Below are 110,932 nucleotides of genomic sequence, written 5' to 3'. Positions count from 1 at the left end.
AGCTAAACAGCAAGATTTCCTGCATTCAGAGTACATGCGACATTGCCAGAGGTGGCCATTGTCGATTTTCATATTTCCCTCTTTTTCACAAATTGTTTAAACATCGCTGCCATGATTCATTGCTGGCGAAATCACTAACAACTTCAACAACTGTGGGCACAGCTAAACAGCAAGATTTCCTGCATTCAGAGTACATGCAACATTGACAGAGGTGGCAATTTTCATATTTCCCTCTTTTTCACATATTGTTTAAACATCGCTGCAATGTTCAAGATAACAAATGAAAGTGAGTTCATTTGCAGTTTTCTTGCTACATAGAATGGCATGTTCAAGAGTGATGCTGAAACAGTTGAAATTGGCTTTTGTGTCCAAAGTTAACGGATTAACAATGGTCACTGGATGTGGCACGTAAAGAGAAAGTAGGGCCACGCCAGTGACCAAGTTACGCAAGGAAACCAATAGCATTTTTCTCTTGCAGCTCATCAGTTCTACCATTCATGGTGCTGGTTTCACGATACAATGTTCTTTCTAGCCAATTTTTGTAAACAATGGTTAAGTGTGTGTAATTAAAAAGCACTAATTGTATTCTGAAGCATACATACTTGAGGGAAGCAAGATGTGCAGTTAACATTTTGTCATTGAAAAAGATACTGCACTTTTTTTCGGTTGTATATGTGCTCCAGTGACATGTACATAATTTTTTGGGGGCAGTTTTGGCACTGCAGAATTCACATCCAGAGTGCATACAATAAGGCACCATCTCTTCATGCCAAAAACTTCATCTTGATTGATTGTAGAAGAAATCTCACAAAAGAAGACCACTGGATGATGTTCATTTTGTACCTCTTCTTAGTTTAAGATTGTGTTGGAAAGTGCATGGCAGTATTAGTAAACTTCTTATATGCATAAATGCTTGAAGTGATGCTGGTTATAGGCACTTTATGTGAATTGGTGTGTGTATTGCAAGTGCGAAAAACGATATGAATGCGCACAAATAGTTGTTGTTCAATAAAGAAGATTAAAAAAAAGTAACAGGTTTTCACGAGGTTTCCAGTTCCCACCTATTACATTCTCTAGATCTGAGCAGAAGCATTCGAAACATTTTCGCCACCTCCTTTCACAAATGGAGAAGGGACGAAACAGCACTTCTCAGACGTTCACAAGTCGCTGAGTTTTTTAGCCGTGCAGCTTCGCTCGCATAGCACTGAATGGCACCCCCTTGATTCGTGCCATTTTTTTTTTTTTTTTGCATACGAGGGGCATGTATATGCGAAGGGACACATTGTCTACTTTATTTGTAAGAAGCTGGATCACCACGCGAAAGAAAGCACGGCGGACGCAACGTCGCCTGGGCGTCGACGCACCAATGCCAATACGCAAGCATGGGGTGCGTGCAACAAGACGATGGTACCGGTGGAAAGCCTGTGGCATATATGCAGTTTAATGTCTGTGGCATGCAGATTAAGTATTCTAGTACACTATAGTTTGATGGCGGGGATTGGCTCAACCTTGCTCAGGCGGGGCTGCAAGAACCAGGGTGCCTCGAAGTCCTCGCGTCCAGGAGGGGGACGCTTTTTGTGCTCACCTGCGCCGCCGCTTTCCCCATTGCCCGGGCATGATATGGGTCCCTTTCGCTGACCGCGACGGCCAGGGAGACTCCACGACAGCCGCTCAGGCGAGCTGCACTGCACGCGACGACGCTTACGACGGTTTCCCCGACCACCGGCCGAGCGCCTTTTATCGGCCAGAAAGCCGGTGGTATTCGAACTGTCCAACTCGAACGCAGTAGTGGGCGGCGGGGCAAAAAGGCTCAATAGCGAGCGCGCTGGGCTCCCGCTACGGATCTTCCGCGTTGCGAGGGGAGGGGGTAGAGGCGAGGCTTCACAGTGCGCCGAAGCCATGCAGCGCAATACCGTGGCTTGGCATTATAAAATAATTAAAAAAAAAGAAAAAAGTAGGAGGCAGTTTCCAACGAGCACATCGCGAAACGGTGAAGTAAATAGTGTATCCCTTCGGCCGGACCACGTGGTCCGGCTTGTCGGCTGCTATTTTGGCCCGCCATGTGGATGCTGTCGCGGGCCGGACCTAGCCGGACCGCGCGCGGTCGACATCTATAAACGTTGGTCGACACCACGTGACCGGTGCGCGGCCCAGTCCGTGGCCCGTCGTGTGGTAGGATAGCGCGCGGGCGACACCACGTGACCGGTCTGCGGCCCAGTCCGTGGTTCGTCGTGTGGATAAACCTTTACCACACGACGGGCCGCGGATCGGTCACACGGTGTTGACCGCGCGCGGTCCGGCTAGGTCCGGCCCGCTGAATCCACATGACGGACCACGGACTGGGCCGCAGACCGGTCACGTGGTGTCGACCGCGCGCGGTCCGGCTAGGTCTGGCCTGCGACAGCATCGTGCACGGCGGCCCAAAATAGCAGCCGACAAGCCAGATCACTGGGCCGGCCGAAGGGATACACTGCGCGGTGCCCGTGGCGTCGGGTACTCGCCGGCACCCGCTCGGCTCCAGCCATCGACCGCTGCAGGAGCCACGGGAACCGAGGCTAGAGGCCCGATCATAACAGCTCGTCCGCCGCCCGAAGAGGTCTCAAAAGGGGTCACACCTCCTCGGTGTTCCCTGAAGGGGCTGTATCAACTGTCTGGTTTTCGGTGCTGTCCAGAAGGGAGATGACTGCTGGCCGAGGGTCTCAGGTAGCGCATCAGTGATGAGGTGTGCACAATACCCCCACTTCGGCAAGGCAAGAGCACCGCGGTTCTCTCCTGTGCTATGCCAGGCAACTAAACAAACTATGCTACAATAATGGCAATTAGGTTTATCTTGCACCATTCCACAGTATATATGGATGGTGAAGCTCAGGTGACACGCTTCCCCTCTACAATGTTGAAGCGCTTACTTTTAAGCGCGCCCTTCGGGGTCGCAGCTTGCCCGTGCTTACTTTTCAGAACGCCGCGGTGCGGCTCCGTCTTTCGCTGGCTGGTAGGTTACTCCCACGCGCTCATTTAGCACAGCGTTGTCTCTCGCTACTCATTCACTGCCAGGACGCCTCTGAGCGCGGAGAGTGTCATCGCTCGCCTGTTCAGCCGCTATCGCATCCCAGTCTACCCTCGTCTGCTCGGGGAAGCTGTTTCAAATTCGTCACTCGATTCACTCGGCGGGGCAGAAGGGGTCTCATTCTCCAAAGAGGGTGTCGCACTATCTACGCGAGCATTCCTTTCGTAAGGAGAATGCGCTTCAGCTTCAACGTTCCGAATATGGTTCGCGATCATCACTCGGCAGCGACAGAACAAGTCTCGTTCTCGAAAGCAGCTGCCATTGCGTCTACGTGAGCATTTCGTTCGCAGGGATGCTCTTTGGCTTCAAATGAAGGTTCTGTCTGGTCCTTGCGATTTCTTCACTCAGCGGGGAAGAAGGCTGTCTCCTTCTCGATCGAACGCAGCTGTAGCAGCGCCTAGAGCATTTCTTTCGCTGGAAGCACGCTCTTCAGCTTCAAATGAATGGGCCGTCTCGTACGCGGTTTCGCGGGCTTCCGAACGACTAAGTGTGTGTACAGAGCGGTCCCCGTAGCTCAGTCCCCTTTACTCCAGCTGAGCCTCTGAACGGTTAGAAAAGAATTCGGGGAGACGCTCACGACGGTCTCCCCGATCTCCGGCCGAGCGCCTTCTTTTATCAGTCAGAAAGCCGTTGGTATTCAAAATGTCCAATCCGGACGCGATAGTTGGTGGTGGGCTGAGAGGTCCAATAGCGAGCACGCTGGGCTCCAGCCGCGGATTTCCGCGTTGCGAGGGGGAGGGGAGAGCGCGCCTCTACCGCGCTGGAGCCGCGGCTAGAAGCCCGCGAGCAATGCTTGCGGCGTGGCCCCTGTGGTGGCCTGATAATGCAATAACCGGACTGAACTTAAAAAAAGACAGCATGTATTTTTTAACTGGTGGCAGCTATGGTCTAGTGGTTCGCTGTTTATTTTATGCGTAATGAAGTTGATGTGACTGAACTTAATATCGACAAGCTACCGCGAGGTGACGCGTTCCCCAGTGCGTTGGCTGAGCTGAAATTTATACGCCTATTTTATTTTTCGTATTTGTAATTGTTGTGGGCGCCACTGACGACAGCGCCCCAAGCGGCAAGCTATACCAGGCGGACCGCCAGGAGACCCCGGCATGGGCGACCATAACCGCGCCAAGGAGAGCGAAAACGGGCGCCATTACCTGATGTATAAATAAACAGTTTTGCTTGTTATACCGGCTACGTCTACCACATGGCGGCAACGGCGCGATAACCAACGCAGCGTTACACCCAGAGGGTCAGCGAGCCCAACGTAAGCGGCCGCAGCGTCATGCCAGACACTCGCGGCGCGAATGAAGAGCGCGCGAGCGGCACTCTGAGAATGACGTTCCACCCGCTCGCCGTGGAACTGCCGAGTCCCGACAAAGCTCGATTTCCGCAAGGCCGAGGATTGGACACGATGGCACCGCAGGTGGGAACGCTACCGACTCATCTCCGGTCTGACAGGACAGGACAAGACGACGCAAATCAACACATTACTCTACGTCATGGGCGAAGAAGCGGAGGACGTGCTCGCTGCTTTGAAACTGACAGACGAACAGATGGCATATCATACTCCGCCGTGGTGAGTGCTTTTGAAAAGCATTTCCTACCTCGAAAGAATGTCATCGATGAGAGAGCGCGATTTAACTCTCGGAAACAAGAGCAGCATGAAAACGTCGACGCATTTGCGACTGAACTGTTCAAGATGGCCGCAAGATGCGATCACGGAACTCTCAAAGACGAACTGATTCGGGACAGGCTCGTGGTCGGCTTGCGAGACGTAAAACTCAGCGAGAGCCTGCAGCTTGACGCAGAACTCACTTTTGAAAAAGCAATCACAGCTGCCCGCAATTCAGAGAGCGTGAAACTTCAACACAAGGAAATTCGCTCCATCGAACAGCCAGCTCTCGACATGGGAGAAGTTCGCGGCCAGACAAACGTCAAAACTCGCCGGAACGAAGCGAAGGTGCCTTTCAAGTAGCGCCCTCAACGTACACACAAGACGGGAGACGAACGCTGCAAGTGGTGTGGTGGTGTGCGTGACCACACGAAGACACAGTGCCCCTGATAGACAAGACGTGCAACCAGTGTGGGAAAAAAGGCCACTACGTCCGCGTCTGCATGTCTAAGTCGAAGGACGAGACCTCGAGTATCCGACAACGACAAAAAGATCTCGGAGAGCTATATCTAGGCGAAATCAAATTGGGAGTGAACACGCCGTGGAGGATTACTGCTACCGTGAACAACTTGCCTTTTACCTTCAAGGTCGACACCGGCGCGGATGTGACTGCAATCGCACACGACCAGTTCGACAGAACCGTCATGAGACCCATCAAGTCAACGCAACAGCTGTTGATAGACCCAGGCCAGACAGCGATAGCCACTGTTGGCTACATCGATGCAACAGTCATCTGGCGCAACATTGAAGTCCAAGAAGCAGTCGTCATCATCAAAGGATTAAAAGAACCGCTGCTCAGTCGACCAGCTATAGAATCACTTGGGATTCTACAGCGCCCTCTTGAGCTAGACCAAACCCTCGCACAATCAACTGATGTCCCCAACTTCTTGGCGTCATACCCAAAGCTAACGTCTGGGCTTGGAGTCATGAAGACTGAGTACCGCATCAAAGTCAAAAAGGATGCTGAGCCATACGCAGTCAGTTATCCTAGGCGCGTGCCTCTTCCACTGCTTCCACTTGTGAAGAAAGAACTAGAAAGGATGGAAGACTTGGGAGTCATCCAGAAGATCAAGCGAGCAACCGAGTGGTGTTTTCCAATGGTTGTCGCACGAAAAAAGAACAATGAGCTGCGCATCTGCGTGGACTACGGTCAACTCAACCAAGAAATAATACGCGAACGTGTGCTCATGCCTACGGTGGACGAGTGTCTTGCAAAATTAGCAGGTGCAACAGTTTTCAGTCGCCTAGATGCACGAGCAGGGTACTGGAAGGTGCCACTGTCCAAGGACTCTCGCGAATACACAACCTTCATCACACCAGTTGGCAGGTTCCAGTTCCTGAGGCTTCCCTTCGGAATCTCCATAGCGCCAGAGTTCTACCAACGAGAAATGCTCCGTGTGCTCGAAGGGCTAGATGATATGAGTTGTCTACAAGATGACATCATTGTCTCAGGGAAGACAACTGAGGAACACGACACCAACCTACTGCTGGTGCTGAGGAAGTTGGAAGATGCAGGTGTTACCCTCAACATCGACAAGTGCTCCTTTCGACAAACAGAAGTAACATTCTTAGGACACGTCGTAAACTCAACAGGAGTCAGCGCCGACCCGGAAAAGGTCAGGGCCATGCATAGTCCAGCTCGATCCACCATGTGATGTGTCAGAAGTCAGGTCTTTGTTGGGCTCTGCAAACCACCTAGCGAAATTTCTTCCAGAGCTAGCAGACTTTACGAAGCCTCTCAGAGACTTGCTCCACCAAGACGCCGACTGGCACTGGGGCTCAGCTCAGCAGCAGAGTTTTGACAAACTGAAGCAAGCTTTAAGCAGGACGCCGATTCTCACTCACTACGATGCTCAGTCGCCTCACACAGTGTCTGTGGATGCTTCCTCATACGGTCTTTGGGCTATACTTCTACAGCAGTCGCACGAAAAGCTCATACCTGTGGCATATATGCATCACGCTGTCTTACGGATACAGAACAAAGATATGCCCGAATCGAAAAGGAGGCACTGGCAATCACATGGGCTTGCGAACATTTCCGCAAATACCTGCTGGGATCAACCTTTCACGTGGAAACGGACCAAAAGCCCTTAATACCGCTGCTGACGACTAAACGACTTGACGAGCTGAGTCCGCCTTCAACGTTTCAGGATGCGCCTTTTGGAGTAGGACTACACCATGTCCCACACTCCCGGAAAAAAGCTGTACATAGCTGACTTTCTGTCCCGGAAGCCATCTGGGAAACTAGCAAACAAAGAAAGAACTCTCGAGAGTGCAGTGCGCGAGTTTGAAGAATTAGCACTTGAACAGCTCCCTGCTTCAAACCAAATGCTGGACAGAATCGGGGCAAGCATCCAGTCAGACGAAACACTTTCCAGGGTGGCTACCTTCTGCACTACATCATGGCCTACTGGGCATGTGCTGTCACCTGACCTGAAAAGTTACGTCGAGGTGGCTAGTAAGATTTTGCTCGTTGATGGTTTGCTATTCAAAGGCGAGAGAATAATCATCCCGCCAGACATCAGAGTAGAGGTTCTGGAAAAACTTCATGCAGGCCACATGGGCACAACGAGGTGCCCAGCAAGGGCAAGAGAATGCATATGGTGGCTAGGCATAGGCAAGCACATTGAAGACTACGTGGAAAAGTGTCCAACTTGCAGAGAGCACAGAAAGCCAGAAACATAACCCCCGCTTCTAACCCCATTGCCAGCACACCCTTGGGACACAGTCGGCATGGATCTCTTCACGCTGGAGGGGAAAGAGTATGTTGTAGTAGTAGACTACTACTCCCGATTTTTCGAGCTAGAACAGCTGCCGAGGACAGCTACAAAAAACATAGCACTAGTCTTGGAGCCAATGTTTGCACGGTACGGTATTCCACGGACAATACGCACAGACAACGGGCCACAGTTCACTTCCACAGAGTTCAAAGAACTAGTGCATCACTGGGGAGCCACACGCACAACCTCAAGCCCTTCCTACCCGCAGAGCAACGGTATGGCTGAGAGGGCTGTGCAGACAGCAAAGAAGCTTTTGAGGAAGTCTTCCAACATACACGAAGCGCTGCTTGCCTACAGGGCCACACCCAGCGTGGAAGGGTTTTCACCAGAACTCTTAATGGGTCGTCGTCTGAACACCATAGTACCAACCACTTCGAAGCTGCTAGCCCGAAGTGGGACGACAGCGAATTCAGACAAAATAATGAAGCCTGCAGAGCTCGTGCAAAACAATCATACGACACCCGGCACAAGGTACGGAGCCGAGAGTGCTTACCACCAGGCACAGCGGTGCGCATCCTCGCTGGAGCTGCATCACACGGCGTGGTAACACAGCCAACATCAGAACCAAGGTCCTACGTTGTACAAACCGACAGAGGACAAGCAAGACGTACAGCAAGACACCTGCAACCGTTGCAGGACACGAGCACCACAAGAAGTGGACGTGTTTGTAAGCGACCAGAAAGACTGGACCTGTGAGATCAAACCTTTCAAGAAAGGGGGGTGTTGTGGGCGCCACTGACGACAGCGCCCCAAGCGGCAAGCTAACCAGGCGGACCGCCGGGAGACCTCGGCATGGGCGACCGCGCCAAGGAGAGCGAAAACGGGCGCCATTACCTGATGTATAAATAAACAGTTTTGCTTGTTATACCGGCTACGTCTACCACAGTAATGTGCTGCATAAAGGTTTGTACTCAACGTACGAACGTGAAGACTGCTAAGCTTCTTCCGTGGGTATATCGGTACCTAACATGAAAGATGAGCTGCCCAACTCAAATTGGCCGACGGGCGATCGTCGGTAAACGACTTGGCAGAGCACGGCAGCCTGCATTCTCAGCCAACCAATTCAGATCCAAAGTTGGCTGGCTGCCAATTACACGGTTAATAGTTGGAGAAAGACTTTCAGCCAACAATCGGCAAATGGTAGAGGATTAGTCGACATCCAATGTTCGGGCAATCGAGCGTGACGAAAGCAGGACCATGGCTGCCCACGAGGTTGGACAAGATTAGTTAGTTTGGGTGTTGTTGGTTTTAACGTCCCAAAGCAACTCGGGCTATGAGAGTCCGTTGTGGAGGGCTCTGGAAATTTCGACCACCTGGGGTTCTTTAACGTGCACTGAGATCACACAACATGCATGTCACGTTACATTTCGCCTCCATCGAAAAGAAGCCGCGGCAGCCGAGATTCGATCCCTCCCGCATCCTTGGGCACAACAGTCAAGCGCCCTAACCATTGTACCACCGCGACGGGTGCCGAAACTAGGGACAAAGCTGACGAAGCTAAGATTTTCGGCTGATGTCCATTCTAGAGTTATGTCCATACAAAAATTCCGTTGCTTTCCATGAACGAATAGCCTCGGAAAGAAGCCTTCTTGAGAATTAACATGCATGTTTTTAGCGAATGCATTTACATAATGTTCGCACAAAGACGGGAGAGTGGACTTTAATTTTAATAAATATTATTAGCAACATGATCATGCATGCCCTCTTTTAAGTTTCATTTTTGCCGTCGAAAGTTGATTGAGCGAAATAGCTTCGGTTGAGTTGTCACTGGCTCTAAATTTGAACATCATTCGCTATAAGTTGCCGTTACTTGTGTGTACGCAGCGCGATGGTGTTTTTGTTTCGTTGTTTCTTTAGCGCAACGTGTTTCCTGTCCGATTTACATACTGGACTTGGTCTTCATAGAAATGTATGTGCACTGCCAGACAGCTGTTCCTTGCAATCTGTTGCCTAGAAAAGTGACGATAGTTTGCTTCAGCTTTGTAGAATATTGTGAGAGTCGCCAGTGTTTTCCACGTAGGACGTGCTTGTGTTTTGCCCAATGCTGACACAAATTAAGTCGCATCATTATTTTCTCAATTTTTGTCTATTCAACGCCAGGATAATGTCATATGAACGCCACACAAACATATACTAGAGTGTAAAACTTCCTGTTGAAGTCTATATTGACAATCCAGGCAACGTATGGACTGACATTTGAAACTATACTGACAACGCTTGGACAATGTTGTGCTTTACTGGAGCGAACAGCGTCTGCAAGGCTGGCCTTCGGTTTTTGCCTTATGTCGGCAGCCGAAGGTCGGCTGGTGTAAGGCTAGTAAACAATCCCGACCTCGGCCCAACCTTTCTGACCTAGCTCAGGCCACGTTCGGCCAGGCTGTATGGTGATGCAAACCAACATAGCGCCAAAGTCGTTTCTTAGTTGTGTGCGCGAAGCCATGCCATTTGCGCGCTTAATTTTTGTGCGATTACCATTCAGTTTCTTTCGCAAAGAAATGTATATATAGTCGCATTGCGTTCTCAGTAATGTTAACAGGAGCTTTCGATATGTTAGTTGATAATGCAATACGATGACGTCTTGTTTTTTAACTAGAAGCCGTTATACTCAATGATAAATGTCATCTAAAGATCTTTTTTAACCACAGACAAAGAAGGAAAAACAGTGAAAACTATATGCTATATATAATACGATACAACTTAAAAAAACAAAAAACAAAAACAACGGCAGTTGCTAACTATATGGGCACGCTATACGGCATGTGTATTACTCCTCTAAACAGTATAAATAAAGCAAATTTTTGAAATTTGGCTATACTTAAAAACAACAGAGGCATCAAAATTTTTGAACTCGTAATCTTGTCTGACGCTTAGTTTTCAGAGCGTTAGCGCTAGTGCTACGTACCATTCCTAAAGGCCAAATGACTCCGGTATTTTACCTCTAACGATCGCCGCGGTAGGGGTGCCTCCCAGGGCGCATCGCCGTGTCTACAAAATACTGATATCCAGCCCGTTTATGGTGAACACGATGATGACTTCTGAAAGGGTAGGACGCGATAGCGTAGGCTACCACCAGCAGAAGTATAAAGACCCACTTAATTTTACCAAACCGTATTAACGTGCTTGCGTAGCCTAGGGATAGCGTGAATTCTAGACCTGGCAGTCTGATTCTGATATCACTACCCCCCCCCCCCCCCCCCCCCCCCATGAAATGATCAAAGGACCAGAGCTGGCATGCAGCTCCTGTCAAACGTTATGTCAGGCAGCCCTACGTCCAGTCAGTGCTCGGGTGCTCGGCCATGTCAGTTGCCAGCGCATGCTCGTGATTTTAGTGCGAAAGCACTATTTCACGAGATCTAACCGGGCCTTCAAGATGTGCGTAGCTTGACCTTGAGTGTGACCTTGCCAAATCAATCAGCAACAGCTCCCCGTAGTCCAGCGCCAGCTAAGGAGTGTATCGCGAGCCCAAAATAGGCTGCACAATGGGAGGTGGGGAGGGGTCTTCGCGCCCGGCTTCTAATAGGTGTGTCGATGGTGTAGCAAAAATTATTTTATTCTAGGATCGCCATCGTCTCTCGGCTGGGCTTTGCTTGCCTGGCTTTAGCTACCTTGATATCCCCCTTTTTTCGCTGTTTTTCAGAGGTCCAGCCTCACGACGGGCTTGACTGTGCAACCACTCTTGGTCACTGTGGGGTTATTGCCCTTTTCCTCGGTTATTGAGCTGGAGCCCATGTCAGCTGATCGTCCGTTGTCGCATTCTTCTAAACTTTCTCGGAGGTTCGTCTCATAGGGCAGATCAGCTTTTGTTGGACGCACTTGAAATGTGTTGCGCTGGTAACATCCTTTCGTTGTCTCCACTATGACTGATCGTGGTTCGTTAGTGTGGCGAACAACTGTGCCAGGTATCCTGTCATCTTCCCATACTTTTACTTGGTCTCCTGAGCGCAAAGCGGGAGCCGGTTGGTATGTTGGTCTCCGTAGGTTTTCTGGTGACTGCGGGAGCCGGTTGGTGTGTTGGTCTCCGTAGGTTTTCTGGTGACTGCGCTTAGTTCGTAGTTTGTCACATTTGGCACAATTTTCGGCTGGAGGAGCTTTTCGACCATTGGAGCTGGTGTTCTGGTTCTTCTGCTGTACAACCACCGCACTGGTGAACCACCGCTCTTCATTTCTTGGAGTGTTTGGTTTGGTTGGTTTGTGGGGGGCTTAACGTCCTAAAGCGACTCAAGCTATGAGAGTGTTTGTTGGAGTGTTTGTTAGGTTCCATTTGTACATCGGTTCTGTCTTCAGAGCATCTCCGCAATATTACTTTTGCTATTTGGACAGCTCGCTCAGCAAGACCATTTGATTGGGGGCACTTCGGGCTTGATGTTACGTGCTTGAATCCCCACTACTTGCTGAATTTCTTGAACTCTGGTGCGTAACAAGGTCCATTGTCGGTTTCTAGTATCTTGGGGACTCCATGAGTGGCGAACCACTTTTTCATGACACCAATGACTTATTTTGATGATTCACGACGTAATGCCTTAATGTCTATATAACTCGAGTAGCTGTCTACGAGAACATGGGTTCTGCGTTTGAAGTTGAAGAAGTCGGATGCGACTCTTTCCCAAGGGAAACTTGGTATTTCCTTCACGAGGAGGGGCTCACATGGTGGCTTCTTGTCGGTTCCTTGACACGTTGAGCACTTTTCTATAAAGTTGTGTCTGCTGTCATCCCTGGTAAGTAGATTGTTTCCCTGGCTCTTTTGATAGCAATTGTTTATACCGATGTGTACTGTGGGTATTTGCTTGAAGATGCGGTTTCTCCACGATTTTGGAACCACAACACGATCACCTCTGAACAGCACTCCTTCATGCGTGGAAAGTTCATACCGAAACGTGCAGTATAGCTTTACTGGTTCTGTCAGGGCCTTGGCATTGTTTGGCTACCTTTCTGTGGCTATTCTAACTTCCTCTAATCTGGTATCCAGGTCTCGGATGCCATCGGGACAATTGTCATGACCTGAAGGTTTTCTGTGCCTTCTTCGGCTGCCTCTGCTGTTGCAAGCTCGGCTTAATAGGTCGCCCATCACTAATTCTCGGCCTCTCTTGTAAACAATTGCAGGAGCATACTGTTGCACGTCCAGCAGCAACCTTTGCAGTTTTGGAGGTGCCTTACTCGGTGGTTTTCTGGCGATGCTCTCAACTGGTTTGTGGTCAGTCTCTATAGTCACTGGTCTACCACATATGTACTGGTGAAATTTATTGCGTCCATATCTGATTGCTTCCTTTCCAATTTGGGGATGCTTCTGCTGAGTCTCTGTCATGGTGGTCTGCCCTCTACCCCTGGCGCCTAGCCGAGTGTCCTCCAGAACCCCTACTGTGGGAAATAGTTTTACCAAACCAATAAGCAATTAGTTTTCCTTCTTCCAGCAGAACTGCTCCCAAAGCCGTGGAACATGCGTCGACTGAAAGCGTCATAGCCCCATTGACAATTAGCATGCCAGATTGGGTGCGCTTTTCAGGGCTTGCTTGATTTCACTCAGTGCCTTGCTCTACTCACGGACGCAAATATATTCGGCACCCTTGGTCATGAATTTTCTTAGGGGTGCCGTCTTCTCTGTAGGATTGGCACGAATTTTTGCAGATACTGAATCATGCCTAGCAGCCTCTGCAGTGATTTTCTGATGCTGGGCTCTACAAGCTGGTTGACTGCAGCTACTTTCTCTTGGTAAACCTTAAGTCCATCAGGGGTTATTTCATGCCCTAGAAACTTGATTTTTGGCTTGTCGAAGATACATTTGTCTTTGTTGAACTTAGCACCTGCTTCTTGCAATATCTCCATGACCTTTTCAGTGTACTGTCGAAGCTGTTCACTGGTTTCTGCATACACTAGAATGTCATCCACTGAGTTCACTGTATTTGGTATGCCTTCGAAGATTCTTGCAATAACTTGTTGAAACACCCCAGTGTTGCGTCGGGGCCGAGGCGGCCACCTAGAAAGAAAAACAAGACTCACGCGTCAGCCGTTCATATTGAGAAGCCCCTTTATTGACGAGGTGCTTGATATTTATAATACACAGTCACAGATGACGAAACAATCCACAGTCAAAGACACAAGTATAGTAACAATCCATAGAACAGAAACCGAAGCAAGACGAAACCAAAATTAGGATATAATATACAGAAAGGCACGATATAACATATTCTCCCTTCGTTGGGGAAAAAGGTAGAAGTATATTGACATTTCACGTAAGCAGAAGGCGCAGAAAAGTTTGAATTAGTAGTACATTGCATAGCAGGTAAACACAGTGCATTTTTTAAAGTACACAAGCTTAAACATACGCATTCTTCCTCCGTAAACGCAACAAACACCTGGTCAGTCCGCCGCACAAACACACAAGCCTTAACCCTCAACCTGTTAAGATTGGCGCTCATGTCTTGGTGTATGTTTCTTTTACTAGGTTAGTTATTGAGTGAATTGTCGGGATGTGCAAAGTACCTGTGCTTTTGTAAATATTCAAACAATTGTGTGTACCGCATGCGGCAATCCATATCTCGATGTGCGAGTATCACGCAAGTCGTCGAGGCAGATACGAAAGCTCTGATATACTTCTGGCGTGTGTGTACAGCGTTGAGCACGGATTTTTCTTTTTGGCACGTGCGTTTAATTATTTAGTTAATTTTGTTTTGTCTGTCCATAGTTGCTTGTATTTTACACTGTATTCCATGTCTGCTTTACGTGAGTGATGTCGAAGAGCATTTTTTTTTATAATATTTGTTGCTAGTATAGTCTCAAGCGACGCATAGTTTCTCAACACGCTATTCATTATTCGCATTCTAATTTTCTTTCTTCATGGATACGACATTGGTCTATGTGCAGAGTGAAGTAATTACTCGCAACCTGCCATGAGTGTTGAAGTGATAAACACTGGTATCCGACGGGGCATATCACAGACATTAAAAAAAAAAAAAAAACATTAAAAAAACATAAAAAACGACCTCTTCTTTTTTAGCCCGAATTCTTCGCCCCAACCCCTGAAATTTGAATTCCATGGCAGATCCGGAGCACGTTTTTCTGGTCTGGCCATAACAATTCTATTTCAACGGCAGAACAGGAGCGCTAGTTGTCTGCTCCAATGGCAGATCGGGATCTCTCGTCGATCCCGGATCGCTCCGTGGAGCGAAGATGCGAGGTCTGCCATGATTAATTTATTCAGGTTTTCATCAGTCCAGCTACATCCGTGAACCAGAAATCTACGATCTCGTCGGGCAGCAAACGAAATCCCGTGTACAGTATCTTCCAGGTGAGCAGGTCCGGCTGATATATCTTGCTGGGATGCATCGTTTGCACCGAGTCGAGCATCTTCTTCGCCACATCCAGCACTATAGGGTCCGGCTCTTTCGCTATCGTTTTGCGAATGTTGCCTTCCATTTCGTCAGCGTAACCCTGCCACAGAAGAGAGGAAAACCACGTTTTGTAGGCTGTTAACTGTAACTGTGCAATGACATAAATCTGTTCCTGCAAATAACGTTAACAGGAAGGTTCCATCTAACAACATAGGATAAAGTTATAAGGTTAACCCACTTGTATCATTATTTTCCCGATGAACGCACATAAGTCGACAATTTTGTCCGGTCATGTGGATAACCTATACATTCTGAGGCGAAGTAGTTGTTTAAGTAGCTAACAAAAGGTTGTTGCACGCGTGTGCTGGGAACAAATTTGTCTTAGCGCTGCCTGGTATTCAAGCTGTTCATAGAAAATGGGCGCATTCTCGCGCTTGCAGGCGTTTCAGGCTAAGAATTTTCTTGACTGCGCCGAAAGCAGCCCCCCTCCCCCTTCTCCCAGCAGAACCGCTTGCTGTAAACTTTTGTCGTTAACTGCTCAATGATTATATTCTATTAATCTCGGCGTAGTGCTAGAAAAGTCCTGTTTATTGCGTTAATGAGGTTGTGTTGACGTATTTAAAACTTGTGTAAAAAAAGACGCAGCGAGTTTTACGAGCGCATGACGACGGTTCTCTGTACTACGTGCGGCGCGCATGTGTGACAGAAGTTCCTGGCGTTCATGCTGATTGGTTGGTTGGCTTGTGGGGTTTAACGTCCCAAAGCAACTCAGGCTGCTGAGTTTGGACAAGAAAATCATAGTGTGGAATACCAACCAAAGCAAAAACTACAGCTACAATCTTTCGACAAAGCATACCTTGCGATCACTATCTCAGCCACACGTTAAACTGTAACCTGAACATGAAACTGAAAGAATAGAACAACGGAACTTGGTAATGTATATGCCTTTTTTGCATTTTGCCTGTGGGATTGTAATTACGCTCCATTGCTATCATAAAAAAAAAAGAAGACAGATTGTTTGAGTCCGCCAGCCAATGCAGCTTCGTGCAAAACCGTCCAAATCTTGACTCGCCATCCACGTTTAGGAGTTTACAATATAATTGTGGGGGTTGTGCACCGAAATTTCGGGGGTGGGCCAAGTCGGTTTTGGACGAGGGTCAACTCAATTTTCGAAATGCGCAAAATCGTATTTGATCGAATTTCAATATTTCGGGAATTCCCCCAAGGTGGAGCAAATTTGTAATCAGGGAGTAATTACTCACTGACATTGCTCCTTCATTACAAACGTGTATTTGGATGTTAGCCATCCAAATTCTGGTTTGTGCTAAATCCATTAGCCAAACCGTCGCACCTTTAACGCAGCAGTGTGTTTGGACTCATCGCGCACGGATAGAAGTTGATAAAGTCGATGGGGTGCAATACACAGCTCGTGTGTCAGTAAAACACGAAGTGTGATTGTTTGCGGTGATATCTACAAGGTTCCTCACTCCTTCCGACGGGAAATATATACCTGGGTTTCAATTCGGACTGCTCCGACGCTTTTTCCTTTTCTTTTTTTTCGTTTCGCTTGCCTGTTGCTATGCAAGGTTCACATCCCACGCGGCTTTTGCAGCTGTGGTCGTGAAGAAAAGCTTTTGCATGAAAAAAAATCGCAAATTGCGATTAATTGTGCTGTTAACACGCTGCCAAGCTTGCGTCCATTAGCAACAGAGCAACGCTTCAGATATTTGCTTTTATGCGACCAAAAATTTCGCAGCGTCAACGATTTCAAATTCGTAAAATTCCAAACTGCATTTGTAATTAAGAACCATATTTTAAAAGCTGTAGTAGTGTCACAAGCACCAGGTTGTCAAAAGCACGGCCGTATGCTATACGCCCAGTGCAAAGCGACGGCCACACCGCTGTGGCAAAGTTGAATGTAGGCCTAAATTCGAGAGCGGAGCCGGCCGCGTCGTTTTCTAGCCGTGTGTTTCTATGTGGTCTTTAACGTCCCAAAACGTTTTAACGTCCCAAAACGACTCAGGCTATGGGGGACGCCCTAGAGGGAGGCTCCGGAAATTTCGACCACCCGGGATTCTTTAACGTGCACTGACATCGCACACGTGCGCCTAGCTTTTCGCCTTTATCGAAAAGCGGCCGCCGCGGCCAGGATTCGATCCCGCATCTTTGGGTTCAGCAGTAGAGCAACCTGACCACTGAGCCACCGGGGCGGGGATTATTGCATTTAATGCGAGCGAAATCACATTAGTGCGAATAAACCAGTAGTTCGGATTAAGCAAGTTCGGTATAGTGATACTTCACTAAATATATTTATTACTATTTTTTTTTTAGGATATCGGATATATTCCGGACTCACCCTAGAGTAAATGTCCTTGGTCTCGTCGGGAAGCTTGTCCCACATGTACTTGTAGGACTTGAGCAGCGAGCTGGGCTCGGTCTGCGGGAGCCGGTAGAGGTTCGGCTCGATGCCTACCACGTAGATGCCGAACTTGAGCACTTCCCGGCGCAGAACCTCGGTAAAGCAGCGCACAGCATACTTGCTCATGCAGTAGGGACCCGTGCCGGGCACAGCCATGCGGCTCCACACGCTGTTCACAACGACGAAGCGCCGGCCGTGGTACGGAGACTGGCGTAGCAGGGGCAGGAACACCCTGGCCACGCGCGCAACGCATAGTACATTTACCTGTGTAGGGGGAAAAATGCAAAGGGTTTTTCGGTATAGAATAAGCGTGTTCTTATTGAATTCCTTCATCGTTTACTTGTTATGTCACTCTTTTTATTTTACGCTATAGTGCGGTACGTGAGGTGAACAACGTTTAGCTGGACTCACGCGCCTCCTGCATTTTAAGCAGAATCATCTTGGCTGCTTGAAGAGAAAAGAATAGGTATACTTAAGACTACTTAGGTGTGATAATGCGAAAGAATGAACACGACCGCAAAGGCCACAGGCGCGTCTTCACATTGCACCCTACGGCGCCACGACCACCACTCCCGTGCTCATGCAAATACTCCCACACTGGGTTCCCAAAAACGTACACGTTTCTTCAAAACAGGACACTAGCCGACCGGCCGTTGCGGGCCTTGTAGCCGTGAAGAAATGACTTCCGCGCGCGGAAGTCACTCTCTGAGGTTCCTCGCACATCATACATCATTTACAGTGACTCCATGGCAGCTATTCACTTGTTGCAGCACCTCCTTTTGACCAGCGCGGAAGAAGCCCATCGCTTGTCGGACACCTCTGACTCCACACGCCCTCGCACGCATACAAGGAAGGCTTTCCATATGCGCGCTCACCCTTCGTACTGCTGCCGACGCACCGCGAAAGTGTGACGCCGCCGACGGGTCTTTCGGTCAACGGGGCTGGTAAAGCTTTCGGTTAAAAAAGGTAGTGGTCGCTATACATTTAGCAACGGCCTATAGAGAGTTCGCAAGCGAAAAATATTGTTGCTTCGCTTTGTACTTAGCCGGTTTAGATGAGGGACGGTGGTGCAGATCGGTCGGTCACTGGTGCTTCTCAATCTGTCCTTTCATACATTAAAGTCCTCATTCTCCAGAAAATCAGTCATCGGCGTAGTCAGCGAAAAATCACGGGCATAGCTGTGGTGAAATATTCTATTCTATTCTATTATTCTAAGAACGTGTCACCAACTAGCCCAGCGACAAGTTTTATAGCTCTGGTAGCCGGTAGTTGGTGACTGTCATCGCTGACCACTGATTGCACGTGCCTGGCGTCACCTGACCGCATGAAATGGTTGAAATGCCAGGAGCTGCCAATTCTGGCCTCTCCTTTCAAATGGGAGGATGAGATCAAATCCAGTCTTCCAGGACCGTTGCATTATGAGTCAGACACGCAGGCCACGCAAGCAGGTTCGTATACGGCTTGGTTAAGCATGGCGCTATTTATTTATTTATTTATTTATTTATTTATTTATTTATTTATTTATTTATTTATTTATTTATTTATTTATTTATTTATTTATTTATTTATTATTTATTATTTATTATTTATTTATTTATTTATTTATTTATTTATTTATTTATTTATTTATTTATTTATTTATTTATTTATTTATTTATTTATTTATTTATTACATATTGCAGACCCTTGGGTCCAAGCAGAGGGGCATAGTTGAGTACAAAAAAGAGCAAAGAACAACAACAAAAGTAATAAGAAATTATACAATATTAATCGCAATGCATAGCCATCTGTAAATTAGTGTTCCAATCTGATATTGTGCGAGGGAAAAAGGAAAACATAAACGTGTTAGTTCGAGCATAATAGGGTGTCAGTGAGTCAGGATGATGATGTTTTGTATAGCGTGTTGATGCAGGAGATATATAAGGGGACTGGTTTATTGCAAGCTTGTTATTTACTAGGAGAGAAAGGAATTCTAGCCTCAGCTGTTTTCTGCGGGATTCAAGTGTGGGAATAGAATTTTCTATCATTGTTTGAGAGGGTGAGTCAAACCTAGCGAATTTATTAAATATAAACCGAACTGATTTTCTTTGTATTTTCTCAAGGTGCTTGATATCTGACTTAGTGTGAGGATCCCATGCTATGCATGCATACTCTAGCTTAGGTCTAATGAAAGAGATGTAAGAGAGTAACTTTACGGATCTATGTCGGATGGCCTTTCACGCACGACAGTATGATAGAGTACGTGTGAGATAATAGATGAAGAAATTAAGAGATTTCTAGTCGGGCGTCTAGCAAAGTCCATGTACTCTAACAAGAATTCGTAAGAAGACTTGAAAAACGGGAGACATTACCGCTACCGCGTCATACCCTTAAAGGCAGAGCTTTAGCGTTTTATTTTTGGTGCTTTCCACTTTGCAGCCAGTTCAATACGTGGAGTCGGCTTAATGATGCGGGCATTCGAGAAGGCAAGAATACGCAATGCTATGGTATGAAAACTGACGCAGGTGTTTGCCACCTCAGAGGTGCGGTGCAGCTACAAAAAGGCGGAAAAGTTTTGGATTCTTGAGTCGTTGATGTCTTTAATTAATTGAATGTGAAATCTGAGGTGCCACGTCTTCCTAGAGCTGTAGCTGTGACAACATAGCCGGGCTGTGTAATGTGCGGAGATCCAGTAGTGCAGTATACTTTGCAGTGGGAAACTATGTTAATGAGTTGTTAAAAGACCGTCATTGTCCCCACATTATCTGCGCACTGAGTATTATAATTCGTGAACGAACACGTTCAGTGCTGTCGAATTACTGGGAATACAAAGTGAAGCGGTTGTCTCACCTCGTAGGTCCACCGCATGTCCTCGTCGTCGTACCACTCCAGCTCTCCAAGGGACACCACGCTCAGGTTGATGATGACGGCCCACAGGTGGTGGTCGTCCTTGCAAAAATTTCGCACGCGCTTCTCGAACTCGGCCAGCGACTCCGCTTGCGTCACATCCGTCTCCACCACGTGGATGTTGCCCGAATCATGGTGCGTGAGTTGCTTGGTGCCAGGGCTTTCCTTGCGCACACAGCCGGCAACCACCTAGGTAGATTGGGGTGCGCAATGCTACGTTAAAGTGGGCCTTAAAGGACTTCTGAAATGCTACTTGCGGTAATTCTGCAGTGGAAGAATTCCATAGTAGTGGTCTTTGTGAGCATTCGAGTTAAATTTGAAAGGCTTGCGTGGAGCTTATAATTTACAAATAATTTTTAAATAGTGCTCCTGGCGATCGCTCAAAGCCGATTTGGACGACACATTCCCGCGCGCAAGCCTCCCCAATGACATCAGTGGGGCTTGCTGGGGGTACCCGCTCATTCGACGATCCCAAGTTAGGCGAGCGGGACGGGGCGTAGTGGGGCACAATCGCGGCTCGTTTTATTTTCTTGCGCGCCAGCCTTGGCAGAGTTGACGAGAGTGAGCGCATCATTTTCGATTGCCCATATCTTCGGTACAGGAGTTCGCTTAAAAGTTTTGCATTGCGGAGAGGAATTATGGGATATCTATTGGTCGTGAGCGTTTTCTAGTTTTATGAAATATAGTTTTTCATAGGACCTTGAGTTGACGAGAGTGAGCGCATCATTTTCGATTGCCCATATCTTCGGGGCTAAAGGAGTTCGCTTAAAAGTTTTGCATTGCGGAGAGGAATTATGGGATATCTATTGATCGTGAGCGTTTTCTAGTTTTACTAAATATAGTTTTTCATAGGACCCTTAATAGTTGGGGTGTAGGTATGTAGACTGCCAAAAGTACAAAAGTAAGGAGGCTGCATGGTCTGCCTTTAAGTTGCACAGTCAAGTCTTTACTGCTTCCGTATCGATCAGAAGGTATTGGAAGAGAAGGACAAGGGTTCTCCTTACCTTAGACATAAAGCTTAAGGGGTGGCATGAGCTCCACAGTGGATTAGATAAGTAGACTATGCAGCCTGGTTATACTCCTGGCCAAGGTGGTATCTTCGCGAGCTCTCTTGTAGCGTTTGGCTAGGCAGGCCTAATTTCTCCTCACAGTCCCTAGGCTAAGTACATCGACTACGGGACAGAAGCATCTCCGATATGCGTCCAATTAACCCTCTCCGGCGACAGCTGCAGCCTAACTTCTCATAAGTATATTTCCAAAGGCTGACTGTCCCGCAATATCTCCAATCCTCCTGCTCTATCATCGCGCTTCTTATGTGCCGGCTGCATACTTTAACATGAGGTGGAGTGGTTAGGGCGCTCGGCTACTGTACCCAAGGATGCGGGATCGAATCGCGGCGACCGCTTTTCGATGGTTGCGAAAACAAGGTGTCCGTCCTCTGTGCGATGTCAGTGTACATTAAAGTGTACACAATGCGCACGCGCGGAATTCTGCGATGAAAGGGTAGGGTGTGCGGTAGTCATTCTGGGTATGCGCATTAACGCCCAGCGATTACTCTATTCGGCTTACCGATAGGGTCACCCTATAGTCCAAAACTCTCATTGACAGGACCTGCCACCTGGCACCTCTATTTTTATATGGGAGGGTGATATCAGAATCAGCCTACCAGAATCGTTGAATCCATGCTACCCTTAGGCCACGCAGGGAAATTCGCACAGTCCGGGCTTTAAATGTCGGGTGGTATACCTATCCTATCACGTCATACCCTTGAAAGGCGGAGCTTAGAGTCCTCCATGATTTTTGGGTTGTAAATTACGAGGTTTAGTGTCTTCAAGCGGCCCATGGTCTCTGAGAGATGGGGTATTGGAGGTCTCCTGAGTAATTTGTGCCACCTTTGGTTTTTTATTGAGTGTTTATATTGAACAGTAATCGGTTGTTTCTGCAATCCGCCTCAATCGAAACGCGCCCCCCCGCAGATGGTATCAATCCCGCAAGTTTGTGATAAGTTGACGAGTGCCCTAGCCACCGCGGCGGCTTGTAGCTTATTTACGCTTATTTATGTGTCGTGAACTAACTGCTTAACTTTACTTAACTGCTTAACTTTGCCCTGACCCGTCTTACAGGTAAACGAGCGTCGTGAATGTCCTGCTTACCGTGAATCCTCGGCGTCCGAGCTCCAGGGCCAGCCTGTTCCCGTAGCCGCTGTCGCAGCGCGTGATGGCGACGATCTTGCCCTTTGGCATGACCACCTTGTAAGCGAGGACCTTGAGCAGCCAGACGGCGCAGTAGTGCGAGACAACTATGACGACCAATGCGAGGGCTATCATGTGCGCCCCGGCGCGCACAACCGGCACCATATACAGGATGCAGAACAGGAAGAGGAACATGACGATGAACATGCTCACGTACCCCTGCATGTTCCAGTCCGCTTTTCTTAATGCTGCAATTAAAATGCGCCCGCTTTTGGATGGTCAGTGGCACGCGGATTTTCTTCTTCTTCTTGGCCTCCAGAAACATGGTATGCACCCACGGAGGAGGGGAGGGGGGGGGGGGGGGATCGGCTGGTAGTGGCATGTCCAAAGAAAATTCCAAGGGCGATTACGACAAAAATATTAGCGCCAAACGAGAATCGTGAAACGAAAAATTAGTTATGAAAAAACGACATAAAAGTAAAGTAAAATAACAAATATACCATTTGCGGAAAATATTACTCGCAATTCGCTAGCAATTCAAACTACCAGTTGCAATTGTAGGCAGTAGCCACATGCAGCGGCTAGGCCGGTCAGCTTGGCTGCGCTGCTGCGTGCTCACGCGACACTTGCTGCGGCTGGCACGTGTTTCGGACTCATGCCAGTGTTCGCCTGGAATGAACCGGATTTTATCAAAATTATAATCTCAGTTCTACACAATCAAATCTCAGAAACTGTAATCACCGCTTGGTCGTCGCCCCCCTTGTGGGTATGCGCCACTTTATGAGGACAACAACAACAACAACAACAGCAACAATAAATGTATCCTGTTGGCATCTAAACATGGTGTCAGGAGTGGGATTGATGCGAGAGAGAGAGAGAGAGAGAAGAAACCTTTATTTAGCCGGATAGTTATATAGAGCCGAGTTATATTGCCCTACTAGATGGCCAGCAGGTCAAGCCTGTTAGCGACCTTGTAGGCGCGCTTGAGGATCCGGTCTTGTATGCACGGGTCCGAGCTGCGCAGCAGGGTCTCCCAGTCATCTGGATGCAGGATTTCTCCTAATTCTGGAGGTGGGGTGTTCTCCTGATCCCCACAGTATATGGTTGAGGGTAGCTCGTTCATCGCACAGTGTGCAGTCAGGAGAAAATTGGCTGGGGAAAATATGTGAGAGAACTACCGGGTTTGGAAAGGAGTTTGTTTGGAGTCTCCTCCAGGTAATTTCGTGTTCTTTGCTTAGACGCTTGTGCGGGGGCGGAAATTTCCTTCGTTCAAGGCGGAGGTGGTGGGTTGAATCATGAAATGATACAAGATTATCCTTGGCTGTCCCAAGAGCGGAGGCGGTCACCGCCCGGCCGACTAAACCTCGGGCTGTCTGGTGAGCCGCCTCGTTTCCAGGGTTGCCAGAATGTGCCGGTACCCAAATCAATTCAATGTCCCTATCTGGGAAGGGAATCTTATTAAGAATATTTAGAGTAGATTGTGCAATTCTACCTCGGGCGAAATTGTGTATGGCAGTCTTGGAGTCGCTGATGATAATATCTGCCTCTGAATTTGTAATGGCTAAAGCGATGGCTGCCTCCTCAGCCATTGCGGATGTGCGTACACGGAGGGAGGCCGAGAGGGCTCTGGCGTTTGTTCCCGTAACCCCTGCCACTGCGAATGCTCTTTTTGGAACTGCATACTCAGCCGCATTAACGTAGATAACACCCGGTTGGTGCTTATGAGTCTTATGAAGAGCCAGGGCCCTGGCCATCCTCCTACCCTCGTGGTGTATAGGATGCATGTTTTTGGGCAGAGGCTTAATGGTGAGCCGCTTCCTGATTGGTGTGGGTAGATCTCTCGGTTCATCTATTTCTGGCTCTGAATTTGCGTCCAGTGCGCCGAGGATGCTTCTGCCTGTTTTAGTTTTTGTCAGCCGCGCCATCTGTGTGGTGATGTGGGCCGCGCAAAGTTCCTCGAGTGTGTTGTGAATGTCGAGTTGAAGAAATTTTTCTGTAGATGTGTAATGAGGAAGCCTTAGTGCCGCTTTGAATGCTTGTATGATGAGGCACTCCAGCGTGGTCTTCTCTGCGGCATAGAGCTGTAGGTAGGACACTGAGTAGGTGAAGCGACTGAGAACAAATGCCTGCACTAATCTGCACAGGTCTTTCTCTCTCATGCCCCTTCTCCTGTTGGCAATTTGTTTAATCAGACGGATTGTCTGTGATGGGTAGTGGCAGAAAGCCTGTTAATCGTCTCCGCATTCTTGCCATTACTCTGGATGAAGAGGCCCAAAACCCTCAGTGTCTGGACTTCTGGTATGGGTTGTCCGTTAACCTTAACAGTAATGGGAATAGAATCTTGATGTGCTCGCCTACCTTTCCCCTTACCTCGAATGACGAGGAGTTCAGATTTAGGCTGTGAGCAAGTGAGTCCTGCTTGTGCGGCGTAATTTTCTACCTGATCAACTGCCAATTGCAAAGTTTCCTCGATTTCGCCCTCGTTACCTTTATTTGTCCAGAGGGTGATATCATCAGCATAGAAGGTGTGGTGCAAATTTGGAATTTCGGCTAGCATACCCGGGAGGCGGATGAGTGCCAAATTGAAGAGAAATGGAGAAAGGACCGAGCCTTGCGGTGTACCTTGTGTTGGGCGGATGTTATGTTTCCCAGTGTTATGACGGCTGTACGTTTAAACAAAAATGATTTGATATAATTGTATGTTCTGATGCCTGGATTAATACTACTTAGATTTTCAAGGATGATTCTGTGTGAGACGTTGTCAAAGGCCTTGTTTAAGTCAAGGCCCAGGACGGCTCTGGTATGTTTGTTTCTGTCCCTGTCGATTATATCCCTTTTGAGACGAATCATAGCATCCTGGGTAGATAAGTTTGCCCTGAAACCAATCATTGTGTCCGGGAGGAGACCGTTGTTCTCAACGTAGTTCTGGAGCCTAGTAAGGATAATGTGCTCAAATAGTTTTCCCAGGCAAGAGGTCAGGGAGATGGGCCTCAAATGTTCTAGCGCTAGCTTTTTGCCATGTTTAGGTATGAAAGTAATTTTGGCATGTTTCCAGCTTTGTGGGAGGGTGCCTGATTGCCAATGATGGTTAAGGAATTCCGTTAGAGCGAGGATCGACTTAGGGTCCAGATTTCGTAGAACTTTAATGGTTATTCCGTCCGTTCCAGGTGCTGTGCCTGTGAGCAGTTGACCCAGCGCTTGCCAGACTTCTTCATCCTCGATGTCCCTGTCGAGGTACGCATTGTCCAACCCAATGTAGTCTGGCAGCGGTCCATTGTCTGTGGTGTTTACATATCGTTGTTGGAGTTCATTAACAAGTGCGTCCTCTGTACCCGGATACTGGTATATAAGTCGAACCAATTGGTCTTTTTGAGCCGATTTAGGGTTACTGGGGTCTAGAAGATGCCTAAGTAGGAGCCACGTCTTTTTGGAGCCTAGCTGTCCATTCATGCTATCGCAAATTTGGCCCCACTGTTGCTTTTCCAATTCAAGAGAGTACTGCTCAATCTCCCTTTCTAAGTGAGCAATTTTTACACGTAGTGTCCTGCTGTTGCGCTGTGTTTTCCAGCGTCTAAAAAGGCTGGCATGCGCTTCCCACATGTGGAGTAATTTATTGTCCGTGGTATGTTGCTCTGCAGACGCAGGTGCCAAAAGTGGCATGTTCTACATCTGAGGTAAGATCAGAGATCCATTTCTCCAGGTTAGAGATATCGGTTGGAGCGGTTTGCTCCCGAATTTTGCGACATTTGTCCCAATCCGTAATTTTGATGGTCGTTTTGGGGGGCTTGTTGTCTTGGATTTGGAAAGCGTTTGAGATAATATAATGATCACTGCCAAGTGGGACACCCGTGTTGCACCACCGAATATCGTCAATGTTTTTAGAGAGCGTGAGATCTGGAGATGTATCGATACTGACGCTATTACCTATTCTTGTGGCAAGTTGCGCGTCATTGAGAAGAGAGACCAAGATTTTGTGCTGCAATCCAAATTTTGGTTCCTTTGGTACTGCATTTTCTGTATCCCCATGCGGTATGTTGGGCTTTAAAGTCACCGACGATTAGAAGTTGAGCTCTCCCTGCTGCTCTAACGACCTTCTGAAGGATACCTGGGATCTCGGTGCCTTTGTCTTTAGGCGAGCTTTATACATTGAGGACAAAGCAGTTTATGTTTTCCTTACCCTGCGGAAGGATTTCGATGAGTGTTTGAGGTACTGTTGTTCCGTCTATGTTGTGTTGTATCGCTACCATATTTCTCTGAATGAGAGTTGCAGTGGCAGGGAGTCACCCTCTGCGTTCATCAATCGGAAAATGGAAAACCTTATAGCCTGGTAATTTTACGATTGCGTTTGTTTCTTGTAGGGCAATAACATCGGGAGGTTTTTTGAGGGCTTGAATTAGAAACTGCATGTTGGCTTTTTTGTTTCGATACCCCCTGCAGTTCCACTGCCATACCTCAATTTCCCGGCTTCGCGGAGCCATTTTGGTTAATGGTTGGGAATAATAGGCGGGGGGGGGGGGGGTGTTGAATAACCTGTGCGGGTTGAATAACTTGTGCCGGGGGCGGGGTGTGGAGGGGTAGAATGGATTCTAATCGTTTCATGATTTGCGAATGGAAGTTTCGAAACCTGATTTCAACTTTATCTTCAAGCTCTTTGACGTAGCGTTTACAATTGGCATCGACTTTTTGCATTGTTAAAGGATCAGATGGGAGGTCCTTGTCTGAAGGGGATTCCGCCATCTTTTTTGCTTGGGGTTCCCTATCAGAGGTAGCAGGGCGTTTGAGCGCATTGCTGCTGCCCGTAGTGTCCATGATTTGTTCGTCCATGGTCGTAGGACGCGGGTTACCGGTTGAGAATTTAGGCGGATTGGGGAATGAATTGGCAATGGTGGCCTGATTGGCTGCTATCCGCTGATCCATAGCATCTAGGCGCTTATTTATGTTCCGAATAGCCTGAAGAATTTCATCCAAAGGAGAGTCAATTTTACCTTTTTCCTGCTTCCGGCTTTTATCCTGGGAGACCCCGGCACGCCAGCCCACCTGTTTATCCGGCTTGGTGTCTTCGCGTCCCTTGCTGTTACTTCTTCCTCGGGGTGTAGACTGCGACCTTGCGCGGAGAGGTGGAAATGAGCTGGAACGATCACGGGTGCTGTACTGCTCTCCTTGTCTACTGTTCTTGTTTTGACGTTGCCTTGGTCTTGATTCACGTCGTTGTCCGACCGTGGAATTCGGGTTCTTCGGCGCTGAGGGCTTGACTCGATCCACGTAGCGGTACTTGCAGTTCTTGCTCCCTGTTGCATGAGCGCCCCCACACACGATGCACTTAGAAGTGCACTGTTGCATGAGCGCCCCCACACACGATGCACTTAGAAGTGCACTGGAGGGGCTGGCCAGGGCTCGGGGGCGGGTGTTGTTCCCCACAGCTATGACACAGCTGTTGCGGCGGCTTGCTGCAGACGTCAGCGCGATGCCCCATTGTGCGGCAATTCAGGCATGTTTCAACTTGTTCTCGGAATTTATAGCAGTGGAACAATGCTGAACCGTAGTAAAGTTCATAGGGCACATGCTTTCCGGCGAATGTAATTAAAACTGAACGAGCTTTGCCAATTCTTCGTGCAGAAATTATTAGCAAGTCCGGGTTGCGACTTACTACAGCGTTCAGTACTTCATCAGGCGTCTCTCCCGGGTGATAGGCTCCGCAGATAATGCCTCTGGACGACTCGTCGGGTGACGGAACATATGCCATAGTTGGAAATTCCCTGCCTTCCAGTTTGACGGACTGCAAGCGGCGATAGCTTCTCATGCGGTTGGGATCCTTGGTGGCGACAGTGATCGTGTAGTTGTAAGGGTTCACTCGAACACAGCCTTCCTTCAGCACCAATATAGGGTCGAGATTCACTGATGCGGCGATTGCCTGGTGGACTGCCCGGGGCTGTAAGCCTGAAGCTCGAAGCCTCTTGGCCTCACGACTACTTTGTGGTAGTCTGCCGGAAGGCGGGGAAGGGCTGCCCTGCGAGGGCGGAGAGGTGGCTTGCTGCCAGCGGAGGGAATTTCGGACTCGCCTTTGGCCAAGTTGACTTCCGACGGGTCCATCTCGGCATCTCTGCTTCCCGCGTTCCGGCCGCGGGCGGATTTCCTGCGTCCAATGTGGCTGTATTTCTCATGGTGTCCCAGAACTCGTTCCCAGCCCTCTTCCGAGAGCTGTTCCGGTGAAATATCTTCACCGTCGACGGGGTACTCCATCCTTCGTGGCTGAACGAGCGTGCGTGGAGCCGCCGCGACGCGTCGGGGGACGCTAGGCTTAATACAACCTAGCGTTCCCGTACACCTGGCGATTCAGAAGTCCACTAGAGTGGTCGGTGGATGACCCACCTGCACACTGCGACTCCCACAAAAAGCTCAGCCGTTGCTTCTCCCTCTCCCGTCTTCGGTGGCACTCGTCACAGCAGCGTCAACGGCCTGGACTACGCGGTCGGGACATAGCCTCCTTCGTCATTTGCCCGAGGCCTTTTGCTTTACGACGCCTGCCGACTGGCCGAAATGGAGGAAGTGGTCCGAGTGTTTCTACGCGGCTTCTGGTTTCTGCGACAAGCCAGAGTCTCACTAAGTCGACACGCTGCTTTACTTGATGGGTGACCAGAGCGAAGACGTCTTCAGAACCTTGCGATTCTCCGGTGAGAGCGGCCAGAACTTAGCACTCGTTCTAAACCAGTTCGACAGCTACTTCATACCGCGGCGCAATGTCATCTTTGAACGGACACGCTCCAACGTGAGGGTCCAACACGATGACAAATCAATGGAAGACTTCGTGACTGCGTTTCACACGCTTTCCAACCATTGCGAATATGGCACCCTCCGAGAGGAATTGGTTCAAGACGGACTAGTAGTCGGCATTTAAGATCGAGAATTGTCAGCGAGACTGCAACTTAACGCTGATCTTACTCTTCAGAAGGCGCTTGAGTCCAGGGTCGAAAGCGTACGTCAGTAACAAGACGAGCTTCACCCCGAAACGCTGACTGTCAGCAAAATTGCTTCAGACAGACAGCACTCCAAGCATCCCACAATCGTTACTGACGTCAACGACCGCCGAGCGCACTTTAAATCAAGACCACATCCGCGTGCAGCTGACGAAGTTCCGAAATTGTGTCGTTGGTGTGGAAAAGGTCGAACCCGCCTTCAATATTCCAAGCGCGGTCACAGGTGTGCAAGGGCTGCCACAAGAAGGGCCACTATGCGTCTGTATGCATGTTACGCCAGGTGGACATCATTGTAGCATCAGGACTCGACAGCGAAGGTGCATTCACTGACCCCGAGCCCTACATGGATCACTTTCAAAGTGCCAGGCACCGCAAGAAGGTGGGAACTCTGAACCAAACAGACGCTTCGGCGGCCGCCCAGATGGTGCCCCTGCTTCCAATGGCAGGGAGACCAAGTGGCTCCAGCATCCACTAAAGCTTGCCTGCAAGCTGTGGAACATGTCCATGAATTACAAGATGGTTCTCATCGTAAACAACAAAGGCAAGAGGCATCAGCGGGTGCTGAAAAGTCAAGAGCTCTTCCACCAGTCTGACGGGCAGTCGGCAACGAAGCCATCTACTAGCGAGGCATCAACGAGGGTGACATCATCTGTTGTCACCACCTTCGCGGCCGCAGTCGAGCGAAGGAGAAGGCCTGGACCTGTCCTCCCAAGAGACTGCGAGACTGCTCCCAAGAGACGTGGCAAGGCAGTTGCCACGTCCAGTGGCTAGGCCGGTTAGCTTGGCTGCGCTGCTACGCGCGACGCTCGCTGCGGCAGGTACTTGTCTCGTGTTAATGCCTGTGTTCGCCTGGAAGAAGGGGAAGCCATGACCTGGAGAGAGGGACCTTCAGGTAGATCTTTCTCTGAAGTGCAAACTTCCGGCAGGTGGGAAGAAAATGCTCTGTAGATACAACTTCCATGCGTGAGCCACACAGTTTTATCGGTGTCCATCCACATCTGCATAGATATAAATTCAAACTGGGAATCCTGTACCGCAACAGCGTCATTGCATCATTGCTATACCTCACACACCTGGTTGAAAGTACGTTCCAATATGCTAAGTGCTGATAATCGGTGTTATTTAGCAAGGTGTCCCGCAGTCTGGTTGATATCTGCTGGAACAGCCGAAACCTGGAAATCGCCCGCAGACTGAAGTTAGGGGTGGGGCATGCCACTGACGCATTAAGAGCCGATCTTGGTAAAAAATCAACCACTTGGTTTGATTGAATACCTGCATGGCCAGGGACCCAGACGAAACGGACCTTTTTCCAAACGCATGCAAGAACAATTAAAGGGAGTGTCTAAAAAATATTGTTGTGAAGTTTCAAGCCAGTCTAAAACTGACATTTAGAGAAGATGATAACGTTTGACATGTGGTATGGAATTTCTTGCAGAGCCAATAAAATGGCCAAACATTCCACACACACACACAAAAAAAAATATAGGAATTTAAACCGGGATGCGGACAGAATAGATGCATGCCAAATCCTGCGAAACATGCCAACTGCCGCTTTTTCGCAACTGATGGATGCATCTGCAGAAATAACAGTGTGATGGAGAAATCGCTCTATGTGATCTGCAAAAAGGTTTAAAATGTTTGCGGGTATGTGCTTCGCATTAGAGTGGAAGATGTGGTCGTAATGGAATTCCACTGTTGCCTTCTTGCCATCAACCCACTGAAAATAGCTGTGATCAACACCAATCGGTGTTAAAAGGTTCTGCGTAACTTGTGGCATTTGATATCGCGGCCAATGTTAAAAAAACAATGCTGCCACTTGAGACACAAAAAATTGGAGTACTGACTTCAGTGACTGGGTCAAGCAACCCGAGGAAAATCTGAACCGCGAGTAGCTGAAAGCGGGAATTTAGGTCAGGAATACGAGATTCCACATAATGCAGGGCGTTTGAAATTGATTTCGGGAGACCAAGACAGAGACGTAAAGCGAGCCTTTCCAGTAAGATGAAGGGGTTGAATCTTGTACTTCGCGCTACCAGAGAACAGAATGCAACCAAATTCAAGTATATTTGTCCTACATGGGCTCAACATAGTAAGAATGCTGAATCGTTTTCTTCTTCGTTGTCGCCAGTTAGTGAACGCCTATGCAACTCTCAAGGATGTGCAGCTTTTCGATGGAGGCGAAAAGCAAGGCGCCCATGTGCTGTGCGATGTCAGTGCACGTTAAAGAACCCCAGGTGGTCGAAATTTCCGGAGTCCTCCAATACGGCGTCTCTCATAGCCTGAGTCGCTTTGGGACGTTAAACCCCACAAACCAAGCCAAAACTTATTAACTCGATAGCGTTATTGGCCCCGTTCCGCAGAAAATCCGGCGTTGTGAGCGAAATATCACGGACATAGTTGGAACGTTGTAGTTGTCAAATGACATGACTGGACACTGATTGGCCAGTGACGTCACGAGACCACGTGGCATGACAGGAACCACCAACTCCGGCTTCCGGTTTGACATTGGAGGGTGAGATGGGAATCGGGCCCGCTGGCATTCCTAGAACGTCACACTGGCATGTTCCTATACGACTTAGTTAAAGCGGGGCTTTAAATATATATGCCGGGTGGTCTTTCACATAAGGTGGCACCTTGCGACTGTATATTAATGAGTACGTGTATAGACGTTTCGCGTCGTGTACGATATGCAGTGAATTCAGGACGACTTTACACAGACCTAAGAATGACCGTACCGCATGCTTGTTGCGCTCAAAATAACGTTCACCCTGATTGGAGTTAGTTTGAAACCACTGTTTCTCAGAGGTTGATGGTGGTCGACCTCAACTATATGGTTATGTGGCGTGCTAACCTGAACGGTGAATAGCGCATGAAAGAGGCCGGGTCACGGCAGGTGACGATGTGAAAAGGGGAGAGGTGCGAATATATAATTGTCTTCAACATGACAGCGAGCTGACACTTCTAGCGTTCTTTGTATTGTATAGATTTGTTGAGAACGAGTACATACATACTTTTTTTTTTTCTTTAGAAGCCACTCATAGTTGCACAGGAGGTGCACAGACCAGCATTTCTAGACTCGAGCCATACCCTTCGGAGAAAGATGCTTATGTACTGATCGAAAGTCTACTCTGATCACTTACCGTGCGCACGGAGTAGCATCCACGGAGGCACCGAACTACTGTAGTTCCAGGCTGTGTGGAAATGGTGCTGATGGCACCGAAGGTGAGACCTCCGCAATTACAAGCAGTCGTATAACAAAACTACACTGTCTTCAGCTAAGTTGGAGGTAAATATAACGGAAGACATATCAGGGCCATCTTGTTTACTGCGTTAGAAAAGGAAGATTTTTTTTTTTTTTTTTTGCAGGAGACAACCACAAAGAAAGACTCTTTATATGTTCAGGTACATGTTACGAGCAGTCAACATTTTTATTGCCAGCTATATAGTCTGCATCTTTCGTGCTGGTCGTTTATATGTTGCATTCAAGTTATATGAATTACACGTTGCTTAAATGCTGTGCAACTTTTACGAAGTTTAGTTTGTTCGCTGCGGGTAGCAGCGACACGAGGTATATCTTCGTTCTAGTCAGTTAAGCTTTCATCAATCCGGAGACTTCCGTGAGCCAAAAGTCCGTGATCTCGTCAGGCAGCATGCGGAATCCAGCGTACAGAACTTTCCGGCTGAGCTGGTCGGGCTGGTAAAGCTTGCTGGGATGCGTCGTCTGCACAGAGTCGAGCATTTTTTTCGCCACGTCCAGGACGACGGGGTCCGGTTCTTTCGTTATTATCTTCCGGATATTGGCCTCCATCTCGTCGCCGTAGCTCTGCGTGCGAGAAGACCGCTCAAAAAATTCTCGATTGCCACATGCCAAACACCAAAGTTCAGAAAATTAAATGAACCACTGCAGGAGATTGGAGCTTTATCAAGCCGCGTGCGAGACTTTTTCCCCTTTCTCCTCAGCCATTGTAAACGACTGGAATAAACTGAAAACTGAAACTGAAAAATATTTGAATGCTTTTTGTTTTTTTTCCGTCTAGCTTGTTTGAAGAGTAAACGCCTTTTTTGTAACGTGCTGGTATACGCACTGAGAATGGAAGCGTTTATAAAGCTATAATTCAAGCATATAATTTATAATCATGCCTCCATCAAACATAAAACCTATTATAGGAATTCGACGTTCGGATAAAGGCTTGACTGCAGGACGTGATTCCCTTTTTCTCCGAGTGGGGGGACGTAAATAATTGGGAAAGGGGGGGGGGGGGTTATTAGGCAAACATTTTTTTTTTTTCTGATAATTGTACATTGAAGTATTTTTGGTTCGCAAATAAGTTCTGAAAATCCACTGTGCCACATAGGACTATCTCCGCCATCCACCCACAACTGCCTTTTATAAGCGCTGCCAGTAACTGCACCTTTGAGATGTGTGATGTAGCCATGTTTAACAATATTACTGTCTTTTGTCTTTGGTTAATTTCGACGCGATATCACCTCTGTAGTATTGTGAAAGGTGAATCATACTTACCGTTACATAAAAGAATTAAATAGGAGCTCATTGATTGGTGAGCGGTAAGACATGCAGTACCGGGTGCTAGCTGAGACGACTGCAATAGCGTACAAAGGTCAAGCTTTTTTTTTTTCTTCTTGTTAGACTCATTAAGACTCATTGCGACAAGCTTCATAAAAGAAAGTTGGCACCTAAGTGTCGTCATTAGAAGTTGTCAAATCTGCTGAGCCTGTATTCACTTTAATTCGTGTATATATATATATATATATATATATATATATATATATATATATATATATATATATATTAGCGGAAACGGGGGCAATTTAGTGCGAACTCACATGAGTAACTTAGTCCGAACGACGTTACGTAGATAGTACCAGAACACAAATCTGTGGTCTACGTATTGCTCTGATCTTCGCTGCACTGACATCTACGGTATGCTTCGCGATGAGGGAAAATTTACTGCTAGGTAATATTTTAGTCCGCCATAACGAAGATACCTTATGGTTTATTTGAAGGGCTTCAGCTCTACACTCATTCAGATCACTTCAAACGTCCTTGTCGCAGGCTAAAATGTCTGTTATAACAGAAAAAAAAGAAAAGAAACTGTGCCGCAGTAACTTATTCCCGTGTACTCCATGCGGTATTTTTAAAACGTGGTCGATAGTTATAAAGGCTTACCCGAGAGTAAATGTCCTTGGTCTCGTCGGGAAGCTTGTCCCACATGTACTTGTAGGACTTGAGCAGTGAGCTGGGCTCGGTCTGCGGGAGCCGGTAGAGGTTCGGCTCGATGCCTACCACGTAGATGCCGAACTTGAGCACTTCCCGGCGCAGAACCTCGGTAAAGCAGCGTACGGCATACTTGCTCATGCAGTAGGGACCCGTGCCGGGCATGGCTATGTGACTCCACACGCTGTTCACAATGACGAAGCGCCGTCCGCAGTAGGGAGACTCGCGTAGCAGGGGCAAGAACACCCTGGCCACGCGAGCGACGCATATCACATTCACCTGCATGTTGCACGCGAACCAAATTGTGATTTTTCTTGTGCACTGTCGCAGCCACAATGAAATGATGCAAATGCACCCCTTTGATCTTCACGAGATGTATAAGAAACCGCGCTTGCAATTAGGCCCTTCCGAGCCACCTGTCGCTTCACTTACCACTCGTAGGACGCTGTGCATACTTTTCGAGGCCTACGTGTCTGTGCTCTCCCTGCTAAGGAGTCATGCAGGGGGATGTACTGCTAGCGAGCGTCAATGTTGCGTATGTCATTAGAAAAAGTTGCATTGACAACCCTTTTTTTTTCGCAGACAATTGTTCTTCGGAAGACGAAAATATCTCCTGAAACAAGGACACAGATAAAAACAAAAAACAAAATTTATCTCTTCATTTTTCGACTTTAGGGCAAGCATGAAGTGCGTGATATTGCTGGCATATTACGTGGCGTCAGTACCGGTATGATGGCTCCCATGACTATGAGTCATGGCAGGTCACATTGGTTATGTCGCTCTGTATCTCTGCTTCTATGCATAGCAATCACCCTTTATTTGGTTGATTGGTTGGTTGGGTTGTAGGTTTTAACGTCCAAGAGCGACTCAGGCCATGAAGACGCCGTAGTGGAGGGCTCCGGAAATTTATACCACCCGGGGTTCTTTAACGTGGACTGACGTCGCGCACAGCACGCAGGTGCCTTGCCCTTCGCCTCCACCGAAAAGCGGCCGCCGAGGCCGGGATTCGATCCCGCATCCTAGGACACAGTTGTCTAGCAACCTAACCACTGTGCCACCATGGCGGGGCTATCACCCCCAATTTCTGGCTATGAAATTAGTCGGGTTCAGTTAGAACATGCCATCCTTTTAACACCCACGCATCAAGTGTCACGCTAGTCATACACAACTCATGTTCCCGCGAAGCGGGAACATGAATTGTGTATGACTAAGTTGTGTATGTTGGCTTAGGTTCGGCTTCGTGTTTGCCCAGTGTTCCCGCTTGCATCTGGAGCCAAGGTCACTCACGGCGCGCTGACAACGAAACCTAAAAGCCTTTAACTATTTTAACTATTAAACGTCCGCCTAATTAAAGGAGAGAGAGAGAGAGAGAGAGAGAGAGAGAGAGAGAGAGAGAGAGAGAGAGAGAGAGAGAGAGAGAGAGAGAGAGAGAGAGAGAGAGAGAGAAATCTTTCTAGTACTTTGAAATTTTGGTCGGGTGATTTGCTCAAATCTGGAAAACCAGCGTCGACGCAGGCTCTCAGACTCTCGCTCACGGGGAAGACCCGTTTGAGCCAACCTCCTTCCATTGTGCATGCCTGGTTTCTACATATGAAGATCCTTCGAGGTGCTCGAGGCAGTCCCAGATAATGTGTATCAGCTCAGAGGTCTCTCCAAGTGCTGGGCTCTTGTCGACATTGTATATTCCTGTGGCCGATTGCGTTATATTTAGCTGGGCTTGGACTGAAAAAAACTAGAACCACAAAAGCCCAACCCCTAGGTATAAGAGATGCTACTTGAAGCACAAGCGCAACAGATTAAGACATGATGGCTAGACCAAAACTAACAGCGAAAAAAGTCAGACTATGTATTCTACTAGCGAGTATACGTTCTATAAAACAACACATTGAGACCAGACTAACGGATGTACAATAATGTCAGCGCGCAAGACTCACGGGATCAGCTCTACACATGAAGCACACTGAACGATATCTCTGACCTTACAGTTATCTTGTTTTTCAGTTATTCTAGTATGCTTGAGCGTTTCGATTTTAAGCAATAAGAAGCGGAAAAGATGATTGCAGTTGCACCAATCTTTAATCACGTTAAGTCCAAATATAGCCCAATATAAAGAAATATATTTAAATTTAAACAATACCAGAATTCTTGGTCTGCTTCCAAGGAAACAATTGTTTTTGAGTCGCGCTTTATGGGGAGAAACAACGTGCTTTTGTTCACTGTGAGATTTTACATTCAGTTGCATATATATATATATATATATATATATATATATATATATATATATATATATATATATATATATATATAATGTATGTAAGTGTGTGTTTCATGGTTTGCCTGGCTCTGGACATTGTGTTCTCCAGCTCTATTGACCAGATTTCTGTAGTAGGAATATTGGAATATCACAGACTCTGTTACAACTGGGCAAATTAATCAGTCGCAAGCAAGGCTTCGGTAACGGCAGCCTCGCTTTCTTTAAAGCATGACAGACACATTGCCACCACAAATTTAATAATTTCTTTCTAGAGCTACACCATGTCGTACCGATGGCGGGAACCGAAAAACGCTTTCTGTAATCTATCTAACCTGACCTCGTAGGTCCACCGCATGTCCTCGTCGTCGTACCACTCCAGCTCTCCAAGGGACACCACGCTCAGGTTGATGATGACGGCCCACAGGTGAGACTCGTGCTTGCACAGCGATCGCACGCGGTTCTCGAACTCGGCCAGTGACTCGGCCTGCGTCACGTCCGTCTCCATCACGTGGATGTTGCCCGAACCATGTTGCTTGAGCTGCCTGGCGCCGGGGCTCTGCTCGCTCACGCAACCGGCAACCACCTGCGCGGACCGATGCGAAGTGTAACGCTGTGTCAGAGAAGGCACTTACACTCGGCGAGCCCGAAACGGTGGCTTTAGTAGCATATACGGGAAGGATACCAGAGTTTTTTGCAATGTACCTATCTCTGATTCTTGAGAAACGGTGGCTTTAGTAACGTATACGGGAAGGATACCAGATATTTTTTGCAATGTACCTATCTCTGATTCTTGAGAAACGGTGGCTTTAGTAGCATATACGGGAAGGATACCAGAGTTTGTTGCAATGTACCTATCTCTGATTCTTGAGAAACGGTGGCTTTAGTAGCATATACGGGAAGAATACCAGAGTTTGTTGTAATGTACCTATCTCTGATTCTTGAGAAACGGTGGCTTTAGTAGCATATACGGGAAGGATACCAGAGTTTGTTGCAATGTACCTATCTCTGATTCTTGAGAAACGGTGGCTTTAGTAGCATATACGGGAAGGATACCAGAGTTTGCTGCAATGTACCTATCTCTAATTCTTGAGAAGCAAGATGCACCCCCCCCCCCCCCCCCCTAAAGTGCGAAGAGGCAATAGCCATTATAGCGCGGTGGATCGTAGCCGTCCACTATGGCACCTCTATCTCCCTCTCTTCTTTCACTCCCACCTTCCTCCCTTCCTTTACGGCGTGGTACATGTGTCCGTGGAGAATTGTGACAGACACTGCACCTTTTCTATCCTGTAAATCAATTTCAAATGTCGCTGATGCCTGCTGTACTAACGCCTCCTAGACATCTGGGTCTGCTTCTGCTTGCTGTATGGCGGCTTTCGAGGAAGCGGCAAATGGAAGGCGTCGCACAGACGCTGGATCGGACGCTCGGCGGAGTCAGCTTCGTATATGCATGGATGGATGGATAACAATTTTTTGTCCGCCATAAATGGAGGCTCCTTACTCCAAACCCCCGACACGCAGGCCTAGGGGACGGGGGCTGGATCCCCCGCGACTAAAGGCTAACAAAGAGATTGTGTCTCTTCGCAGCCTCGCCTCCTGCCGGACGGCTTGTTGCTGCCGAGCGGGGGTCTTCGCTCCGCAGCAGTGTGCTACGCCACACCCTTCCTAAATCTTATAGCGGATGAAAAGTTAGATTCTCCCACCCGATTTTATATCAAGAGAGCCATAGGACTCCCGATGTGCACCGCTGCGGAGAAACTCCTTTCGTATATGCACGAATCACCTAGTGACGTCATGGCCTGTCATGAAGGTACATCGCGAGCCCCTTGTCGAACACAACCAGCATTTCATTGAAGGCCCCAAAGCTCACCGGTGTCCTATAATTAGTTTACAGGAAAGGAAAGGCGCAGCATCTATCACTCGCGGAATCCCGCTATCATCCTCACGGCAGACAAAGGAAATTATGAAGAGCGTTTCAGGATGCAGTGGAGGCACTGGAATAGATGTATTAAAGAGAGTAAAGAAAATGCATTTTCCGTCAGGAGCTAAGACCTTTTTTTAAATTACACATCGAAACATTACCAGTAAAGAAGTTCTTGGAGGGAAGGGGCATTTTTTTTTACCGTGGGGAGCACATTGCTTAATCTGTAAGCAGCCGGTAGCAATAGATCATGTTTTTTTTTACATTGCTGGGAAGAGGTATACTTTTGGGAAGTATTACAACGGACCCCAAAGAAGGAGTTTCCACTAGACTCGCACGGCATTCGATATTTAAACATAGAGAATGAGGATGGGGTTCCAAAATGTGACGTAATTATGCTTATGGGCCTCCACTGTACATGGCGCTCCAGAATGGCGCTCCAGAATGGCGCCTTATCACTGTGACAGGAATGCCAGACATGCTCAAATTTATTTTCGAGAGAGTATGCAGTGGTTTATTGCCATTCAAAAAGTGGCTGCAGAACCTCCCGAGTGGCTGTTAAGGGTAGAGCTTTTGCTGTCGCTGCGGGAGCTTTAAAGCAACGAGGCCAGTCTAACACTGGCTGATCATGAAGAACTGAACAAGGGTAAATGGGGCTAGCCTCAGTTAGCAGATGAGCCAACGTTTCGACAAGTGGACTTGTCTTCGTCTGGCGACAAGTCCACTTGTCGAAACGTTGGCTCATCTGCGAACTGAGGCGTGCCCCATTTACCCTTGTTCAGTTCTTCTTCATACCGTGCAAACCATCTTCTTCCTTTCGTTCTAACTGGCTGATCATGACATTCATTCACGTACATTACCTTGTGTGTCTTTTTTCATGTTTTGACCTTAGTTTCCTTTCCTGTGATGTTGTGTGCCAAAGCCAGGCAATAAAGTAAAAAAACATCCGAGGCGTGGCGCAGTTGGTAAAGCGCTGGGCTGGGGATCTAAATGATGGGGGTTCGATTCTCGATGGAGACAAGGTTTATTAATTTATTTTTAACTCTCGCTCTCGAAAGCGTGGCACCTCTGCTGACAACCTTCTGTCGACAACGATGAGGCATTAAAGGTTTCGCCTTAAAGGGCCACTGTCCAGGGAAGGCCCTTTTAAAAGGCCACTGTCCAGGAAAGGCCCTTTTAAGCAAAGGAGCCCAGTGTTTCGATCAGGTACCGGAGATAGTCTGTGCAAAATGCTACAGTGACACGCGCGCCGCAAAGCATCGAAAATACAATTCAAAGCTCTCTCATGCTCTCCTCTGGGAAGCCAGCTTCCCCGTTTCCTGCGCTGGCCCGACGGGCCACAGCAATGACGTACGTACCGCGAACGATGTCCATTGGTCCGTCTGACGGGAGAAGGATGGGTGTCTACCGCTCGCTGCGCGCTTTTCCCTCGCCACTACCAAACTGAATCCAGCGGCGCGTGCTCCCTCGACCGTTTTTTTTTTTTCGCGCTCGCGGAGAGCCACGCCCCACCTCCCGCCAAACGCGGAGGAGGAAGGGGAATTTGCATTGCGGAGGCTAGACGACCTCAGGCAGGAGAGTGAAAAACCTTTGCGAGGGAACGGAAGGAGAAAGGCATGATAGAATCGGGTGATTGCGGTGGCTGTAACTGCGTTATTAGTTACTCTTTTCAAAAACATTTTGCGGCCTTGCGTTCTAGGGGCGAAGTCGCACAGTCACCGGGGAAGAAAATATTTTCGACCAGAGGGTGGACAGTGGGCCTTTAATATGCGGGGGAAGTGCAGCTGGCGAGTAGAGAAGAGAGGTCATGCGATGCTTACAGAGCATTTGCTGCGCATTCTTCGCCCTCGTGAACAGCAATCACCTTTCTGCATTTGCTTTACACATATTTACTTAAGTACAGCCGCAACATCACTGCCGCCCTGTCGGCGAAAGTCGAGTTTATAGTGGGCGCCCCGGTTAAGAGCTTCGAACACCGTGACCGCTTACCGTGAACCCTCGTCGGATGAGCTCCATGGCGAGCCGGTTCCCGTAGCCGCTGTCGCAGCGCGTGATGACGACGATCTTGCCCTTGGGCGCGACCACCTTGTAGGTGAAGACTTTGAGCAGCCAGACTGCCGAGTAGTGAGAGACGACCACGACGATCAGGGCGAGCGAACACATCTGCGCCACAGTGCGTACCAGGGGCACCATGTACAGGATGGAGAACAACGCGGCGGACATGACTATGATCATGGCTGCGTAGCCTCGCATAGTCACTGCCTTTTTCGGCGCAATCGGAGCTCTTGTCTGGCTGATGACGCTGCTGCCGGTGGCGCTCCTGCTTCTTTTTCTTCTCTGGTAGAACCACACTGCGTCCACGAGTGGATTGTGGGACGAAACTCGGCTTATGAGGCCCTTGTTCATTATCGTTGTTTTGACTCCCTGACCACGGCTCGGTAGTGAAATATCATTTTTATTTTTGAAATTTATGAATCGCACGAAAAAAAATCAGAAAGAAAAGCAATTGCGCAATTTCCTGAAGGCATTAGCGCTCCTCACTGCCTTCGTCTTGTCTACAGAGTAAGGTCAGAATGATGTACAAGATGAGATCGTATAAACTTATCGCAATGGAAGACACATTTAATGCGCAGAACATGTATATTCTGCTTTTGGTACCTACTAAACACTCACGCGCTTGACTCAGGCTGAACTATTGGTCCCTGGAAGACAGTACCGACCATGTTGTTGCATCAGAGAATGAGAGCTATGCACCCAGGAGCTGTGGTGTTTTAATGCAGAAGTGGTTGTTCCTATGACATCAGTTTCAAAATTTAATGCCGAAGGGAAAGCATAAGATGGATTCCTCATAGTCCTCGAGTTCATCCCGCGCAGCTGAAAGCGAGATTTTTTTTTTCTTATTTGTTAGCAATGGTTTGATGCAACGTCGTTTCATGTTGGGGTTGTGTTCATATTGACCGAGAAATGAGCGGATGTTCGAAAGACTAGTACGACGAGCTGGGGGCCCCAGCGTGCATTGGGCGCAGTGTTGCTCACCGCTACATCGCGTAGTGCAATCCACAAGTGAAAGCGCACTATGAAGATAGATGAGCGCAGCGCACTGCTCTGTCGCTATCTGGTTACTCTGGGTGGACGGCAAGAAGTAGACACCAATAAAGTTGGATCACTTTATTTAGATCACAGATAACTTCACAAGAGTTATATCCCTACAAGAGGCGCCGTAACTTCGCTGCATGGCAGTAAAAGAGATTTATTCTCGCTCTATCGGTTAAAAGCCACCCTCATTTTAAAAGTAAGTTTGTGCTCATATTCGTATAAAATAATTTTCTTTCAACAGCTTTAATTGTTGACCTTACAGATATTTTCAGTGACAAACACTCGCGGGAGTGTGAGCGAAGCTTCGGTGGTTATTTAGCGCCGAAATGAGCGAACGACTGAAAGAGGAAAGAGGTGGAACTGTCGTCCGGAGCTTCACGTAGGCACAACAAATCCATCGCCTAGGCGACCGTCCGGTGTGCAGCATTCGTGATCGTTTCACGGCCCGCCGGAGTGCAGTGATCTCATGTAGTTTAGGAAGCATAGAAGCAGCAGCTGCCGATGCAATTTCAGGGTAAGCTCGTTTGCCTCTGCATTTCGACAATGCGTGATTACGCCGTTCGGTAAAATGATTCATGCCGCTATCCCGGAATATAAAAGAACATTTTGCGATCTTTTTCCGACTCTGCCGCGGTTCGGCGACCTTGTAACATGCACGTGGTCAGAGCACATGGCAGCTAGCGGAGGTAATGTAAACAGAGAAAACGCATTTGAGCAAGTCGTGCACTGTAACGCTTATTATTCAGAAAAAAAATTTTTGGAGCGCGCGTTCATGGAATCCAGAACTGCCGCTTGTGGATGGCAATCCTGTGAATCATTTGGGGACATTTAGACGCACGCCACCACACTTACACTGCCTCTAAAAAGATACATAAATTGAGAGCCGGGTTCCGTGACCTTACCTGAATTAATGCCAGCTCATGGCTTTGTATTAGAACCGTTTTTCCTCGCGCCTAATCAAACAATGCAACCAAAACAGACAAACCTAAGAATTGCAGGGCGGTTAGAAGCAGATCTTTATGATTTTCCTGTGCTTCGTATGAAAGGTAAGGCACATGTCTTTGTTCGGACCTATGTCTTTCTTCTTCTTCGGAATGGAAGCATTGGTTAAACAGAGCAGAAGTCGTTTCATATTGTCACGACTGAAGTCACAGGGAGCCGTGAAGGTACACGTAGCCGAGGACCAGAGAATAAAGTCGGCTTGTCGTTCCGATCACAGAGTCCAGCACCAGCGCGCCGCTCGTGCCAACAACAACAGCGGAATTCAGCGGCCGAGCATACTGGCTGCATCGCTGCTCTAGCAGTTTCTCCATGATCACAGCTTCAGCCAGAAACGCCGCGACGGTGGTGGGCGGGTTCCGCACGAGGCCGGAAAAAAGCTGTTCTTTGACGCGGTGCATCAGGTGCCGCACCTTCTCCTCACTCATGGACGGGTCGGCGCGATGGCAAAGGCGCATGACGTCTTCACGTACACTGCGACCCCTTCGTTCTGACGCTGAACTCGAGAGGTCAGGGCACGCTCGGCATTCTCTCGGCGGTCACTGTTGGCGGGCGTACCAAGGAGCTGGCTTCGGAAGGCCGGCCACGTAGAGAATGTGGCCTCGCGGTTCTCAAACCATGTCCGAGCAGCGTCTTCAAGGCTGAAGTAGACGTTCCGCATTTTCGCAGCGTCGTCCCAGCCGTTAAACGTCGCGACCCTTTCGTAGTGAGCTAGCCAGTCCTCGGCGCCTTCAAACTGCTCACCGTGGAATGGTTTAGGGGTACGTGAGGTCTGAAGGATGAGACAGGACGAAGGGGTGGAAGGGACAGTCATGGTACGGGCGGGCGGTGTCGTTGCCACAGCTAGGGTCTCTTCGTCAAGAGCGAAGGCCTCGGGGGGCAAGCCTCGGAGCCGTCGGCTGGTATATATACGATGAACAGGAGTGGTCACGTGAGGCGGCTGCGTAGGATCGTCCGCAGGAGAAGGGATCATCGATGGCACCTCCACCAGTGTCACGACTGAAGTCACAGGGAGCCGTGAAGGTACACGTAGCCGAGGACCAGAGAATAAAGTCGGCTTGTCGTTCCGATTACAGAGTCCAGCACCAGCGCGCCGCTCGTGCCAACAACAACTGCTTCGTCGTCGGCGGCGCCAAACGCGGCTGTCGCGCGGCGCTAGGCACGTGGCAATATAAATAATAAAATGATTAAGCTAGATTCTTTGGTATAGTAACGGGCTTCGACAAACGAAATTATAGGAGGGCTGAAGGCATCAGACGTGAAGATAACACATCTGGAGTCATGGTGCTGGGCCCGGAAGGGCTGCAGAGATTATGTATATATCTATCCTGAGACTCGAAACAGGACACAATGAATACTTTACTAGTGAGAGGTGGGCTAGTTGGTGACTAGTATTAGAATGCATCATGAAATCGCGGCCCGGTTCTACCTTCTTTATTCTGTGTCAATCCTTCCTCCGTGCTTGGTCTTGTTGCCTTCTTCCCTGTCCCTGATCTTTTTGCGCGGTTTCATGAAGCATTCGAATACTTCACTCCGTTGTGTTCGCTTTCTTGTGCTGTTCTAAATGTCCCATTAAAAGGTGATAAGCCTGCAGCTTTGAGTGACTGGATCTTTTAAACCCACAGCACCGGCCTCCTGATGGGACCTAGCTCGGATGAGGGCAGCGGTACAAGTGACTGCCGTGACCGCGAAGCAGACGACGAGCCCACGGTGTTTGACAGCGTCGCCAGAGATGATACGGCCAATACGGCTTCCTCAGCACCACGCTTTCCTACTTCCTCAAGCCAGGATGGCGACCACAACAGCGCCGTCGGAAGCGGCAGCTACTCAGGGTAACGCATGTCTACACCACACAATGAAGACAGTAACCGTCATAGTGCCGACCGCAACGACATCGACTTAACCCCCTGCAGTTTCGCTCCAGACAGCGAAGATAGTGAGCGTAGCAGTGCCGACGGCAGCGGCAGCGACTCTGGCTCGCGCAGTCCTACTCAGCACAGCGAGGGCGGTAACCGCAGCACTGCTGTCGACAATGGCGGTTGCAGTGTTGGTGTCGCGTCATCTGTGGCTAGCGACGACGGCAGAGACGAGGAGTTGGATGCGTGGACGTGCTGGCATCTGCGCGAGGATCTCGAGTGGAGGCGGCGCGCCCGGCAGCAACTCAAGGTCCGGAGGGCAGCGCGCAGTGCGGAGCGCGCGGCAACACAGCATAAGGCCAGCCAAAGGCTCCAGGCAGAGAGAGCCTTTGCCGCCTGGTGTACCTTGAAGGACAGGCAAGAGGCGCTCAGGCGGGCCGAGCAGCACAGCCAGCGAGTCGACAAGGAGGCCGAGAGGGAGCGGAAGGATCGCCGCACGTGCGAACTGTCGGAGTGGAAGTGCGAGGAATGGTTGGCCAAGAAGAAACTGGATCAAGGTGAGATCGAGCAGTGCTGCCCACACACGCGCGCGTCGAATGTGGAGGCGAGAAGTAGTGACCGGGCTTGTTATGCGCGTAGTAAGTGGATTGTCTAGAATTCACTTAAGGGAGGTTGCAGACGCATTGGTTTGTTTTTATGAATGGAGTGTATGTGACCGGTCAGAGGTCATTCGGTTCCGCTGCAGTATAGCAGCCTTACAGGGGCTCATGGGTCTTTTCCGCATCTCTTTTGCGTTTTCCTAATTAGGTTGACAAAGATCTTGTAAAAACCACATTGCTGGCTTTGAAGCTAAAGTTATTCCTGAAACTGTACAGAATGGTGTTATTCATAATTTACCTTACCCTCATAGAGAGTACGTTACAGAGGCGGAGGCCAAAAGTTTGTGGGCTTTTACATTAAAACTTCCATGACGTCGCCACTTCACCTATTGTTTTATTCGGCAGTTTCGTTCCGTCAGAGAAATCGTAATTTTGTCTTTTGAAACCCCATTTTCTTAGTTTATACGCGTTTCCACATTTCGACAAAAATGCAGTATATGCGGCTAACACTGAGAAACTTCAGTATTAAACTAAATTCTGCTTCTAAGGAATACTCGGAGCTTTCGGCTATGAAAAAAATAAATGCAGTGACGATTGGTTGCGTGGGTATGTGTGAACGACTGGCCTTTCCTTATAACTTTGGTAATGTGGTTTCCATCTCCAAGGTACCACAACTTCGACCAGTCGTTTTGCGTCATGCAGATAACGCGAAAAAAAAAAGTATAAACAAGAACTTGTGGGGATTCTCACGGGGCTGCGGCTCCGCTCTGAGAACCGAGGCCACACCGCTAGCTCCGACCACAGCAGTGGTCGTGAAGAACGTCACACCGAGGCAAACATAGCCAGCGGGCCAAGTTGTTTATTGGGAACGCCCAATGTTCTTCCTCGGTGTCATAGCAGCATCCGCGCGCTACGGCGTCGTGGCGTCGTCTGCTCCGGGTGCTGTCCGCTGAGATGAGAGGGGAAGGAGGGGCCGTTCTCTCACCCCCGCCCTCTCTGCCACAGCAACGGAGGAAGGAGGCCAGAGGGGGAAAGATGAGGGCTCCCCGAGAGAAAGAAAGGGTGTTCGCCGCGTCGTGCGGGCGAGGGAAATGTTGAATTCCCACAAAGTTAACAAATCTCACTTTTAACACTTTTTTGAAATAATAACCTTAGGATATACAGATAATTTTATTCCCTTGTCATTTTATGAAAGATCACAATGTTACCGCGAACCATTCTAAGCTATATTTGTTGTTTTTTAGCAGCTGCCTGCATGGGGCCTTATCTTTGTGATTGTCTTCGTTTGTTCATAATCGTTGTCCTGAAACGCTTTATCATTTCCTTTGTTGCGGAAGATGCTTCGAGATGTATCTCGAAGGGTTCCATGCAGCCACGCTCTTGTGTTTCTACCATGTTGCAGGTTATGTTAGGCATCCTTCGCGGTTTTATCTACAGATTTCTTCGCCAGCTTTAAATTGAGCAATGACGAGCGAAATGGGCATTTTCTGTTCGGCGACCAAGGAGCGCGTTCGCTGTTATCGCTGCCGCCGAATCGCTTAGTTATTTTGCAGGTGCAAGTCAGCCCAATAAAGAGTTTCTTTAGTGTACTCCCAGACTCTTCCTTTGTTGCCATCGGCCTTGTCACCACCACGTGACAGTATTTGTAGACGTTAGCAGTAGGTTCCCTTCGCGCTTGTTAAGTCCAGCTTCCTTCCTTACTTAAATGAGTCTAGAATTCATTTTATTTAAAAGCTAATGGAGTGATTTATCAAGATACTGTTATAGACATGTTAATGGGAACGGATGTAGGCTCCTGATGCCTGGCAAATACGTGCTTTTGAAACATTTCCTGCTCTCGCGACGGGTATTCATAAGTGCCACAGAAAACCAGTGTGGTGTTTTTTGAAAATAATTATAAACTGCGAAATATCGCAAAATATATCTACTAATATATCGGCAGAAATGGTTTAAGCTTAGAACGCAGGGCAAAACGTAGCTTCCTAAATGTGTCCTGCGCTTGCAACGCATAATTAAGACTGCCATATAAAACTGATGAAGTGCGTTTTTGAAAATAAACAGGAAACACATGCCTGCCGAGAGAGGATGAACAGGTATATTGATTGCGTTTTTTTTTAATGAACGATATATACTGCTCCAGGATATCAGAGCGTTATGTAGTGAAGAATGATGGAATTATTTAAGTAATGAAAAAAAGGTTTGCTGATTTTACGAAGTCAAGGAGTTTACGATGCTGTGGCAATGTGAGGAGTTATAGAATACGCGACAAAAATTCGGCTCAAAAACTCTTTTCCAAAATTTCTCAGAACGTTCTATAGATATGTATATATAGGAGGTTAACTAGAGACAGTTCTGAGCACCTGTGTAATCTAAAATTGCCTCAGGAGAATTTAAGAATCATCCCTTAGAGAAGGAATGAATAAAAACGTAATTGGCAGAATGCGAAAGCGTTGGCGAGAGGTTGGTGGCTCCTAGTCGACGCCTTTCTAAATCTACTTACTAAATGGCATGATTCAGCACTTTTTGTCTCATGACCCATAACTCACGTGACTCATGAAGTAGATGAGTCGACACTTTCATGTCACATGGCTAATGACTCTTGCCTCTATGCTGATACAGCACCTGACACCATGACTTACAACCCGCAACCGGTCATTGAATGATGACGTCAAACACTGAGAAACTTCAGTACAGAACAAAATTCTGCTTTTGAAACTGCTTGTTTTGTTCAGAAAATTTCAGACAACAGAGTGTCATGGTGGAGAGGGCAAAATGTGAAAATAAATCCACCTGACAATGCCCTAAGCACTACTCGAACACAACAACAGGGAGCACCGAAATACGTACATATAAACAATATAAAGATCACAATGCAAATGCTCGTGCTACTCAGCTTCCAATGTAGGCAATATTTCCATCCCTATTAAAGCGATAACAGGGCAAAAAAATTCACGGAACAATGCAGTGCAACAGAAAACACATGTGAAGTATATGTACAAAAATTAACAGTAAATATAGAGAAAAATATGAACGTTCGATTTCTTGAACGAAGAAAGAACAAAAAAAAAAAAAGGAACACTTATGCATTTTCTAAAAAGTAACCTTTCGCCAGCTTATGAAAAGCAAAAAAAGAGGAAGATTGCTCCATTATGTCCAACAACTCGGGATGGCAGATCAAAAGGTTTCGAAGGTGCTAGTTTAACGATGACGTACCATAATTTGACCTGCTTCTTGGTTTCCGTAGATTGGTGTATCTAAACTTTTAAGTAAGACTCAGAGGTTTCGGCTATGGAAAAAGTAAATGCAGCAATAGTTGGGTATGCGAGTACATGTGAGCATCTGGTCATTCCCTGATATTTTTGGAAGGTGGCTTCTGTCTCCAAGGTAGCGCAACTTCGACCAGCCGCTTTGTGTCATGTAGATAAACGCGAAAAAAAAAAGCACGAACAAAAAGTTTCATAAATGTCACCTTTAACGCTCGCTTTCTTTTTTTTTTTTTATAATCGTGATCTTAGGATATATATAAAACTTCATTTCTTTGTCATTTTATGAAAGATCACAGTATCTGTAGACGTTGGCAGCCAGTTCACTTCACGCTTTCCAAGTACAGCTTCCTTACTTAAATGAGTTTGGAACTCATTTTGTTTAAGAGATAACGGCGGGATTTGGCGGCTGGATGACGTCACTTGGTGGTGGCGACGTCACGAGGGAACCAACTTTTGGCGACAGATTTTGCGGACACTCCTGGGGCCAACATATCCAACTGATGCTGTCTCATTAAAACATGGTTAAAACAGTGCCAGCTCGTTTGGCATATTTCGCGGAACAGTGGTGGCAGCAGTACCATCACGCGTGATCTCGCAAAACACTCACAGTGGTCGCAGCACAATATTTTACGCTCTTAGCGTTGCGATTTCATCTCTTGGTTTTCTTTTTATGAGACGAATGTGCGCTCTTCTCTTGATAATTCCTCTGCACGACTCCTTGCAGAGGCCAGCCAGGCCCGGAGTGCGGCGACCGAAGACCGCGTTCAGAAGACACGGGAAAACCAGCACGCTTACAGTGCTTGGTTGCTTGCAAAACGGACGGTGTCCCAGAAAATAAGTTTCACGTCAAGTGCATAGACGGCCAACTATTTATACTTTGGGAGTGATTCGCGTCTGACTCGCATGAGTTTTGTATGCAGCAGGCACAGTGACTTGCAAATTTTCTTAGCTCCATGTGCGCACCTAACCTTGAGTGACGTCGGCCCCCCGTGACTGCTGTGGCGTTCCTAAGCTACCAAATCTCAGTAAAAACTTCTGTAAAAACTTGAATCTGTTCACGGATAGACAGAGTGCCGCATCACGTAATATTTCGTCAGATGTGGTTCCATTTGCAGTTGGTGGCCAACGTCTGAAATGACTTGATTTCACGCGCCTGGGAACTAGTACCTACCTTTTGTCCAACATCATTTCAAGTTTGATCGACACCGAGCGGGAAATTGTGCCGTGATCGCCGATGCCAACGCTTTTTGCATGCTGTTACTCACAATGCGTGCAACATGTCCGACAGATAGTAACGCTGCTTAAGGAAGGTCGTAGGCAGTCGATATTAAAGCTTTTCAATACTACTAGTTTCGAAACTTCCCATAGGGCCCATGTATCAGAAAACGGCGGTTTTGAATGGTCAAAATTCATGTGTATACGAATAGGGGCGGCGCCAGCGGCCATTAAAGGGAACTGCGTCTAAGTTGCAAACTTTCAGGATACTAATAAATGCACTATACAACATGGAAAATACAATCACTTGAAGACTTGCAGCAAAAATTCCTATAGATAACAGCCGTAGAGTTAATTAAGATGGAAAAGAAGAAAGAAAAAAAAAAAAACCCCGATATCCGAAAGGCAAAAGCAGAAAGCTGCTATTTACCGTTACTAGATGACGCGATAATTCATAGCCTTCCAAAGAATGCGTACAAAAGCTAGTCATGTTTTGAAGCGGAGTTTCCCGACTGACGTGGTCCAAAAGGTCTGAATGAACATATCCAGCAACGCACGCCTAGTAGCGATCTCCAGTAGACGCCATGGGCTTGTTTTTGTTGTTTTTATTTTGCGCGTTCATTGTTGTGCTTCTCTTCTTAATGCATTACTGTATGTCGTCATTCTTGCAGTGAACCTTTTTGGTTCGAATATTCTTTGATGGGGGGGGGGGGGGGGGGGGGGCTTCATACATTTCAGCAATTTTGCGGGTGTTCATTGCAGCATTTGTTTTTAAAATACGCTAGTATCATAAATATTGTCACAGAGGAGTTGTTTGAAATAAATTACATTGCAATCACATGGCCGCCGTTGGAATTAAATATAGTGCGCATCGCATTAAATTTGATCAACATGAACCATTTTTGTCGGAAAATTGAAAAGAAAAAAAAAAGATGCTCCTCGTTCAAAAAAAGCGCTTGTAGAGGTAGTCAACACTTATCAGAACAAAGGGGAGCATGGCTGCTTGCGTTAAAAGATTACGAGACACTGCTGGTTGTGCGCAAAACATTGAATTTGGTTCTTGGCATTTGGAAGAGGAATCCTAAACCTGCTGCGTGCGAGCAGATGTCCGTGGGCTACAACACACAGATATGCCCCTCTGCAAAGGTCACTGATGAGAAAAAGAGTGCGTGCGTGTGGATGTAATACGTATAGATGATTGTGCGCCGAGTGTTTGGCGATGTTTGGCGAGGAAGGTAGATAGGACTCGTGTTGCTGACTTCACAAAACGCCAATCGAGAATCACGAGGAAAAGCCTGCGCTCTCAGTTCACCCGACAGTGATATTTAAGTGTTTTATGCATAGATATGGTGCAAATAGGGACTAGTATCGCCACTTTCTTAGACTTCAAATGGCGGTCACCTCTCAGGCCGATGCGGCTGTCTGGTTCATGTTGCCGTTTAGGCTTTCCTTGATGGTTTTGAGCAGGATGTTGGTTTCACCGCAGAAGCCTCTGAAGTCGTCCAGGTCGCTGCTTACCACGTTGACTCCGCGGTAGCCCTCTTGCCTGAGGAACTTGATCTAAGGGAATTACACGAACAATAATAAAGTGGTAGTTATAGGGAGATCTGAACAATATTTGTTAGAGATTTTTCATGTAGAGCATAAACAAGTAATGCATACATTGTTTTCTTTCTAAGGTGATAAATTATTCCTTGTTGCTTGCTTTTCACACTGCAACCGTAGTTACAAACCACGCTTGTCACTTTATCACGATAACTAAGTTAAACATGCAGATTTACAGCAGACCTTCGCTCAAAGGTGTCGAGACCTCCAATAATGATCCCGATGAAAAAAACAACAACGCACTTTTAAATTCGCACAATTCTTTAGATGCGCTCATTTCAATATTTCATTGATGTGCAGACAAGTGTGACGAAGGGTAGTCGTATTGAAACTTATGCTATATGTGTAGAAGAAAGGAACCACAGGCAGTAGAGGTAGATGACGGAGAAGTGTAGGCCCGGGCTTGGTGCCCTCATTCAGCCTGCTGCAGTAGTTCTTCCTTGCTGTACTTCTGTGTAACATCTGTTATACATCTGGTGGAAGTGCGGGGTACGCTTCCCAACCTGTGTACGACTACGAGATAAAACACGGATGTCACATCCATGTTGTTGGAAGAGTTAGTTATATGAATGAGCATTGCCGGCGCGCGCCACGCTGCTGCTCGTAGTGAGTCCGACCTCCGACACACGGCGCGACACTGTTTGGGAACCTAGGGTGCTTAACCCTACAGGAACCGCTCTGGTGTGAGCCGCAAAGGTGGTAGCGTGGGTGTGACTTGGCGCAGCAACTACACATGGGTGCCAATGGCAGGCTCCTTCGACGAACATATCTGGATATCCGGAAGCATCCTCGGCCCCCCGGTGCTTATAGGTGTCGTATATCTCGCGTTTGCACATGGGTAACATGAGGGCAATGGCAGAGTCATGCAATGCATCATCGACGACGTAAATCGATGGGCCCCACAACACGAAGTACTTTTGATGGGGAACTTCATTGGACACATCGGGCTATGCCCGTAACACCAGGTGGTCCAAACGGCCGGGGACTTGCGAGAGTAGGCGACCTGCAGTTTTTACCGATCCACTCACACACTTATTTTTTTCCAATCGATTGCTGACTTCGGTATTGAAGTTAGCGACATACAATCACTGTTCGCACTGTTCTGAATAAATGTGCTAAAATTTTCCTATTTTGCTGAGCTTAAAAGCATGTTCTAAGCGTACGAATGGGGTCACTCGCCGTTCAGACAGTGGCCGAAGCCCGGCGGTCTGGAAAGGAAATGGCGCTCGCGTGCATCTTTGCTGTACACAGAAAATTTTACAGTGACTCTAGAGACCGCTAATAGTCAGCCTCTCGGCAGCCTGCAGAAATCCGAGCAACGGTGATGCCACTTGCTCTTCGATGCGGAGCAGCCCGTTCACACGCCTCTTCTATTCTAACATTATGGTCACACCGGTCCATCAGCGCCCGAGCCGTCGCCTCCGTGGTGAGTCACCAGGCCTTTTCCCATCCAGGAGGACGATGCAGCCTCGACCGACAGTCCCGCCACAAATGGCCACAAATAAAAGGACCCCGGCGCCCATATTCTACCCCACACTACGAACACCGTCGTCTTTCCACGGTGACGTGTACGAAGATGCGGAAGACTGGCTGGACATCTGCGAGCAGGTCGCCCGGTACGACGGATGGGGCGATGACCGTAAGCTCCATAACGTCTACTTTGAGCTCGAGGACTTCGCTAGGACTTGGTTGGAGAACCACGAAAACACCATGTACCCCTGGGAAACATTCGGCCGAAATCTCTTAGCTATATACATTCCCCAACGCAGATTGCCGGGAGAAAACTGTAGCGGCGGTACACTCCCGTATCCAGCGGATGAACGAAAGCGTCAGCATGTATGTGGAGAACATGACATCTCTGTTCAGGCGTGCCGACCCCTCCATGATGGAGGAGAAAAACCTTCGCCACCTCATGCGTGGGGCAAAGCAAGAGCTGTTCGCGGGCCTTGTAGTCAGTCCGTCAAGGACTGTCGCGGAATTTCTCACCGAGGCGACCAGCATAGAAACAACGCTCCTACAACGCGCCAACAAATACAATTGGGTTGCAAGCGCGCTCGGGCTCGCCGCTGTATTGTCGATGCCACCAGGGAGCGATGTGACCGTTTTTCGTGACCTGATCAGGTCAATTGCACTAAGAAATCTTCCCAGCGCGCCTTCTGTTCCACCGCTGTCTGAAGTTGTCAGGGATGAGGTGCGCTTGGCAGCTTAACAGCAACTCTCTGAGGTTCCTCGCCAGCTTGACGTCAAAAATACACCTGCGCATCTGTCATCTGTCAGGCATCAGCACCAGCGCCAGGCTAGTATCTGAACATCGCAATTAGCAGTGCAGCAGCCCGATCCTGCCCGTGTTCCTGCTCCGCGAGCCTACCAGCGGCCACGGAAGCGGGAAGTGTGGCGTGCGCCGGACCATCGGCTCCTCTGCTACCACTGTGATGAGGCGGGTCATATCTACAAGGCGTTTCCGTATCGCCAAGTGGATCTGCGTGGTTTTGCGCTCGACGACCCGTGCCCGCGAAACGGCCGCTTTAAATCGAAGCCCATCTTTCGGCACGTTGGAATGCTGTGACATATAGCCGCTGATTCTCAATTTTCGTCTTCTCTGCGTTACCGTTCCCCAAGCCCTCGCCGAGCCTCCAGCTATCCTGAGCAGCGGTCTTTCAGTCCACGTCGGGATAACTAATTCCAGTGGTCTCCGGTGGCAAAGCCGTTGACTTCGAGAAAATTGAAGATCCTCTGCCGCCGATGCTCCTACACGCTATTTCTCACAGGGGCAGTGTGGCGACAGCATCCGACGTGCTAGATCTGATTTGTGTGTGACAACTGATGCAACTGAAGCGATCGCTCTACTAGTCCGTGATAAGCCACACCTTCACCCAGGATCTGAGCAAAGTTTTGACGCCATGGGTGGGCCCTAGTATTCGCACAGCTGGAGGTCACCTCACTACCCCGGCCGGAATTAAGGTGCACAGCCCGAATCGGTATCCGCGGTTTCATCTACGTCAGTGAATTTGTCGTCTTGTCGTCTTCGAGGGATTTGATCCTGGGCGCCGACTGTCAGGATCAAAGCGAACGGTGCTGTCATCGACGTACACGAAGCACAAGTTACATTCTCGATGAAACAGACCGTGACGCAGTGACAAAGATGATCCAGGAATCAACGCACTACCTATTGCCGAAGACGACGTAATGCTGCTACCATGACCAAGTGTGCTGATCCTAATGAGGAACGACTCATTTCACGAGTACGAAGATATTGCGGACAGCCACCATTCGCTCTTGCTCGAGGAGGGAGTAGCTATCGCACACGGTCTTGTCGAATTGCATGAAGGCTGTGCGAATTCTTTTCAGACGAACTTCACCAACAAGATTCCGCACCTCGCAAAGAGACCGGCTGCCGTCTTCCTTCACTATGTGGATGGATTGCGAATCTGTGCCCCGTAAGACGAATCTTTAAGAAGAAGCCGCACCATGCAACGCCCTTTGTTATCCCATCAGAAGAATCTTTTGTCATTTCTTCTAGCTGAATTTGAACATTGCTTCGCGACGAGCTCCAAGGCCGGACGTGTGCCTCTAGCCAAGCATCGCATCGTCATCGATGTGGCCACGCCACCAGTTTTCCGGTGTTTATTCCGTGTTTCGCACAAAGATCGTGAGACTACTAGAACGCAAGTCGAGAAATGCTTGCCGACTATGTTATACAGCCGTCAGCAAGCCCGTGGGCGTCATTGGTGGTCCTGGTGAAAAAGAAAGACAACACTTTGCGGTTCTGTGTTGATTGCAGGCAACTGAATAGCATTAATAAAAAAGGACGAATACCCACTCCTCAGGATTGATGACGCGCTTGACCGACCCCGCGACGCCATGTTCCGTTAGTTAGAAGTCAAAAGAGGATATTGGCAGGTATGGGTGGACGAGCTAGACAGCGAGAGAACGGCCTTCGTGACACTAGACGGTCTGTACGAATTTAAGGTGCTCCCGTTTGAGCTTTGCTCAACTCTGCAACGTTCCAACGCAGGATGGACACCGTTTTAGCTGGTATGAGTTGGAAAGCGTGCCTTGTGTACCTAGACGACGTGACAATTTTCTCGTCTAGCTCAGACCAACAATTGGAGCGATTGAGCTTGTTATTTAAGCTCTCCAATCTGAAGCAGAGAAATATCATTTCGTCTTCGAGGAGTTCCATTATTTAGGACATGTCAGCACACACGGCGTTCTTCCGGACCGCGACAAGACTGCTGCCGTCTCCAGTTTCCTACGACCAATCGACAAAAAGGCCCTCCGACGCCTTTTTGGCCTCTTCTCGGATTACCGACGCTTTGGGAAATATTTTTCTTGCCTAACTGAGCCATTGATAGCCTTGACTCAAAATGACACACGCTTTTTATGGGGGAGTGCCCATGCCGAAGTCTGCAAAGAGTTCCGCTTCCGCCTCGAAAGTCCATCAGGAGTTGCTGAGTTTGACGAAAATACAGAAACTAAAGTTCACACTGACGCCAGCAACGTCGGCCTCGGGGTGATTCTCATACAGTGGCAGGGCGGTACAGAACTAGTCATCCCTACGCGAGCAGCACACTTTCTCGATCGGCAAGGGGCTAATCGACGAGAGAAAATGTCTTGCTATCATCTGGACTCAGTAAGTTCCGTCCATACATTTATGGACGACCGTTTCGTGTTGTCAAAAATCACCACTCGCTATGCTAAAGATCCCTGAAAGATCCTTCTGGCTGGTCGGCCATATGGAGCCTCCGGTTGCAGGAGAACGACGTGACGGTCGTCTACAATTCGGGCCGGCAGCCCCAAGACGCGGACTGTTTATCTGATTATCACAAGCGCCAGTGCAACCGGGCTTCGCAAGACACAACCGAAGATTGCCCTTTCCTTTGTGCCATTAGCGTACCCTGTATGGCGCAGTTTCAATGGATCGACTCTGAGTTGGCGCCACTAATTGATTACTTGGAAGGTTTTAATGCTACTGTACCGCGTGTGTTTCACCGTAGGCTGCAGTTTTTATTCTGTGGCGTGGAGCCCTCTACATGCGCAGCTTTGACAGTAACAAGGAGGCGTTCCTGCTTGTTGTACCATTCCAGTTACGCTGCGAGATTTTGAGCGCTTGTCATGATAAACGGTCCGCAGGCCACTTGGGGGTCAGTTGTACGCTGGCAAAGATTCGTCTGAAGTATTATTGGCTCAGATTACTACCATAAGTGCATAATTACGTAAAAACATGTCGCGATTGCCAACGGCGCGTCTCCTCCTCTGGAACTGGCCTGCTTTCTGCAGCCCATAGCGCCACCAAAGACCCCTTTCCAGCAAGTTGGCATGGACCTACTCGACCCTTTTCCGATGTCGTCTCCCGGAAAACGGTAGATTGTGGTCGCGACGGATTATTTAACATGGTACGCTGAGACCACGTAACTCTCAAGCGGTACTGCTCAAGCGGTCTCCGAATTCTTTGTGCAGAACATCGTTCTGCGTCACGGCGCTCCTGCAGCTATGATACCGATCGTGGGGCTGTGTTTAGGTCCGCTTCACTCAGGCTGTTTTGAAGCTTAAGCAGACCACCCGTAGACAAATGGCTTTCCATGTATATTGAGGTCGAGCACAAGACATAGGATCGAATTCTTTCGTATGCAGCATTCGCATATAATACGGTGCAGCAGGAAACGACGCGGCTAATTCCATTGGAATTAGTCTTTGGTCGCCAGGTTACCACTCCTCTGGACGCTATGCTATACCCGTTGGCCCTGACAGTGAAACTGAACATAACCTCGAAATCGCCACTTACGTCCAGCGCACGGAAGAAGCGCGCAAACTAGCCAGCCAACGAATACAACCTCAGCAGCAGATCGATGTTTACCGCGACAACCTTGGACGCCGCTTCGTTACCTACACCCCAGGCGACTGTGTGCGGGTCTGGAAGCCCGTTAGTAACCGCGGGCTGTCCTAAGGTTTACTGCACCGTTATTTCGTTCCCTACCTTGTCCGCCACATCAGTAACGTAAGGTACCAAGGTGCACCAGGCTCACCAGCCCGCTCATCGCTCAGTAGACAGCGCAGCGACGTTGTGCACATTGTGCGAACTTAACTCCATTATACGAGTGACCTCCCGACCGACTCTCAGGCTGGCTACGGCAATTACGTGATGTGCGACTCTTGTTTTAACTCCTGTACGCTCTTTTTCTCCGCTCTTCTGTCCGAGTGTAGCACCGCATCGGGGCGATGTCGCAGAGGAGGGGAAAGTGACACGTATGTCATATGTGTAAAAGAAAGACACCACCGGCAGTAGAGGGAGAGGACGTAGAAGTGTAGGCTTGGTGCCCACGTTCAGCTGCTGCAGTAATTCTTCCATGCTGTACTTCTGTATAGCATATCTGTTACAATATATACCTTGTGTCGGATGCTGACAGGGTCATCGTAGCCGATCCACTGGTCCTTGTAGTAAATGTACGGGCACTTTCCTTCCTCGTCGAATTCACGTCTCCATATACCCTTCAGGTTCAGGCAGATCTGAAACGACAAATGGCGTTTATGACGTCCTATGCGTCATTCTACAAAGCTCGCTTTCTTTGTCTAAAGTAAAAAAACGAGGTCGCGCAAGCTCCGAAAATTTGCACAAACAAACATAATTTCCGCGACTGCGTACACGTACTTTATGGCGCTCAATATCAAAAGCCACCTCAGGATTTATGAGCATTAGGTACGCCCCATTGATTCTCCTATAGCCGTCAGAGCTAGTCGCTGCGAGGACAGAAAACATGATACAATAATATATAAGTTAGGTTCTGCGCAGTGCGTATCAAGAGCACGTGATCAGCGTTAACACATTCAAGCAAATTTTCACCGCAGCCTCTAACCTTTCCTCAATTACAAACAAATATTCCCCTTCAATTACGCGCTGTTCGACTGCTGGCTGAAAAATGGTACGAGTTCAGAGAAGCCGGGCATGATAACGAACTTCTCGAAAGGGCAGATGTTTAAGTGTGAGACTGCAAAAAAAAAAAAAAAGAAGACTGTTCTAGTTCACGCCAGGACCAATATTACAAAAATAATCACCATATTTCACCCTAGGTATTAGTTAGCATGTTTTTCGCTTTTACTTTATGAAAGCACTGCAAACCGCAACATCACAATGCCATTAGAAAACGGACGTGTTTTCCAACATCGACTTGTGTGGCGCTTTTATTTTCACGTGAGGCGTACTAGATATGTTGGGATATGTCTTAGCTTCAGGAAAGGCCTAATACCACGCATAGTTGGGCTATGCGAGTATACAGGCTTACCGCAACTAAAGACATGAAAACACTATCTCAATAAATTATGTTAAGAAATTTTTCTCAGTCAGCCAGAATTTACTATTCACTTGGTACCTACATTCCCATAGACAACATTGCTGCAAGGTTGCGCAGTCGACATTGTGCCCAAGGATGCGGGATTGAATCCCGCACGCGGCGGCCGCTTTTAGATGGAGGCGAAAAGTTTGGCGCCCGTGTGCTGTGCGATGTTAGTGCACGTTAAGGAACCCCAGGCGGTCGAAATTTCCCGAATCCTTTACTACGGCCTCTCTCAGCCTGAGTCGCTTGGGATGTGAAACCCCATAAATCAAACCAAAGCTATTGTCACAGAAGCCGGCAGATTAAGTAGGCAGGTTTACTTGCACCAACGCACAAGCACCGGCGAAAGAAGGCATGACCGGCTAGCCGACTAGCGAGTGAGCTCCGCAAGCGAAGAAGACGAGCTCGTGTTAGTCTCCCGAGCTCGACCACATGGCGGCGACAGTAAGTAACATTGCGGCATTGTTCCTCCCGATGGAAAAGGCATCGTCCCAATACCGAGTGGCGAGGTCGAGCAGAACTGTAGGCGGTGTGAATGTCGCGTTCACATAAAGAAGTCAGAAGTAGCCGTTGGGAGGAACGAACAGTTTCTTGCGGGATCACTTCGTAGGTGACGTCGTTGAGTTTGAACAGCACTTCCTACGGGCCGAAGTAGCGGCGAAGAAGCTTCTCGGAGCTTCCCCGCTGGCGAACCCCCCAAAACCCAAACTGATCGCCAGGGTTGTAAATTACTTCCTTTTGACGAAGGTTATTATAACGTTGAGCATCTTTAGCCTGCTACGGCCGGACTCCCAGTCTAGCCAGCTGGCAAGCGGCCTCAGCATGCTGCGCAACTTGGTCAGCGCCGGCAGCCAGTGGGTGGGCAACATCTGGCAGTAGCATTGCGTCCAGCATGTTAACGGCTTCACGACCGTACACCAAACGAAACGGTGTGAAGCGGGTCGTTTCCTGAACAGCGGTGCTATGTGCAAATGTTAGACAGGGTAGTATCTTGTCCCAGTTCTTATGGTCTTCGTCAACGTACGTAGGAAGCATATCGGCGATGGCCTTATTGGCCATTCGTTTGATGATGGTAAGCTGTTGTTTTGCGATGACAAGCCTCACTGAGCCGCATCACTTCCTGGGTCAGAGCCGAAGTAATTGCTGTGCCTCTGTAATTTAAAACGACCGCAGGAGAGCCGTCAAGAAGGACTTGGTTGAAGATGAAAAAGATCGCAATATTAGCAGAGGTGATGCTCAGAAGAGCTTTCTTTTCACAATAGCAGTAATCAGTGGCGACTATAATGTACCGATTGCCCAATGATGACGTAGGAAATGGCCGGAGCAAGTCCATACCGACTTGATGAAAAGTATTCGAGGAGGATCAATAGGCTGCAGCAGCCCTGTCGGCTTGACAGGCGGCGTCTTCCGATATTGGCAATCACAGCACGTCTTAACATGACGCTGGAAAATAGCAGCTAGCTTAGGCCAGTACAGTTGAATCCCGCCACAACGAATACCGCCACAACGAAATTTCCGCGACAACGAATAATTTTTTATTCCCCGCGAGTATCCTATAAGAATTAATGGCCTAAATTTCTCTGCACAACGAACCATTTTTGCAGAGCGTTTCCGCTTCAACGAAATTTTCGCGTTCAAAATCGAAACCGAAACTAGTTTTATTGGCGAGAAGTCCAAGTCAAATCCAAAGCCACAATAAGCATGAAATCACGTGATTGCAGTTCCGCCATTTTGGCTTTGTGTCGTGGTCGCGTTGTTCACTCGCTGCCTTTCTCTTCGACAACGACGAGTTTTCATCCGCAGGACACGATGGCAACGCAAGTGAAAAAACACAAAACTCTTTCCCTTGAGCAAAAAGCTCAAATAATCGCCCAAGCAGAAAGCGGAAGGAAGAAAGCGGCAATTGCTGAAGACTTCGGAATTCCTGCAAGTTCGCTGTCAACGATTCTAGGCAATAAGGACAGCGTGAGAATGGCACTTGCTTCAGGCACATCCTCGAAGCACAAAAAGGTGACGCGGCCCCTCCATGAAGAGTTGGACAAAGCAGTGCATGCGTGGTTTGTGGAAGCACGAGCCAGCAATGTCCCCCTGTCCGGAAGCATCGTCCAGCAGAAAGCCTTGAACTATGCATGCCTACTTGGCATTGATGATTTTAAAGCCAGCATTGGCTGGCTAAACCGTTTCAAGGCCCGCCATAACATCGTTGGAAAAGTGTTGTGCGGCGAGTCAATGTCAGCAGACGTGGACGGAGCAGCTGCTTGGAAGGCGAGTAACATGGCCGGAATTTTAAGCAACTTCGCGCCTGCAGACATTTACAACGCCGACGAGACCGGGCTATTCTACGAGATGTTGCCGGCTAGGACGCTCGACTTCAAGGGGCAGCGCTGTCACGGCGGCAAACACAGCAAAAAACGCATCACAGTGCTGCTTTGCACAAACATGGATGGCTCGGACAAGCGTCCGCCGTTAGTCATAGGCAAAAGTGCCAAGCCGCGCTGTTTTAAGGGAACTCGTAGCCTACCTGTGCAGTACAAGGCGAACAACAAGTCATGGATGACCCGCGCTATTTTCACCGAGTGGATGATGGCATTCGACCGCGACATGAAGCGGCAGGGCCGTAAAGTTTGCTTGCTTTTGGACAATTGTTTAGCGCATCACTCCGACGAAGTCAAGCTCACTAACACGGAGCTGAGGTTTTTCCCTCCCAATTGCACGTCTGTCTTACAGCCTCTCGATCAGGGCGTGATTCTTAGCCTGAAGCGCGCTTACCGCGGGAGGTTAATTCAGCGGCTGCTTTTTAACACTGAAACCGGCCGAGACACGAAGGTGGACTTGTACGTGGCACTGCAGATTATGTCTGCTGCCTGGAGCACACTGGGGCGCTCAGTAATTGTGAACTGTTTCAGGCACGCCGGATTTGCCGAAGGTCGACCCGTACACTCTGCTGGCCTAACACCAGGCGTTACAGACGACGACGAAGAGGCGTCACCGGCTCCGGGGATCGCGGCCGCCTGGAAAACGCTGGGAGAAATAGGAACCGTGCCGCCTAATCTCGAGCTCGACGAATACATCGGCGCTGACGCTTGTGTTGTTGTTCACGAAGATGTGAGTGATGAGCAGATCATAAAAGCTGCCCGGAATGATAAGGACTCTTCCGATGAAGAAGACGACGACGTACAGGAAGCGCCGGCTGCGGCAACCGCCGTACAGGTGATGGACGCTTTTGATGTCATCAGGAATTTCGTTGCTGTCCCAGACGACGATGTTGCAATGGGTTTGCTGACCGAGTGCGAAAATCGCGTGACGGCGTTGCTCGCCGTGAAGCGTAAGCAAACCAAGCTTACAGATTTTTGGCATTAAACGCCTTTGCTGCTGCTTGGGCAATTCTTTCTGCGTTTCACGTCAAATTTTTGCGATAACAAAGTTCCGCGAGAACGAATTTTTTTTCGTGCACCGTGAATTTCGTTATAGCGGGATTCAACTGTAGTACCTTTCTTGTACCTGTGCAAAGGTCCGAGTGAAACCGAGATGCAGGGCAGAAAGCTTGTCGTTGCATTCCTGCGTACCGTCGGCACGAAGTGGCGTTGGGACCAACAGTGGGTACTGAATGTCTGTGGAAGCGTAGTTTTTCTTGTAGAGGAAGCCGTCTCGCAAGAAGGCGACGACAGGCCACGCGTAAAAAAGTGAGGCGGTCATATTGCCACTGGACTAGAACTGCAGCGAGGCCAATGTTACTGGCATCGCTATGCAATTCTGTGCCCGTCTCCTCGTCGAAGTGGCCAAGTATGGGCGTTGTTTGGAGGCGCTTACGAAGCTCCTCTAAGGCCATTTGCTGCTAGTCGGCCCAGATGAAAGATTTTTCGTCCTTTCTTAGACAAGTCCGAGGTTCGGCTATCTGGGAGAAGTGCACAAAGCGTCTGCAATATGCACAGAGGCCCAAAAACCGACGCACGGGACTATTATCAGTGGGGTTCGGGAAAGCAGCTACGACAGCCGCCTTCTTTGGATCAGGGCTAATTACTTCAGCGTTCCCGACGTTGCCCAGAAACTTGAGCTGTTGGAATGCAAAATAGCATTTTTCTTGTTTTAATTTGAGATCGACCGTGCGGATTGCATTTAGTACGGACGTCAAGCGCTTGATATGCTCCCCGTAGGTCCCAGGGAATATGACAAAGTCATCAAGGTAGACGAGGCACGTCTGTCATTTGAGGCCGGCTAGGACAGTGTCCATTATTCTTTGAAAGGTTGCGTGAGCGGAACACAAGCCGAAGGGAAGCACCTTAAATTCGTTAAGTTCTTCAGAAGTAATGAACGCGGTCCTCTCGCAGTCGCGTTCATAGACTTCAATATGCCGATACCCACTACGTAGATCGAGCGATGAAAAGTATCGGGCCTGGCGCAGTCAATTGAATGAGTCGTTGATTCGAGGCAATGGGTAGACGTTCTTTTTTTGTTAATTTATTGAGCCTCCTGTAGTTGACGCAGACTCTCAGTGTTCCGACTCTTTTAGCGATAAGCACATCTGGCGAGGCCCATGGGCTTATGGACGGCTGAATCGCATAATTGAGGAGCATTTCAACCGGGGCCCGAATAACCTCTCGTTTCTTCGCCGACACTCGGTAGGGGTTTTGGCGGATAGGGCGTTCGATGGGATTAATTGTAATTCGATCGATACTTTGCTATTGACGTCATTTTCAGTTTGGAAGTGACAGCAAAACAGTCATGGTCAGAGCCAAGAATTGCTTACAGGCGGCTTTGCTGGGCAAGAGACAAAGCAGGATTCACGTCAGTTAGAATAGTATGTCCAGCGTCCTCGTGAGCGCCTTGTTGACCATCGATAGGGCGCAGTGGGTGGAGGGCGCACTAACTTCGTCAAAATAAGCGATGGTTATACCTTGCGGTTAATAGCGGTATTCTGCGCTAAAGTTTGTTAAAAGCAGTTCAGTTCGCTTGTTACTTAGGGAAAGACCCCCGAGCGACGCAGACTTGTAAGCTCAAAAATAAATTTATGTTCGTTTCCGCGAGGCCTTGAAGGGCGAGAGGGTTGTCGCACTGCACTTTAACAAACAAGCTAGTGCATAGAGGTAAAGTGCAATGGTCATCGCACACTCGGAAAACTAGCCTGCCAGGTGTGTAGTCGTCGGAAATTGAGCGCTGGGTAGAAAAAGTAACCATGAAGCCACTGATTGCACCGATTGCGTAAGAAAATCAAGATCGAGGATCAGGTCCTTCAAGCACTCTGCCTGCACAGCGAAGCAACACGAGAGAGTTACGTGGTGAATCTCGAATCAATCGGCCCACACTCCTAACTGCGTCACCACATGCCCTCCGGCTAGCCTTATCGGTGCTCCGTGCCAAGGAGTCAGGATTTTGCGTAGGATGGTTTGGTTTTTGTTTTGGTTCGTGAGTTTAACGTCACAAAGCGACTCAGGCTATGAGACACGCCGTAGTGAAGGACTCCGGGAATTTCGACAACCTGGAGTTCTTTCACGTGCACTGACATCGCACAGCACATGGACGCCTTGCTGTTCGCCTCCATCGAAAAGCGGCCGCCGAGGCCGAGATTCGATCCCGCATCCTTGGACACATATTATGGCGAGGCTACCCAAAAAAATATAAAATAATATGCCTCTGCCCGTGCCACTAGGTATAACGAGCTATCCTTGGACACAGTAGTCGAGCGCCGTAACCACTGCACCATCCCGGCGGGGAACGTATACGATGGTAGCAAGTCCACGACTCATAACGCAAAAACCAGCGCCGGTATCTACAAGTTCAGTCGTGTGGAGGTTGTCAACGGCGATTGGTATCTCAGCGGAATGGTGTTCACTGTCTACAAAGTGCGCCGTGCCAGGGGTCGTCGGATTGGCGAATCGTTTCGTCGAATTGCATGCGTCGAAGGTAAGCTTCTGTGATCGTCGTGAGGTCGTCGGACTCGTTGGTCGTTCGGTGCGTCGATTGGGGCGCAGAGGAAAGCTGCGTCGATCGTCGGAGGGTGGCAGGACTGCTGGTCGGAGCGAAGGGTCGGACTGCTTGATCCAATCGGCGAGCGGAGGATGTTGGCCGCAGTGCTCATCGACGATGGTCCTACCCAGGAGGGTCGCCGTCCTCAGTTTTCTCGGCGCGGAATTGTGGACTGTCTGAAGGAAGTACGGCGGCTGGAGGAAAACCGTCGCAGCGATGGTGACCTGGACTAGCGCCGCGGTATAGGGACGCAGGTGGAATGTTTTCGCTGAGGTACTGGTCGATGTCCCGAGGTCGTTCACCATAGCTCGGCCGAGGGGCATCCGGTGTGAATCCGTGCAAGCATATCCGACGGTACGGGCAGTGACGCAGTACGTGACCGGCTTCACTGTGGTGAAAGCATAGATGTAGATGGTTCGGCTTGCGAGACGCGTGTGCGGGCAGTCGAGCATCCAGTCGAAACTGGACATCAGTGTGCAGGATGAGCGGGAGGAGCGGGGCTGCAGAGTGGCGGCGGTACTGGTGCAGGGGTACGGAATACGTCGCTGTAGGTCATTACATATTGCGCCGGCGGCTGGGGGGATGGCATTGATGGAACTGCTTGGCGGAGCTCTTCGCGCGCAACATCCGAGATGTCCCCAACAAGCGGGTGTTGCTCGAGAGATGGCAGCATTTGCAGCTCTTCGAGCACGATGCTTCGAATAAGTTCTCGAAGGGCGTCACTCTCGTTTCAGCCATCGGCAATCGGAAGTCCGCTGCAGTGACGTTGGCGGGGCGATCAAAATGCACAAATCGCTGCTTAGGTCACGCTCCATACTTGTCGCATCCTTCATAAAATCAGCCACAGTATATGGAAGGTTACGTCTCTGTCTCTCGCTCTCTTTCGTTCACTGATCCGCGCCCGTTCGACCTCCCGAACTTCAAAGAAAGTGTGGAAATAATTCTGCCTCCCTTCATGGTGGCTACAAAATCCAAGTAAACAAGCAATATCCGTTTTTTTTTAGACGCGATTGTTTCTATTTAAGCCCACTATATTTACTGGAAGTGCACCCATGCAACAAGAAAGAGTTTCGTTTATTTTTCATCCCATCGTTTCAAAATTATTCGATTAACATTGCCATCATGCTGAATTATCTCTAATAAAGACTTGGTATCATCAATTTTCAATAATAGCCCAAAATTACATGCGGACTGACCATTAATAAATATAGATAATCATGATACAGACAGATATAGATTGTGAATTATATATAGAGAGAAAGCAGGTTAACGGATTCGAGGACCCTCCTATATTTCAGGAGAAAGTGAATTCAGGAGGAGCCGGAAGTATAACGTAAATGTATTCTTTTTTAATGCAGTGTGCGGTGTCTAGCTCGAGTCCGCGTTTGTCCGTTTTCTCTTTTCTAAATTGCGCTCTTTAGGCTCTGCCCCCCCCCCTCCCCTCCCCCTTTTGTTTTTCCTTTTTCTGATTCGTTTTTCGTATATTCTCATAACGCTTATGTTCAACTTTGCGGCACGGCACCTTTCCTCAAGGCCCACGCCACTCAGCCCCCTGGCTTCTCCCATTGTTTCCTTTCTACCTGACGAGAGCTCTTTTCCCCGGTCCAACTCAAACTTGTTCAACCTTCCTGTTTTCGCCGCCACGTTCACACGCCACCGTATTTCATGCATTCATTTTGTGTCTGCTTCAAGCCACATCGCCCGCCATTCATACTTGGGGGTGTGGTTTTAATTTTTCTAAGCATCTGTTTCTCGTTTAGTGCACACGACGAGCTGCACTCGGTGCTGCTTGTACGTAACCAAACCGGAGTTTTTTTTCTGCTGTGTTGGTTGAGGAAGGAGCTATGCATTCTAAATTCACCTTGTTGTAATGCAGCTTAAGAAAACTGCGCATAGAAAGCATAGAGAGCAAAATAAATTACGCACAAAACCGGCGGCGACCACTCGAGGCATACACGCCGCACTGCGGCTGCCAGGTCGCCGGCGGGGAGCTTCGACACGGCGACGAAGCAGCCGACCGCGCTCCGACCGATGGCAGCCGACGGTTTGCGAGGATCGTGCAGACCGCAAACTGTTTGCTTTTCTTTGTATGCCGGCTCGGTCCACCTCTGCCTGCCCACTGCGGTTGCTTTCTCTCACTGATAATAGATAGTGCTAAAGGCGCAGCAAGCAGAAGACCCGGTTCTGGCGGAACGGTTCCTGACGGCTCACTGAACGGGCGGCTCTCCAAAAGAACTGCCGCTCACGGCCCCTAACGGCTCACTGAAGGGCGGCTCTCGAAAAGAGCCGCCGCTCATTCTCGCTCTTTTGAAACTGTGGCTCAAAAGACAGCCGAAGGCGAGGAGATGCGAGGGGATGTTTGCGACAGACAGATAACGCCGTTTGATTGTGATACGTAATTGTGATGCCCTCCAGGCGACACAGCTCCTTAGACACGTCAGTCATTGTCATTATCATCATCATCATCAGCCTGACTATACCCACTGCAGGGCGAAGGCCTCTCACATTATCTCCCAGTTAACCCGGTCTTACTCTAGCTGCATCCACTTGACCCCTGCGAATTTCTGAATTTCATCCACCCACCTAATTTTCTGCCGTCCTCTGCTACGCTTACCTGCCCTCGCAATCCAATTGGTTACTCTTAGAGACCATCGGTTATCCTCTCTTCGAACTACATGTCCTGCCCATGCCCATTTCTTGTGCTTATTTTTTACCAGGATATCAGTAACTTGATATATTTCCCCGACCCACTCTGAAAGCTTTCTATCTCCTAACGTTACACCTACCATTTTCGTTTCATGATCCTCTGCGTTGTCCTCAACTTCTGTAGAATCCCTTTCGTTAACCTCGATGTATCAGCCCCATAGGTCAGTAGCAGCACACAAATCTCTCAAACCATACACAATCTAGCGGCACGCATACTGCAACCAATTCGGATTGAATGAATTCCGCATGATCTTATAAGTTCTCAAAGCCATGCGGATTCTGCGACCCGCCTTTCCAAATCAACCTCAGCATTTCCAAACCGCCTACAATTGCATAATGCTACGCCCCTTTTAACAAGAGCAGCTCCGACGCCGTACACGTACTATCATACCATTTTTGGAACGTAGCGCAAACCTGACAACTGATTCAAGGTAAGAATTCTCACACTTGTCCCCTCCTTTCATGATATGGTATGCCCCGATAATTTCTCTTGTGCGTTGATTACGCGATGTGCCAAGCACGACAGTTTTATCAAAAATGGTGCGCCATTTACATTTCGAGCGATGTTTAGGCAAATTTCCTTGTGCTGTTGGGGTTAATGAATTCCTATGTTCAAAGAGGCAGACATTCAAACAACGGCCAGTTTGCCATATGTAGTATTTTTCACAAGAGAGAGGAATGTTGTAATACCCGCATTCTGCACTGTACATACCTAGATTTATAGTTAGCATAGCAGCGGTTCTCAGTTTTTAACAAATTCGCCTTTCTTCTAATCAAAGCGCACACACCAGAAAATTTCGTGGGGGCTGACATTACTGTGCCTACATCATATCGATTGGCGACATTTCGCAACCCATGTGAGAAACGGTGCACGTACGGCAGAGCCACTGGTTTCCTTTTGTTGCTGCACAACTTGGAACTTTTCGTGTCCTTTCCCTTCACCCGCAGAAAAAGCTTATCACATATGCAACTGATTAAAGGGAGCGGATAACCAGAATTACTCAGATTGTAGACTTGATCTAGTAAACTTTTACCAATTTTATGCTCGTAAGATTTCATTGGAGCAGAGTGCAAAAAAGACGAGACAATTGTATTTTTCACGACTTCGGTATGTCCGGAGCGGAAATGAAGTAAAGGTTTAAATGATATAGGTTGGTAGCATCAACAAACATGCTTATTCCCAAAATGAAGGGATAAGTCAAGAAAGTGAAGAATATCATCATGGGCAATTCAAAAGGAAAGTTCAAACCTTGACCACGTTCTTTGAAAACCTTTAAAATATCAACGACAGAGGGATTGAACCGATTGGAAGAGAGGAGAATTCTAAATAATTATCAACATAACGAAAAATGTTCAATGAAAGGCCATCTAGATTGAATTGCTTTATCTATTTGGCTAAAAAAATCTCTGACAGAACTGGCGCTACAAGCGAGCCGATCGATGCAGATGTCAGATTTTTGTGAGAATAAGGACCCTTTCCAATCAACAAAAGTTGACTCAAGGTAAAATGAGACCGATTCCAAAAATTATTGAACAGGAATATCGCAATAGTTGATGAACCGTGCTTCATCAATGAAGTCAGAGATGCAAGACCTAACATTTTGAAAAGGACTTTGTGGGGGATGTCATAATAAAGATTTTCCACATCTATGCTGAAAGTCCGCAGCCCCTCCGTGTTGGATGTCCGTAGATGCTGGACGCTTTTGTCAAAGCAGCTAAGGTCAAGCAGAGAGCGATATCCCTGCCCGAAGAAAAGAAAAGTCTTTCACCTGCAGTTAAGGCGACTAAGGCATTACACCTAGAAATTGTTTTCTCAGCAAAAACACATAAGGCTGACTTACCGTTCCGCGCGATTGTGTCCGAAGCTGGTTCGTGGTAACATGTCATTTAAGGTTTCCTGCTCATTAGCCATTCAGCTTTAGCAATTCATGACCCATCCCTAATTAGGACAAAATCGTCCAGCATCTACGGCCATACAACACGCAGAGACTGCACGCTTTCAGCATAAATGTGGGAAATCTTTATTATGATATCCCCCTCAACGACCTTTTGTAAAGTGTTAGGTCGTGAATCTCTCACTTCAATGATGAAGCATGGTTCATCAACCGTTGCACATTAATGTTGAATCCTTTTTTTTTTTCGGAATTGGTCTCATTTTAACTTAAGTCAACTTTTGTTGGTTGTAAGGGGTCGTTATTCTTGCAAACATCTCAGATCTGCATCGGTTCGCGTGTAGTGCCACTCATGCCAGACATTTTTCTTAGCCAAATTGATAAAGAAATTCAAAAGAATCTAGATGGCCTTTCATTGAACATTTTCCGTTACGTTGATGATTATTTATTTCAATTCTCCCTTGCAATCAGTTCAATCACTCTGTCGTTGATATTTTAAAAGGTTTCAAAGAGAGTGGTCAAGGTTTGAACTTTACTTTTGAATTGCCCAATGATGATTTTTTTCACTTTCTTGACTTATCCCTTCATTTTGGGAATAAGCATGTTTGCTAGGGTTACCAGCCTAGATCATATAAACCTTTACTTCATTTTCGCTCCGGACACTCCAAAGTAAGCAAAAATGCAATTTTCTCGTCTTGTTTGCGCTCTGCTCTAATTAAACCTTGCGGGCACAGAATTAGTGAAAGTTTTCTAGATCAAGTCAACAGACTGAGTAATTCTGGTTATCCGCTCCCATTAATCAGTAGCAGACGCGATAAACTTCTGCTGTGGGGGAAGGGAAAGGACAAGAAAAAGTCTGAGTTGCGCAGCACCAAAAGGAAACCAGAGGTTCTGCCGCACGTGCACCGTTTATCACATGGGTTGCGATATGTCGCCAATCGGTATGATGTAGGTACAGTGATGTCATCCCCCACGAAATTGCCTGGTGTGTGCGCTTTTGTTAGAAGACAGGCCGATGCGTTAAAAAGTGAGCACCGCTGTTATGTTAACCATAAAGCTAGGTATGTAAAGTGCAGAACGCAGGTAGTTTACAAAATTCTCCTTCTTTGTGGAAAATACTACATAGGGCAGACTGGCCGTTGTTTGAATGTCAGCCTCTTTGAACATAGGCATTCTTTAACCCCAGCAGCACAAGACATATTACTTAAACATTGCTCGGAATGTAAATGCCACCTTATTTTTGATAAAACTGTCGTGCTTGTCCCATCGCGTAGTCAACGCACAAGAGAAATTATCGAGGCATACCATTTCACGAAAGGAGGGGACAAGTGTGTTTGCGAAGCATCCATTATAGTGTAACGAAGTGTTCGCCAGTTGAACTTTCGTGACGGCACGACGGCTCCGCCGCATTGAAGAACGGGATCAGGCGATTCCGATTGATGACTTAAGCTAACTGAATTTAATAAAGATGAGCACAAACAATAAATAAAGCGAATCCAGCAGTACCAATTAAACAACTAATTCAAATTAACAACACATCAGTCCGCAAACGCGACATCTTCCGAGCAGGGGTCCCGAGCAGCAGCTCGGATGGTCGCCGTCCTCCCTTACTTGCCGCCAAAACCCCTCTGTCAACGTTCTTCAGGATTCTCCAGGCAGTGTTTGTTACCAGGCGGAAATGCGCTTATCGGAGCCAATGAGACGACTTTCTTTACAGCTGAGAAACCAATAGGACGCCGGTGCCCGCGAGGTTGTTTCCTGGCGAGCACCGCGTGAATTTCTAGAAGACGCGGCGCATCTCCGCCTGGCACCCAAACACACAAAAGGTAAATCAAAAACACATGGGCCGCAAGGACGCAGACGGCACAAAACACAAAGCTCCGTCCGTGCTCTCAGCCGTCGCCCCCAAGCCCTCAGGCGTTAACCGGTTGGGACGTGAGCTTTCAACAGCTCGCCTCCTTCACAGCCGTTAACCATTTTCCGAATGGCGTACATCGTGAATACCCCCCCAAGAAGAAGGGGAAAGCACGGAGACGCCGTGCAAAAGAAAAAAAGGACCGCTCCCCGGCTGTGCACGGGTCCGGAAAACGGCGCGCGACATAGGCATAGCTCGCTATGCGACACCTCCCCCCTATGAAAAAGAGTGTCCCACTCGGTCACAATCATGCCCGTACAAATAAACCGCAAGGAAATGCTATGAATAACTATGTACAAGGTTCAAAAATGAAATTACGTCTACTGGATAGGACCACACAACAATACCAAAATTGAATAAAATATACGCAATGCCGAAAAAACGAGAAAATATAAATGTCAGGTGAAATAGATTACAACCAGGAAGGTAGAGAAGAACACTTACACGCAATAAAACATTGGCATATCAGTCAAAATGTTACAGGGCACCCTCAAAATGTCCACTTGCACGTATTCACACAAAACACAAAACATTCGGGAGTATATACAAAGTCACGGCGGATTATTAACACTTCCGTCCGCGCTGTAATACATCTCGGTATCACTGTCATAATCGGTCCTTACTCCTTTGGGGTTGGTGCGAGTTCCCGTGGGTCTACACTGAAATGTTGATTCGGAGTATGAATATGTCTCAGTCGCACTTCCAGCAGAGGTACCGCGATCACTGTTTTTCACGGTCGAGGCCGCTACACGTTTTGGCCTTGCGGAGACACGAACACAGCGCTCAAACGCATGCACACCATCACCACGATCACCGTTTGCTGACTCGTCGTCGGCGTCCTCATCAGAAGCAAGCCGTGGGTGGTAGTGTTTCAGACGTTCAGCGTTGACGACATCCCGCTTTCAGCCGGTGCGATCGATGACCTCCCAGTTATTTTCTGATACCTTCCGGAGCAGACGGAACGGCCCGTGGTATCTGTGGAGCAGTTTGGTGGTCTTTCCTTTCGATCGAGAAGGCGTCCACAGGTACACAAGGTCTCCCGGATAGAAAACAGCATCCCGTCGTTTGGAGTCGTATGCCCTTTTGTTCTTTTCTTGCCGGTCCTTCTCACGCTGAGCTACGACTTGGCGCGCCTGGCGAAGCCGGTGCACCACCTTGTGAGCATCCACTTCGTCACAGTCGACCTGCGCGACACCGAGGGCCACCTCAACAGGAAGTGTTGGCTCGTGTCCGTGAAGAAGAAAAAACGGTGAAAAACCTGTCGTTTCGTGTTGCGACGAATTATAGGCGAAAAGAACATAAGGCAGGAATTCGTCCCAGTCCCGATGATGCGAGGAGACATACATGCTGAGCATGTCGGCAAGCGTGCGGTTGAAACGTTCGCACAAGCCATTGGTTTGCGGGTGGTACGCTGTTGTTTTCACGTGGTCTGTACCCATGGCTTTAAATATTTCCTCAATCAAGGAAGCAACAAAATGTTGTCCGCGGTCCGTGATGATGCGGCCTGGTGCCCCGTGGCGTAGGACGATCTCTCGCACAAAGCCCTGCGCGGCCTCAGCAGCTGTAGCCGCCGGGCATGCTACTGCTTCGACCCACTTCGTGTGGTAATCAGTCATCACGAGGATGTAGCGGTTTCCGGATTGACTCTTCGCAAATGGTCCCAAAAAGTCCATTCCAACCTGTTTAAAAGGCATTCCCACCGGTGGAAGAGGCTGGAGAAACCCGATTGGTTTGCCCGGTGGGGCTTTGCGCGTCTGGCAGTCAGGGCAAGACAGCACGTAGTTTGACACCTGCGCGAACATCTTAGGCCAGAAGTAACACCTACGTATCTTCTCCCATGTGCGCTTGACCCCGAGGTGTCCCGCCGTGAGATCATCGTGGCAGCCCCTTAGCACCTCTGACCGCAAACATTTTGGTACAACCAGTGCGTCGTAGTCTGACTCGAAACCTTTCGCTCGCCTGTGCAACACACCGTTGATCATTCGAAAACACCGTGCCGTTTATTTCAGTGTTCTGGCAACGGGTGAATCCGGGTTCTCCAGGTGTCCTATCACTTCCCTCATCCAAGGGTCTTCCCTCTGCTTCATGCCTACATCCACGCGACCTAGCACAAGCAGCGGTGCAAAGTGATCTTCACTAACCGGTGCCGGCTCGCGTGGCAGGCGAGAAAGGGTGTCTGCATCTGCGTTCTTCAAACCTGGGCGGTGTTTGAGAGTCAGGTCAAACTCTTGTAACAGCAGGGACCATCTCATGAGGCGTCCATTCGGATTCTTGACATTCATCAGCCATGCGAGGCTGGCTTGATCTGTGATCACGGTGAAGTTACTGCCGAATATATAAGGTCGAAACTGCCTACAGGCGTACACGACAGCCAGACATTCCTTTTCTGTGGTGCTGTAATTAGCTTCTGCTTTGTTGAGATGACGGCTGGCGTAGGCGATGACATGTTCCCGACCCTCGTCTTTTTGAACCAGCACAGCACCAAGACCGTAGTCACAGGCATCCGTATGGATTTCGATGGGCTTGCCTGGCTCGAATTGACGCAGAACTGGCGCGGTAGTCAGCTTCTCTTTGAGCGCTTGCATTGCCGCCTCGCATGCCGCGTCCCACTCAAACGAAACATTCTTTCTTGTCAAATTAGTCAAAGGTCGGGAGATTCGGGAGAAATCCTTGATGAAACGCCGATAATAATTGCAGATTCCCAGGAAACTCTGAACTCCTTTCTTGTTTTTTGGCGCTGGGAGCTTTTCGATCGCGGCTATTTTGTCCGGATCTGGTCTGATGTTCTCTCCAGTCAGCACGTGCCCGAGATACCTGATTTCTTGTTGTGCGAAGCTGCATTTTTCCGGCTTCAGGCGCAAGTTGGCTTCATCAAGAGCGCTTAACACCTTTTCCAAGTCCTCTAGGTGAGTTTTCATGGTCTTCGAGAAAATGACGATGTCATCCAAATAGGCCAAACACACTCTCCAGAGAAGACCACTCAAAACTTTGTTGATCATCCTCTGGAATGTCGCGGGGGCATTGCACAGACCGAAAGGAACAACATTGAACTCGTACAGACCGGAGCCGCATGCGAATGCTGTCTTCGACTTGTCCTCTTCGCGGATTCCTACCTGCCAATAGCCTGAAGTGAGATCGAGCGTCGTGAAATATCGAGAACCCTGCAGCAGATCCAAAATGTCATCGATTCGCGGTAATGGGTGCACGTCTTTCTCGGTAACCGCGTTCACCCTTCGGAAATCAACGGAAATCAACGCAGAAACGCCAACCTCCCTGCGGCTTTTTCACGAGAACGACAGGCGATGACCAGGGGCTGTGCGACTCTCTGATCACTCCGTCACGAAGCATTTCTTCCACCTGCGCTTTAATGACTTCCCTCTCGAAGGGTGAGTGGCGGTACGGATGTTGACAAATGGGTGCTGAGCTGCCCGTGTTTATAGTATGCTCCGTTACGTGAGTGCGCTGAATCGGATTGTGCTCGCCGGTAAACAGGTGACCAAACTTATGAATAACGGACAAGAGCTTATCCCTCTCAGATGACGTCAGGTGTGGCCCAGTTTGGACGTCGAAGTCCTCTGTCGCAGTGGGGTCGTGTGGCACGGCGAGTCCGAGTTGCGCCTCATGAAGTGATGTGGCCCAGCCGATTTTCGCGTCGCGATGTACCACGATCGGCAGCAAGGTAGGGTTTGCAACACGGACGATTCCGATCCCACCAACTACGTTCACGACGGTCCGCGCCACCTGCAGTCCACTTCTAAGGGTTGACTTTGGCTCGACAAGCTGAATTCCGTCTCTCGGTATGTGTACCCTTAAAATGGCTTCCGTACGAGGCTCGATGGAAACTTGGTCTTTACTTCGTGCAGTGACCATATTTGACTGCGATTGCACGCTAGCATCGAGGTGCAGCTGGTGCACTTCACTCCCTATTTTTAGTTGTTTACGGAGGAAGTCAATCAGCAGGTTTGCCTGCCGGCAAAATGGGAGCCCCCCTATCAACTCATAAGCGCAGTCCTTGAGGACAATGAATCTTACGCTGAATCTGGTCGATCCGAATTGAAGCACTACTTCTGTTTCTCCTACAGGTGCTAATAAGTCTCCGCTGATTCCTTTGATAAAAGCAGTGCCCTCAGTTAGTTCGACTTTTGAAGCAATTTTAGCCGCGAAGCTGGAAGAAATGATGTTTACGGAGGCGCCAGTGTCGATGAGAAGGGTGGTCTTCAAATTATTTGCCTCGACTTGGACCGTGAGGAGTTGGTCTTCGGTCATCACGCTCACAGATCGGCCAGGCTGACCACCTAAGCCCGGCCGTTCCCGTTTCCCGGATTGGGAGCCTGCTCGTCGCGCGCATTTCTCTGTTCGCGGTCCTCGTCTTTCCATCGCTGGCGACAATTTCGAGCTATGTGACCGCTTCGGTTACAGTAGTGGCATCGCGGCCGTCCGTCGTCGTCACGCGAGGTTCTCTGGGGCCATGGCTCGCGCCTACGAAAAATTTCTTCTTCCATTGCCTTTAGACGTCCGGATAACGATTCTAGAGAGGCGGCGATCGCCTTGAAATCTTGCTCACCTGCGAGCCTTTGTTGTTGACCATGGGAGGCAGCAGTGTAGGTGGGAAGTAGGTGGGGCTGCCCCGATCCCGGCACAGTCAACGGACGAGGCTCGTTGTCAGCGCTGCCAGGTGTTGGCAAGATGTTAGAATTGCAAACACAGGGTCCCGTTGCCAGGTAGGTGGTGTTTGCTGCGGTGGCCGGCAGCACCCGGGAAGTGAAACCCATCAGCGCGGCCTGTCTGAGGCGTTGCAGTGTCTGCAGGAAGTCGGCGCAGCTGGACGGATTGGATATTATCATCTTCTCCATTGTCGCCGGTTGCAGGCCCCGCAGCAGATGACGCAATTTGTCTTCTTCCGGCATTTTGCGGTCGACCCTGGCGCACAGCTGCAGCACATCATAAAAGTATTGCTCCGGAGACTCCGACGGCAGGTGTACTCGATTCTGCAGCCGAAGGTGAGCGATTTCCGTCGCGTGGCGGCTGCTGAAGCAGGTCTTGAGCTTCGCCGCCCAGTCACTCCAAGAAATCGGCGCACCGGTAAGCAGCTGTGTGGTGTGCCACTTCTTCGCATCGCCATCAAGGGCAAGGTATAAAAATTTCACCTTTGAGTCGTCGTCCCAGGCGTTCAACGATGATACGTGCTCGTAGCAGGTCAGCCATTCCGCCACGGACTCCTCAGGGGTTCCCTTAAAAACAGGAGGGGGGATGGACATCCTCGGTTGAGAGCTCGTCATCGTAGCGAAGTCAGCTGTCGCCTGCATGTCCGGATCACTCCTGAGATGGGGGCGCATCTCCGGTAGAGCGGGGTCGTCGTTACCGCGCACCTTCCACCACTTGTAACGAAGTGTTCGCCAGTTGAACTTTCGTGACGGCACGACGGCTCCGCCGCATTGAAGAACGGGATCAGGCGATTCCGATTGATGACTTAAGCTAACTGAATTTAATAAAGATGAGCACAAACAATAGATAAAGCGAATCCAGCAGTACCAATTAAACAACTAATTCAAATTAACAACACATCAGTCCGCAAACGCGACATCTTCCGAGCAGGGGTCCCGAGCAGCAGCTCGGATGGTCGCCGTCCTCCCTTACTTGCCGCCAAAACCCCTCTGTCAACGTTCTTCAGGATTCTCCAGGCAGTGTTTGTTACCAGGCGGAAATGCGCTTATCGGAGCCAATGAGACGACTTTCTTTACAGCTGAGAAACCAATAGGACGCCGGTGCCCGCGAGGTTGTTTCCTGGCGAGCACCGCGTGAATTTCTAGAAGACGCGGCGCATCTCCGCCTGGCACCCAAACACACAAAAGGTAAATCAAAAACACATGGGCCGCAAGGACGCAGATGGCACAAAACACAAAGCTCTGTCCGTGCTCTCAGCCGCCGCCCCCAAGCCCTCAGGCGTTAACCGGTTGGGACGCGAGCTTTCAACAGCTCGCCTCCTTCACAGCCGTTAACCATTTTCCGAACGGCGTACATCGTGAATACCCCCCCAAGAAGAAGGGGAAAGCACAGAGACGCCGTGCAAAAGAAAAAAAGGACCGCTCCCCGGCTGTGCACGGGTCCGGAAAACGGCGCGCGACATAGCCATAGCTCGCTATGCGACAATAGCTTAACAAAACTGACATTACTCACCTTGAATCAGTTGTCAAGTAGTTTTTCACGTGTTTTATGTATCTTTCCAGACTTGATTTTTCCGCATCCTCTGTCAATTTATCTTCTTTTTCATGTTTTTGATTTTTGTTTAGTCTTGCACAGTATACATTCTGCTGCTTTCTAAGAAAAAATCAGTTGTGAGTAAGCGCCCGTGTGCGTTTTCCTTGTATTGTGTCCTTGTATTCTTTGTGCTAAGTTCCTAAAATGCAAACGCACCAAAGCGCCCAATTCAGCATTCTTGTACTCTCATACCTCCGTGTACGGTAAGCCTCCAACGCGGTCTAACCCGTGCAGAGGAGGTGGCTCTTCGGAGGATTCGAGTTGGGATGGCCCTAATACCTGCAGTGACTCAAAAGCGGTCTCAATTTCGAGATTTGTCTCCCCACCCTGGTTGCCCCATCTGCAAGTTCTGAGATGAATGAATGAATGAAGCCTTTATTGAAAGGAAGGGATGGCTCTCGGCCGCTGTTTGGGTTCTTGGGGAGTTAGGAGGAATGGGAGTGTAACTTCTTCGTCTTAACGGTTCTTCAAGCTGTTGCTTGTTGCTTGCCATGCGGCCGATCTTCGCGCTGTGAGTCGACCTCTCTCACACTACTCGAAGCAGGCCGCTCTCACTGCCGTATGTAGCAATGGAGTGTTGTATTTCGGTGCTTGATATAACCTGACCTGCTAATGTGGGCATGTCGTCGTGTGGAATATGCGTAATTTTGTTTCTTCCTTGTGAAAACGATGGACATTGCCATATAAGATGTTCTAGGTCTGCTGTACACTGTTCCTGACAGTGCGTGCATATGTTGTGTTTGAGTGTTTCGTGTCTTCGGAGAAACCACTTGTCAAGTATGTGCGGTGTGTAAGCAGCGTTTGTTATTACTTTGTTGAGAAATATTTCTTGTGGTCGAGTGAGCCCTTTTGTGTCCTCAAACACCGGCGTTGGTGTCGCTTCATGTAATCTTAGCTTACTGTCGTGTTTTATTTTTGTGCGTACATAGTGCATCATCGATCTGCCAGAGGAGCCTTTAGTGAGCATTGTTTGGTAAGGATTTAGGTCTGTCGGTGTAGGCATGGAGTTGGGGTGTGGGGCATTGTACGTTTCAGCAAGCCCACCCGCTTGCGCGGCGGCCGCTTGCGCGGCTGCGTTTCCCCCGTCCGTGCCAGTATGTCCCGGTGTCCATATAATTAGAATTTCTATTCCAACTTCCCGCATTCCCTTCAGCCTCTTTCTGATGTCCTTGGCCACTGCGTCGTCTGTAGTTGGTGCCGTCAGCTCTGCAATCGCTGCATATGATTTGGTTAAAATTCGATAACCATTGAAGTTATCTTTTCTGGCTGCAGCGGTCGTAATGGTATTTATGGCTCCCCATATGGCAAGCAACTCGGAGTGTAAAATTGTTCCTCCAGGTAGGTGGCACGTGTGCTGTCCGTTGTGCTGAGGCGCTGGCACACACACCCATGCCACACTCACCCTTTCATTTCTAATTGCAGCGTCAGTGTATTGTATTGAGTGGTCTTGTGAGGGCAGTTCTCTGTGCTAAAAGTTGCCTAGCTACCACATTCCGTCTACTAATAGGTCGTTGTGGCCTTAGTGCGATTACCGGCGCCTCCCACGGGGGTGAAGTGTCTGTCCCCAGGGGCCTCGGAGCAATGTTGATTCGGTTGTCCCATGCCATGATCTGCTGCCCTTGGGTCGTGTTTTCCAGTCGGGATCGCATTCTTATTTTTGCTTCTCTTATAATGTCTTGTATGGGTGGTATGCTGACCATTTTAAGCAGCTCTTCATTTCTCGTGTGCTTAGGAAGCCCAGTAATGGTGCGAAGAGTGGCCATGTGTAGCTTTTCGATGTCTTTAACGTCGCGATTAGAAAACTCATAGACAGGTGCCCCGTACAAAATCCTGCCTACAGCAACCGCTCTAGACAGTGTTTGGCACGATTTTTGCCGGGCTCCACCGTATTTGTTTGAAATCCGGCGAATCATATGCAACATCGGGGTCCAGTTACGTTGCAATGTACGAATCCATTTACGAGGACTGTTGCAACTAGAAATCTGTGCCCCCAAGATTTTTGTCTGCCCATTTGCAGACGTGATGTTGTGTTGTCCAAGATGCAGTGTAATTTGCTTTTTGGCGTTTGTAGAATTCTTGCCGTCTATGCTTATCAGTTGTGTCTTTTCAGGTGAGAGCTGTAGCCCCAATGCTTCCAAGCTGTCAGTGAGGCTGAAGATTGCTGCTTGGAGCTCCGTCTGCATGACTTCTTCATTTGGGTAATCCACTGCCTCTGTCCATATGGTGACATCATCTGCGTAGATGGTGAAGCGGGCCGAAGTGTCTCGCTCGAGCGCTTCTGCTACGCGGGTCATGGCCAAGTTAAAAAGCAAAGGCCCGAGGATAGAGCCCTGGGGCACGCCCCTATCCAAGTAATAGGTTCTGGGGCTCCATCCCGAAGCTTTGCCATGAAGCCTAATAGGTCTACTTTGAAGGAAGCTGCATATCCAGTTGTATGCTTTTTGGCTGGGATATCTTTTTGCTAATTCTTGTAGGATTACCTGTTGGTTTACATTGTCGAATGCTTTGCGCATATCAACCGCGAGGATGTAATCTGGTGTCTGTTTGCGAGACCTGCGGTTGATTACCCTGCGGAGCAGCCAAAGGCAATCATGCGTGCCCATATTCGGACGGAATCCAGCCTGGGCTGGATGCAACCCAGGCTGTACGTATTCGATATAATGCTGTATTCTTGCGGCTATCATTCGCTCAATCAATTTGCAGATAGTGGATGTGAGAGCTATTGGCCGTAGGTTCTCTGGTTTTGTGTGGTCCTTCCCTGATTTCGGTATGGGATATATCAATGATAGCTTTAGTGCATCTGGCACCACTCCTGATTCCCATGAATCGTTTATGATAGTTAAGAGCTGATCTTGGGCTTCATCGCTAAGATTTCTGAGCTCCTGCCATGTTACTCCGTCGTGTCCTGGAGCCGATTTCGGTTTGCCGTGGACTAATGCTGCCAATAGTTCGCCAAATGTAAATGGTTTTTCAAGTTCCATCACTGTGTTGTCAATCGTGATCGCCGGCAATGGTGGCGTGGGTATCTCAGAAGCATGCGGGAAGAACGTGTGGATCACCTTTTCCTCGAGTGCAGCTGGGTTCTCGCGCAGGAACAGCTCTGCCAGTGGTGGTGTGCTTTTCTTTTTCCCCAGCAGGCTTCGTAGAATTCCCCACAGCTTTTTAAGGCCGGGTTTGCGTCCGAGCGTCGCACAAGTGCTGTGCCATGAATCTGTTTCGAGCTGTTGTTGGTACTCCTTGATGAGTCGATATTGGCGCTTAAGGCTCATGAGATCCCTGTGGCGCTTTCCTTTATATCTGTATTGTTGCGTAAGGATATTGACCTTTCGCCACAAGTTGGCAAGGTGCCTATCCATGTGTGTGGTAGTGTCGTCACATATTATTGTGTCTCGGGACCATGGCCGTGCTTCCGCAACCATGGCACTGAATTGCGCGAAGTCCATGAAGTTGCCGCCAGTGGCTGTCCGAAACTTTTCCCAGTCGATGGTAACCGTTTGCCTTTTTTCACGAATCTTTTTTCGGTTAAGGGTGATCAAAATTGGTAAGTGGTCGCTTCCCCATGTTGTCTGTTCGACTTCCCATTGCCTGATGAATCCTGGTGTGGCCAACGTCAGGTCTGGTGTCGTATCTCGTTGTCGGGCGTGTAGTCCTATGCGCGTTGGTGTGTCCGGGGTGTTGTATATGTACAGACCAGACATTTCTACAGTGTCGTGCAGCATGCGTCCCCTTGGGTCAGCTGTGGCGTAGCCCCAAGTCGGGTGCTTAGCATTGAAGTCTCCTCCCACCAGGATGGGGAGGCTTCCTGACAGGGCCAGGACTTTGGCGAGCCACCCGTATGAGTCGGTATTATGACTGCCAGTCAGAGGCCTATAATACACGGAGACTGCCACCATGGGCCGCTGCCCAGGAGGACACATTTTAACAGCGATTACTTCTCTGAACTCATTACTTAGATCAGGAATTTGTAATTCGGTTGCTGTGCATTCGTTTCTGACAAGGAGAGCAGCTTGACCCTGTGCATGTTGGTTTCCTCTGTTCTGGTGAAGTATGGTAGGCTGCTGAAATGTACGGTAACCCCGAATAGTGCAAGGTCCTCTTGTTTCTTGCAAAAGGATGACCAGAGGCTTCAATTTTCTAACTTGTTCCCTTAGGGTAGGTCCAGTCTGCGTGAAACTTCTGCAGTTCCATTGTAGACATATTGATCTGATTCTTATTGCGCCTCTGCGGGCTTACGTCTTTTTGGCTCATCGTTCTGGTGTTGGATGCTTTTGTGCAACTCTATAAAAATTGCCTCAATCTTAGTCTGTATCGCGTTTGTTATCGTTTGAAACTCATCCCGCAGGCTTTTTTCTAGACGCTGTGTCTCGTTGTGTCGCTCTTGCCTCATGATGCTCAGCATTTGCGCATACGCCGAGTCTTGTGCGGTAAGTGCCTTTGTCGTCTGATGAGTCTTTGGCGTTTGAGTCAGTGATGTTTCGGTATGTTGGTGCTTTATGGAGTTTGCAGTTGTTTTACGACTGGACGACCGTCCGGGCCGGCTTTTCGAACGCACGCGTTGCATCTGCCCAGTGGGCGAGGCTGAAGCATGTTGCCGCTGCGTCTGAGATGCATGAACGTCTTGTTCCGGTGGTAGCCTTGCAAGGACTTTCTCCAGCATTTCTCTAAGTTGCTGATTTTCTTTTCGCAACTCTTCCAGTTGTTGTTGGTAAACAGGGGGCAGCGCAGTTTCTGTCGACGAGTTCTGTCGCGCCTTGTCTGCCCATGTAACTTCTCCCTTAACTGCATCAGGGTTCTGCTTATTTTCTTTAGGCTCTTTTGGTACACGACTAGGACAAGCCGAATTGATTGAAATGTGGCCCGGTTTCTGGCAGGCGACGCAGAATAACTCTTGATCGCATTCTGTGTCTTTAGAGTGCAGCCGTCCGCATTCCTTACAAACCTCTTCTGCTGGACAATACCTAGCAATATGTCCCAGTCCGTGGCAGTTATAGCAGGCAATAATTTTCGGTCTGTACTCGTAGACCCTTGTGATTTCGTAATCAAAAACGAGCCTTTTGGGTAGCTGCTCTGTATCGAATTTTAACAGCAGCATGTTTGTCTTTCCTAGCAGACGCGCGTCAAGAATAGTTGCAGTTTCACATCTTAGGTGGTCCTTGATGTACTCAATGGTTTGACCAGGACGCACCTTGATAACGCCGCGACTTTTTTCCTCGCCTCGTGTTGGCGTTCGTTCAATCGTGACCTCGTACGTGCAGACGCGTCCGTTCACTTTCCCGGCCAGTCGCGTTAATGCGGTGAGCCTATTTGCGTGTTCCTCATCTCTAACAGTGACCTTGACGCGATTTGCTACCACATCGTAGCGGAAAGCAGCCAAATCTGCCAATTCCCAACTTTTTGCGGTCATTTCTAACGCCTCTGTAATGGCTTGTTTGGGTATATCATGCACATGTACTCGGTTGAGTGGCCTGATCGAGAGTGGAAAGAGGGGTCGACTTACCCGTTCAAGACGAAGCTGTTCAGGCTTCACTTTCCTTTGAGGTTTCCGTTTCTTGATTAAAGTCCAGTCGCCGTAGTCGCCGACGATCTCACTTTCGTCTTCAGTGTCCATTTGGTCGCTTGCGTGCTGCTCCTTAGTCTTAGTGAGTCCCACAGAAAGACCACTCTCAGCGTCCGCGTTCGGCAGCTGATGCGTTCCGTCCTCTCCATCGCGCGTTGGGCGTCGGAACGCCTTTTCTTGGAGGCTGCTTTCAGTTTTTTTGGTGCCTACACTTTTTGATGAACCCACAGCTCCCGCACTTGCGCCACTCGGGTGTGAGCGAATCGGCGCCGGCTTCGGCATGGTGCGTCCTGACAGCCCGGCCAGGGCAGCAGCTGAGCTGCGTCTGGGTGTTGTTAGGGTTAGCAGTCTGTCCCAGAAAACGTTGTTGCAGGCGGAAAAACGATGACTTCAGATCTACGAAAATCACTCCGCACTCACCGGAGGTACTCACTGGGTCATTGTCCTTTGTTTCGTACACAAAAGAACAATATTTCCGCACACAGTTCAAAAAACATTGAAGAGCCGAGGTGCCACACGGTTGCAACCTGCGGCGATCGCAGCGCCTCTCCGTCAGTTCTGAGATAAAGAAGCCGATATCCACCACCTACTGCGGGAATGTCCGGCGCTGAAGCTGACGCGGATCCGGCGTCTGGTGGCAGCTAGCCTCTCCTTCCATAATCCGTCGTCTTATGCTGCTTGGACGCAGGGACCGCATCATCGTTCACTTCTAGACTTCATTACTTCAGCCAACCTTTTTTCATTTATTTGACCGTACCCTTCATGTTTCATAACATTCCTTTTATGCCCCGAGGCAATAAAACACGCTAAAAAGCAGCTCTGGCTGTTACCCCCAACCCGCGCTGCGAGAAGTCGCCTCAGCGGCGGGTTCGGCCCAGAGGGAATAAACACGAGTTACGCACTCGAACAAGGTTTGATATTGTAAAACTAACTGCTGGGCTAGTTAGTGCATTGCTCTTAAAAGGAAAGATTTACTGCGCTAACAAATAGACACCACAAATAAGCCTGTCCTGTGTGCCTATTTATGAGTGTTTTTTTGTTAGCGCTGTTAATCCTTCCTTTTAAAGGCCCACTGTCCACCCTCCGGACGAAAATATTTTCTTCCCCGGTGACTGTGAGACTTACGCAAGGCCGCAAAATGTTTTTGAAAAGAGTAACTGATAACGCAGTTACAGCCACCGCAATCACCCGATTCTGTCATGCCTCTTTCCTTCCGTTCCCTCGCAAAGGTTTTTCACTCTCCTGCCCGAGGTCGTCTGGCCTCCGCAATACAAATTCCCCTTCCACCTCCGCGTTTGGCGGGAGGTGGGGCGTGGCTCTCCGCGAGCGCGAAAAAAAAAAAAAAAAACGGTCGAGAGAGCGCGCGCCGCTGAATTCAGTCTGGCCGTGGCGAGGGAAAAGCGCGCTGCGAGCGGTAGACACCCATCCTTCTCCCGTCAGTCAGCGATACGGACCAATGGACATCGTTTGCGATACGTACGTCATTGCTGTGGCCCGTCGGGCCAGCGCAGGAAACGGGGAAGCTGGCTTCCCGGAGGAGAGCATGAGAGAGCTTTGAATTGTATTTTCGATGCTTTGCGGCGCGCGTGTCACTGTAGCATTTTGCACAGACTATCTCCGGTACCTGATCGAAACACTGGGCTCCTTTGCTTAAAAGGGCGTTCCCTGGACAGTGGCCCTTTAAGGTTTAATCTGCCCGAATAATTATACGCGGCAAATCAACAACACAGAAAGACAGCCGCCGTTCGCTCGTGTACGGGGGTGAAATAAAAACCACCGAATGGGGAAGCACACGCAAGGAGGTGAGAGGAGGGCTCTGCTCGGCTGGCGTGGCTTCGCGCTCACGGCCCTCAGCGGTATCTGCGTCCGATAACCGGGTGACTGTAGGGTCACGGCGGCGGAAAATACAACCGCGCGCGTGCACGATCAACCGCCGACAGCTAGAAAATCGTACTTGTCTCGTACTGTAGAGAGAAGGTCTCCGATTAAGCCGGAAGGAAAGAGGGAAACCCGTGGTAGCTCAGCTGCGGGAGACAAGGAGGCAGTGAGGGGCGGCCAGTGTGCCCACCTTGCGCCATTCTCCCTCGCAGCGCGCTCATAAACTCCGTACGGCTAATGGTAGCCGCGTTCACCGAGGGATATACCGATTGAGGCCGGCTAAACGCTGTTTAACATTTAAGGTAATTAAAAGAAGTGCAAATATATAAAAAAGTTGCAGACAGCTCACAACCACCAGTGCCGCTGCAGAGGGTATGGGTACCGGGGCACACGTGCGACGACAGGTCCCGCTCCTTAACCGTCAGTCGGCCAGGGCAGGTTGCTGGGCAACTCGAGGGCGGTGAGCAGGGCAGGGGCAATTACGCACCTCGTCGTCCCGTTGCGTTGCTTGCGGCAGGCTTCTGTGGTTGCAACACGCTCTTCGCTTGCCTCTATTCCCCTCTGTCGGCGACGCAGCCGAGTGTGCGCCGCGGGGTGCCAAGCTGCTCCCGCTGGTGTAGCGGTGGCAGCAGGTCCCGAGTGGTACAAAGGCGGCGGTCTGTAGCTTTCGCTTTGCTAAACACAGGCGCCCGTTCTATGAACTCCAGCTCGTTCACTCTGTGGCCGACCGGAAATCGTTTTAGAGCGCAGCTCTTTGGCGGCCGTTCCTGGGTTTCGCGGCGGCGTCGGCGTCGGCCTCGTAACCAGTTCCGCCCCCCTTTCAGCCCCCCCCCCCCGTTCCAGCCGGCGCTTTGGCCACCGGAGCCTCGCAGGAGGAGGGGGGGGGGTACACTCAGCGGCGAATGATGGGGGCAGGAGCGCGCGCAGCTACCGGAGCACACGAGGAAAAAAAAAGGGGGGTCGCCGGAGGCAGCGCTAGCGGCGACTGACTGACGTCGCTAGCTAGTCAAACACAGCGTGCTGCGTAGAACACCGTCGCCGCCATGCAGAAAGAGGAGACCCCCCCCCCCCCCCCCTCTTCCTGAGTGGAGGCGAGGGTGCTCTCCGGTTGCGGAAACGCCGACCCGCTCCGCAAGTATGCGGGCGCACCGTGGGGCGCACCGAGACGACCGGTCCGGAGGGGGATACAATAGCGCTCGCATCCTTCATCCGCAGAAAGCAACCGTACAGCGGCGGATCATGGTGCGTGCATCCCGTTCTCACTCGATAGCGGCGTCAGCGAGTCGCTGCTATCTGTTCGTTGCGCAACGTTCCTATAGACCCACGCGCTGCCTCCCGTAACCTCCCGATAACTCAATTGCTCTCGTCATTTCTCGGACCACAAAGCTTCTTTCATGACAGCCAAGAACTGTTAGTGGAATGTTTCTTGAAGGAATACGTGTGAAAAATTAAAAAAAAAAGAAGTATGCAATTGCGCTTATGCGCCTTGCTCGAAATCCTTGCCTCTTTTTTTTCTCTATTGGTTCACGGGAAAGGAAAGGCGCAGTATTTGTCACATTTGCTCTGTGGACACCTGAACAGCGCCGTAAGGGAAGGGAGGAAGGTGGGAGTGAAAGTGGAAAGACAGAAAGGGGAGCCGTAGTGGAGGGCTACGGAGTAATTTTGACCCCCTGGGGATCTTTAACGTGCCCTGACATCGCACAGCACACGGACGCCTCTTCGTTTTGCCTCAATTTATCGAAAAGATGAAACAGCTGATGACCCCGCCGGGGTGGCGCAGTGGTTATGGCGCTCGACTACTGTTCCCAAGGACGCGGGATCGAATCCCGGCCTCGGCGGCAGCTTTTCGATGGAGGCGAAAAGCAAGGCGCCCGTGTGCTGTGCGATGTCAGTGCACGTTAAGGAACCCCAGGCGGTCGAAATTTCCGGAGTCCTCCACTACGGCGTCTCTCATAGCCTGAGTCGCTTTGGGACGTTAAACCCCACAAACCAACCAACCAACCGAAACAGCTGATGAGCTGCGCTCAAATTTCGCATTAGGAAGTAACATAATCGTGGGCATTTTTTTCTTTGATTGTTCTGCTGCCTTAAGGGGTAAGTATGGCGTAGAATAGCTGATTCGACTAATGATAAATGCCTGGATTACGCCTGGGACGCCGCCGGCCAACAACGTCTGCCGGCCTGCGTCTGAGGCGGGGCACCCGCCATCCATCCCAAGCGACGGAGGGCCGGAGCCTCTTCATCCGCTCGAATAAATAAAAAGTTCTGCTCTCTCTCTCTCTCTCCTTGATTGTTGGCAGTGACATTGGGCTCTGGATCGAGGAATGCGGCTATCCTCCGAAGGGCTTAGCTATCCATGCCCCAACGGTCGTCGCGGCGTCCACTGACCCCCCTTTCGGCCGGCTGCAAGGCTGCTTTTTCTCTGTTACCCTTTTCTTTTCAAATCTACCCTCACTGGGTCTGTTCCAAAGAGAAGGCGCACGCTTGCTCTAGAAGCAAAATGCACTAAATATCGACATAGCGTCCCATCCATATTAAGCACAAGAAATTACTCTCTGCGCTTTGGTCTGACACGTCTGCCGTGGGCACATGTCGTAACGAGGAGCGACGCTCGAAATGCCGAGCCTGGCCTCTTGCTGCAGCTGCCTACTGGTGGGGGAGAGCGTCCTCCGCGAGCCGCGCAGCGGGGCTCGGATTGCGGTGCGCTTTGTGTAGAGCCTATCTCCCGCCATTTTCGCTTGAAGCTCTGTCGCGTGTGCTCGACGCAGCAGCATTGACATTGCGAATTTATAAGTTCTAGCCGTTCGACAACGCCACCATGCACATCAAAAAGCGCGAAATGACCACTTGAAGCGAGTTTTAGGGCTACTCGCATGCTCAGCGATGCACACGCCCTGAGATATAGCTCGCCTCAGCGTGACGTGACCAACCTCGAAGGACTCCTATGTATCCTTCACGTGCAAAATTGTTGCGCAAGGGCTATCGGAGGTCAACAGGCAGGGATCCAATGCGTTCACAGCAATACAAGTCGTGTTCGAGCGCCCGCGCAGGAAGCAATACCAGCGGAACCTTGTGTGCGCCGCGGCCGCACTGCTCGGCTCCCAGAGCCAGTCGAAGGTTTGTCGCCAAAGGAAACAAAACAAAAAGGATACTACCGCATTCCTTCCTAAAGCTCCTTTCGGCTGACTAGGCTACCCACTGCACTAATACAATTAAGTTAAAGGTCACCACTGGCATTCAGAGAAGCTTGGTACGCTCTGTGAGGCTGCCAGCTGCGAGGTGGCATAAAGGATAGTAATGTTACTTCTCATGCCACCAACGTGCGCGCGCAAACGTGCACACGCTACAACGCTTTCCGTCCTCCCGTACAGCATGGTAAAGCCAAAACACTAAAAGAGAATGCCCATTCCACCAGCGTCCGCGCGTCACCCTGCTGTAGAGCGGTTGAGCAGTGGCTCTCCTGATCTCTAAAAAAATTACCAGGATCACAGTAGCAAGCGTCAGCTCCTGAGATCTCGTAGCATTAACAGGCGCACACGCTACAACGCTTTCCGTCCTCCCGTACAGTATGGTAAAGTCAAAACACTAAATGAGAATGCCCATTCCACCAGCGTCCGCGCGTCACCCTGCTGTAGAGCGGTTGAGCCGTGGCTCTCCTGATCTCGCAGAAAATACCTAGGATCACAGTAGCAAGCGTCAGCTCCTGAGATCTCGTAGCATTAACAGGCGCACACGCTACAACGCTTTCCGTCCTCCCGTACATACAGCACTGTAAAGTCAATACACTACGAGAGAATGCGCATCACATCAGCGTGCACGCGTCACCCTGCTGTAGAGTGCGCATCACATCAGCGTGTGCGCGTCACCCTGCTGTCGAGCGTTTGAGTCGTGGGCCGTGGCTCTCCTGATCTCGCAGAAAATTACCAAGATCACAGTAGCAAGCGTCAGCTCCTGAGCTCTCGTAGCAATAACAGTTAAGGTGGTTTTACTTCGTTGCCGTTGTAGAATCACCACTGCAGTATTAGAAGAGACTGAAAGGTCAGTTTTGCTCACTGTCATGGCTAGTCTCAGTATCGGTAGTCGGATACATACAGACACTCGACAACTCTGGCCCCACGTTGGGCGCCAAAAATATGGGGGTTATTCTCGAAAGAACGTGTCACGGGAGGGTAGGCGGGGAGGGGGTGCGGGGGGGGGGGGGTGCTAGACACTGCAGTCGCCTTTTAGCCCCGGCGTGCCAGCCCGAATAGAGTGAGCTGTGACCCCCAACCCACGGTGCGAGAAGTCGCCACTGCGGCGGGTTCGCGCCAGAGGGGACAAACACCAGTTGCGCGCTCGACCAAGCTTTAATCTGGCCCGGTAATTATTATACACGGCAAATCAACAGCCTGTAAATACAACTGCCGTAGCTAGTGAACGTCCCAATCGCACTAGCCTGCCTAAAAGCGCCCCCTTAAACTAGCGTGATAATTACACGCGGCCGTTATAATGGGACCGGTGATTCATGTGTATCCCCACACAGCAAATCGGTTGCATCCTGTTAGGTACCAAAATAGAATCACTTAAGGCGCACTTTCATGTCGCATGTTAGCGTCAGGCTGCCAAAATTGAAATTTATGAACTTGAATATAGATTAAGATGTCCTTAAGCCTAGGTTCGTAGCCGCTGAAATGTTTTACGACCCTAGAGCGAATGCCGAAGCCTAGGCTACCTAGTTACAGAAGGCATATATTTGAATAATAGCGGAGCACCATGTAACGGGGAAAGAGATACGTGCACGTTCCCTTTCGTGTTGTCGCATCGAGCCATGCGGGTTATCAAGGCTCTTACGGTTTTCTGCAAAAAAGCGCTTCAAAGTTCGTGATATCGGAATCGTCAGACACGCTTTCTCTGAAAAGTTGCATGGACTTCTCGGGCGCTAGAACCAAAAGTATTACCTTTTACTTGCAGTCCAAAGTTTGATTTTGTTTACCATCTGACATTTCGAAATGTTTCCCTGTTACCTAGAAAGACTGCTACCTAATAACGATTGCGGGAGTTTTCTTACGGGAGACCTTACCAATTGTTCTTTTAAATCGGTTGTAGCGCCTTTCAATCTATCTATACTTCCGCTGCCCTTCTCTGTCTCGCTAATTTCCAGCAGCAATGGGGAAGCGCATAGAGCATGAAATGGCTGCGTCGCCTTTACCCGTTGCGAGCAGTTTCCTATCAAGGTAGACTAAGGACGGATATGTCTTTGTTGCACGCTTATTAAGGAAGGAAATGGTTTAAAATTAAAGTTTAACCAGTCCTACTGCAGTGAGGTAATAAAATAGCAGGTAATCGTAAGAAATGCTACGCCTGGCTATATAGATGCTGGTACTGAGCAGTCCGTTTTTACAGTGGGGCCATCGGCACATATATTGTAAGACGTGCAGCTTGAGAAGCAGCGTGTAGCGCGTTTTCATTTTCCCGCCATATCCCTTCTTACCCTGATGAGGCTAGCGTAGTTTTCTTTGTCGCGTTGTGGTTCTCCTAGGCGGCCGAAGGGGGGTGAATACCAGGCCACCATGTCCACGCCATCCAGGTTGTACCCCTCCATCCAGCGCAGCACACTCTCGATGAAGAGCGCCCGGCGTTCTTCACTCGCGACCATGGCCGAGAAGGCGCTGTTATCGTACAGCCTCTCGCCGACCGACAGAAGCGTCTTGAGCTGAGGATACTTGGTCTTGATAGCCGTGAAGTTCTTGAGCAGTTCTGAAACAGCACGCGAGATTTTTAAGAAAGTGAAGAAACGTTTCAGGTGAGTGAACATCCCAGAATCGAAATATGGATGTCCCGTCCGAGTACTTGCAAGTGTTGTCGACAGAGACGCCACGCATGTTCGGCCAACGGACGGAATTCGCGCAGACCCTTTCCGGGGTCCCGCCTCAGACTCGACGGGGGGTGCTCTGCTCCGCGCTGCGAAGTAGCTCTCGGGCATGGAGGAAGAAAAAAACTAGGAGAGAGCGCCGCGGCGGAAAAGTGAAGCCTAGTCATAAAAATATATAATGGAAAGCATCATGGGAAATTAGCCGTCACGTGACACAGCAAGCGGTAGGCGCTAGCGCTTGTCCAGTTTCGGTTCCGGTTTCGCATGCTCCGCTACGCGATGCCTGCGCTTCCCTGCCTGCGCTCGAAACCCGAGATGCGGAGAGGGAGCGCCGAGCAGACGATGGAACTTTGGAACTTGGACCTTTGGATGGGCCGATGCGCCCATGCTGCGTGCCGGGGTGCAAGAACTGCCCGGAAGAATACTGCCCGGAAGAATACCGCCCTGGACTCTCGTTCCATCGGTGAGTACATGTTGCTATGCGCTCCACGAGAAACAAATCTTTTGACGATCAGGGCATGTGCATGTATTGTTTGAGACTGAAATTGTTTTATTTTCTTCCGGAAATTAAATGATGATATGGCTGGCGAATGCTGCTTTTTTTTTCGCCCTTTTTGCACTAGTTTTCCAAAAGACCCTGAAGTGAAAACTCTTTGGATAAAAGCGCTACAACGCGATAAAACTTGGATGCCATCGAAATATAGCAGTATCTGCTCCGTGCACTTCAAATCTGATGATTTTATGGGTGCTTCACGTCGGCTGAAACCAAGAGCTGTACCGTCACTTTCACATACCGAGGTTTGTAGACGCAGCTATTTATCCCATCGTATTGCTTATGTCCGATATTATTTCTGAAAAATAGAGAAATAGCGCCCCAACGCCGCGAGAGACGTGTTGAACTATCATGACGATGGTTTACGAGGTAGCAAAAAAAAAAAAAAAGCGCGCAGTTTTAGCTGCCCGTGCCTGGTTTGTTAACTGTGCGAGATAGTGCCCGCGAGCACTTCGATCCGTTACTATGCTGCGTTCGTTTTTTTTTTTCTCTCGTTTCTTTTTTTCTTTCTTTTTTTTTTTTTTTTGCGGAGTTTGGAATATATGTGAAAATAACACACTGAGCTGCCCGAGAATGAAACTATTTAGCCACGTTAGCAATATGCGCCTTTTCGATTGCGGCACTTGCGACAAAATGCTGCATATAAGCAATACAAGTTCTTTTCCAGAAACTGTTGTACTTTATCGCCAATTAATGGGTGATAATTTTTTATTGCCGAATATATTATTGAACAAATTTGTACAGAACGTAAAACAAAAAAGGAGAAAAAATTGGGGACAGTAATTGGGTTCGGCATCACTTAGAAGTAAAAAAGAAATGTCCCATATTGTGCTTTCTTCGGTTGGTTGGTTATTGATTGACGCTCAGGAATCGAGTATAAATTTCCGGATTCACAGAATTGCATGACAGCTAGTCTACGGATGATAATGGTTAATCTTCGGAAGACGAGCTACATTCCACCATTTCCTGCTTTGAACATATGAGTATAAATTTCCGGGTTCGCAGAATTGCATGACAGCTAGTCTACGGATGATAATGGTTAATCTTCGGAAGACGAGCTACATTCAACCATTTACTGCTTCGACCATATGGTATGGTCGAAGCAGGAAGCAAAGTATGGCTTTCTTGCTCCTTTAATTACAGCTATCCCTTAAAAAATAAGTATCTTAATTTATGGAAGCATGCTGGCTTATTTTTTTTTCAGAGTTCTTCAGTGAGGGAAAGTGTTGTGCTGCTGAGCACCAGCAGAGCAGAACCTACCGCCCACGAAGCGGTGCTAACGTCCCAAGATGGGCCTGTAGGTGGAACGTTTCAAATTTTTCTTATAAAAAAAAAAGAACAATGAAAATATGCAGCTGTACTGGACATGATGTGTCGTTTGTCTCTTTACAGGTAGCTTCTCAGGAGGCGTCAGAGGCCATGGACATTTCAGATGAGCCAATCCTTATTACTGTGGACACTTTGACTGACTTGTCAGCATCACAAGATGCCTTGGCAAGTCAAACAATCTCTGAATATTTAATGAGCAAAGAAAGAGCAGTGCTTGTTACCAATTTTCCTAGAAGTGCATGCACATTTCTTACTGTCAGAAGATGGCAAATTTGTGAAATTCGTTACTTTTTTACCTGATGCAGCTGGCCTCCCCGGAAGTAGAAGTTTTGCTTGCTTCAATTCCATTAGTCACAGACACCACTGCTGAACAAACAGCTAGTCAAGAAATGTTGGTATGTTTGCTTGCGATACTATCCTTGCAAGTTTGCTAAACCATCACATATTTAAGACCAATTTGTACTTAGGACCAAAACATATTCCCAGAGCCAGCCCAACTGATAGGCTCCAAGCCCAGAGCTTAAGAATGGTTATAATATTGCCTTGACATGGCCTTACCAGTATTACTACTATGCATATTGTGTAATTTCCCACTTTGTCTGCCTGCATAGTTAAGAGGGGCGCATCAACAGAGAATATACTGTTGCTAGGTGAGCCTGGAGATGTACTTTGGAAAGCCTGCAAAACAGCAAGTGTTGAAAATTTTTATCATACCATAGCTTACTTGAGGCTGCATTTTCTAAGGACAAGTTCACAAAGATGGCCTCCAAAGTATGTTTAACTGGAAATTTTAATCTTGCCCCAATGCTGCAAAATGGTATTTTGAAAAACATACATACGCAATAATCAGTGAATGGATGGTTTACTCCAGCAATTAAATATATCCAGGCTGAGAAATGGAATTATGGCCCCTATTAAAAGCTACTAGTCCCAAAATCTATCTCTATGAGAGTCATTTTTTTTTTATTTGGAAAGAAAAACGCTGTGTATTTTGCTGTACCCAAATATGTGTAGCCATCAGTATTTTGGTACCTGCCAAAACAGACGATGTGTTAGATAGTAAGCACGAAGAAAGAAAGCTAGGTTTAAGTTTTATGAGCACCATAAAATGATATTCAACTCAATTTATTGAAAAAAATGTGATTTTTTTTATGATTGATATCTTTAATTGATCTGCTTATGTAATTTAATCTGCTCTTGCACTAGTTGTAATAAGGACTTCAAGTTGATTACTGTAACAAGACCAATTACTCTATTTGCATGCACTGTGGTTATGCTTTTTATAGCCAGGCAGTTCAAGTCAGCCTGATGCAAACATGGAGGCCTCTCCATCCCCACACTTGCAAGAAAGCCACATTATAGAAAGACCATCAACTTCACGATGCGAACTGGTAAGGAAACTTCAGGAAGGCGTGTTATTGGAAATACTAATTTTTGTGTGTTTAGTGATAGTCCACAAAGAAAGAGGGCTTTTGTAAGCATTGCATATGTCATTAGTTAGAGCCACTGGGCTTGCTTCTTCATATAGGCTGCACACCCCTGCTTGAAGAAAAAAAGAAAAAAAAAGGCAAGATTATCTTGGAAGCATAATAAAGTCTTAATTAATAGATGCTTTCTTTTGTCTAGGTGAATTCTGAAGGCATGTAAATAAAAACCATCTATCAATTAACGAGACATATCTTTTGCAGTACCTTTCATACCCGAGTATTATGTGTGCGTGTGTGCATGTTTTCATTGTTGAAGCTCTTGTCAAAACCAAAATAGGAAATTGTACAGTACAACTTTGTAATAAAGTTTTAGCATTAATAATTTAGAACAGTATCTCTGTGTTTGTAGAGCAGTAAGTAAAATTACATTATGCGCAAGCCAAAACTTGAACTCAACGTGTAGATATGAACTTTTGCTTTTGCAAATTTTGTTAAAAACTTGCTAAATCTGCAAAAAAGAAAAAAATTTGGAAGTGAAATGATCTGTTGTATTTAGCTATATATGTGTTTTTTGGAGCTATAAGATAATGTTTAGTGTAAACTTCATTTCAGCTACAGGTTGTAGAAGACACACTTGAAAAAGCTTTTCTGCGGAGTGAGGTGAAACGATATTCAAATCTCCAAACTGCAAGCAAAAAGCGGATAAAAACTTTGCAGCAGTCTCGACGCCGGCTTGTACGCAAAGTTGCTCACCTCAAAGATGTGATCAAGGACTTAAAAAACGTCGTATCCTTCTTGACCAGAACATTTCCACACTGGAAAGCCTCGCTGGTTCTAACAAGGACCTTCTGATGCGTTAAATGGCACGTAAGACAGGGGCAGCAATGCCATCAGTTTATTCACCTGAACTTAGGGCCTTTGCTGTCACTTTATATTTTTATTCCCCAAAGGCATATAACTACGTACGAGCTGTATTTGATACCTGCTTGCCACACCCAAAAACATTGTCGAAGTGGTATCAAAGCATTGATGGTGCTGCTGGATTCACAAAAGAAGCCCTGGTTGCACTAGAGATGAAAGTCTGTCAAAATTCAAATGAAGGCTATCCGACACTTTGTAATTTGGTCATCGACGAAATGGCGATTCGAAGGCATGTAGAGTGGGACGGCAAACATTTTCATGTATATGTAGATATGGGAACAAAAGTAAATGATGACTGTTTCCCAATTGCCAAAGACGCATTTGTCCTAATGCCGGTAGCAATTAATGGACGATGGAAACTTACAATTGGTTATTTTTTAGTTGATGGACTTGCAGGGGAGCAAAGAAGCAGCCTAGTTCTACAGGCTCTCTCTCTCGCTCACGAAAAAGGAGCACATGTTGTGAATGTGACCTGTGATGGCGCTGCAGCAAACCTATCTATGTTGCGCAGCCTAGGCTGCAAGCTTGAACTAGTTAAACTGGATGCATCCTTCCCACATCCAGTAACCAGAAAACCTGTCTTTGCTATGCTCGATGCATGCCACATGCTGAAACTGCTGCGGAATACACTCTGTGATAAAAAAATTATTGTAGATGAAGATGGAGGAGTAATTAATTGGAAACATATTGAGGACCTCTATGAAATTCAGTATGCTGAAGGGCTCCATTTGGCTAATAAGTTGAGGCAATCACATGTTAACTGGAAAAGCCAGCTCATGAAAGTGTCCCTTGCAGCACAAGTGTTCACCAAGTCTGTAGCCGATGCTTTAGCGCAATGCAGAGCTCAGAATGTTTCAAGCCTGCGTCATTCTTCTGCAACAGAAACATTTTTGAGGTATGTGAATGATACATTTGATATCCTTAACTCCCGAAATTTAAAGCAGCACGGGTGGAAAAAGCCACTGACAGTTGAGAACTCAGCTAGTGTCATTGCATACCTGCAAAAACTAAAGTCCTACTTTTAATCATTGAGGGAATCTGTAGGTGGAAAGCTGATGATCGAAACGAACAGAAAAACTGGATTTATTGGCTTTATTATTTGCATCGAAAGTGTTATCTCTTTGTATAACCACTTAATACGTGACAATCAGCTATTGGCATACCTCCCTACAGTAAAACTAAGCAAGACCACCTGGAATTATTCTTTGCTGCCATTCGCTCATTTGGCCGATGTAATGATAACCCCACTGCAAGACAGTTTGCTGCAGCATACAAACGTTTAATAGTTCAAAACGAGGTGAAGGATGTTGGGAATTGCCTTCCATTAGAACACATACAAATTTTGTATGCGAGTTCGACAGCAAAGCCTTCATCGATGGATGTGATTAACCTGAGTACCTCCAGAAGAAGTCTTGCTGACAGTGAAACACCTCCAAGAACAGAGATTCTTTCTGAAGATCACGCATACTGCGCTGATCCAGGCAAAATTTCAGAACTTGGCTATTCAATCATTGCATACATCGCTGGTTTTGTTGTCCGCCATTTGCAGGCCCGCATCAAGTGCTCAGAGTGCACATCTGCATTGACTGTGTCAGGCCCTGTGTACACTGCACACTCTCTAATCCAAAGAAAATCATTCGGTGGACTAAATTGTCCTTCAAGTGATGTACTGATAATTTGCAGAGAAGCAGAGAAACAGCTGCGTAGGGCACTAGTGCACTGCTCACTGCCATCGCAAAGACTTGCAGCAGAAGTTGCCTTGGCCACCATGACCACCTTCATTGGCAGAGGTCTGTTCAAAGGTCTAGATGAGCATATGCTCGACAATTCTGCCCTGGAGAGCCACTCTTCTCATTTGATGAGAACAGTAGTAGACAAATATCTGGATGTAAGAATGCATCACCTTGCAAAGTCAATAACACAGAAGCTTCATGAGGAAAAGGTTCGTCGAAAACATACGAAATTAACTCAGTTCAGGGGCCAGTAGCAAGTTGTTGTGTCGGGTATAACATCTGACCTCTTACAAGAAAGGCAAATTTTCTTCCATTTGCTTTGAGTGCTACTTCCTTATTGCTTCAAGCCTCATCTTTTTTTTACCCATTTTATTTTGGGACTAAATCATGCTGTAAATGATTGCAACATGTTCTTTCACTATAGAGGCACTCATTTCACTGGGGCATCATTTGACGGGCTGTGTAATTCTGCGCTCGTTTCTGCATTTGGGTCATGCAAGCGGTTAAAGATTTGCATCGTCTTTTATCCCTGTCTTTGTAAACCGAAACAGTGCACATGTTTCCCCTAGCATGCTCGAACTAGCACAATTACAACCACTGCTTTAGATTGGACTGAGGGTTCCTTAGGACTTGCAGATATTTTATTATTTTTATTTACTCAGTACTGCAGGCCTGAGCCCAAGCAGGAAGTGCATACAAGACAAAAATAATTCCTTTGGGCCTCCAGCATTAAATATATTGATAAACCCAAGGCTAATAAATATAATTGGATCAGAAATGGGAGAAAAAATGGTGCAAGGGAGAATGGAAATGGAACAAAACAAGAGCATGCTGTTATTGACTGTACAGCTTGGGCTTCTTTTGTGGTCTAGCGGCGGTTTTTATGCTTCGATGATGACTTTTGTCTGTGGATGCTATTGTCTTTTATGATTTAATTACTTCTTACCAGAAAAAAAAAGAAAGCATTGCATAAAGTGACTGTTCTCACTGAACACAAAAGGTAACATGGAAAAAATGACACAAGGTATCTGTATGAAGAGGGGTGAGGCCCATGTCAGTGGCAAAGGCAGCATTAAGTAAAGGCTGGTATGTCGCAGTATGGTATAAGTAATGGCTTATTATAAGGCATGTAGGGCTTCAAAGAGAGAGAAGGCAGGAAGGAAAGATGGAAAGGTTAACCAAAAGATATTGGTTTGCCACCTCTTAAAGAATAAAGCCAAGTTAATGTTGAAGCATACAAAGGAGCATACTTAAAGGGAAGCATAATTTGCAGCCAGCAAAGTCATAGCCTAGTGCACACACAATGCCCTCGAGAAACACAAAATTGGCTATCATGCCATCAGGACCATCAAGTGCTGTGGCCACTGGCAAGAACCTTCGTCACTGTTTAATGTAGGAGGGGTGTGCTCACCAAGACATGCCAGAGCATGTAGAGCTTCCAAAATTGCAAGTACACATTGAGGACAGTCTTTTTAAGGAAGCCTTGACTCTGGAAGTTTCATTTAAGCAATACTGCAGCCTGTTTATGCGTGTTTAAGTGAAAATGGCTTAATAGTCTAGAAAATAGATGCAAAAAAGGCAGAGGAATGCAGCTTGCTAGTATTTATTTGATCAGTAAGGGTTGTCAGTTGTATGCCATGAATGGGGCTAGTCCAAAAATGTTGTACACAGAGGTAAGAATTATTCAGTCACAACATGTCAACTGCCAAAACGAGAACTGTATTTTGAACTACAGCAAAATTTTCTTGTGCCTTTGTTCCAAGTGCTTGTTTAAAGATATATGTCTGAATGAAGCTCATTTTGTGATGCGTGATGGCCCGACTGTCTACATAAGCATTTTCACATGAAGGTCTTGGCCAGTGATTGTATTGCTGAACCTTGCATATGAGATGACTATTGTGTCAACAATCTGTAACCATGATAACCTGATGGTGTATATGAAAATTTGTATGCTAGCCCTGGTCTTTCCACACTTTGTGATTTATGCTGTTTTGCAGTTCTGTTACTATATGCACCCGCTCATTTGTGATTACATGCTTTCTCTGGATAAATATTGTTCATGTAAATCTGTCCATTGGTTGTTTGTGTCCTTCGCTGATTGATACTGCTTAACACAAGCAGCAAGATGGTGTTGGTTTGTCCATGTAGCGCTGGCGAAAACAGTGGATGTGTTCGGAAAATGGCAGCAAGTTACTTCTCAAGCAATGGAGCTTGCCTGAAGCACATTAACCCAGAGCAGCTTGGAAATAGGCGTTTTGATGAAATGCGAGGAGGCCCTGCGCAGGGGCCAGCCTAAAGCCAGCGACTTCCGAGAGGGGCGAAGCACGCGGGTCAAAGTGCGGTCTGCCCGAGAAACGCGGCGTTTTCAGCTGCGCGACGGAGCGCCGCTGAAAATCGCGCGTTTCTCGGCCAGACCGGACTTTGGCCCACGCTCTTCGCCCCTCTCGAGAGTCTCTCTTTCGGCCGGCCCCTGCGCAGGGCCTCCTCGCATTTCATCAAAACGCCTATTTCCAAGCTGCTCTGTCTGCCCGAGAGACGCGGTGTTTTCAGCGGCGCGACGAAGCGCTCGTTAAACACGCATCGTGAGGAATCGCCTTTTTAGCTAGAGGTTCTCTTTGTCTATTCTTTAGGGTTCCGTTTACACGATGCGTGCGCAAAAAAAAAAGTAAAAAACTTCATATGTGCGTAATAACATGGAGAGATTTCATTTTATTTATGAACCACCGTTCCAGCGAGAACGTCGCGGCCACTCGCCTTGGAGTTATTTCAGAGCCGGTATCTAGATCTATACTCTCACTAATAGCAAGAAAACGCCTCTGTTCAAGTCGGCACCACAATACCGGATACCTATGATTACAATTTCTTATGTATCGCATGTTATAGGAAATGCAAACCTCAAGCCAGTTACCCAGGCATTCAACTCTATTGTAGTTCGAATGCGTTGTCTGCATGGCGAACCCGTAGATGAAAATGTTACCTGCATTTCTCTCTCCAGTGTGCTTACAAACACCGAGCACAATGCAACATTGGAAAACTGAGCAACTGAGGTGTTAGAACAAGACGTGAAACTTTCAGCAGGCCACTGCGGTAGGCTTCTCGCTGAAACGTCCCGAGTCACTAAAAACTACCGCGCGCCCAGCTGGCTTTGAGTCTGGCAACTATGTTGGCTAAATTCCCAAGATTCAATGCGCGGAGGAGCACCGAGAGAGAGAAGGCAGCGGCGTCAGATGAGGTTGGCCTGCTGAGGCTACGCGCGCTCCCTCCTAGTTTTTTTCTTCCTCCATGCTCTCGGGTAACTCTGCCTTTCCGACCCCGGACATCTGGTGGGAGAGGGTGTGCGGAGAGGGACCGAGTGGACCGTGCCGCCGTCGAAACGGACCCTTTTCGCAGGGTGTGTTCTGTACGCCGTGCGAGCGAGTGTTATAAACGAAGGGACAATAAATCTGTTCCGTTGTTTTGTTTTTGACGACTGTGTCGACTACACAAGCTTATGCCCACGTAGTCTTCGAAAGTTGGGGACAAAGTAAGTGGTTAGAGAAGAAATATCCTTGGCTTTATATGTAGCGGCCTTAAAGCTGGTTGAATTCAGAGGAGGTACCGTAATGTGATTAGTGTGACAGCCGGTGATCGATTCAAAAGGACCACTCAACTCTAAGCTAATATAGGCTGGTGTAGCCACTTGAACAACAAATAAAATCAGCGGTATAGACATAAAATGAATATTGCGCGTCTGTTAATTTTGCAGCGAAAGCTGCGTTGGCCACAGTTCGCCATATCGCTATGGCTGTCCCTGCTTGTCCGAAGAGCACGTGCCTGTCCGAAGACTGTCCGAAGAAGGAAAAGAACAAGGAGAAGAGGAAAAAAAGAAGAAGAAAAAGAAGACAGATAACTCTGTAGTTGGTATAAGCGAACGACAACAGCTAGGACCGAAGGTTGGTTCGAACGTTGTGATGGCGGTGTGCCCCGGAGTGCGACGTAGAGACGATGTCCTACCACTGGAAGTCTTCTACACCCGAATGAGAATTGCCAACAACGAGAGGCAAGGGGTGCTCATACGTGAAGTGATTTCCCTATGAATAAATAAAGCTGAAACCATAGAGCAAACTACTATATGCAAACGCCATGTCTTTACATTTAAGCCGAACCTAAGAGTAGCCATGCAGATTGCTCTCGCGTAAATCCAGGTATAAGCACAAGCTAAACCAGAGTTAATTTTTTCTTCTGCTCAAAGTATGTGTCGTGACGCTGGGGCTACGTCGACCCGGCCTTCACTTGGTAGCGTGCAGAGACTCGGGGTTGAAGTAGGATTGAATCTTCGCAGTTGGTGAAATATGTACAAGCAGATTTAATGGCACTTTGAGAAACTTATTTACAAGATTATTTACACGAAAAAGAAGGGTACATCAGCAAAATGGCAAGCGTTAAGATTTCATAGCGAGAAGCGACTGGATGAGCCGTTTACCCAGGGCCCAGAGCGACATTTCGTGCTCTGCAGCGTCCTTAAAACCCCCTATGTCCAGCCCCTCTCTGAAGATGCTGACCAACCAAATCCAGGGCACGCCCCTCAGATATCGGCATCCAATCGAACACATCACTGCACTGATAGTCTGAAGCACTGACTGGCCCGGCATTGTTTCGTTGAGCCTGGTCACTTGTTGGCGGGAAAAGCTTGGGAACGGCGAGGAGGTACATTTCTATTCTTCAGCCAAGAATCGATAGGCAGCTGGTTCCGGCAAGTGGATTTACTTCTCAGAAACCCAAGTGCACGTGGGCGCCGCATACGCTCCCAGCATTGTCCGTTTTCGACAATTGCAAATCTTTCCTGCATTCCCGGGAAATCATTTAATGGCCGTATGCGTCATGCTCCTTTCTTGTCCTGCACGTCAGCGGACATGTCACTCTGTCGTCTCCTTTGGATAGGAGGCATTCATCACTGGAGGATAGCACTTCTCGACTGGAAGGGTGAACAAAAGAAAGAAAGCACTTCCTGCTATTTCCCGCAGGGGGACGTTTCTTTGTGTTTTTCCAGACGTTCTCTTGACAGGGTCAATTTGGCATTGGCAGGGTGTCCACAAAGCAAAACAGGCTTACAAAACAGGATTCCTGGAAACAGGCTCACTTAGAGCCATTGGACCATCACCACATATCCACAACACTTATCCATGCCCACAGGCGAACAATAGAGCGCGCAAATGCGGATGCACGGTCGTAACAGCCTTCTCCCCCGCCAGAAGAGTCTCGGAGGGCAGCAGTCGCAGCTGCTGCATGAAGAGACGACTTAATGGCCTGCACGTGAACGCTTGAAGCTCGCTGTTGCTTGTCGCGTTGTCTTGATTGTTGTAGGCCAAATTGCTCGAGCTGTCTGAAACTCAACCACATGTCTAAACAAGCACTCGGCTCCCGTCTGAAGAGACCAGGTCAAGAGAAAACTGCCATTGTTGTTCGAGAAAAGCCCACTCTCAAGACGTTCAGGACCCACGTATTCCTAGAAAACCAAACGTGCTGCTTTACATAGCCACACATATACAAGCGCACGAAAAAAAAAAAAAAACCTGATTATCAATTTGGATACATGGTGAGGAACATCTCGGACCGCTTAGAAAGAGCGGCTAAGCGCGTCCGCATTCCCATTTAACTTCCCCTTTTTGTATCTTATTTCAAAATTGTACTGCTGTAAAATCAAGCTCCACCTAAGAAGGCGACTGTTCTTCGATGTCGCAGTTTGCAGCCAAGCCAGGGGACAATGGTCCGTCTCTACGGTGAATTTGGCCCCTCCAAGATAGCACTGCAATTTTTGAATGGCCCATACAATGCAAGCGCACTCTTTCTCTGACGCGCAATAAGCCCTCTCTCTAGAACTCAGTTTTCTGCTCAGGTAGAGCACTGGGTGCTCATTACCGTCGTCATCTCTCTGGCAGAGAACAGCACCTAGCCCTCGATCACTGGCATCACACTGGACCGTGAATTCTCGGCCATAGTCTGGAGCTCGCAATACCGGACGGCTAATCAGCACAGCCTTCAGGTTTACGAAGGAGGCTTCCTTTTGTTCGTCCCAGACTACATTTGTCGGTTCTGTCTTGCGGAGAGCGTCGGTCAGAGGGCTAGCCAAAGCTGAATAGTTAGGGATGTAGTGATTGTAGTATCCAGTCAGACCTAGGAATGCTCGAATTTCCGTTTTCGTGCTCGGCCGCGGATAGTCTGCTACCGCAGAAATCTTAATCTCGCTGGGTTTCCTGAAACCCTGACCTACATTGTGACCCAAGTAGTCCACGGTCGCCCTTGCCAGGCAACATTTCTCGGCCTTTACGGTTAGTCCAGCTTGACGCAAAAGGCTCAGTACAGCTCTTAGATGTACCATATGGTCCGCCCATGAGTCGGAAAAAACCGCAATGTCGTCTAAATAAGGCACCGCGAATGTTTCACACCCCTTTAAAACCCTATCCATGAGTCGGGAAAAACAAAATGGAGCATTTTTGAGCCCGAAACTCATCATTGTTGGCTGGTAGCTGCCCGTCGGAGTGACGAAAGCCGCGTATCGGCTGGCGCGTTCAGTGAGCGGTACTTGCCAGTATCCTCGAGTAAGGTCCAGCGTAGTCACATATGCCGCTCTACTGACCAGTTCTACTCTCTCCTCAATATTCGGAATAGGATACACTTGATCCCGGGTGAGAGAATTTAGCTTTCGGTAGTCTACCACAGGCCTAGGGTCTTTACTTGGAGCTTCTACTAAGATCATAGGCGAAGCATAATCGCTTTCCGAGGGTTTTATTACTCCTAATTCCAGCATGCGAGTTACTTCCCTATCCAGAATTTCTCTTTGCCTTGGAGAAAATCGGTAGCACCTTGATCGCACTGGCACGTCTGAAGTCAGCTCAATATCGTGCTCAGTCAAATCAGTTCTGCCTGGCCTGTCCACGAAGCAGGCCTCAAACTCTGTTATTATTTCGCCCAGATCGGACAGCTGGGATTTCTTTAGTTCTCCTCTCTGCTCTGTCTTTCTGAGAAGCTCCTGAGCGTTGCTTCCTTTTCCGCTGAGGCAAATCAAGTTATCCCCCATCTCCTCGGGAAGGTTTAACGTTAGATTTACCACGGCTTCCTTCTGCACATAAGGCTTCATAAGATTGCAATGATAAATGCGCACTGCTTTACGCCTATCGGGGATTTTCACTGCGTAGTTAGTGTCAGAAAGCTCTGCAACGACTTTAGCAGGTCCTTCCCACTGTACTTCGAGCTTATTCTTGGGATCATTGGCTTGCTCCATAGCTAAGTCCTCTCGGGTTACACTTAGAAGTCTCGTGAGATTACTAGACACCGGCGGCAAGAGGTTACTCTCTAGAACGTCCTCATTCCGTGTCTTATCAAGCTCACTTTCTAGTTGACTTATCTGAGATGCCTCGCTCTCAAAGTTTTCTGACCCGCTATCTTCCGCCTCGACCACTGTTTTAACTGCCGTTTCTTCCGCTGTGGATTTTTCTGGAATGAGCAGTGTAGCTAGTTCTCGCGCCTTTGAACGTGTTAAGGCTTGCACAACTCTGTCTCCGAAAAGGATGCCCCTCTTTCGCAGTAGCATGTCCGATTTGTTAGAGAACAAATACGGATAGCACTTAGGAAGCTTTCCTGAAACGGCAGCCTCGGTTGTTAACTTGCCGAAAGGGCCCTCGATGACCACGTTCGCGATTGGCAAGCACACACTCTGTTCCTCCACTACCTGGAGGATCCATGCACACTGTCCTGTATAGTCAGAAGGCGACACATACGCCGGATGGATAACATCCATCGTTGCGGCCGAATCGCGCAGTACCTTGCAAGGCTTCCCGTTGACTACTAGGTCATGCAGGTAGGGTTCCAAAAGCTGCATATTTTCATCGCAGTCACTGACATACGAGAAAGCAAACTTTTCTTTCCGGCAGTTGACGGCAATGTGACCCTGCTCATTACACCTAAAGCATGTGAGCGGCTTCCTAGCCTCAAACTTATTCTTTGTGTTCTGCGCGTTGGTCACTTCCCCACTTTTCTCACTGCCGTCCTTTCTAGGGCGTTTGCCTGAAGAAGCCTTCCTTTCTTCGTTTGCAAATCTAGCAAAGTGCCTTTTCTGACGGTTACTCAACTTGGGATTGCGGGGCCTATCCACTGCTGGGTTGCTGAATTGTCGGCGCGAAGCATACTCCTCAATGAGTTCAGCAGCTTCAGTTGCCGACTTAATGTCGCCTCGGTCCTGTAACCAATTTCTTTCTTTTTCTGGGAGGCAGTTATAAAACTGCTCCAAAAGAATTCGCTCGACTACAGCGTCCCTATCACTGTAGGAATCAGTGCTCTTTAGCCACTCGCCCAAATTAACTCTTAAATTGTAGAGGAATTCAGGGTAACTCTCGTCCCTGGACTTAGTAGCGTTCCGAAAACGTTGTCTGAACGCCTCGGCGCTAAGCCTATACTTTCTCAGAAGGCAAGCTTTGACCTTCTCGTAGTTGTCCGCGTCCTCCTTGCTTAGCCGCGCGACAACCTCCGCTGCCTCGCAGGGCAGAACCGTCAATAATCTCTGAGACCAAGTGTCTCGCTGGAAGGACAGTTTTTCGCAGGTTCGCTCAAAGTTAGCCAGATACAGACCGATATCCCCTGATATCACATATGGCTGCATGTACTTTGACATCTTGAAATCTGCCTCCTTGTTGAGACGAGGTACCGCTAGCTGGGGACAATCGCCCGACCTCTTGCTCAACTCTAGTTCTAATTTCCGGAGCTCAATTTCTTGGTCCAGCTTTTTTGCTTCTCTTTCAAGCTTCTCACGTTCGTGCTCCCTTTCCTCTTTTTCCCTCTCAAGTTCACGCTCCCTTTCCTCTTTTTCCCTCTGACGTTCGCGCTCCTTTTCCTCTTTTTCCTTCTGACGTTCGCGCTCCCTTTCCTCTTTTTCCCTCTCAAGTTCACGCTCACGCCTCTTTTCCTCTTTTTCCCGCTCTTTCTGCTGTCTGAGCTGCTCCTCCTTTTTTTGGGCGATGAGGTTCCATGCTTCACTGAGCTCCTCATCATCGGCTCCCAAATCTGTGATTGCCTTTATAATCAAAGGTTTTCGTGCCAAACCACTTGTATCAATTCCCAATTCCTCACACAATTGCAACAGTTCCGGTTTCTGCAGCTTTTGTAGGTCCATGATCGCTCCGAGTGTCGGCTACTTCCAAAACAACAGTGCAAACTACCAAACCTAAAGGCGTTTCAACACTTTTTACCAGTTCTAAAATCTAACCCTGTTCTAGAACCTGGTCCACATCAGAAGAAAAGCCAAGCACTCACCCACACATGCGATCGATGTTCCGAGCTGCTCTCTTGTTGGCCGATTGTTGCGCCTGCTTGTTACTTGAGATGCCACCTCCGATCACCAGATGTTGTGGCTTGTAGATTCTGATCCACCTCAAATCACCAGATGTTGTAGCTTGTAGATCCAGATCCCACCTCCAGTCATCAGATGTTGTGGCTTGTAGATTCAGATCCCAACGCTGGTCACCAGTTGTCGTGACGCTGGGGCTACGTCGACCCGGCCTTCACTTGGTAGCGTGCAGAGACTCGGGGTTGAAGTAGGATTGAATCTTCGCAGTTGGTGAAATATGTACAAGCAGGTTTAATGGCACTTTGAGAAACTTATTTACAAGATTATTTACACGAAAAAGAAGGGTACATCAGCAAAATGGCAAGCGTTAAGAGTTCATAGCGAGAAGCGACTGGATGAGCCGTTTACCCAGGGCCCAGAGCGACATTTCGTGCTCTGCAGCGTCCTTAAAACCCCCTATGTCCAGCCCCTCTCTGAAGATGCTGACCAACCAAATCCAGGGCACGCCCCTCAGATATCGGCATCCAATCGAACACATCACTGCACTGATGGTCTGAAGCACTGACTGGCCCGGCATTGTTTCGTTGAGCCTGGTCACTTGTTGGCGGGAAAAGCTTGGGAACGGCGAGGAGGTACATTTCTATTCTTCAGCCAAGAATCGATAGGCAGCTGGTTCCGGCAAGTGGATTTACTTCTCAGAAACCCAAGTGCACGTGGGCGCCGCATACGCTCCCAGCATTGTCCGTTTTCGACAATTGCAAATCTTTCCTGCATTCCCGGGAAATCATTTAATGGCCGTATGCGTCATGCTCCTTTCTTGTCCTGCACGTCAGCGGACATGTCACTCTGTCGTCTCCTTTGGATAGGAGGCATTCATCACTGGAGGATAGCACTTCTCGACTGGAAGGGTGAACAAAAGAAAGAAAGCACTTCCTGCTATTTCCCGCAGGGGGACGTTTCTTTGTGTTTTTCCAGACGTTCTCTTGACAGGGTCAATTTGGCATTGGCAGGGTGTCCACAAAGCAAAACAGGCTTACAAAACAGGATTCCTGGAAACAGGCTCACTTAGAGCCATTGGACCATCACCACATATCCACAACACTTATCCATGCCCACAGGCGAACAATAGAGCGCGCAAATGCGGATGCACGGTCGTAACAGTATGGTCCATCGAAAAAATGTAACGCCAAAATGGACAACACGTAGATAAAGAAAGACAGACGTGTTGACCGTTGTGGCGCTACATATTTTCAAGAAAACATGCACCAACTAGACCCCCCCCCCCTTTTCCCAGAAAATGTTATTAATCAAAGGATAGCGTTTTCATCAATTCATGTCTTTAAAGAGTTTCATGTGATAAATTCTCGGTGTGAATTTTCGATGTCTCTAAAGACTGCACGGGACCGCGAATTCTGTGACTCTGAGCTCGAGTATTAAAGCAGTTCCAGATTCTGGTGCTCAGCTTTTAGTTATGCAACTCTTAGATATAATTCATACGTGCAGTGTGCGCTATGCAGAAAGCGAAGTTATTAAAGATCACTACATCTCATATGCATGCCGAGGAGCATATTATGTGATACTGCCGTACTGGGTTAAAAACCAAACACTCACACCTGTTATTTGTGAAGTATATAGCGGTATCGATATATGACCGGCTGATGAATATTTCCTACGCATGAGCCTGCCAACTAGCAATATGGATTAGAGGAGCTTCTCACGTGACCTCAGTCTAACAAAAGGGGCAATCTGTGATCCCTGTAGATAAGAGCTGCTCCCCATGTCGTTCAGTTGCAGCTGCTCACCCCTGGTGCTCCGGTACTCGGACACGCTCCTCAGTCCCCATGTCTGTGGATCGACGCCGGCGTAGGCGAAGTTTACATGCGTGCACAGGTCTCCCGGTATGTCGTCTACGCCATAATTTGCCAGGCCGTGTAGCGTGTCGGCCTGCCAGTCGTAGTAGCACACCACAGGTGACGAAGCTGACGAAGACGCGACTCCGGAGCGAGGGGTATTGGTCGTCGTGCTTGACGTGGCGTTGGCTAGGGCCGGGGATGCCGACGACCAACTTGCGGCCGATGTGGATAGGCTGATTGAGCTTGTTGAAACCATTGAAGCCGTCGTGACACCCACTAAGGAGTCACAAAATTGCAAGATTCAGTAACAAGAACAAAGCTGGAAGAAGGACGACAAAAGTTTCACTTAGGTATGTTGCCAGACTAGGTGGGTTGGCATAAATAATTAAACTAAAGCGCATGAGAGAAGAGGTATGAGACGAAGTGCATTCGATTGCTTCCTCGCCCCTGGTCTCAACTCTGTAGCACCATGGCCTAATTAATCATACGTGAATCTAGTTTTGTAATAAAATTTCTAGAGCTATTGACCAGTAGAAGTTAAATTTCGTTATTGGTAACAAGAACGTCTGTGCTGCTGATATTGTCGTTATCATGACAGCATCTATCGCTATCATTTAGCCTGGAACTGCTCGATCAGCGCATTCATGGCAAAGCTGGACTTCGTTTACGTAACCAAAATAACATAAAAATATAGACAAAGACAAAAATAGTTTATCTTGTAAAGTCGCCGCTAATGCTGGGAATTTCACGCTTGCCCTCACCTCATAGTTATACCGTTTCCTTTTTTCTGCGCTATTTTTGCGATGTGCGCTGAGGGGTAATGGACCATGCACGCACAACATAGTGTTTTCGTCGCCGTGATGTTGATGTCATTCGCTTGCACATCTTCTTGACCCGTTAATTTACATACCTAATAAATTTTCTCTAATATCTATGTTATTATTATTATTATTATTATTTTGCTGACATCTATTGCGTTAGAGAGTTTTAATCTTCTCGAGGAATCTCTTTTACTTTTGTTACTGTTTAACAGAATCGGAAAACCAGCTTCCCCTACTAGTCTCAGTCATGGCCTCCCTGTATTTTTTTTTAAATTTATTATGTAGTACGACCTCAAAAGCCCCACGTATGGGTTGTTACGTGCAGAATCCACAGACGCTAAACATAAAAAAAAGTGCTCGTAAGTGAATACTCACAGTTTTGCTGAGGCATACCAAGAACACACGTTAGTAAAAGGGCGAGCGGTAGCGCTGTAAGCTTCATTGCTTGGCGTTGGCTTGGGTTAGAGCTGCAAGAGAAAAAGTGAGGCACCGAACGGTTAAGGAACGCGCACCTTGGGATGCCGTCCGCTGTTTGCTACTAGCGGTGTTGCTACAATATTATGCAACATTTCTCCTTTATTTTTTTTTTTTAATGCCCGAAGAAACCCTTTTACAAGGCGATGTGTCGGCGCCTTCGAATGGCGCATAAATCTCTGCGCCGTTCAACAACATTTTGCGTGGTATTTTGACCGATAGGTGAGCAATCGTATAGTTGTGAGTAATAATAATAATAATAATAATAATAATAATAATAATAATAATAATAATAATAATAATAATAATAATAATAATAATAATAATAATAATAATAATAATAATAATAATAATAATAATTGGTTCAAAGGAAGGGAAAGACGCAGTATCTGTCACACTTGCTCTGTGGACACCTGAACTGCGCCGTAAGGGAAGGGATGAAGGTGGGAGTGAAAGTGGAAAGAGAGAAAAGGGAGCCGTAGTGGAGGGCTCCGCATTCAGATTTAGGAACAGTTACTGAACACGTACTGTAGGTCGTGGTGATTCTTAACTTATTTTCAGGTGATATCACTGCCTAGTATATTGAGATACCTCATCCATATCTTTGAAATTGACGTTCGTAGTGACATTTTTAGAGCATTGTTCAAGGGCGGTATTTTGTGATTGTGTTCTATAGTAGAGCTTTATCTGATTAGCTTTGTGCTTTTGTACTTATTTAGAGTGTCCCCACATAAACGTTATCGCTCTGACAGAGAAGTGTGGGTAAGATAAAAGCGCGAGAGCAAAGATAATAATTCACTGTTAAAAAAAGACAAGGCGTCGATTGCTGTCGACAGATAAGATGTGATTTTTGGGGAAAAAGCGCTCACATGTCCTAACCTAGCGGTTGGCTGCTTTTGGTTGAAGGCTGCTTGTTACATTTTAATTTCTTCCATTCTCTCCCTAGGTCTTCACTATAGAGTGTCATGAATTGGATTCGATACTATGATTTCAAAAATACAGGGTTCGTTAAACGATATGCAAAGGAGGAATTAAGGAATCAAATGGGGAACTAAGAAATAACCATAGAAATCAAACAGCTTTATCTTATCGCGCATTCGAATTCGCTGGAGAGTCGACACCTCATCAGAAAAAAAAAAAAGCACTTCTTATGATACGAAATTTCTCCAGGACTCGCTACGTGCGAAAGGTTAAGTTCACGGACGGGTAGCGCTTTCATTGATTGTACTGTAGAGGCCGTGCACACACGCGACTAGCAAATGTCAAGTGTACTACAGCCGGTGCTTACCTCCAAGCAGTGCGTAGACAGCGTCTCTGTCGCAGGCGTTCGCACGACTGCTTACAAGCGAGAAAAAGGGGGCGACCAGTTTTGTAACGACGCGCCACGATAGCGGGAGACCCGCACGACGCTTGCACTCGTCGTCATTTGCTTTCCCCGCTCTCTCTCACTCTCTCTGTAGAATCTTTTCCTTCTTTCCTTTTTTCTTGTCTTTGCCCTCTTTGCCACGACCACCCCTTCTTTTCTTTAATACCCATTCCCCCGCGTGGTGCAACGGCGTTGATTCCCTCAATAGAGGAGACAGTTGAAAGCACCACGTTACCCCCCTTCCTACCATCCCAAAACAGAACATCAATCCAGAGTCGCTAAGCGCGGTCGAGACACGTATCAGGACTATGGTAGCACTCTATCAACACGCATCCGATTTCTTTGCTCAACGAAATGCCGAGTGGAGAACGAATCCACTTGCCGGCAGAACAGGAAGTTCGTGCATCCGTGCTCTCTCTCCTCGCTTACTT

The 110,932-nt window shown here is 48.3% G+C and overlaps 4 protein-coding genes across 4 annotated transcripts; 1 reads left to right on the top strand and 3 right to left on the bottom strand.

The window, feature by feature from the left end:
* Positions 1–14,704: 14,704 nt before the first annotated feature.
* Positions 14,705–22,560, bottom strand: LOC146199166 (short-chain dehydrogenase/reductase family 9C member 7-like). Its single transcript, XM_084592066.1, has 4 exons — positions 22,297–22,560; positions 20,087–20,332; positions 17,195–17,521; positions 14,705–14,938 (listed from the first exon to the last, which is right to left on the bottom strand). Exons 1-4 carry the CDS (start codon positions 22,558–22,560, stop codon positions 14,705–14,707), a joined length of 1,071 nt encoding a protein of 356 aa, XP_084448192.1.
* A 10,101-nt stretch (positions 22,561–32,661) lies between these two features.
* Positions 32,662–41,248, bottom strand: LOC146199165 (short-chain dehydrogenase/reductase family 9C member 7-like). Its single transcript, XM_084594618.1, has 4 exons — positions 40,707–41,248; positions 37,137–37,382; positions 34,498–34,824; positions 32,662–33,132 (listed from the first exon to the last, which is right to left on the bottom strand). Exons 1-4 carry the CDS (start codon positions 41,121–41,123, stop codon positions 32,899–32,901), a joined length of 1,224 nt encoding a protein of 407 aa, XP_084450744.1. The 5' UTR covers positions 41,124–41,248; the 3' UTR covers positions 32,662–32,898.
* Positions 41,249–44,031: 2,783 nt separating this feature from the next.
* On the top strand, positions 44,032–47,930 carry LOC146199164 (uncharacterized). The gene is made up of 2 exons (XM_084592065.1): positions 44,032–45,306; positions 47,887–47,930. Exons 1-2 carry the CDS (start codon positions 44,652–44,654, stop codon positions 47,928–47,930), a joined length of 699 nt encoding a protein of 232 aa, XP_084448191.1. The 5' UTR covers positions 44,032–44,651.
* A 21-nt stretch (positions 47,931–47,951) lies between these two features.
* Positions 47,952–110,625, bottom strand: LOC146199163 (endochitinase-like). The gene is made up of 6 exons (XM_084592064.1): positions 110,424–110,625; positions 109,037–109,128; positions 107,790–108,116; positions 90,310–90,590; positions 57,741–57,860; positions 47,952–51,308 (listed from the first exon to the last, which is right to left on the bottom strand). Exons 2-6 carry the CDS (start codon positions 109,101–109,103, stop codon positions 51,153–51,155), a joined length of 951 nt encoding a protein of 316 aa, XP_084448190.1. The 5' UTR covers positions 109,104–109,128; positions 110,424–110,625; the 3' UTR covers positions 47,952–51,152.
* Positions 110,626–110,932: the final 307 nt, after the last annotated feature.

The sequence above is a fragment of the Amblyomma maculatum genome, chromosome 2, assembly GCF_055883805.1.
Source record: "Amblyomma maculatum isolate TAMU_Amacu chromosome 2, ASM5588380v1, whole genome shotgun sequence".
Lineage (NCBI taxonomy): Eukaryota > Metazoa > Arthropoda > Arachnida > Ixodida > Ixodidae > Amblyomma > Amblyomma maculatum.
This window is presented reverse-complemented; position numbering and strand designations above follow the sequence as displayed.

What these genes read in the sequence shown, in the direction of transcription:
- LOC146199166 (XM_084592066.1), bottom strand. Translation starts at nt 22,560, where the DNA reads ATGCAGGGGTACGTGAGCATGTTCATCGTCATGTTCCTCTTCCTGTTC. An exon ending in ACATGCGGTGGACCTACGAG is followed by an intron (nt 17,522 to 20,086) that starts GTGAGACAACCG and finishes CCCCCTACACAG; the next exon opens with GTAAATGTACTATGCGTTGC. An exon ending in CCAAGGACATTTACTCTAGG is followed by an intron (nt 14,939 to 17,194) that starts GTGAGTCCGGAA and finishes CTTCTGTGGCAG; the next exon opens with GGTTACGCTGACGAAATGGA.
- LOC146199165 (XM_084594618.1), bottom strand. Translation starts at nt 41,123, where the DNA reads ATGAACAAGGGCCTCATAAGCCGAGTTTCGTCCCACAATCCACTCGTG. An exon ending in ACATGCGGTGGACCTACGAG is followed by an intron (nt 34,825 to 37,136) that starts GTCAGGTTAGAT and finishes TGCAACATGCAG; the next exon opens with GTGAATGTGATATGCGTCGC. An exon ending in CCAAGGACATTTACTCTCGG is followed by an intron (nt 33,133 to 34,497) that starts GTAAGCCTTTAT and finishes TCTCGCACGCAG; the next exon opens with AGCTACGGCGACGAGATGGA.
- LOC146199164 (XM_084592065.1), top strand. Translation starts at nt 44,652, where the DNA reads ATGTCTACACCACACAATGAAGACAGTAACCGTCATAGTGCCGACCGC. An exon ending in CCGGGCTTGTTATGCGCGTA is followed by an intron (nt 45,307 to 47,886) that starts GTAAGTGGATTG and finishes ATGCTGATACAG; the next exon opens with CACCTGACACCATGACTTAC.
- LOC146199163 (XM_084592064.1), bottom strand. Translation starts at nt 109,103, where the DNA reads ATGAAGCTTACAGCGCTACCGCTCGCCCTTTTACTAACGTGTGTTCTT. An exon ending in TGGTATGCCTCAGCAAAACT is followed by an intron (nt 108,117 to 109,036) that starts GTGAGTATTCAC and finishes GTGACTCCTTAG; the next exon opens with TGGGTGTCACGACGGCTTCA. An exon ending in CTGTCAGCATCCGACACAAG is followed by an intron (nt 51,309 to 57,740) that starts GTATATATTGTA and finishes TAATTCCCTTAG; the next exon opens with ATCAAGTTCCTCAGGCAAGA.